This window comes from Bubalus kerabau, chromosome 8, assembly GCF_029407905.1.
Source record: "Bubalus kerabau isolate K-KA32 ecotype Philippines breed swamp buffalo chromosome 8, PCC_UOA_SB_1v2, whole genome shotgun sequence".
In the NCBI taxonomy this organism is placed as follows: Eukaryota; Metazoa; Chordata; class Mammalia; order Artiodactyla; family Bovidae; genus Bubalus; species Bubalus kerabau.
Genome location: NC_073631.1, coordinates 34,141,033 through 34,285,211, shown reverse-complemented (window position 1 = coordinate 34,285,211; position 144,179 = coordinate 34,141,033). Strand labels below are relative to the sequence as shown.

Below are 144,179 nucleotides of genomic sequence, written 5' to 3'. Positions count from 1 at the left end.
CATAACATTATGTAAGTCTCTAGGCTTCCCAGGTGGCTCAGTGGGTAAAAGAATCTGCCTGCCAATGCAGGAGATGTAGGAGACATGGGTTCAATCCTTGGGTCAGGAAGATCCCCTGGAGGAGGGCATGGCAATCCACTCCAGCATTCTTGCCTGGAGAATCCCATGGACAGAGGAGCCTAGTGGGCTAGTCCATGGGGTCACAAAGAATCGAACACAACTGAAGTGACTGAGCATGCACACAAGCACATGGAAGGCTCCATCTTGCTTTGGACACTATTTGGGGACTTGGTGAAATAAGCAGCTATGTTGTGTGGAACTGAAGCTGCTTTCTAGAATCTGAGGACAACCTCTTGAGTCTGAAGGTGACCTCTAGATGACAGCCAATAAGAAATAGGGATCCTCAGTCATATAGACATAAGGAAATGAATTCTGCAAATGACTTGAGCAAGCTTGAAATCAGATCCTTCCCCAGTTAAACTTCCAGATGAGAACACACCCCAGCTGACACCTTGATTGCAATTGTATGGGGCCCTGAGCAGAAGGCCCAGTTGAGTTGTGCCTGGACTCCTGATACATGGAAACTGTTCGATAATAAATTCATATTGTTTTAAGCCTCTATGTGTTAATTTGTTATAGAGCACAGGAAACAAATCCAACCCCATTTTACAGATGAGGAAACAGAGGCAGAGGAGCTATAACAACTTGCCTGAGGTCATGTAGTAGAAAAGCTGGTATATGAACCCTGGCTTTAAAGTTCATGCTCTGTAACAAGCAGTCACTCTGCTTGTCTGCCTCTATATAGACTACCTCATTGTTTTATACATCTGAAAGGTCTCCCATTACATGGATAAACTGACATTTATTTCTCCATATTCCTACCAATAGTCAGTTGGATTGTTTCCTATTTGTTTGTTTATTTATGTATTTGAATGAAAGATATGCTGTAATAGATATCTCTATTCCTTTGATCACTTTTACAAATATATCTTTTAAATAACTCTCAGCAATAGAGTTGCTGGACTAAAGATTATTTGTATTTAAAAATTTGATATGACCAGTTTTCCTCCAAAGAGATCATACCAATAGAATGGAACTTTCTGTCAAAATTGCCCAAAAATGGAATGGGAATGTTTGGGGGCAAAGATGGCAAATTGAACACACATTTCTAGTTCTTTCTTCCTTCCCGAACCACTAAAGCCAAAATAAAGTGCTTTTTATGTTTTTTTAAGGTACAGACTGACAAACATGAGGGAATTAGAGAAGGAATCCAAACGAAAATATCCTAAAGGTGGAAAGCATGTGGAAAAGTGGTAACCAACTTAGCAGACCTGGGAAGGGTGAATCCTAGGCTGGTAGTGGGATCAGCTTTCTAAAATTCAGAATTCCCCAAAGACTTTGGAATTGGCATCAGGTATTTATGGACCTAGAGTGACGGGGGAAGCATACAATGAGCTGACTGATGCTGTGAGGTAGTTAAGAGTCCCAGACCCTTCTAACAATTCAGTGATGCTAGATCCCATCTCCACTCCAACCTCAACAGGAGCCTGGAGTCTATTTTTCTCCTCTGCAGATGATAAAACAGTCTTTGGACTGAGGACTCAAGCATAGTTGAGGGCAATGGCAGAGATAGTGCCCCAAAACACCCCTCAGATCTTAGAATTTTATCAGCTAGGACTCTAACTTTCAAACAGAAATATAGAAAAGTATGCTCTGCCATATCTGGTCAACTCAAGAAGAAATACTTGATGTTTCTGATGTTTAATAAAAACCCAGATAGATTAAAGTGAAACCCAAATTGGACAAAGCTCATTCAAAGGCCAGAGCTTCCAGTCAGTTTTTAAATTCCTATTTGATGTAAGTAGACAATCAAGGAATACCAGACTTCAGAGAACAGCCTCAAATGAGAGAGAGAGACCAAAAAGTCAAACAAACAACTGGAAACAGCTGATTCATAGAGGAAAAAAAGAGGTTATGCAAGAAAAAACTTCAAGGTTAAAAAATTAACCAGAAAATAAAAATAGGATGCTAGAAAGAGCAAATTATAAAACACAAAAAGCTCTTAGAAATTGATAAAATAACATAAAAATGAATATTTCAGTAGAAGGGTTGGAGGAAAATGTTGAGAAAACATCTCAGAAATTAGAATACAAAGAAATGAGATAGAAAACAAGGGAGGAAAGTAAAGATAAAATAATTAGAGGATCAATCCAGGAAGTGCAGTTTCTGAATGAGTGGCCAAAAGAGGGAACAGAACAAACCAAGGAGAGGAAACAAAATATATTTCCCAGAACTGAAAGGCATGAGTTTCCTGACTGAAATTCTCTATTGAGTGCCCAGCACAGTGCAAGAACACAGACCCACACCCAAGGCACAGCATTGTGAAACTTCTCAGTGCCCAAGACAAGGAGACAATCTTAAAAGCTTCAAGGGAGACAAAACAAGTCATATACAAAGAGCAGCTATCAGAATGACTTCTCTACAGCAATGCTAGTATACAATTTAGAATCAGGTGTGAGGTATAATCAAGATATATTTAGTCTTGAAAACATTCAAAAATTTTACCTCTCCACAACCTCTCAAGAAGCTACTGTGGAATGAGCACCTCTGAAACAATGGAGAAAACCAAATAAGAGAGAGACAGGACATACAGGAAATAGGAGAAAGGCGAAGGGACTCTCCAGGTGATGGTAAAGGAAGTTCTCAGATGCCAAGTGTGCAACTACGCGTGTGAGTGTCTTGAGAGGAAATTTAGACTTGTGACAAAATTGAGGGCTTGAATTACAGATAAATACGTAAGAAATTAAGCAAAGACAAAAGGTGAGTCTTTATTCATTCCAGAGGAATGAATGAAATACAAAGATGTGTAAGAAAGGAAAAATAATCATAGCTTAAATCCTGACTCAACTCTGAATAGTGTTTAATTATAGTAAAGTGTGTTAGTCATTCAGTTGTGCCCGACTCTTTGTGACGCCATGGACTGCAGCCCACCAGGCTCCTCGTCCATGAGATTTTCCAGCCAAGGATACTGGAGTAGTTGGCCATTTCCTTCTCCAGGAGATCTTCCTGACATAGGGATTGAACCTTGGTCTCCTGCATTGGAGGCAGATTCTTTATGACTAAGATACTAGGGAAGAACTAGTTATAGTAATGTAAGCACTACATGCTGATCTAACCACAATCACCACATAAAGTATACTGGGGACTTCCCTGGTGGTCCAGTGGTTAAGAATCCGCCTGCCAATGCAGAGGACACAGTTTGGATTCCTGGTCCAGGAAGATTCCACATGCCATGGGGCAACTAAGCCCCTGTGCCCAACTACTGGGCCCATGCTCTAGAGCCTGCATGCTGCAACAAGAGAGGCCACTGCAGTGAGAAGCCTGCACACATCAACTTGAGAGTAGCCCTCCAAATTTTCTAAAAGAATTACCTTAAAAAAATTGAAAGTGGATATCTCTAGTGAGGAGTTTCTGTTTTTCCTTGGCAAATCTTGTTGAACTCCTTAAATTGTATGCATGTATAACTTAGATTAAAAAAAATTTTTTTTTTTGATGTGTTGCCTCTGATGTGTTCTTTATCTCTGATTTAGAGTGCTTCTTAGGAGGATGATGTAAAGATGATCCAAGCATCTTGAGGTTGATTGGATGAAATTTCTTTAGATTTGCTTCCAGACCTGGAGTTTGATGAACTAATGATTTTCTAATGGGACCATCTGTTTTCCAGAGTAGTTGATTTCCCATTGAACTGCAGAGAAGTTCTTCCTTAAACTGAAATATAGCTTTGTATAATCTCTACTGTCAGATATAGTTTTACTACTTGGGGCACAAAGAACAAATCCCATCCCTTTTCTTTACCAGCCCCATTGAAACATGATTAAACTATCATCATTGAGAAACTATCCCTATTTCCCACACCTACTTGCATGCTTTTTGGTCTTCTCACATCCTGTTCAACTTCCTGTGATTACATTCTACCTCTAAAGACGGTGTGTGTGTGTATGTGTGTGTGCGTGTGTGTGTGTGTGTGTGTGTGTGTTCGGAACAGAATATTCCCATTGTGCCATTGTGGCCTGTTTGTTATAAAATGTTTCAACACTATACTGACCACAAAACACCTCCTCCTTGGATGTAAAAATTAGTGGTTAAGAGTAGACCTCATCTATAAAATGGGGACAAAGTCAGCATCTTCTTCATGTGAAAATTAAACAACATAAAATGTATGGCCAGTACAAAGACTGACACAAAGTAGGTGTTCAATGAATGTTAGCTATTAACTTTCCCCCTAGAATTGTTCTATTAATGTAGCCCAAGACACCCATTAACAGAGGAATCAATCAAACAACAAATATTTACTGAGTTCCTATTCTGTGCTAGATGCTGGGAATGAGGAGAATGAGACCATCCTCTTATCTGGAGGAGTCAGTAGTCCCTCACCATGTTGATTTATTATATTAACTAAGAACTAAAATCCTTTACGTTTGTTTTATCTTTTCATTTTGAAAAAAGTGTACTTAAATTTTTTTCAATCCAAGTTATATATGCCCATATAAAAAGTTGAATAGAATTGACAAATTTATAACAAAACAATGGTTCCCTGCATCAGTCCTCACACTCCTCCAGGGCCTCTTTCCAGAGGCAACCAGTTGTCATTTTTTTAGCCATTTCTTCTGGAATACACATCTTGGTGCTTCCAAATAATATGCCTGAATTATACTGTCTTAAAATGTGACTTTTAGACGTTTTGTGTCGCCTATTGTGTTAAGAGTTGGATAAGCATCCAACTCTCTTATACCCCATTCCTCTCTGTACCTGTGCCCCATGCTCCTAAGATAATACACCTTGCTTAAATCAACGTACGCACTTACATCACTTGTTAAGGAAATACAATTCACAGTTGAGCATTGTGGACTCTGGTTGTTTCTTTTCTCCTTATTTTTCCTGAAATTAAGAGTTGCCTTTCCTCCCATTTGTGTAATTTTCTTTGTGCGACCCTCTAATAGACACACCTTGTGATAGATACGGGCCAACCACCATTAGGTAACCTACCGATGTCTGTCTTTCTCTTGAATAGAGCCTTTCTGCTCCAGCCTTGTCCTGGGGTAAGAGCTCTCTACACTGCTGCAGACCTGTCACCCTGGGACTTCCCTTCACCATCAATCTTGGAATTCCCTGGTTTTCTCCTGAGTTGGATTTCTTATCTCTTCCTCTTTCTTGGTTTACTCTTTTGTTTTGATGGAGAACATCCTCTTGGAGTCAAGGCAAAAAAAGGGTCTTTTCTTTGTTCCAGTGTTGTGAAATTTCACAGTAATGTTCCTGGCCATAAGCCTATTTTCATCCATTATACTGGGCCATCAGTGGTCCTTTCAGGAAATCTGGAAGCTCATATCTTCTGAGAAATTTTCTTAAATTATTTTATGGATGATTTCCTCCCCTTGGTTTTCTGTTCCCTCTTTCTGAAACAGTTGTTAATCAGATTTCCTTCTTTTGAGTTTTTCATTATTACCATTAATGTTTATTAATTTCTAATGCTTCTGTTTTTTGGCAAACTAAATGTTCCTTTTTAAGATTCCTATTCTTGTTTTAAGGGTGTAACATTGTCACATAGTTAATAACACTTTAAAGTTTATTTTAATTTCTGTATATATATTTTTTCTTCCAAATTGCTTTTATCTAATTGTTTTGTTCTTTGCTTTTCTTATTCTAGGCCTTCCTTAGATATATGGTAACCCTTGGATGTCCACTCAAGATTAGTGAACCAAAAAGCTAATTGGAAGCTCTGAGTTTATAGACAGGGCTTGTTGATTTTGAGATTCCTACTATGTGATCTGGAAGCACTATTTTAGGAAACCTCTGATTAACTTTTTTCTGGACATTTTGGGGACTGGTCATACTCTCCAGAAAAACTTTTCTTACCTCCTCCAAGGTTACAAGTATGCTGCCCGTGTCCTGGTACCCCACTGAGGAAATAGGGCTGGAGAAGGAGAGCTGGGAGTTAGACAGCATTTTAGGATCACCAAATGCCCTAGTTTCTGGTACCGTTCCCAAACATACAACCAGGCCAGTTGACCTCCAAGCCAGAGTTTCTTCAAAGAATAAACATTCTATCCTCCAGGGCTGTGGAAGAGTAGGGTGTAGACCCAGTGGTATAGAGCAGGAAAGGCTTGTGTGTGTGTTGTGTGTGTTTAGTTGCTAAATCGTGTTTGACTCTTTTTTTCTTAAATCATGGACTGTAGCCTGCCAGGTTCCCCTATCCATGGGATTCTCCAGGCAAGAATACTGAAATGGATTGCCATTTCCTTCTCCATGGGATCTTTCTGACCCAGGGATCAAACCTACGTTTCCTGCATTGCAGGTGGATTCTTTACCACTGAGCCACCAGGGAGGGTTTAGAAGGCTCTAATTGCTTCTCAAATGGCCTCCACTCATCTTTTCTTAGGTCTGATTGCTTTGCTGTAACCCCCAATTTATGAAGTCTCTGGGACTGCTAGTTCTCAAGCCTTTTGAGGATTCTACACTGTAAATTCCATTGGTTTTCAGGTTTTGTTTTGTTTTTTGTTTCAAGTTATTATAGATTTAGAACTCAACATTCTATGATGTGCTCTATTACTTCAGTACTAACTACATAAGAGCTACATTGTTTGTCAGGATAATACTCTTTATTCCCCCCTCCTTCCCTTTTGCCCTTCTTTCTCATCTGCCTCTCTTTCTCTATTTTCTTTATTTTCCCTTTCTGGATATTAACCCTTTGGGATCAATCCTCTGTTTTTTTAAAGAAAAAAAATTTTTTTTTCTCTAGTCAACTTCTTTTTCTTTTTCCCTATTCTTTCTGGGAGATTTATTCATCTTTATTATTTAACCCTTCCATGGAGCTTTTCATCTCTGCTATCATATTTAGAATTCCTAAGAGCTCTCTTTAAAAAAAAAAATAGTATCTTGTTAAATGAATATATCTTTTATCTCGTTAAGGAAGTTGATGTTAACTTAAAACCTTTTCCCCCCCTACTCCTTGTAATTTTATTTCCCCTGAATTTCTTCTTCCTGTTAGTTTGTTTCAGTCTGTTTCTTTCAAAGGTGTGGCTTTTCTCAAATGTCTTTGTCACTTATTTTTAGGGGAGGCACTGCAACACTGACTGGAAGTATTGTGTAGGTAGGGCTTATCAGCAGGCAGGCTTTTCTGAAGAGAGATCTGGCAGGGCTCTCAGTTTTTCCATTGGAGGACCTTTAAATGTATGCAGGAGTGGAGACAGATTTCTCTTGGGATATTCAGTTTCCCCAGGGAGGAGTTGTCCAATCTGTTGCCTGGAGGATGTAAACTTGCCTTGCAAGTATTCTGATAGCTGAACCATTGAAAAGGGTTGGTCCAAGAGGCGCTGTCGGGGAGTGCGTGCGTGTGTACTTGCATGAGTACCTCATCATCCATTGTAACCTTCTCATTTAATCTCCCCGCTTCTGTTGGCATTTCATTCTGCCCACACCTGTGGCTCAAGTCCCGTGGGAAGCAGATTCCTTTGGCTGCTTAGGGGTTTTTTCCTTAATCTTTTTTTTTTTTTTTTTTTCTGTAATGCTATTTTAATGGGTTTTGGAAGAATAAACAGAAGAACTGGAATATACCTTCCACTTTTACATTTATTCTCACCTGCCCTGACTGAGTCATGTCTTCTCCCTAAAGTTGTTTCTGTAATTGTTTACGAGGAACCCTACTCCCTTGAATCTTGTTTAATCCAAAAGGGTACCCTGGGGTTTTAATTCTGCCATTTACTATAAGATTGGGGAGTACTTGGCTGTTGGGCTAGGCTCCCTTCTGCAGGGTAGCTATGGGCAAGAGAAAGGAGACTGCTATGAGGAACAAGCGTGCACGCTACATGTGCACTTAGGCACTAACGATGTGGTAGCACCCAATCTGATGTGTATGTTGAACTCACACAGCACATGCTCTCCTTTAGCATGGGGCTCCCATCACTGTTTGTGCACCTCTCAGAAGCTGTGGTAGGGCCCTTGTTGTGTGCCTCACTCTGCAGTTCCTCCCAGAGATTGCCAGTTGCTCCCTCATCCTGGAGCAGGGTTTATTAAGAAAGCTTGGGTGGTGCAACTTTTTCTTTTTAAGTTCTTGCATGCAGCTGATGCTCTAACAAAAGGTCACAATCTATTAATAATTAATATAGAGCAGACAATAGTAAATCTGACAGTTCAAACTGGGCAAAGCCATTGCTTTTGGAATGGAAATAGAATTCTATTTAAAAAGCTTAAGAACAGACAATCAAAAAACTAAAAGAACAGATGGCTTCCAGGCTCTATTTGGACATTTTGGAATTTAATGACTAACTACATTGAAAAGCCTTTCCTACCTAGTCACCACGCAAGAGATACTCATAAAACAGTTCTGTATTAGCCTACCTTTGAGTTACACCATAATTTTGCAAGTAATGAAATGACTTTAAAAGACTGCCCGATAAATCACATTAAAGCATAAAGATGGTTTTCACTAATTTAGACTGGCCATCATCTTGTTAGTTCGAAATGATCCATATTATCAAGGAGACGCTAAGGTTTTCTTTTGAATAACACTGCTGCTGCAGCTGCTAAGTCGCTTCAGTCGTGTCGGACTCTGTGCGACCCCATAGACGGCAGCCCACCAGGCCCCGCGGTCCCTGGAATTCTCCAGGCAAGAACACTGGAGTGGGTTGCCATTTTCTCCTCCAATGCATGAAAGTGAAAAGTGAAAATGAAGGCGCTTAGTCGTGTCCGACTCTTGGCGACCCCATGGACTGCAGCCTACCAGGCTCCTCCGTCCATGGGATTTTCCAGGCAAGATAACACAGGATGCTTTAATGGAGCATGAGGAATTTGTTTCCTGTTATGGCCAAGGGACCACGTTTGACGTCAGGGCCAAGCTGCGGTATTTCGAGGTGGGGCAGGACTAGCATTCTGGTTAAAGTTGGCATTGAGTCCTCCGCTGTCTTCCGCATCTCCTTTGTGTGTCCACCACTCTCCATCGACAGGACGGGAGGAAATGAAACGCTATTTGTCATGACATTAGGTGTATTTAGAAACGTCTTCTGAGAGAATGGCTTTCACCTGGAAGTAGAATGCTTGTGACCCAGAAGTTGTGTAGGTGGAATGTGGAATTTTTATAACAGTTCCTAAGAAGCAAGCATATTTTCACCCTATGATTATTTGCAAGCATGCTAGGCATTATTATTAACTTTGTAAATGTTCAATGGATTTTTTTTTTAACTTGTGTCAATGACATTTATAGAATTCATTTTCAGTGTTTTATTTATCTGTGTTGTGGTTTATCCTTAAGGTAGTATTGCATTGCAAAATTTAACTACTATGACATAATCATTTGCTAATATGTTTTCTAGACATAAGAATAAAATTTACTCCCAATGATAGTATAGCAATGATTAATGTCCTTAAAACATTTACCTTTTAAATAAAGGTAAGAGTAACATCAGAATGCATGTTAATATATAATTTCTTCTCAAAAGAAGTGAATCTTTAACCACAGTGAGACAGAGTTACTTTATGGAAGTATTGGTGGGATGTAAGATACAAGAATATTGAGTTCTACTTCTAAGTGACTGAGCAAAATAGGATCCAGGGCTGACTCACAACTGCCTGAAGTTCAACTTTCAGAGCTTCCCTAGCTGCAGATGTCTTTAGTGGCACTGGAGAGGAGCAAGTAAAGCAGCAAGGATCCTATAGTCTGGGAAATGCTGTGCTTACTTATTTTTCTTTTTGTAACCATTTATCATGGAAAATTTCAGGTGTACACAAAAACAGAGACTCATATAACAAACCACCATTGCAAAAATTTATTTTTAACCTAATGTCTTCGACCTCATTTGGGAAAAAACATAGTGGTAAATATAGGAAGTTCATCCAAGCCTGGTGGAAACTAAAAACCATGTCAAGGACAGACATATTTCCTTAGCTACACAGGTATACTCCTTCTCCAGTGAATACCAGCATAATTTAAATGTCATTTTTAACAATGAAAACACTATCTGAATTTTTGACAGTAACATATTTCTTAGGACTCACATGGATTTGATAGGGTTCAGGGCAGGCTCATGGGAACAGATCTGGGTATCTGTCCAAGGTCAGGTATAAGAGGAATCAATAGTAATAGAAGCAGCAGGAGAGACAAGTGCTGAAGAGGCACTATCACAAGACCACAGTGGCCTGAAGAAAGCTATCTGATGAGGGACATGCTTGATTCATGGGCTTTAAAAATACAGGTGACTTCTGGTACCCAAGAGCAGGTTGTGCCTCCAAATCCTCATTCACCTTTTGTTCCAGCCACAGCAGGTGAGTATTCCAGGGAGAAGAGGCAGAACATTCCTTTTTCAGAGGAATGCCACTGTTCAATTTACTACTTGGAAAGCCCTAAAACCCCCCAGGGCCTTCCAAAATAGATGGGATTAGTCAGTAGTGACATTTACAGGGTTTTTTTTTTTCCCCCTCAATCCCCCTTTTCTCAAGAATGACAAAAGTTTTTCTTCTGTCTACTTAGTAAACTTATCTCCCTAGAGGATTTTCACCTTGTGAAAGAAAAGTGTGGTTAAATTCTATACTAGATTTACTGGATCTTATTGCAAAATGAAAATATCTAAATTGCTCCAGCTAGTTTAGGGAGGTGTTTCAACTATGCTGATAATGGAAAGGGCTGAATGGAAGCTATAAATTGGGGGAAATTAATGAATTAGTAGTGAAAATCTGAAATTTCTCAGCCCTCCATTTGGATAATGACTGCTCTCCACACAGTAGAAACCAAGGAAACATTTATATAAATACTGCAAAATTCCTTTCTAACCACAGTGGCAGATGTCCAGGACTCACAGTCTGCTTTGTAGATTGATGAAATGTAACCATACATGTCAGGGAACAGGGATGTACTAATAGAAAAAGGAACGTAATGAGAGGTACCAGTTGCCAAGGGTAAGGCCTGGCTGCCTGTTCATTCACTCATTAGTTCATTCATTCACTCACTCATCTTCCTTCTCTCCCACTGCAAGGCCTTTGGTCTCATGAATGTTCTAGGAGATTTGCCTCCTATTCTTCCTTCAGCTCTCAGCCAAACTTTACTTCCTCTGGAATACCGCCTGAGCCCCTTTACCTCCACCTCCACCTAACAGGTGGGTTAGGTTCTTACTGAACTGCTCCCTGTGGTGTATAACAGATACTCAGTAAATATTTATTAAGTGAATGAATAAGCTAATCTTTCATCCAAGTATTCTTTGTCTCCTCACTAGGCAAGACTTTACTAAACAACAGCTATGGAAGAACCCTGGCCAGGTGAACAAGTCCTTTCACACCTGAGGACTCAAACAAGTCAGGACCCACCTTCAAAACTGGAGGGAGCTGAGCATGAGATGGTTTTCAGCCTGAGTCTATGGGTGGAAGTTTATGGAATTAACCAGAATGGGCAGAGAGATAAGAAACAGTCAAAACTAAATTTATACTTGTGCCAAGTTCATGTGACTCTTAGAATTTGAAATATCATTTTTCTGGTAAGGAAACTGTGGCCTGGAAGACTTAGTTAATGAGTAAGTTACTTACTTGGTGAAGTTGGTTCTCTGAGGTTTGTTTGAATTTACTAAAAGTTGTTGTGGATTGAAGTATAGGAACCTGCAATATGTTTTGGTGCCTTGGGTTTGAAGGGAACATGTTATTTCTGGAGAAGTGGAAGGACTCAGAGTAGTAGACCCAGAGGAAACATCTGGAAGAGAAAGGGAAGCTCTCAGAGTCTCAGGGTTCTTCTACCCTGGGAGGGTGGTGACCCAGGGGGTACCAGCAACCCTACCAGGAGAGTATTCTGAGAGAGGGTTGTTTCTTCAGCAGTTGATTTTAGCCACTGCAGAGTTTTACCAGAAAGTAGACTTCTTTCATGGCAGTGTAGAAACTTCGGGGTGGTTCCAGTTCCTAAACATTCCTTCTGTTTAATTTAGCTATTCTATTTAATAGGCCATCAATTGTATATTTTCTGAATAACTGTACCTCATCTGCAGGGTTTTCGTGGTTACAAAGCCCTTTCCCATACACTAGATTCCTTGGTCCCGTTACACTCCTGTGAAGAAACTAAGACTAGAGACCGTGAGGTTTGACCAAGAGGCACATGGGAGGTGAGTGGAGAACAGTTGCTTGAACCAGGTTCCTGACTCGGGTCCTATACTGCGTACCACATGTGGCTCACACAAAAGGAAGGGTTCCTCTGGCGGTCTGGAGTTGCATAGCAAAGAGTGACAGGGGCTTTGAACGCACTCAGATTTTACTTAGTCTATATGCTGTTTTTCTCAGAGGCATGTTTACCTACTTTTCTTCTTACCACATGCCACAGCAGAGGGTGGCAGAGGTGAGCAACAATTTATAAGTATGATGCTTGATAGTAGTCGATGGCACAGTATTTACAATCTGGTAGACACCAAAACTTTCACATGCATCTATTCATTTCATCACACAATAAGTCCGTGAGACAGGTACTGTAATTATCCCAAATTTACAAACGTGGTAACAGGCACAGAGAGGTAAAGAAAATTAAGGTCTCAGAGTGAGTTTAGTGTCTGACATTTGTCTTCTTAATCACCAATTTTTTGTTTTAACCTACTGACCTTTTACCTATGAGATTATTAAACCATTTGAGTACAAAGGAAAGGCCTCAGTATTGCATTGTAGAAAATACTCTGAAAAAGTTACTTTTCTTTCTAAAGTAATTATCTAGAAAATTATACTCCCTGAAAAGATGATGCATAAGCACAGCACAACACTCAAAACTAGTAAGAAATGTGTAAAACAGTTGGTCTCCTTTCATCCAGCATCTGCTCTGTTTCCCTCTCTGGAGGCATCTGCTGTTAACAGTTTCTGATGTTGAAAATGATGTTTGGAGATTCACGTTCTCATTAGTGATTGAAGTAGAGAGAAATGATGCAGCAGCGGCCTCAGCTGTGTCCTCTGTCAGGACTGAGGTACCTCGGGGCTGCTTGCAAACTGGCAGGCCGCCGGCCAGAAGTCAGAGGGCGGGCGAAGTGAGGAACTCTGGGAAAGATGAGTGCCTCTGGGGAGAAGGAGCTTGGCCCCACATCAAAGCTCTTAGGCTTAACTGGGGGTGAGGGGGATTCTGAGGAAGCAGTGGTGATTTCCTCGGCTCCCATGGCAGATCCTCTCGCAGAGTCTTTTCTGAGTCCTTAGGTTTGGAGGGAACCCAGTGGGTTGAGGTAAAGCTTGCAAGGGCTGCTTCTTTGAATATTCTGGGAAACACTGAGCACCACATGGGGACTTCTCCATCACAGTAAGTCTCAATAAGGAGGAAAACGTTCTTCCTCAACTCAGCATAGATCACCAGAGGGTGCTGGCACCTCTGAGTTCCCAGGGAGTGGCAACGCAGGGTCACTGAGGTAGTAAGGCCTTGAGACGGCACAGGGGGTGTTAGAGGTAGGCTTTTTAGGTCAGCCTGTCTTAGGGGCTCCAGAACTAGAGAGGGACGAAATGGCAGGCTCAACTCCACCAAATGGTAGCTGCCTATGATGAGTACTTATGGGATAAAAACGTTTGCTGATTCTTCTGATTCTTTGTTATTTTCCTTTCCTGAATTGGCCCTTTTTCTTCCCCTTTCCTGTCAAGTTCCTGCTTATCATTTAAGATGTGGTCAGGCAACCCCTTCTCTATTACCCCTACCCCAGCCCCAACCCCTGGCCCTGTATATCTGTCATTACCTGACTTGTATTAAAATGATCTGCTGTTGGGTCAGTCTGAGACCATGAACTTCTATTTAGGGTTGGTTTGGGTCAGTTTTGTAGTCTGAGTGCCTGGATTCCGAAAAATATGTTGAGGAAGTGTAGAGTTCCTGTATGATGCTCTGAACTACGCCTGGGGTGCCATTCCTCCTTCCAGAATATCCCTCTCTGACGGTTTGGGCCAGTGAATGAGCTAATTTTTGCTAGCTTGACAGACAAAAGAATTTGCCTTTAGGTTGAGAATGGGGCTAAGATGTTTGCTAAACTGTTAAGTGATTTTGGTTTACAAATGAGCATATTTGGAATAGACCACACTGGAAAATGGGCTATATTAACACATCACATAACCATTTAATTATCTTAGATAGTCATCAAAGTACTGACTGTATTGCTCAAGTTCGGGTCACTGGAAAAAAAAAAAACCCAATTGAGAAATCCCATCCTGTTTCTGTGAGGGAAATATTCTGTGTCTGTTGAGGTGGTCTGAAGAAAGACTCCACATTTTTATTTGTTCCTACCTCATGGTTTGTCTTTTTTTTTTTTTTTTTTTTCTTTTTTCCTGTGTCTTTCTGTATTCCAGATGTGGTTCTTTAAATGATTTGACTTGGAGGCAAGATTGGGATATAGGATGAGGGTCAGTGTGGAGGTTGATAAGTAAATGCCTAATTGTTCCTAAGTGACAAGGGGAAATAGATGGTAACTAGTATATTTCTGGCTTGTAGCCCTTTCTATCTCTTTAGAAGACTGTCAGGGCAATAGGAAAAGAAAAAAGTCTGAATTCTCTGAGTAGGTTCTGCTTTATATAGTTTCAAGTAAATGAACTAAATCTCTGCTTTAAGACTGCAAGTCTAGGAGGGAAGGCAAAAAAAGAGAAAAGACTGCAAATCTACATGTGATGGATGGTGCAAGCTGAAGGTTTACTCTCTGTAAAAGTGGTAATTTCCCCATTCGGAAGGCAAGGAGACAGGAATGGGAGGGGTGGGTGGGGGAATCAATGTGTAGGTCAAAAATTTGAATTTTAAGTGCAATCTTCTTAGTCATCACTTTCATTTCTGTCTTCTAGGGAAATCTGACACAGCTAGAAAGCAATGGAAAACACTAAGGGTTGCATCAGATGTTGAAGAGAAACTGATCATGTCATGGAGATAAAAATGATCTAAGACGGATTTTTAAAAAGCTGGTCATTTAAAGGTAGTAATCTTTTGGGGGAGAAGCTCACAAGGGTTCCAGAGATCAGTTAGTCCCTTGTTACAGTCTTAGCCCCATTTTAGAATAAGGAATGGAAGTGTTCTTATGCTCTTTCTCTTCCTCTCAGCATATATTTGCTAGGTGGGCTGCAAATTTTCTGCCCATTTCAGCATGTTTCCCTGTAGAGAAAGTTCTAGATTCACCCTGTGAAGCAACATCTACAAGAAGATTTAACATTGTTAACTGATTCGCCCCCATTCTGTTGGACAAGTGGTTTTCTTTGATTCTTTCTTAACTCTACATCTAAAATTAGCCTTCAGTGTTCCTGGCACTGTGTATGACCCAGGGTAGGGTTAGGAAGGAAGTAGAAGATATGGAGTGAGAGGGCATTGGAGAAAAACAGCACAGTATTGATGAGAGTACCATCTGTGTAACAATTGTCAGTTTAAAGGTCATGGCCCATTAGTTCTTGCCATAAACATGCTGCATAGCTTTACTTTCTCCATTTTACGAAGAGGATAGTGAAGCTTGGAGAAGTTAAAGGATTTGCCTAGGATCACATTCCTGTAGATGATGGAGTCTGAGCCTAGAAACAGTATTCTGGCTCTAAAATTGTGTCAGACTTCATTGAAAATTGGCAATTTTAGTCCAATATCTGTACATATGCATGTGGATAAGGCATCTTGAGTCCTTGAAGTGGCATGAGGCTCCTCGGGGGTGGTATCTTGTGGGAGGATGCAGTGCACGTGGATTAGTGAAGGTGTCAAGGAGATCCTCCTTGGGGAGGAAGGTGGAAACAGCATGAGAGGAGGAGAAAGGCAGGAACTAACTGGAGCCAACTAGTGTGGGTTGGGGGAAGGAGGCCGACCTTCCTAGGCAGAAGAACCTTGGCTGGAAGGAAAGAGAGACAAGTCTAGGGACACTGGGGATGTGGATATAAGGGGTAGGGAAACAGCAATACCTGGAATTTTCTTTCCGTGGCCTCAGGGAGCCCAGGGCAGAAGGACTGTGAGCTCTCCTAAGAACGTGTTCTGCACTGGTGGATAGAAAAGGGGGTTGCCAAATGAGTTATATATAGAAGTTTGTGCAAGGGAAGTTCTTATGCAAAATGACTAAACACGCTCCATTGCCCTGCCTGGTTACTTATAAACGTGGCATATGTGCAGAGTTGATGGGAGTCCAGATGTTGTCTCAGAGACTGCTCAGAGAAAAACTGAGAATGAACTTGCAGAAGCTGATGACAATCTGTCCCTCCATCATAGTGGAGACAGTTTTAGCCACATTCCCATTAAGCATTTCCTCTATCAAGCACTATCTCGCCTTGAAACTTGGGGAAGACCGGTGACAGAGCCATCCTCAAAGGAGTGGCTAAGAGCTTGAGGACAGGGAGAGAAGAGATTGAAGCAGACCTGGATGATCTCTGCAGTTATTTAACTTTGTAGCCACATATCACTTCATAAACCTCTGAATTATAGGCCCAATATCACCATGCATATGGGGCATTCTAGTTACCTTGAAATCTGGGACTCATAGGTTGTGGGTGGCAGCTGGTCGTGCCAGGGAGACTCCTCTGCACAGTGTCACAAGCACAAGAGAGAGCTTTGATTTCATGAGAGACAATCCCGGGAACCCACAGCAGTAGAGCGGGGCAGATTATGGAGCCTGGAGAGCGGAGCTGGGCCACAGAAGTGCCCTCATGCCTTCCTCTGCAGCTTCCCTAGGTCCCAGGAACACGTGACAGCAAGAGACATTCTAAGAGTTAGTGCTGACTGGCTGCACCTGGAAGCTCTCAGGGGGCTACTTGCTGATTCCAAGACAAGGGTTAGCCTTTCCTTATCCAGTTTGGCTAAGAACGTAGAACAAGGGAGGATGCCCGTTTACAGAAATTCTTAGAGCTTGAGTTTCCTCTGTAAAATAGGGATAATGGTAAAAACAAATGCAATCCCAGTCATGGTGAGGAGCAAATGAGACCCCACATGCATTGCAGCTAGGGTTCCTTGGGTCACAGATTATGAGATAGAGGTTTGCGTGCAGAAAGGTTTTGGAGGAGTCCTCTTGGGATCAATACCTTTGGGAAAGTGAAGATAGCATTATTGGGTAGGGGAGAAGGTGAACTGTGATGCAGCTGAAGGAAGGCCTCAGTAATCCATGATTGGCTGTGCAGCTTCAATAGCCCTTCAGAGTCACCCTGAATTGAGACAGAGTTATGCGTCTCATGTCTCCACATGGAGCAGTCACTGGATGTGCTGCCCCCAGGAAGGGTTTGTGATCTTAGGCAAAGAAACACTTCAGCAGAAGGTCAGGGCTAGAGAGGGATGTGGCGGCTAGCTGGCAGCTGTCACCACTCTTAGCAGGGGAGGGGAATGAGTGCCTAAGCCCCAAAGGAGGTGGTAAACCTGGGTGATGCACCACAGACCCACTGCAGCTCATTCTTGGTGCCTCTGCTTCGCTTATTTTATAAATAAATTCTGCAAACAGCTCCTCTGGAGCTGGGGAGCTTTTTTTCATGAGGAAACTTGAAAGAAAAATGAGCTAGAGCCTTCACCATAGCAGCTGCTCTGGAGGCTGCAACTGATACTCATCATCTTCCTTCTCTACTCCTTGCTGTTTTCTCCTTCCCCTTATCCAGTCCAAGCACTTACTTGGTGGGTGTGAAGTGAACTGTGGCTGCTGTACTTACCCATTTGCCATTAAGAGGCAGCAAGTGGATTATGTGGGCCAAACACAGCCTTCCTTTCCCCTCAATTGTAAAAGCAGCCCTGCGTGGGTGTGTGCTCAGTTGTCTGACTCTTGGCAACCCCATGGACTGCTGGGATCCTCTATGGAATTTTCCAGGCCAGAATACTGGAATGAGTAGCCATTTCCGACTCCAGGGGATCTTCCTGACCCAAGGATCAAAACTATGTCTCTTGCATCTCCTGCATTGGTGGGTGAATTCTTTACCACTGAGCCATCTGGGAAGTCCAAAAGCAGTCCTATCTCTTTCTGACTCTCAGGGTCAATTATTCGTGCCAGAACGGTGACTCTACCAGAGAATGTTTCATGAGAAACATGAGGTAACTGGGTGGCAGCCACACCTCATCCTTTAAAGAGATACTGTGTTACCAACAGTGCCCAGAGCCATTGAATTTTTGTAGCATTTTTCTCCTATAGGAAGGGCATGTGTATTACTAAGGCCTCCAACATATTTGCCACTTCTTGCTTCTCAGGTCCAAGTAACATACTGTCACCAATAGAGGGGACCAGTATGATATTCTGCAGGATGTCTGGGGGGCCAGGTTTCTTTGGACTATGTTTGACAGAGGGTGGGGGAGTTAACACACCCTGGAGCAAGATACTGTCTGTCCCACATGAAGGAGAAACTGGGAACTGATCTCCCTTTCTGATCTCCCTTTCCGATAGAGGTTGGAAAGAATGCATTTTTCTAATCCATGAGGCAAACTATGAGCCTGAGGCAATGTTAATCTGCTGTCAGAGAGATAATCACATCTGGCATAGCATAGCTGCTGCAGCTGGGGCTAGTGCTGAATTGAGTTTCCCAGTCCACAGTCGTTCTGCAGGACCGTCCTGGCTTTTATAGAGGCCAGACTGGTGAGGTAAAGGGCAGTGTGATAGAGATCACCCCACCCCCTGCATCTTTGAGATCTGCCATCCCCTAGGGATTGGATTTTGTTTTTAACTTACTATCTTGGCTGGAATGGGGAAGGGCAGTGTCAGAAGCTTCCACCTGGCTTTCCCACTGTAATGTGTGGGGTCTCTGCCAACAACCAAGTGTGTCCATATTCTAGTTTTATATTCAAGCACAGGGTGAAGGACTACAAGATGGGCCAAAGGAAGCAGCATGCTCACTGTGAGCTGAACCTGAGGCAGGACCCCATTTACTGCTTGGTCCCCATTAGCCCCCTCTCCAGTGGGGTTTGGACGTAATGCTGCTTTGGATCTCTGGGTTTCAGTGTCAACCTAATTCCTATGTCTAACAGTCCTCAAAATGTTTGGGATTTCTCCTTTTCCAGGTATACAGTTACCTGAGTGAATGACCAAAGATCCCTTTAAGGGAAGAATTGAAGTAATCGTTACTCTATATACTTATCACAGTGTTAAAGGTCTTCCCTTCTAGGGACCTTGTCTCTCTTTCAGTCAATTTTCCAGATCAAAACACTAACTCAGATCCAGAAATTGAACCAGGAATCATAAATTTTTGTTGGGTTGCCCCTAGTCTCTTGATCACCCATCCTTGATTTCTTTTGTATAGTGAATATTACCCTTATGTCTTGCCCTAGGAATCCTGTGTTTGATTACTATCTCCATGGATTATGGAAATTGTGCCCTACTTGCTTCTGGTGGTTAAGAGTAGCTTGCTGGCTTCTTCAGACTCCTACCATCCCCATTGCTCTCAGTGAGCCCAGTTCTATAATCACATCTCCTGCCATCAGAGAGTGACCACAATTCATTCTCAGCAATGTTGGTGCCCTCTCACCAGGGCATCCCTCATCACTCTGATAAACAGTGTCTCCTGTGCCTTCCCACGGAACAAAAGCATTGGGTGCATTTTCTCGTGTTATTTAGTGTCTCTACTTTAGCATGCTGACTCCTCTGAACCCTTTGCTCTCCTTTCCCACCGTTTGCCAGGGCAGTTCTGGCATTTCTATTTCGCTATTTTCTCCACATATCTAAGATTCATCCCAGACGTGTCTTAGCACTGTCTCCTGGGGTGTTGAACCCTCTCTCACAAACCTAGTATCCCAGTTTCTGCCAACATGTGCTAGCTGGGTCCTGCAGTTTATTTGAGGGGCACAAACCTTTTCTTTTATTAGAAGATCCAGTGCTCCCTCAGTTAGGTTATGTTGTACCTTAATCCTAGTTATTGATGTGATAGTCAAGATGGGAGAATGGGAGCAGATCCCCCGAGTATGTTAGTTATGTATTGCTGTGTGACAAATTACTCCCAAATCTAAGAGCTTAAAACAACAAAATTTATTAATCTCACAACTTCTATGGGTCAAGAATTCGGACATGGCCTAGCTCTATAGTTCTGGCTCCAGGTCTCTCGTGAGGTTGTAGTCAAGATGTTGGGTGGGGCTATAGTCATTTAAAGCTTGACTGGAGATGGAGGATATGCCACCAAGATGGCTCATGACATGGCTGTTGGCAGCAGGTCTTAGTTTTTTGCTGGCTGTTGGCAGGAAGCTGCAGTTCCTTGCCATGCAGTTCTCGCCAGAACGCTGCTTAAGTAATTTTACAACATAGCAGCTGGCTTCCGTCTCTACCTGCTGCCCCACTCAAGTGGGTGAAGCAAAAAAGTATGAGATGGAAGCCACACTGTCTTCTGTGACCTAGCCTCAGAAGCCATACTTGGTCATTTCTACAATATCTCATTGGTCACAAAAGTTGGCCCCATTCAAAGTAAAAGGGGACTGGAGAAGAGTAGGACTGTGAGGAAGCAGGGACCACTGGCACCACCTTTGAGGCTGCTCACCACACAGCAGTATGTATTGTTTTGCAAGAAGAAACTGTGGCACTGTCTTTGGGTAAGGGTTGAGCGCTAGCCGTGATGTTACTCTTGGCTGATACTTGTGTTTTTTCTGTGCATTTCTACCTCATGGGTGAATGGTTTCTGGGGTTTCTGTCCAACTCACAAGCCAACACATCCCCTTTTCTAGAAGTTGATTGCTCTTCCTAGATGGTCCATTGGCAGTCAGGGATTGTCTACAGGTCCTGGCCACGGCTGACTGGTGCAGGGGTGGACTCCTGATCTAACCAGACTGGTTGTGTCCTCTGTTGGGATTTTGTAGTCATGACTATGAGAAGCAGCCATTCTCTGTGGTTCCATCTATGATTTGTAAACTTGGGAGCCATGAGTGGCCATCTCCCCGCCATTAAAATGGACTATAAAAAAACCCAACAGCAACAGTCTGAGAGAATTGTCCTTCAAGGACAATTGCCTCCAGCCTTTGGCCTTTCTTTACATGTTTCATCTTTGTCCCTTTTTTGGTTACTCCATGATAATCCTGGCTTGCATTGACATAACTATTTTGTACATGTTTCAGTCCCTTAAGTTAGGACTCAATCTTATTTTCAATCAGCAGTCAATTTAGAATCATCAACTAGAATGTTACAAATGCTGTTATTTGAGCACACAAAGACAGTACTTGAGCAGAGGAGCTGTGATGCCTGGGGTTTGATAAATACACTCTCATTTTACCAAAGGGGCCCATTGTTCTCATACTCACAGGTTTTGTTTCTCACTTTGTATGTGTTTATCCTCTCTGCCTTTCTTCTGTTACAGTCTTTGTATGTCCATGCCTTTGCACTTCCTCTGGAAGCTCTGTTGCCAAGAAACAAGGAAAGACCAAGCTCTTGATGTGAAACTCAATAAGAAAAGGGGGAAGGAAAGCATGTAGAGATCATGGACTGCAGCACGCCAGACTTCCCTGACCGCCACTGTCTCCTGGAGTTTGTGCAAATTTAGCTCCATTGAGTTGGTGATGCCATCCAACCATCTCATCCTCTGTTGCCCCCGTCTCCTGCCCGCAATCTTTCCCAGCATCAGGGTCTTTTCCAATGAGTTGGCCCTTCGCATCAGGTGACCAAAGTATTGGAGCTTCAGCTTCAGCATCAGCCCTTCTGATGAATATTCAGAGTTAGTTCCCTTAGAATTGACTGGTTTGATCTCTTTGCTGTCCAAGGGACTCTCAAGGGTCTTCTCCAACACTACAGTTCAAAAGCATCAAATTCTTCAGCGCTCAGCCTTCTTAATGGTCCAGCTCTCATATCCACGGATGACTACAGGAAAGACAATAGCTTTGATTATATGGACCTTTGTCAGCAAAGTGATATCTCTGCTTTTTAATACGCTGTCTAGGTTTGTCATAGCTTTTCTTCCAAGGAGCAAGTGTCTTTTAATTTCATGGCTGCAGTTACCATCTGCAGTGATTTTGGAGCCCAAGAAAATAAAATCTGCCACTGTTTCCATTGTTTCCTCGTCCATTTGCCATGAAGTGATGGGACCGGATGCCATGATCTTCATTTTTTGAATGTTGAGTTTTAAGCTAGCTATTTCACTCTCCTCTTTCACCTCATTAAGAGGTTCTTTAGTTCCCTTTTGCTGTTAACAATTAGGATGGTGTCATCTGCATATCTGAGGTTGTTGATATTTCTCCCAGCAATCTTATTCCAGCTTGAGCTTCATCCAGCCCAGCATTTTGCATGATGTACTCTGCATAGAAGTTAAATAAGCAGGGTGACAATATACATGTCCCAGTGCTTTCATTCAACTGTCATTCAACCCAACATTTAAAGCCAGCAAGTTTCCTCCTTCTGGGATTTTAACACATGTATATTCTAAAGAAGTCCAAAAGTGAATTCTGGACCTGACTCCTTAGTGGTTGGTATCTACTCAGCCTTAGGGGCAAAGGAAAAAGGAATGGACACACCAAGTGAACGAGTCAGCAGCCACAAAAGTTGTCCCACTGCCTCTGGGCTGATCTATTCTCCCTCCTTCTCTCTGGTTCCTCCAGTTGATCCCCACAACCCCCCACCCCATGACTCTCTGGGAACAGGGAGACGACGGATTCATTCAACTGCCATTCTTGGCCAGAGCTCCAAGAGGAGATGACAGCCCAAGTCTGACCATGGATGAGGCATATATGCTGAGATTACTTTTATGTCCTCTATTAATTTCTAGGAGAGAGAGAAGGGAAAGGAGAAAGGAAAATTTTCCAGGGACACATGTCTACAGTTTGAAACCATTTTTCTCATCCTGTACAGTAGAATCACCTGTAGTGCTTTTGGAAAATACTAATGTCCAAGTCTTGGTCCCAGAAGTTCTGACTCAGTGGGTGTGCCGTGAGACCAAAGCACTCTGTGTATGTGTGTGTGTGTGTGTATTTCCCAAATGATTCTGACGTGCAACCAGGGATGAGAACAGGTTTAGCACTTAGACTTAGCATTTCCCCATTTCTTTCAGTGTGTTTGTGGGCATTTTGCACTGAATCTGAACCAGGCTTCTCCGTCCATGGGATTTTCCAGGCAAGAGTACTGGAGTGGGGTGCCATTGCCTTCTCCAACTGAATCTGAAACTGCTCAGTAAAAAGCCTCTGATGAATATAGATTATTTAAAGCCCATCTTGATCTGGACAGAATTGTTAAGTTAACCTGTTCAAAAGTGATGTGTTCCCAGGCTCCTGGAGTGTCTCAGCCTCTGCAGCCCTAGGTGACTCTGGTGGGTACCTCCAAAGCAGAACAGTGGGTTTTAGGTAGCAGGGGATTCAAGATGGTGTTTCAGGATCCAGCAGTGCTTCCCCTAACTTCAGCTTATAGTGAGTTTTTTTTTTTCCCATTAATTTGTTTTCATTGGAAGATAAATAATTTACAATATTGTGATGACCTCTGCCATAGGTCAACATGAATCAGCCATAGGCAGGCGTATGACTCCTCTCTTCTGAAGGCCCTCCCCACCCCATCTCTCCAGGTGGTCACAGACCACCAACTTTGGGTTCCCTGTGTCATGTATCAAACTCCCACTTTCTATCTGTTTTATATGTGGTAATATTTACGTTTCAATGCTACTCTCTTGCATCATCCCACCCTCTCCTCCCACTGTGTCCAAAAGTCTGTTTTTCATGTCTGTGTCTCCTTTGCTGCCCTGCACATAAGGGTCATTGGTACTATCTTTCTAGATTCCATATATATGCATTAACACACAATATTTGTCTTTCTCTTTCTGACTTACTTCACTCTGTATAATAGGCTCTGGGTTCATCCACCTCATTAGAATGGACTCAAATGCATTCCTTTTTATAGCTGAGTAATATTTCATTGTGTATATGTACCACAACTTCCATATCTATTCATCTGCCAATGGACATTTAGGTTGGGTTCATGTTTTAGCTATTGTTAATAGTGCTGCAATGAATATTGGGGTACATGTGTCCTTTTCAATTTTGGTTTCTTCAGGGTATATGCCCAGCAGTGGGATTGCTGGGTTGTATGGTAGTTTTAAGGACTTCTTCTTAGGTAGTGCTAGTGCTAAAGAACCAACCACGGTAGGAGATGCTGGAGACAAGGGTTGATCCCTGGGTCGGGAAGATCCCCTGGAGGAGGGCATGGCAACCCATGCCCTGGAGAATCCCATGGACAGAGAAGCCTAGTGAGCTACAGTCCATAGAGTTGCAAAGAGTTGGACACTATTGAAGTGACTTAGCATGTACATGTGGTAGTTTTATGCCTAGTTTTTTAAGGACTCTCCATACTGTTCTCCATAGTGGCTGTATCAGTTTGCATTCCCACCAACAGTGTAAGAGGGTTCCCTTTTCTCTGCACCCTCTCCAGCATTTATTGTTTGTAGACTTTTTGATGATGGCCAGTCTGACCAGTGTGAGATGATACCACATGAATGTTTTAGCTAAGCAAAAAGTCTCTAGATGGTAGGGATCATGTCTGTCTCATTTTGCCAGATAAATGTGCTGCAATCTTGCTGTTGTACTTTTCTGCTTGGGAGTGAAATTTATAGCTGGATCTCAAGGACCCTAGAGGGGGCACCACACTGGGACCCAAGCATTGCATACCACAGCCTCATTCAAGTGGTGATGTTCTCTCTGTTTTACTATCTTATCTCTTCTCATGGCTTTGAAGGACAGCCAAATGTGTCACCCCCAAATACGCCAATTTGACAGAAGGATTGTCTTGAGTTAAGATATTTGAGATTCAACAGAAGCGGAAGGAAGCCTTCTCAGATATCTCTTTATCTGACTAAAAGCAGAAACTCCTGAGAAATAAGGATTGTCATAAATCCCCTCTGCTGGGGAAGTTTTATGGCCATGAAGATGGAGAGTTAGCCCCAAAGTAGACCTGGACAAGCAAACCTTGCTAAGATAACCCTTATCTTCTATTAGTTTCTCTCATAATTTCCCGTAGTTTCTCTCACTTAATTTCCCATAGTTTACAGTCACTCATAGCTTAAAGATCTTGTTACATTTCTACAATTTATCATTTTTTGCTATAATTGATATATAAGCTCTCAATCCAATCCACTTCTTTGGGTATTCATTTCTTTTCTAGGAAGTTCCTTTTGTCACTTAAAAATTAACATCAAATAAAATTTGTTTGCCTTTTCTCTTGTAAATCTTAGTCTTTATCAGTCTAATTTGTAGGGCCCCAGTCAATGAATCTAAGAGAATAAAAGGGAAAAGTTTTTCCTCTTGAGCAGATTTAAAACAGCTCTCAAGTCTATAGGTCTCTCCCAATATTTGACTCATAACCTGTTGGAAGCCTCCACTTGGATACCTCATGGGCTCCCTCAAAAATCAACATTTACAAAACTGAATTCATTATCAGATTCTCAAAACATTTTCCTTTTCTTGGTTTAACGGCAGTAGTTCTGTATTTCATATTCCTTGGGCTGAACATATCAGAGTCTACTTAGCTTTCTTCAGAAGCCATTCATGGAGTAAATATTTACTGAACTCTTACTATGCGTCACCCATTGTTCCAGCCACTGTATATACAGTGATGGATAAGCCAAACAAGTGCCTGCTGTCTTGGAGCTTGCAGTCTCACAGGGTGAGAGATAATAGACAATAAAGACCTTACTTTCAGCTAGTGGGAAGTGCTCGGAAGAAAGAAAAGGAAGGGGAGAGAGAGTAACGGGGGAAGCTACTTGAGGAAGTATGGTCTGAGAGAACCTTTCAAGGGGCTACCTGGATGATGAGAAAGGACATGGAAAGATGGGGGATAACTGTTTAAAATAAAGAGAACTGCAAGAGTTTGGACCCTGAGGCTGAATAAACCTGAGAGACCACTGTTTGAAGGGTGATGGGTCAAGGAGGGGATGAAGGGAACCATCTCGTGTTGGACTTGGAAGACATGGTAAAAGTGTTGGATTTAATTGTATTTCATTTAGTCCACCTTTTGTATCCACACCTTCCTTTCCACTCGCCTGCCACGTTCTTCGTCAAGATCCTGTTACAGTTCATCAGATCTGTTTACCTTCTCACGTTTCCTAACTTCCTGCTGTCCAGGCTCCTTAACTGGTTTTTCTTTTTCCTCCTTACCTTCCCTCCTTTTATTCTGTCAATTAATTAATTGATTTTTATTGAAGTATACTCGCCATACCATATTATGTTAGCTTCAGATGTACTACATAGTGATTTGACAGTTGCTTACATTATGAAATGAGCACCATGATAAGTCTAGTAACTGTCTGTCTCCACATAAAGTTGTTACAGTATTATTGACCGTATTCCTTACGCTATGTATGACATCTCTGTGACTTTTTTGTTATATAACTGGAGGTTTGTACCTGTTCATCTCCTTTGCCTATTTCACCTCTGCCCCCCTCCCCCTACTTCAAGGTAGGCAGGGCTGCTGCTGCTGCCGCCGCTAAGTTGCTTCAGTCATGTCCGACTCTGTGTGACCCCATAGACAGCAGCCCACCAGGATACCCCATCCCTGGGATTCTCCAGGCAAGAACACTGGAGTGGGTTGCCATTTCCTTCTCCAATAGGCAGGACTACATATGCTGAAATAATAAACAACCTCCAATTTGCAGTGGCTTAACACATAGAAATCTACTTCTCATTCATGCAGAGTCCTCTGTGGGTCAAGCAGGTCTTCAGGGCTTGACCCACAGAGACCTTCAGAGACCTTCACACTTGGATTTCACAGCTGTGCTACTGGGGACACATGACTCGCAGAATTGCTGAGACAGAGAAGGAGAAAGCATGGAGAATTTATATCTGCTCCTGCATTCTTCACACCTGAAGTAACAAAGGTCACTGCTACTCACAGCACATTCCCTAATCAGCTGTGTGGTGGCCAGGAAATGTAGGGAGAACAAGGGTAGACTGTGAAATGTAAATATCTCCGATACAGTGATCATCCACCATATTTTATCTATGTACTGTCCAAGTGGTGGGCATCCGACTTCCAACTACCACATGCAGTGCTGCAGTGAATATTTTTGGCTTATACTCCTGTGAACCGAGCTGAGGATTTCTCTGGGATGTGGTTGTAGTTCTAATGGTGGCTCCATAAAAGGTAAGCCCACATCCTGAGCCCCAGAACCTGTGAATGTGAGTTTATTTGGAAAAGAGATCTTTGCAAATGTAATTATTAAAAATCTCAAAGTGACAACATCATCCTAGATTATATCGGTGAGTTCTAAATCCAATGACAAGTGTCCTTAGAGAGAAGAGGAAGAGGAAAAGACCATGTGAAAATGAAGGCAGATGTTGAAGTTGTTCAGCCACAGTCAAGGAATATCTGGAGCCACCAGAAGCTGGAAAAGACAGGAAGGAGTCTCTCCCAGAGCCTTCAGAGGAACACCACCATGATTTCAGCAGCCTCTAGAATTGTGAAAGAAGAAATGTCATTGTTTTAAGTCACCAATTTTGTGTTATTTTGTTAAGGTGGCCCTTGGAAACAAACACAGATTTTGCTACCTGGAAGTATGGTGCTGCTGTAAACTGCTAAAAACCGTGGGAAAGGCTGTGAAATTGGGTAGTGGGCAGAGGCAGAAAACTTTTGAAGCTCATTATATAGAAAAAGTAGATTCTGGTGAGAATTCACGAGGAAGTGAGGAGCACAGGGGAGAAAGTTTTGCGGTCTTAGAGACCACATATGTATAGAATATCATAGAAAAATGAACATTAAAGGCAAGAACTCAGAAGGAAATGAGAAACATATTACTAGAAATTGGAGGAAAGGTTATCCTTGTTATATAGTGGTAGAAAACCTGGCTGAATTGTGTTTCCTTTGATTTGTGAAGAGCAGAATTTATAAGATACAAGATTGGATGTTCAATTGGGGAGACTTCTAAGCAAAATGTTGAAGAGACAGCCTGTTTTCTCTTTGCTTACAGCAGTAAAAGAGGAATGATAAGTGGAAGAAAGAAGTATTAAATGAAAAGGGATCAGCACTTTAATTGGGGAGCGTCTCAGTTTACCCAATCTACAAAGGATACTGTCATCAGAAAATCTACTGTTGGGAAGTATCCTCTAGAGAGAAACCTGAGGTTGTGACTGGACAGCCTTTTGCTGAAGAAATTAGGCATGTGACTCATGGATCCACTCAATTGTCTCAGCAGAAGCTAGGAATATAGATAGAGTTTACAGAACATATCTATGGAGGACCTTCTTCTCTAATGTCATGAGCCCTTGTGACATATACAGAAGACCCACAAAGTTTCTGAGAATATTACATGAGCAGAAACACTGCCAGCTTCTGCTGAAAAAGACAGAGAAAGGAGGAAATGAGAGAAAGCTATCAGACTTCCAAAATTCTACAGACAAGAAGTGAGCTGATAGAACTATTTGACTGCAGACAGTTGCTGCCATTCGAGAAAAAGGAAGAATGACTCTGAGGTGCAACTACAGGCCCAAAGAATAGAGTCACCATGGGCCCACTGCAAGCTCAAAAGGAAGAGCTGCTGTGGGCCCAGCTGCTGCTGCTGCTAAGTTGCTTCAGTCATGTCTGACTCTGTGCGACCCCATAGACGGCAGCCTACGAGGCTACGCCGTCCCTGGGATTCTCCAGGCAAGAACACTGGAGTGGGTTGCCGTTTCTTTCTCCAATGCATGAAAGTGAAAAGTGAAAGTGAAGTCGCTTAGTCGTGTCTGACTCTTAGCGACCCCATGGACTACAGCCCACCAGGCCCTCCCTCCATGGGATTTTCCAGGCAAGAGTACTGGAGTGGGGTGCCATTGCCTTCTCCGTGGGCCCAGAGGGTGTGTCAAGTCATAGAGGATTATTCTTAGGCTTTGAAACTCAATGAAATTTTCCCTATTTAGATTCTGACTTTCTTGGGACCAGGGGTCCCTTTATTCCTTTGACTCCCCCCCCACCCCCCCCGCCGCCCCGCTTTTGGAATGTGAATGTCTATTTTATAACTGTTCCACCATTGTATTCTGGAAACAGATAACCTGTTTTGTAGTTTCACAGATCCACAGATGGAGAGAAATTTTGTCTCTGGGTAGATCAAAGCTCGAGTCTCATCCATACCTGATTTGGATGATTTATGTGATGAGATGTGGAACTCTCTGTGTTTATACTTCCACCAACAGTACTTAAAAGTTCCTACATTTCTGCCAACATCTGGCATTATCCAACTGCCTAATTTTAAATAGCCTAATAGGTATAAGCAATATCTTATCTTTCCTCTAATTTTCTATTTCTCTTATTTTGAGTATCTCATGATATGCCTTTTAGCTTTTTGAACTTTCTCTTTTGGAAATTACCTTTGCTGGTTTTCCCATTGGGACTACTTTCTTTTTCTTGCTAACCTTTAGGAATTCTATATATATTCTACTTATTAATGACTCATTGGTTTTGAACATTGCAAATATCTTTCCCCATTTTCTTCTGTCTTTGGACCTTTTCTATAATAACTTCATTGAACAGAAGTCTTAATTTGTTTCGTTTTCTCTTTGTTTGCCCTCATCCGTTCTAAACTACACTAACCCCTTTTACTGGCTTTGTCAGAGTTTATTACTAAATAATATGTCAGTGTCATGTTAGATGGGCTTCCCTGGTGGCTCAGATGGTAAAGCGTCTGCCTGCAATGCGCGAGACCCGGGTTTGATCCCTGGGTCGGGAAGATCCCTGAGTCGGGAAGATCCCCTGGAGAATGGCAACCCACTCCAGTACTCTTGCCAACAGGTTCTCTATTCACTTGTCTTCAGCTGTTGTACATTATTTTTTTCTGAACCCGATTGACTTTGCAATCATGCATTTGCAAAAGTCAGGGCTGGGAATGGCAGACCTTATTCTGAAACATTGCAACTAATCAGGAACATTTGGGGTTTTAGCATATTTTCCTTGTAGTCAGGCTTTTTGCATATGGATGTGATGTTGTGTGGTTAGGCCAGTAGTTATACCCCTCCCTCCTCACAAACCTCAAGACCCCCTGGGGACCTGCTGAGACATGTGAGGACATGTGACAAACAGCCCTTTTGGCCCAGAAGGAAGAGGTGCTGTGGGCCCAGAGGGTGTATCAAATCACAGACGATTATTCTCAGGCTGTGAAACCCAATGATCAGGTTTGTCTTCTCTCATGGGGGGATTTTTAGGAGTGTGCGTTCACTGAATCATATAGTGTGAGAGCTGGAAAGAGCCTCAGGGATCATCCAGTTGGACCCTCTTATTTTACAGATGCAGGAACCGCGTCCCAGGGAAATGAAGGGCGTGTGCAGGTTGTTCAGCTGTCAGGGAACTGCTGCAGCTAGCACCCAGATCTCTTAACGCCCCTTTTGTGAGTTTCCATTTTTCTACCTTCCCCTAGAGGATATCAGAAATATTTTTGGAGGGCTCTGAGTCCACGCTGGAACTTCCTGTAGGAGATCAAGGGCCTGCAGAATTTAGACTCACTTGGCTTGTCCATCCTTGTCTCCTGCTAGTCTGGCTTAGTCTCTGCCTCCTTCCTCTAATGTTCCATGCTCTGCTCTTTCCTGCAAGCCTCTGCTCATGCTGTGGTCATCCTAGCATCACCGTTCTTCTTCTTGCCTGTCTCATCCTTCAAGTCGTTTAAGACTTAGTTCTACTCTCTTCATGCCACTGCTCACCAGCATTGTTCTCTTCCTTCTTTAGGTTCTCATAACACCTGCAGCCTATACAAATACAATCTATGCTTGATTATTTGCTGCTTTTTTTTTTTCTAAAATGTTTCTGTTGTACAACTGACTAGGTCATTTAATGTCTCTGTGTCTCATTTAGTTTATTAACTAAGAAAAAAAAAAGACTTGATCAAGATCATTTCTAATGATGCTCTGTATCTAACATTTTTTGTCTCCATAAGATTTTAAACTCCTCAAGGAAAGGGTCTTTGTCTTATATTTCTTTTATAATTCCTTTAGTCTAGTGTTTCTCAGCAAGGGATAATTTTCCTCCCCTGGGGACATTCAACAACATTTGAAGATATTTTTTGTTGTCACGCTGAGGGAGGGGGCTGGTACTTGCATCTGGTGTGTAGAGGCCAGGATGCTGCTAAACCTACTATACACAGAACACCTCCCGCCCGACTCCTCCCCGCCCCCACACACAGTAGATTGTCCAGTTCAAAATTTCAAGCAAGGTTGAGATACCCTAATTTAGCCTTTGTCCTAACACCATAGACACATGGTAGACACTGAATAAACATTTTCATTTTTTTGTCAAAGAGAATTGCCGTTCTAAAAGGGATCCTATCAGATATGGAGTTGTCATGGGAGAATAAAAAAAGGAAGTGAGCACTCATGCAAAACTAATGCAAAGTCAGAGAAGAGAATCTAATTTTCCTTAGTCAGGAGCAGGAGGAGAGAGTATCATAAAGAAGGAACTGTTGCATGGATGAAGACCAAGAACTGAGAATTTGATTACTTTGTAGGAGGTGTTGATTTAAGCAGTTTGTCTTCTAGATATCTCCAGGGAACAGCTTGTGATTTTGGTAAACAATAATAACGATAACATTGGAACATATGAAGGAAACTTCTGGGAACTATAATTTATATTGTCAAGGACACTTGGGTTTACAGTATCCTCTTTCTTACCTTCCCCTGAAATGAAATCTGAGGGCTGAAAGTGACCTTGGTTTATATATGAGGCAAGAAAATTGGTTCAATGGGCTATGAGCTCTGTCAACCAAAAAAATCACAGGCTGTCTTTCCAGACCCCTACTCAGGGTTGTCTGGGGATAAGGAAGATAGAGAGCTAAATGCTTCTGGTGACTCCTCCTAGCCTCTGCCTGGGCTGTGTTCCTGATCTTCTCTCTCCCTGTGTTATGCCTGTATTTCTCTTTAGGTCACAACATGCAAGTAAGCCTTGTTATTTCTTTGTCACCCTCTCCTCTCTTCTCCATCATGAAATACATATAATAAGAAATATCCTAGACATACAAAATAGATAGCTCCCTAAAAAGTTGAGATCAGAGGGAAAATCCATGATCTAAAAGCTCTCTTGAGATGGCCATCATTGTTCTTAACCTTTCTGAGCACTTGGCAGATTGCACTGTGAGTTCTCCTGGCTACCAGAGGTATTTGGCAAAGTTTCTGTTTAGACTTCATTTGGAGAAGAAATGCTTAAGTTAAACATTAAAATTCATGAGAATATTTCAGTTCCTTGTAAACTCTTAATCACAGTTACTTCAAGTGAGGTATCATTTATGGATCCTTGTAGAGGAAAAGTTCTTTTAACGGGGACTTCCAACAGTTCATTTCAGAAGATCACTAAGGCTATGGTCAAATGCAGTGCATTGTAAAACATACTGAAATACATAACGATGCTGATATTTATGAACTAATTTTTTATGGTTTAGGTTCCTCTCTGTTGCCTAAACTTATAAATTTTGGGTCCATAGGAAAATGAGTGCTTCTCACCTAGTCATGCATGGGTTTTTCTTCCAGGTCTTCCAGTAAAAGAAAAATCAAATAAGTGAACTGAAGCACCTCTTTCTGTCTTTTCAAACTTTTCTGTAAAGATTTTTGGGAAAATATTCTAGGGCAAGGGTTCTCAGCATAACCAGTGCAGAGATCGACCTAATAAACAGAAATTTGAAAAATGTATATTGCTACTGCTGATTTTTGGTAGATGAACGCATGACTTCTTTTTATCGAATAATCTGGAAAAAACATAGGGGAGCGTTATAAAAAACATAAAACCTGTAAATGTGACAGCACATTTTGTAGCCCAGTCAACCTTTCTGTTGGTTTGAAATTTTGTTTCTGCAGACTTTCTTTAAGGTTGCCTTTTTCACTTTTCAATTTGCTTCCCCTATACACCAAATAGCAGTACACTAGGAACTTGTATGAAATTTGATTTACTGTCTTAAGCTCCTTTGAGATCACCACATGTCTGAATGGAATTTTTTTTCCCTGTTTGGGATTTTTCTCCTCTTTGCCCTTTTGTGATGATTTTAAAAAGTTATGTCAGACGAGTCTGGGTAGCTCTTTGGTTTTGCTTTCATAGTCTTTTATGCCTGCTTAACTGGGTGCAACTGAGACTGGTTTTACAAGAAGCCAACAATAAAGCTCAGACTGGGAAAAGATGAGTAAACTCTTACTATGAAGGCAGAGCTTGTGGAAAGGGAGAAAGGGAGATCCCTTTTATACTTTATGAGAATGCACAGTTTAGCAAGGCTTTATTTAAAGGTTCTCCCGAGCCTCCATGGAAAGAAATGGCTGAGCCACTACTTCTTTGTACACATTAGGAAATTCTGCTCACTGGTTGAATTTTTAGCATCTCACTATATTTCTGTTCTTTCTCTGAATACGGAGGATAATAATTTTGCAAGTGACTTGAATAAGCCTGCATTAAGCAGAATTCTATGGTGGGCCCCAAGATTCGGTACCTCTTCCTCCTGTGTAGGCGGTCAGTATAATCAATATGCAAGACTATGAACGTGATAGGTTTTACTCTTGTGATTAGGTTATGTTGTAAGCATGGTTGGCCTTACGGGAAATTATCTGGTAGGCCTGACCCAATCACATGAGCCTTTAAAGCAGAGAGTTGTCTTCAGCTGGTCACAGAAGAAGCAGAAGCATGTGGTTTTCAGCTGAGAGACCTCAGCCCTGAGGCCTCTGTGAGGAAATGAATTCTGCCAAAAAAGCAGGGAGCTTGAAAAGGGGATCCAGAGCTCTAGGAGAGGATGTAGTCCCACCTGACACCTTGACACTCAGTCAGGGGGGGGACCCTGAGAAGATAATCCAGGCCCACCACATTCAGACTTCTGACCTACAGAAATTGTGAGGTAATACATTTGTTTTGTTTTAAGCCATTAAATTTGTGGCTTAAGCTTTCCATTCCACACAGCAGTGGAAAACTAATATGAAGGAGGAGAAGGGCTTTGAGACGAGAAAGCTAAGTAAATCCAACATTCCTAAGTTTGGTTCTGGAGCAAAGCTGTCATAATGGCTAATGTGGTTTCCCCTTATGTGAAGGTGCCCAGTTATCTGTTTGGCCAAACCCTATTCTGCATGTTGCTGTGAAGTTATGTTGTAGATGAGATGAACATTTATAATCAATTGACTTTAGGTAAAAGAGATTACCGTCTATAATGTGAACAGACCTCATTATGAAGGCCTTAAGGGCAAAAACTGAGGCTTCCCCAAGAAGAAGGAATCCTGCAGGGCCATCATATCAAAATGCTGCATGAATTATGGATTTCAGCCTTGCCAGATCCCACAATGCCATGAGTCAATTCCTTCAAATAAATTTCTTCACATGTATCCTACAGGAGAAACTTAACTAATGCAGTCATAAACTCAGGTGTGTTAGGGACCACTCAGATGTCTGTGGTGTACTGGGGCTGACTGGAGGACAGCATGGGGGCCCGCTCATGCACTGTGCCACCAATTGAACAGGTCTTTTGATGTTTCCCAAAAGAAGCAGGAAATCCAGAATTCTGTACAAAATTGCCCAAGTTCTAAAATTCTCTTTACCTCACTAATTCTAACTTGGGGGTGAAGGTGTGGACCAAGCCTGCATATTCCAGAGTTAACCTTTTTTTTTCCTGAAACACATAAACATTATATGTTGTGTTGGATCCTGGGGTTAGAGGGACAATGAAACAGGGGGCAGTAAGAACCTGAGGATCTACTCTGCTGGGGAGGGACTATTCCCCACTGAAGAAAGGCCAGAACACAACATAATTTTTTTTTTTAATATCCTGGTGGAAAAAGCAGAGGAAACACAGCAGAGAGGGTGCAAGCTGCAAATAATTGAAGAAAGAACTTTGCTGGCTTCTCAAAGTCCTGAGTATAATTGCAAAAGGAAGAAACCCATCATTGGAAGCACCAATTTACCAAGCACTGATGAGGTGTCAGCTTAAAGTACTTAGAATATATCACCTTGTATAATTTTTTAAAATATCACGTGTGAGTGGCCGTTGCTCAGTCATGTCCAACTCTTTGCCACCCTGTGGACTGTAGCCTGCCAGGCTCCTCTGTCCATGGAATTCTCCAGGCAAGAATACTAGAATGGGTTGCCATCTCCTTCTCCAAAATATCACATGGATAATCACTAATCCCATTTTAAAGATGAGGTTACTGAGACTCAGCAAGGTTAAGCAAATTGGTCGTAGTCACTTAGCTAAACAGCAGCAAGTTGGGATTTGAATCCAACTTTATGACCTCTTGAACCCATGGTCTTATTCATTTGGTTACACTAATTCAAAAACATAGTTTTTAAAAAATCTTGAGCATACTTTAAGGAAACAATCAGAAATATCCAGAATATGGATTGTCATATAAGACATACCATCTTGGTTCCTTCAATAAATGAAATTCATAAGAGAGAAAAGAAAAATATTAGGATTGGAGCACTGTTGTAGATGAGAAAGTTTACACTAGACATAATAACCATATGCAGTGAGAGTCTTCAGAGCCTAGTTTGGAAAAACAATCACCTATAATAGATATCTTGGGGACAGTTGTGAAAATTTGAGTTTGAGCAAGGTATTAAATGATATTAGGAGTCTCTAGGTACCTTAGTTGGGTGTGATAATGGTATTGTGGTATATAATGATATATAAGGGAAGTTCTTAAATTTTCTTAGAGTTTTATGTTGAGATTTTTAGGCATGAAGTGTAATAATGTCTTGAAATTCTTTTTTCTTTCTGTATACACACACACATGCATAGTAAAAGGATAGCAATGATTTAATCTAGACATTGGGCATATGTGTGCTTATTGTATTATTTCTTTTAGTTTTCTGTAGGTTTAAAACATTTCATAAAAAGTAAAAAAATTTTAAAGCCACTGAATATGAATAGACCAAACATAATATGTCAGTGAGCGCCAATTTACAATTGTAATCCATAAGGTTGGATCAACGAACTGTAATTGCAGTTAGACTTCCTTTTCTGTTCTGTTGTGTGATGGTATGACCGACCAGCTTTTCATCATTATAGATTTGCATACATCTGTCCTAAACCCAAGTTCTTCTTGGGCTGCTAAGGGAATTTACTCACCTCTGTGTCCCTGGTGTCTGTGCATAAGTGAGCAGTCACTATGTCTCTGCTGAATGGATAAGGAAAAGCCCGAGAAAGCTGTACCAACGATAATAACAATGAGAATAATGATAGCAGTTAACATTGAGCCCTAGAAAAGTTGCAGGCTGAGAACCTCATAACAGTCATATGAATTAGATTTAATTAGATTCTGATAGTATGGTCCCCTTTTGCAATGAAGAAAGTGAGGCCCTCAGATGATTGGAAATTTGCAAGAATTCCAAGTAGTAGAGGCCAAGCCATCTGCCACTAGTCCCCTTACAAAACAACTCCCATTCATGCCTTGCAAGTCTCAGCTGTCTGCTGCTGCTGCTAAGTCCCTTCAGTCGTATCCGACTCTGTGTGACCCCATAGACGGAAGCCCACCAGGCTCCCCCATCCCTGGGATTCTCCAGGCAAGAACACTGGAGTGGGTTGCCATTTCCTTCTCCAATGCATGAAAGTGAAAAGTGAAAGTGAAGTCGCTCAGTTGTGTCCGACCCTCAGCGACCCCATGGACTGCAGCCTACCAGGCTTCTCCATCCATAGGATTTTCCAGGCAAGAGTACTGGAGTGGGGTGCCATTGCCTTCTCCGCTGTCTAGCACACAAAATTTCACTAAAATAAGTTTTCCCACAATCTATATGGCGAACACTGGAATTTCAGGAAAGACAGCCATGGGGGAAATGCTGGCCTGTGTTACCCTGTGCCCCTGAGCTAAGGTGCTGTTTCCGTGGCTGAGCTTGGAATGCTGGGAGCTGGCCACCCAGAGGTCTGTGTGACTTCAGTGGACCTGTGGAGGTAGGACAGCCAAGAACAGATGGCCCTGGGTTCCTGCACCCTTGACTGGGGAGGCACCTCCCTTCTCAAAGCCTCAGGCAGCTGTCATCCTGCTGTTCGTTAATGGCCCTGGCCCTGTCTAGGCCTGGGGGCAGCACTGGTCCTCACTGAGTGTTTAATAACTTCCAGGGACGACAGCTCTCCTCTCTGCCAGGCCTCCCTTGGGGACCCACCGCAGGTCATCTCATAGGCAAGTGGGAGGAAGACAAATTATGCTTGTCTTATCACCCAGAAAACCACCCCTAGGCACATTTTTAACCATGGGGTACATATTTCTAGAGATGTTTGTTGAGTGGGGCAAATTAGTTTGCTTGCTCCTGGCTGGTCAGGAAAGAGAAAAAATTTAAAAATAAATCTCCAGGATTGGAGTCTCCACCAAGCTGTCCTCTGGAATTGGTCTTCTGCACCTTGAAACTCTCATTTCGGGAGGAGCTGATATGCCCTGATGTCCTCCACTCCCTTACCTTGGGTCTTTTTGACTGCAAGTATGGTCCCTATGCCAATCAATTCCTCCAGCTCTTTTCCCTACACACCTACTCCATGCTGCTAGCCCTTTGTATTCATCTGTTCAGAATACTGTTACACAAAATTTCTCACACAGAGATGTGCTCAGTCATGTCTGACTTTTGCGGCCCCATGGACTGTGGCCCACCAGGCTCCTCTCCCATGGTATTTTCCAGGCAAGAATACTGGAGTAGGGTGCCATTTCCTACTCCAGGGGATCTTCCCCACTGAGGGATCAAACCCACGTCTCCTGCATTGGCAGGCAGTTTCCTTATCACTAGCACCCCTGAAAAGCCCTTCTCTTGTTGGACAGCACAGGATCTGGGCTCGTGGGCTTCAGTAGTTGAAGCACTCAGGGCTCAGTAGTTGAGGCTCATGGGCTCTAGAACACCGGCTCAGTAGTTGTGGTTCTCAGGCTTAGTTGCTTTGCAGCACGTGGGATCTCTCCAGATTAGGATCAAACCTGTGTGTCTCTGCATTGCAAGGAACTACTAAATCACCAGGAAAGCCCAGTTTGGGTTGTGTTAAGCCACTGAATTTTGTGTGTGATTTTTTTTCTTTTAATGGCAGCAGTTGGAAACTGACACATTAGTCTAGTTGAAATCAAGTGTGAAATGCATAAATTTTCATTCATTGAAAAGAAGATCTCTATATGGGCTTCCCCTTCTCTGTGAGACCTCTTTTTTCAGTGAGTGAAAATTTATGCATTTCACCCTTGATTTGGGCTAGGCTAATGTGTCAGTTTCTTACTGCTGCTATAAAAAAAATTCTCCCAAATTCAGTGGCTTAAAACAACTCAAACTGAGCTTCCCTGGTGATCCAGTGATAAAGAATCCACCTTGCATTTAAGGGGACACAGGTTCGATCCCTGATCTGGAAAGATCCCAAATAAATAAATACATAAATAAATAAATCTTAAAAAAAAAAAAAGAAGTGCTTTATTAGAAAAACAAAAATCAAAACCACAAAAAAACCCAAAAAAACAAATTTATTATCTTATCAAATATCTTAACAAATCCAAAATCAGTTTCATTGGGCTAAAATCAAAGGTGTTGGCAGGACTATGTTTCTTCTGGAGACATAAAGGAGAATCCATTTCCTTGCCCTTTTCAGCTTCTGAGGCCACCTGCATTCCTTGGCTCATAGCTCTTCCTCCATCTTCAAAGCCAGAAGTTTAACATCTTCCCACTTCCTCTGACTCTAGCTTTCTGCTCCGTCATCACTGCCTGTCTTCTCTTGGATCCTCCTTCCTCCTTAAAAGGACCCTCATGATTACAGGGGGTCCACCAAGTTAATCCAGGATAATCTTGAACATCTCAAAATCCTCAACTTAATCACATCTGCAAAGTTCCTTTTGCCATGGAAAGTAGCATGTGCACAAGCCCCAGGGAGTGCGACCTGGACATCTTTGGAGAGCCTTTACTCTGCCGAACACAACTATTAGTAACATTTGGGATAGATAATAACTCAAGATTAAGGGGTTTTGTTCTATTGTTGTTTTTGTTTGTTTGTTTTTTGCACTTCAAAAAAATTTTTTTAGATCATGTGAGTAACAGGTTTTATAGGAAAATGTCCCCCAAAAGTATTAAAAATAAATCAGAACTCCTTTAATTCTAAACCCAGAGATAATAATCATTGACATTTTGTATATGTCTTTCAATCTTTCATCTATTCAGATTGTAGAGGTTTTATTCTTTCCTTGGAATCTATTTTCAGATGGTGACAAGTCCAGCTGATTTATAGAGTTGTAGCCCAAATAGGGCTTTTCATTCAGCACCACAATCCCCCTGTTGCAGTTGCTTGGTAATTTTAAAGTTTTTTGCTTTTCTACATCATCTGTGACTCTATTTCTGTTTATAAATAACTTCACTTGTGCCATTTTTTAAGATTCCACATATAAGCCATATCATATGATATTTGTCTTTCTCTGTTTGACTTACTTTACTCAATATGAGAATCTCTAGGTCCATCCATGTTGCAGCAAATGGCATTATTTCATTCTTTTTCATGGCTGAGTAATATTCATGTGTGTATATATATATATATATATATATGCATACATATATACCACGTCTTCTTTATCCACTCCTCTGTCAATGGACATCTAGGTTGCTTCCATGTCCTGGCTATTGTAAGTGGTGCTGCAATGAACATTGTGGTACATGTATCTTTTCTTTTGTTCTTTTAAAACAAATATTTTTATTTTTTTATTTATTTGACTATGCTGGGTCTTGGGGCTTCCCTAGTGGCTCAGATGGTAAAGAATCCGGCTGTAATGCAGGAGACCTAGGTTTGATCCATGGGTTGGGAAGTTCCCCTGGGGAAAGAGATGGCAACCCACTCCAGTATTCTTGCCTGGAGAATTCCATGGACAGAGGAACCTGGTGGGCTATAGTCCATGGGATTGCAAAGAGTTGGACACAATGGAATATTACTGCTGCTAAGTTACTTCAGTCGTGTCCAACTCTGTGTGACCCCATAGACGGCAGCCCACTAGGCTCCCCTGTCCCTGGGATTCTCCAGGCAAGAACACTGGAGTGGGTTGCCATTTCCTTCTCCAATGCATGAAAGTGAGAAGTGAAAGTGAAGTCGCTCAGTCGTGTCCGACTCTTCGCGACCCCATGGACTGCAGCCCACCAGGCTCCTCCATCCATGGGATTTTCCAGGCAAGAGTACTGGAGTCGGGTGCCATTGCCTTCTCCAAATGGAATATTACTCAGCTATAAAAAGGAATGCATTTGAGTCAGTTCTAATGAGGTGGATGAACCTGGAGCCTATTACACAGAGTGAAGTAAGTCAGAAAGAGAAAGACAAATACTATATATTAAATATATAGAGAGAATTTAGAAAGACAGTACCAATGATCCTACATGCAGGGCAGCAAAGGAGACACATATATAAAGAACAGACTTTTGGATTTAGTGGGAGAAGACGAGAGTAGGATGATTTGAGAGCATAGCATTGAAACATGTACATTACCATATGTAAAATAACTGACCAGTGCAAGTTTGATGGATGAAGCAGGGCACCCAAAGCCAATGCTCTGGGACACCCTAGACGGTTAAGGTGGGGAGGGAGGTGGGAGGGGTGTTCAGGATCTGGGGGACACATGTATGCTGCTGCTGCTAAGTCACTTCAGTCATTTCCAACTCTGTGTGACCCCATAGACGGCAGCCCACCAGGCTCCTCCGTCCCTGGGATTCTCCAGGCAAGAACACTGGAGTGGGTTGCCATTTCCTTCTCCAATGAGTGAAAGTGAAGTTGCTCAGTCGTGTCCGACTCTTAGCGACCCCATGGACTGCAGCCCACCAGGCTCCTCCATCCATGGGATTTTCCAGGCAAGAGTACTGGAGTGGGGTGCCATTGCCTTCTCCAGGGGGACACATGTATACCTGTGGCCAATTCATGTTAATGTATGGCAAAAACCATCACAATATTGTAAAGTAATTATCCTCAAATTAATAAAAAAAAAAAACAAAACATATAAGATGTGTTTAGCAAAAAAAAAAAAAAAAAAAGAGTCCGACACGACTGCTTGACTTTCGCATTTATCACACACGCATGCCTGGTATTAGTTGTAGCACACGGCATCTTTAGTTGTGGCATGCAGTCGTAGTTGCAGCATGTGGGAACTAGTTGCCTAACCAGGAATCAAATCCAGGCCCCCTGTATTGGGAACACAGGGTCTCAGACACTGGGCCACCAGGGAAGTCCCATGTATCTTTTCAAATTGGCTTTTCAAATTGGATATATGTTCAGGAGTGGGATTGCTGGATCACATGGCAACGATTTTTTTTAGTTTTTTAAGGAACCTCCATTCTGTTCTCCATTGTGGCTGTACCAATTTTCATTCCCACCAACAGGTGTAGGAAGGTTCCCTTTTCTCCACACCCTGTCCAGTATTTATAGTTTGTAATTTTTTGATGATAGCCGTTTTGACCTTGTGAGCTGATACCTCGTTGTGGTTTTGATTTGCATTTCTCTGATAATTAGTGATGTTGAGCATCTTTTCACGTGCTTTTGCTTGTCTTACCAGAACTGTTCTTTCCAATTTCTAAGCTTTAGCCTGCTCCTCCCTTACCCTCAGAGTCAGACACGACTGAGTGACTTCACTTTCACTTCTCACTTTCATGCATTGGAGAAGGAAATGGCAACCCACTCCAGCGTTCTTGCCTGGAGAATCCCAGGGATAGGGGAGCCTGGTGGGCTGCCGTCTATGGGTTCACACAGAGTGGGACACGACTGAAGTGACTTAGCAGTAGCAGTAGCAGTCCCTTACCCTTATTAAAAGCTATCTTTGCATTTTTATCCTTTTTGCAAATTTGGGGCATAAAATTCATTACAAATTTAACTGCTTGAATGAAATAAGAGTGAAAAATTTAAAACCATATGGAATCTTGGGTGAAAGACATATGCCTGATAAAATCTGTCAAGGCCCGAATGTTTGCCATTATGTATTAAAGTAGTCTTTTTCTTTTCCTGTGAGTAAATGAACAAAGAAGCTTTAATTTTTCACCACAGTGAACAACAAAATAATATCCTTACAAAGGTAAAAGCTGATGTTCTAGCATTTTCCAAATAAATTAGACTTTTGGAATTTTCAGTCTAAGGCCTTACTCCAGATCAGGACCAAGAGTTTAGTGACACATGCATCTTTTTTTAACCTCATAAATAATATCTATACGGTAAAATGTAAAAATACTAGTTTTAATAAGGGACTCTTTGGTATGAGATTTATTTCTTTTTACGGAATATTTTATCTCTATTCAGAAGTGAAATGCAAGTTCTTCCATTTACAGTAATCTGTGGAGTCCATATGAACATGCTCTCTATTTGTATCTTGGGGGAAAGAAGGGAAATTCCTACGAGAGTTGCTTTTCCCAAATTGAGTATTGACATAAAATCATCTTCAGTTTGTAAATTACTATTGACTATGTTTTTAGTTCAAACATCTCTTTTCCTTTTCACAAATCACTTCAGTGTTTTCCTTGGAATTTGAATTAATCCAATTTAAGTTTATCGGAACATTTGGCAGAAATTCAGGAAATGACCTTTGATCACTTTGGTATGTTTAAATCCAAGAGAGCTATAGTCAGATAGAGAGTTTGGGGGCACGTGGGCAAAATATTTCTGTGGTTTTTCATGTATCTTAAAACAGTACCAGGAATCTGCAGCAATTGAAATGTGTCCATTTTTTTAAACAGATACAATTCTTATTATGGTTGGCCTTCTTTTTATTGCCCCAAATACACCCAGGCTCAATAGAGCCTCAACCAAATGCAGCCAGGAGTGGAATGTTAGTTTATTTCTTCCAGAGCAGATTGCCAAAGTCCAAATCATCTGTCTGGAATCTAGAATGGGAAGAAAGTTGCTCCTTAAGAAAATTGTGATAAGACTTTAACCACTAAAAACTTGTGAAAGTATTGCAAGTCTCTGAGAGACATTGTGTTTCCAGTATGGCTGTTTTGTTAACTAATTATTATTTAGGTAGTTGTGGTGGTTTAGTCATTAAGTCGTATTCGACTCTTGAGACCCCGTGGACTGTAGCCTGCCAGGCTCCTCTGTTCATGGGATTCTCCAGGCTAGAATACTGAAGTGGGTTGCCATTTCCTTCTTTGGGGGATCTTCCTGACCCAGGAATTGAACCCAGGTCTCCTGCATTGCAGGCAGATTCTTTACTGACTGAGCTATAAAGGAAGCTCCTCTAAATTATTATTTAGAGGAAGTGACAAAAATAGGGATGTGTAATCTCTGCGGTCCCTTCTCAATCCCTTCTTTGCTCTGTATCCAGAGCAAAGGCAAAAAGTGAGAGAATATTTGACAAACTCCAAACCTTATTTTCATTCACTTGTTCAGTCATTTAGATTGGAGAAGGGATATGCAAGATCTCTTTTCAAACATTTGAAAAGAAAAAAAAGTTAGATCCCTAAACTCACTCTTCCCTGTGGTAAACAGATTCTAGATGAGTGAAAGATTCACACAAAATCAACAACGAAGACCCTGGAAGGATGAACATTTTTATCATGTTGAGATAGAAAAGGCCTTTCTAAGCACAGTATAACACCAAGAAGTTCTAAAAGAACAACAGATCTGACCACATGAAAATTTAAAATGTCTGCATGGCAAATTATTTGCCCTGAACAAAGTTTAAGGACAAATGAAAAGTGGAGAGAGATTGTGCAGCCTATATGGCAGATCAAAGGGTTGATATTTCTAATATACAAAAAAGTAATAAGAAAAACTCAAATAGAGGAAAAACACTAAATAAGCAATAATAAATGTGCTAATATAAAAATATAAATTACAACACCAATTTTATCTACCTGGATATAGATACACAATATTGCTCAAAAATAATAACTGAGTTTCTTTTCTACCCAGCAGTTCTCCCACTAGGCAGAACCCGTCAGGGGGAACTCTCATACCAGGCAAGGAGCTCAGCCCCTTCACGTGTATCGTCCCTGCAGTGCCAAGAATCCATGTGTCAGGTGCAGAGTCATGGCTCCTTTCTGGTTGCAAGGCCCATCCCTCCCCCTGGCATAGCTGGTTTAGGGCTCTGCTGCCCTGAATGAATGTTTAGGAACAAGCCTGTCAAGCGTAAATCTGCTCAGAGGCTCATGGTCTGGTTTTGTCCTCAGTTGTCAGGATCCAGTGTGGATATGGAAAAGGAGGAAACGGGAAGAAAACCTGTTCCTAAATTGAGGAAGCACCTCGCTGCCTCTGCTACCAGGGGAGGGGCTCTGAGGAAGCTGAGCAGTTTCGGGCAGTGATTAAGGCCCAGATGCCACTGGGTAGCTTTATAAATAGTGGGCCATATGAAACACTAAATGCCTGTGAGCTCTGGGGAGAATGTATCTATCTTGTGGCTACTTTTACTTGCTAATAAAGAAGGTACTTAACGTGCGGAAAATTCTGAAAGAGGTGGGAATACCAGACCATCTGACCTGCCTCGTGAGAAACCTGTATGCAGGTCAGGAAGCAACAGTTAGAACTGGATATGGAACAACAGACTGGTTCCAAATAGGAAAAGGAGTCCGTCAAGGCTGTATATTGTCGCCCTGCTTCTTTAACTTCTATGCAGAGTACATCATGAGAAACGCTGGGCTGGAAGAAGCACAAGCTGGAATCAAGATTGCCAGGAGAAATATCAAGAACCTCAGATATGCAGATGACACCACCCTTATGGCAGAAAGTGAAGAGGAACTAAAAAGCCTCTTGATGAAAGTGAAAGAGGAGAGTGAAAAAGTTGGCTTCAAGCTCAGCATTCAGAAAATGAAGATCATGGCATCTGGTCAAATCACTTCATGGGAAATAGATGGGGAAACAGTGTCAGACTTTATTTTTTGGGGCTCCAAAATCACTGCAGATGGTGATTGCAGCCATGAAATTAAAAGACGCTGCTCCTTGGAAGGAAAGTTATGACTAACCTAGACAGCATATTCAAAAGCAGGGACATTACTTTGCCAACAAAGGTCCATCTAGTCAAGGCTATGGTTTTTCCAGTTGTCATGTATGGATGTGAGAGTTGGACTGTGAAGAAAGCTGAGCGTTGAAGAATTGATGTTTTTGAACTGTGGTATTGGAGAAGACTCTTGAGAGTCCCTTGGACTGCAAGGAGGTCCAACCAGTCCATCCTAAAGGAGATCAGCCCTGGGATTTCTTTGGAAGGAATGATGCTAAAGCTGAAACTCCAGTACTTTGGCCACCTCATGCGAAGAGTTGACTCATTGGAAAAGACTCTGATGCTGGGAGGGATTGGGGGCAGGAGGAGAAGGGGATCGAGGCTGGATGATGAGGATGAGATGGCTGGATGGCATCACTGACTCGATGGACGTGAGTCTGAGTGAACTCTGGGAGTTGGTGATGGACAGGGAGGCCTGGTGTGCTGCAATTCATGGGGTCGCAAAGAGTCAGACACGACTGAGCGACTGAACTGAACTGAACCTTAGTGTTTCATTTTGCACTTTTATGTTTGTTTTATTTTGCTCGTAGAATTTTTAAATTCTGTGTTTATGACAGAGGTGTTTGCTAACACTGCAGTGGTAATCATATTGCAATATCAAAATGTATCACATCTATATATTGTATACATTTACATACCCAGTGTTACATGTTATATCTCAATTTTAAAAAAGTAAAGTGAGAATTTTTTAAAAATCTGTGTTTACTTGGATAACACTTGTTTTGTGTTATATTCAGGAAAAGACAACACTATGGCTAAGAATTTTCAGGTGACTAAATGCCACACAATAGCTTCCCTCTCCTCCCCTCCCCTTCCCTCCCTTCCCATTCCCTCACTTCCTCTCCTTTCCTCTCCTCTCCTTTCTTTCTCTCCCCACCTCCCTCTCTTTTTCCCTACCTCCTTACAACCCCTCTCACCCCATTTTTTCCTCTCTCTCTCACCAATCCAGGCACACTTAGAAAATATAACCAGAGTAGTATACCATTATTCAGAGAAGGCAATGGCACCCCACTCCAGTACTCTTGCCTGGAAAATCCTATGGATGGAGGAGCCTGGGAGGCTTCAGTCCACGGGGTTGCTGAGGGTCGGACACGACTGAACGACTTCACTTTCAGTTTTCACTTTCATGCATTGGAGAAGGAAATGGCAACCCATTCCAGTGTTCTTGCCTGGAGAATCCCAGGGACGAGGAAGCCTGGTGGGCTGCCGTCTATGGGGTCGCACAGAGTCTAACACAACTGAAGTGACTTAGCAATAGCAATAGCAAATACCTTTATTACAGGCAGAAGCCCCCTTCCTAGAGCTCCCTAGATTTATATTCCTTTCTGAGTATTAACCTAAGGGAGGTGCAAACAACCATTATCCACCATTCATGTCGACAGAGACATCAGTCATGGCTGAGCCACCTCCCCAGCCAGGTCTTTGGCTGAGCTCAGAGAGTCAAACATTCCAGGCAAAGGAGAGGAAGGGTGTGCTCAGATTGCATTGCTAAACCCCTGGGCAGAGTCTGGAATCCTGTGAATGCAAAGGAGCTTGGAACCATGCCTGTAACATTTAAACATTTAAGAACATAGACCAAGGCAAAGTAATATTTCAAAATGAGAGAAAGTAATTTTACATGGCTTATCTCTGTATTTGAATTAAATTGACTGCAACTCATGAATGTTTTAATTCAGTCTAAAGATTGCTCATTGCTTCTTATTAGACCCTCTCTTTGCTTGCCTCTTATCCTCAGTCTCCAGTCAGTGTTGCTTCTGGATTTCCTCTATCAGGTCCTACCATCATGTTGAATAAAGATAAAAGTTACACTCTATGGTAGTGCTCTCTCTTCTACCCCAGAGTCACTATAATTCATTTTGTGCTAGTGGTTACTCCTATGCTTTTGTAGCTTCTTCCAGGGCCTCTGCTAACCAACTTTCTGCAAATTAAATAAAACAAGTGCCCCTCAGGGATAACACAGCCCCAGACTGGGGGACATGATGAAATATGGCCTCCATTTCAATCCTGACTTGGCCCTCAGCCTGCCCCTGAGTGGTGAATAGCCTTTGCAGTGGTATATGGTCACCCTGCTTTCTCCTACTCCTGTTGCTCTAAAGTACAAAGAGAGATGAATGCTTAGAAAGAGGGATATGTGTGGTGTTGGAATGGAGAATCTGTGGGACTCAAAGGCAGTATTGGCTGAGTCTGGCCGCTCAGCTGGCCACCCTGCCTGTGCGCTCCTGGCTCTTTTTATGTATTCCCTGTGGAATGTTATAACGGAACCCTTTTGGTCTCAGAGTTTTGGCACAGTCCTTAAGTCTGAGAACCAAATATTCCAGGATCCTAAAGAGAGATTTTAGGCCACCTTTGCAGAATATGCTTATAGACTGACTCCTGTTCTGCTGTCATTAGTCCATGACTCACCTCCAAGTGACAGAATGAAAGGGATAAAGACGCCAGGATTAAGAGTATCTTTGGAGAAAGTTGTTGCAGGCAGGGAGTGGATGGAACAGGGAATGTTTCTGCCATTTCAAACCCACTAAGGAAGTCTTTAGAGACACAGAGAAGTTGTCATGTGTACCTTGGAGTGTGACGGAATACCTATAAAGTCTGAAGAGGACAGACTGTCTCTAGCTGGCTGGTCTGGATCCATGGAGTAGAGTTTGGTTGATCATGAACTATATTTCTAGAGTTCAGTGGGGCAAGGGCATTTCTGCTTGGTCAGATAAGGATCCCATGGACCAGACTGGGTCATTTAGTAATGGACTCTATTCAAGAAGACTGCTTGGAGGGGGAAAGTGACCCCCAAGAAATGGAGGTGGCATCAAAAAACCATGTGGAGGAGTCCAGCTATTGTCGTTGGGAAACTTATCTATGGGGAATCTTTGAAGGATCCACAAAAATGCTTTAGAAGAGAGAGAAATAGCATTTCAATTCTGTACCCCGAAAGGGCACTGATGCCAAATTGTAAGTCACCAATCAAATAAGGCCTTTCTTCCCTCTTCTTTTCCTTCCTACCAGGCTTCAACCCAGGAAAGACCAAACACCTGCAGGTCAGGCTAATATATGAGGCAGAACAAGCAAGAACAGGGAAACATCCTCTCCTTTCCCTTCCCTCACCGATAATTTCCTAGTGTGGGGCAGGCCAGAGCTGGCAGTTGGGAGAAACTTAAAATTAAATAAATTTTGGAGTTTCAATAATGTCCTGGGTGTTAAATGCAATCTGTGGGTTTTTGATGTTGTTGTTGTCAAAAGTAACTGAAAAAGCCATGAGAGATTCTGGAGGTTGTACCCAAGAGCAGGGCAGCACAAGTTGAAAGAATTAGTTTCACAGGATGGTGATGGGCAAGAACAATGTTGCTTTCTGTTTCTACCTTTTCAAGTTTCGGTCTCGTTACTGAGCCAATTCTGTATGGACCATGAAGAGTCTTTCAGTGTCTTTACTGAGCCAGTTCTGTATAGACCATGAAAAGTCTTTCCGTCTCTTTACTGAGCCAGTTCTGTATGGACCATGAAGAGGCTTTCTTGCAGAGAAGTGTGTGTATGTCCTGGATCGTGCACTCTCACCTGCTATCAGCCCCTGCAGTTGTCTTCTTCCTCTTGTGTATCATTGACTTCCCCCTCTCGCTGCTGCTGCTGTGTCGCTTCAGTCGTGTCCGACTCTGTGCGACCCCAGAGACAGCAGCCCACCAGGCTCCTCTGTCCCTGGGATTCTCCAGGCAAGAACACTGGAGTGGGTCGCCATTTCCTTCTCCAATGAGTGAAAGTGAAAAGTGAAAATGAAGTCGCTCAGTCGTGTCCGGCTCCTAGCGACCCCATGGACTCTCTCTACTGGACCTTGACTTAATATCACCCATCTTAGAAAAACATGATTCCACATTCCCTTTAGCAACTGCTGTGTTCCCTGTTTCCCTTCAATGAAAAAATTTGAAACTGTTAGCTGACTCCAGGTCTATGTTTCTCCATCTCTCCTCAGCTCACTCCCGTGGGTTTTCATCTCCACTACACCACTGAACAGGTCTTAACAGGATCAATAGTTCCCTCCCCACATCTCAGCGGATTTCTCAGCCGCACTTGATGTCGTTGGCCACCCCTCCTTCCTGAGCCATGTTCTTCACTAGGCTTCTGTGTCAAACATTTACTTAGGCTCTTCCTCCCCTACCAGCCCCTGTCCTTGGTCTTTTCATCTCTGTCCAGTCTTTGAGACTGAAAGATTTTAAAATTATTTCAATCTTTTTAGCAGGTATAGAACTATTCTATTTCTTAAAACAATTTGATATATTAAGGATTTAATTTCTTTAATTGATTCAGAACTGTTGAGATTTTAAATGGTTTCTAGTGTCCATTTTGGTAACTAAAAAACATTTTATCCATTTCATCTAAATTTTAAAAATAAAGTTACATAAGGGTGTTCATTATTCTCTTCTCTATTAAATGTCTGTAGTGATGGTCTCCTTTTTATTCCTCTCTCTGCTAAGTCACTTCAGTCGTGTCCAACTCTGTGAGACCCCAGAGACGGCAGCCCACCAGGCTCCCCGGTCCCTGGGATTCTCCGGGCAAGAACACTGGAGTGGGTTGCCATTTCCTTCTCCAATGCATGAAAGTGAAAAGTGAAAGTGAAGTCGCTTAGTCGTGTCCGACCCTCAGCGACCCCATGGACTGCAGCCTTCCAGGCTCCTCTGTCCATGGGATTTTCCAGGCAAGAGTACTGGAGTGGGGTGCCATTGCTTTTATTTCTAGTGTTGGTCATTTATGTTTTCCCTTTTGTTCTTGATCAATTTTGTTAAGGGTTTATCACTTGCATCAAGAACCAAATTTTGGCTTTGTTTATTTCCTGTTCACTTCAGTTCAGTTCAGTTTAGTCGCTCAGTCATGTCCAACTCTTTGCAACCCCATGAACCACAGCACGCCAGGCCTCCCTGTCCATCACCAACTCCCGGAGTTCACCCAGACTCACGTCCATCGAGTCGGTGATGCCATCCAGCCATCTCATCCTCTGTCATCCCCTTCTCCTCCTGCCCCCAATCCCTCCCAGCATCAGAGTCTTTTCCAATGAGTCAACTCTTCGCATGAGGTGGCCAAAGTACTGGAGTTTCAGCTTTAGCATCATTCCTTCCAAAGAACACCCAGGGCTTATCTCCTTTAGGATGGACTGGTTGGACCTCCTTGCAGTCCAAGGGACTCTCAAGAGTCTTCTCCAACACCACAGTTCAAAAGCATCAATTCTTCGGTGCTCAGCTTTCTTCACAGTCCAACTCTCACATCCATACATGACCACTGGAAAAACCACAGCCTTGACTAGACCTGTTACATGTTCTTAATCTATTTCATTGATTTCTACTCATAATATTTCCTGTTTTTCTATTTTCTTTGGATTTAACTTGCCTGATGTGAGAATTAAGTTTGTTGCTTTTCAATATTTTTCTTCTCTTTCCTTCCCTGACCTCCCTTCCCTTCACCCAATATGCACTATGCATTTGGACCTATAAGTTTCCTTTATGGCATCACTGTTAAGTAAATCACTTTCATTATCATTCAGTTCATAATATTTTCTAATTTATTTCTTATTTTTGAGTTGTTTAGAAGTTCATTACATAATTTTCAAATATTTGGGGGGGTTTCTAATTATTTTCTGTTATTAATTATATTTTAATTCCTTTGTAATCAGAGAATATATTCTACATGATTTGATTTTTTGAAAAAAAAGTTAAGACTTCCATTAAGGCCTTTCTGTATCTCTGTATTTAAAGTGATTTTGTTTTTGACAACACACAGTTGTGGGGTTTTAATTTATTCAAACTAAGAATCTATTTTTAAAAACTTATTTAGTTCATTTATATTAGATGGAATAATTGATATAGTTGGGTTTAAGCCTACCGTTTTATTATTTATTTTGTTCATCTTTTCTTTGTTCTTCATTCCTCCTTTTGGGTTAAACAAGTGTATTTTATGATTTCATTTCTCTACTCATTTAATAGGTGGCTATTCATAAATTATTGTGGTTTTCTTTTGACATTTCTCTGGAGATTATAATATGCTCTCATAATAATTAAAAATGAGAAGTAGACTTTAGTCTACTTCTCATTTTTCCCTTTTCGTCCTTGATTTAGTACAGTCCATCCTAACCTTTGAGCTATTATTGTCATGTATTTTATTTACATGTTATAAATCCCACAAGACATTATTATTATTGTTACACGAAGCAGTCAGAAGTATTTCGTGTTTGCCCACATGTTTACACCTTCTGATGCTTTTCATTTCTTCTTTCATTCCTGTGCTTTCAAATGATCATTACTTCTCATTGTTTCAGCAGTATGGATCTGCTGGTAAACATGTCTCTCACTTTGATTTTTCTGAAAGTTTCTTTATTTTGCTTTCATTTTTGATGATATTTCAAATGAATGTGGAATTCTAGGTTGACAACATTTTATTTTAGCACTTTGAGAATGCTATCTTTTTATTAAGTGCACTTTGAGAGCACTATCTTTTGGCTTCTATAACATGTTGAAAAGTCAACCATTAGGCCTATTGTTGCTCATTTGAAGCTAATGTATTTTTTCCCCTGGCTGCTTTTAAAATTTTCTCTCAGTCCTTGACTATTAGACACGGACAAAAATATGCCTATGTATGGTTTGTTTGTTCACTTGCTTGTTTTAGTCCTGCTTAGAATTTTCTGAGCTTCTCTTGGATCTGGGAGACTATATCTTATCAACTTTGGAAAAGTCTTGGCCATTACTTCTTCAAATATTATTTCTGCCTCACTTTATTTCTCCTCATCTTCTAATGCTTTGTTGAAATATGGTAGCCCTTTTAACTTTGTTTCATGTGTCTCTAATGCTCTGTTTTATTGTTATACATGCTTTGTACCCATGCTTGAATTTGCATATTTTCTATTGTACTATCTTAGAGTCTAATAATCTTGTCTTCTCTGTTGAGTCTGCTGCTAAACGTGTTCTCAACTTCAGTATTTTGCCCATCTAATTTTTCTTTTTTACATGGAATCCCTATCTCTGTTAATATTCCTTATCCTTTCATCCATTTTCTCAGTTTTCTTGTATTTCCTGTAATATATTCATCAATTAGAATCCTTGTCTGTTAGCGTCACTATTTGAATTATCTGTAGGTCTGGTTCTATTGTTTATCTTTTCTTGATGATGATTATCAATCATCTTTTGCTATTTTTTTGCATGTCTTGTAATGTTTTGTCAGACATTGTAAAAAGCACTGCAGAGGCTCTAGATGATGCCCCACACTGGAAAGGGTTTACACTTTTCCTGTTAGGCAATAGAATGAAGAATTTATCTTTGAGAGGGGTAGGGGTTACTTTTGAAAGACTTTGGTCTACATTTCATTTTTCCCTGTTCGTCAAACATAGTCCATCTGGGCTTTTGATTAGAGCCTACAGGATCTCTGTCTTCTCAGTCCTGAGAGTGAGAAATTTAGTGCTGTACTTTGCAGTTTTAAACTTAGCTCTTTACTTTTCTCTCCTTGCCCTGTCTCAACTTTGAAACCTAAAAGATGTCCCAAGGGGTACCTGGTTATGTGTTTGAATGGGAGGACCTCTTTCTCTGGTTGGACTTTTTCCTCTTAGAACCAAGAATCTAGAGGAGATTGTATTATGCCTTTTGGAATTATTCTGCCAAACTTCCCAGCCGTCTTTGCATAGTCCCTGAACTCCGAAGATGTCCTATGGGGAAAACCAGTTGTGTTTTGCACTTCTCAAGTTTTTAGTTTCTCTTGCCAGCCCCATGAGATTACCAAAAACCTCTCCGGTTTCTCTTTTCTCAAGAAAATTCTTTACAAGTCAAGTTTAATTCTCAGTCCATGCCCAGAATTGTTGGCTATCCCCAAAGAAGAAAACAAATGTAGTTCATGTAGCCCTCATTGCTAACTTATTCCCTGCTGCTGCTGCTAAGTCGCTTCAGTCGTGTCCGACTCTGTGCGACCCCATAGACGGCAGCTCACCAGTCTCCGCCATCCCTGGGATTCTCCAGGCAAGAACACCGGAGTGGGTTGCCATTTCCTTCTCCAAACTTATTCCCTGAGGCCCTTAAAAATGTAACTTTTATTATCTAGCTGGCTCTTTCTAGTTGTTTCAATGGGAATTATATGTCATTATATCCCATGACCTACTACGTTTAACTTACGGACAGAAGTCCCCTTATCCTTATGTTTTGAGGATAAAGGCCAATCAATATGGTTACAACTTCAAGAACTGAAAAGGGCCAGAACCTGCCTATAGTAGCTGGATTCCAGGAAGTAGAAAGTTACATTGGTTACCCAGATTTAAGCTCTTAATTTCAGAGGACATGAGTAAATATGTAGCATGGCTACACTTGAGGTGAGGAGGAAAGTAGTCAGAATGAATGGTGGCTCTTGAACAGACCATGTATATTTGCAGCAACAACCATAGCTAGCAGTGATCAAAACAGACTTTATGCAAAGGTAGGAAGGGAGTCCTCTCCTCTTTTTGTGCTGGGTGTTTAAACAGGATTAAATGTGACTCAAAATATTTTAAAAACACGTACTCTGTTTCACAGAGGGAAACATACTTATCACACTGTTATTTCTAGTAGTACAACCAGGTAGCTGGTTACAAAATTGACTCAGAATTGTGGGACTTCAAGAAATTTTATAAATGCCTTAATAATTTTATTTTGCTTAAATTGTCTTTTTCATGTATATACATCAGATCAGATCAGATCAGTCGCTTAGTCATGTCCGACTCTTTGCGACCCCATGAATCACACACGTCAGGCCTCCCTGTCCATCACCAACTCCCGGAGTTCACTCAGACTCACATCCATCAAATCAGTGATGCCATCCAGCCATCTCATCCTCTGTCATCCCCTTCTCCTCCTGCCCCCAATCCCTCCCAGCATCACAGTCTTTTCCAATGAGTCAACTCTTCGCATGAGGTGGCCAAAGTACTGGAGTTTCAGCTTTAGCATCAGTCCTTCCAAAGAAATCCCAGGGCTGATCTCCTTCAGAATGGACTGGTTGGATCTCCTTGCAGTCCAGGGGACTCTCAAGAGTCTTCTCCAACACCACAGTTCAAAAGCATCAATTCTTCGGCACTCAGCCTTCTTCACAGTCCAACTCTCACATCCATACATGACCACAGGAAAAACCATAGCCTTGACTAGACGAACCTTTGTTGGCAAAGTAATGTCTCTGCTTTTGAATATACTATCTAGGTTGGTCATAACTTTCCTTCCAAGGAGTAAGCGTCTTTTAATTTCATGGCTGCAGTCACCATCTGTAGTGATTTTGGAGCCCAGAAAAATAAAGTCTGACACTGTTTCCACTGTTTCCCCATGCACAAATACACATATATATGTGTACATGTATATATGTTTATTCATGTATGTGTATAATACAGTTTTTACTCTACCCTCACTTTTCAGTCATTAATAATATAAAATGGGCACTTATTTTTTAATTATGCTTTTAAATTTTATTATTCTTTTTCAGAAACAATATTGATATTGTAAGCTGGATCCTTACCTTTTATTCCATGACTTTACTAGTTTTTAGTTCCTTTTTTTGCTTCGTGTTTTGGTCAGTTGAGGATGCCTTACAGTATTTCTTCTAGAAGATATTGGTATTTTTGTAAGAAGTTGCATGCCTGACTATGTCTCTTATTGTCTTCATGGAAGAAAAATAACTTTGAAATCCTCAGGCTACAGATTTTTGTATGACTGCAGATTTTTTTAATGACTCCAGAGCTGTCATTCTCAATTTTGAGTGCACATTGTCATTTCCTGGGAGCTTTAAAAATACTGATCCCTGGGTCTCATTCCCAGCAATTCTGATTTAATTGGTCTGTGATGTGGCCTGGATATCAGGATTAAAAATGAAATAAAATATAAACAATAAAAAATATGCTTGGGCTCCACTCTGGGTCAGTTAAACTCTAATTTTCAGGAATGGGGTTTGGGCATCAGCAAACTTTTTCTGCTTTGTGTGAAAAATGCTCAAGCTTGCTGACCCAGTTTCCAACTGTGTCCATCTTGTTCCTTATTGCCATCAATGAAGATTAGAATTTTGCTTTTACATTTTCAGATTTTTTTTTTTTTTTTTTTTTTTGGCGATCCTTTCTTACCTCTCATCATCCTTTTTACTTATTCTGTAGTCTGTTTATGCCAGATGATCTTCTTATAGCTTTCCCCTCTTTCACTATGGAGGTAAGTCATTTTACATCTTATAAAATAGTTTTCTAAAATTTTCTTTTGTATTTTTCAGGAGATCATTTTTTGGAGAGGCTTGCTTTTCTTCTATATTTCCAAAATGATTCTCCCTTGCCCTTTTTCCCATATTAGTTTTTGGTCAGACCTCTGTTTTGTTGTCTCTGTGGCTTTGGTTTACATGATTTCTTTCTCTTTTCCCATTTCAAATACAGTCAAACTGACTGACCCAGAGATCGAGAACCCGGTCTCCCACATTGCAGGAGGATTCTTTACCATCTCAGCCACCAGGGAAGCCCCTCATTGGCCCCACTCTTGGGTAATATGGATGATCGGTGGTTACTTTTCTCAAATCCTCCTCTGTGGCACTGTTGTAAACATTCCCATCTCCCAGTCCAATCTCCAAAGTCCAGGTTTTCTCATCATGTGGTTTTGCTTATAGTTCTATTTGCCTGACCCTCTCATATTCCCATGGTCCACATGTATTTTTAAAAACTTCTTCCAGCATCACTCTCACTGTGCTGTCTTTCATCATTGTCCAACCATAGTGCTTTCCTTGTGGGGACCTCTTTTCTTAGGAAGCCACATACTAACTTTAGAACACACCTCCTGCTTTACTTCTGGCCCAGTTCTTTTTTGGGGTTTTCCATGTCTGCCAGATGTTGACACAGACTGAGGAACAATAACAGCAGAGAGCGAGAGCAGTGAGTCAGGGAGGGGCTGATGTGCTTCCTTGTGGGTATGTGACTGGCTGTCTGAATCTGTGGCTTATCAAGGGGACTGATTTGAAATACCTTCCTGTACCTTTTATTCAGATAGATGAAGTCAGTTGGGCTAAAAACAGGATAGGCTATGTTCCATCCACCTGTGTCTGGATTGTAACTGTATAATATACAGAGCTCCATGGGTGATTCTAGATATATAAGGTGGAGAGCCACTGTTTTGATCAATGCTTGGAAGAAGCTGCAAAAGGGACCAGTGGGACCCCCATCTCAAACTGGAAACCCAGGCTGAGTTTGAGCAGAATAACTCCATGGAGGTGTGCGATTCAAGGGAGGACAAAGACAATAAGTGAACAGGTTTTTCAGTCATCCATGTGATGGTGTTACTGGGACAGGGACCTTGAGAAGGGAGTGCAGGGGAGGGGGGGCAGATGTAAAAATGGTAGAGAATCAGCATTCTCTCAGGATCCTGAGTGGATACAGCAGGAAGGAAGGGGAAGAATCAGTGACCACAACAAGGATGCCAATCTCCTGAGTGTTCTTGGCCAGAATAAATGCCTGTCTGGTGCTTTTAGGAATGGCATACTGAGGTTAAAAGATAACAGCAATCACTTAGCTTTATCCATTCACTAACAAATGTTTATTGAACACCTACTATGTGCCGGGCTTTTTGCTAGACCCTGGGGATGAAATTTAGTGAAAAAGCACACAGTCCTTGCCCTCATAAAGCCTTCAGTCTAGATGCTTTAGAGACAGCATCAATCAGATAATCTTACCAGCTAGCGTGTATCATAACTTGAGGGGAATGCTCTGAAGGAAAGGAACTCCTCCGCTATGAAAACATGTCAGAAGGGAAGCCAAGGAAGGAGGGGATGGGGGTCTGGGATACAGCACGCCAGACAGAGAGAGCAGGCGACAGATTTTCTAAGGGAGACAGAAGAGCTCCAGAGTGCAGAAACTCAGAGTGTGATGAAAGCAGGTGCAAGAAAAGGCAGGGCAGGTAGGCAGTGCCTCCCAGAACAGGAGACCCCTGTCATCTGTGAGTACTGTCCTGCTCAGTTCCAGTCATACCTCAGGCTTATAAGGCATTGTTGACTGAATCAGCCTAAGTAAGCAAAAAGGTTTTTTATATACTACCTGTGAAATGCTATAATGTATGATGAATAATAAAAATAATAAAACTTTATTCTTTTCATAAAGCTATTATGAAAATTTAATCTTACTTTCAGTTTAGTCACTCAGTTGTGTCGACTCTTTGTGACCCCATGGACTGCAGCACACCAGGCTTCCCTGTCCATCACCAACTCCTGGAGCTTGCTCAAACCCATGACCATCTAGTTGGTCATGCCATCCAACCATCTCATCCTCTGTCATCCCCTTCTCCTCCCACCTTCAATCTTTCCCAGCATCAGGGTCTTTTCCAATGAGTCAGCTCTTCACATGAGGTGGTCAAAGTATTGGAGCTTCAGCTTCAGCATCAATCCTTCCAGTGAATATTCAGGACTGACTGCTTTGATCTCCTTGTAGTCCAAGGGACTCTCAAGAGTCTTCTCCAACTCCACAGTTCAAAAGTATCAGTTCTTCAGTGCTCAGCTTTCTTTATGGTCCAACTCTCAGGTCCATGCATGAACACTGGAAAAACCATAGCTTTGATTAGACGGACCTTTGTTAGCAAAGTAATGTCTCTGCTTTTTAATATGCTGTCTAGGTTGATCATAGCTTTTCTTCCAAGGAGCAAGCGTCTTTTTATTTCATGGCTGCAGTCACCATCTGCAGTGATTTTGGAGCCCAAGAAAATAAAGTCTGTAACTGTTTCTATTGTTTCCCCATCTATTTGCCATGAAGTAATGGGACTGGATGCCATGATCTTCATTTTTTGAATGTTGAATTTTAAGCCAGCTTTTTCACTCTCCTTGGAAGGTCAAAAGTGGCCCCAAAAATCTACTTTATAAACTTGACCAGAGCTATCTCTTCCTGTAAAGCCAGTGGATTTTCAAGTGAGGAAATAATTAGTCTAGACATCATCTTTGTCTGAAAAGGAGCAAGCGAGCACTTGTGTGTCTGCACCATGTTTCTCAGGATTTATGAAGCCTCTGTCATCCTAGCCTTCAAACAAATTTATTCTGATCTATGGTCACATTTATGAGTGCGAATATTTTCCCATTCATAGTTCCTTGGGTATGGTGGATCACTCTGTCAGAATTACTGCAGGCTGATTTTTTTCCCCCATTTAAAAAAAAAATTAAGGTATAATTATTTACAATGTTGTGTTAGTTACAGGTATACAGCAAAGTTATTCATATATATGTGTGTGTATATATATATGCATTATAACTGAACTAAATTTATTGGAAGCTTATATTCAGTTATATATATATATACACATATATATATATTCTTTTTCAGATTCTTTTCCCTTATAGGTTATTATAACATATTGAGTATAGTTCCCTGTGCTATAGAATAGGTCCTTGTTGGTTATATATTTTATATATAGCAGTGTGTATATGTTAATCCCAACCTGCTAATTTATCCCTCTCCCCTTCCCCTTTGGTAATAACCATAACTTTGCTTTCTAAGTCTGTGGTCTATTTCTGTTTTATAAATAAGATCATTAGTATCATTTTTTGAGATTCCACATATAAGTGATATCATATATTATTTGGCTTACTTCACTTAGTATGCCTCCATTTTTAAATTGATGTTTTTCCATACTAAATGTTTTATCTGTCTATCTATCATCAATCTGTCTATCTACCTATCTATCTATCCTTCCTGGCTCATTTCCTAAGTTAGGGCCTTTATGTGACTTTAGCCCCAAGAAAACTTTTCAGTCTACACCCTTCTTACTGGGATCTCCAAGTCCTGTACGTTTCTCTTACTGTAATCTTCCACTATTCCCCCCTCATCCTCTCATGTTTCTGTCTCTGTCTCACTCTCACTTGCTCTTCACACTTTTCACGCTTCCACTTTGGCTCTTGTCTTGCCCTTGGCCCTACTCTCCTTCTTACTTATACTTTCTCCCTATTTCTTTCTTTCAGTCTCACTCTCTCACCCTCAGTCTCCCTCTCTCCCTCTTATAATTTGTACAATGATCTCCCCACATTTGTAGTTTCAGCTATGATCTGCACAGAGGTATCTTGTCTATATTTGTAGTTATGGGGCTCTTGGAGTTGCTAATAACAGAAACCAGCTTTGACTGGCTACAAAAAAGGAGGGAAATTTTATTAGAAGGTTACAGAGACATCTCACAAAGTCAACAGTTGAACGATCATGATAATAAATGGCCTTTGGGTCCACTGCTAATTCATGAACTTAATACTGGTAATTCCAAGTTTCTTTGATTTTTCTATTCCTTGCTTTCAAATCCCTGAGAGAGAGAATTTGACTAACTCGATCTCACAGTGGATGCTTCGGCTCTAGATTGAGGTCAGTGTTACCATATGCAGATGAGGATGAGTTTTGGTTTGCCACATCTGTTGCGCCATTTCCAGTGTTCATAAACTAGCTGCTACTGCTAAGTCACTTCAGTCGTGTCCGACTCTGTGCGACCCCATAGACGGCAGCCCACCAGGCTCCCCCGTCCCTGGGATTCTCCAGGCAAGAATGCTGGAGTGGGTTGCCATTTCCTTCTCCAATGCATAAAAGTGAAAAGTGAAAGTGAAGTTGCTCAGTCGTGTCTGACCCTCAGCGACCCCATGGACTGCAACCTACCAGGCTTCTCCATCCATGGGATTTTCCAGGCCAGAGTACTGGAGTCGGGTGCCATTGCCTTCTCCTTGAACTAGGCAGGAACCCAAATGGCTGTACCCTTAAATATCAATCCAGCTCTGGTTTTTCTGACTTTTGGAAGATAGACCCACTTGACTGAACCATTAAAATGACTGAAATCCTCATCTTCTCTCTATCTAATGTCCACTGGGATTCACTCTCACCAGGCCCTCCAGGCTGGCTGTTATCACCAATCCCTCTGTATCTGCGTCCACACTACATGTCCAGTAACAGTTATACAAACCCAAATCTGTGCATAAGAAGTAAAAGAGCCCAGTAAATAAGAAAACATAAAGCTTGGGGGATAAATACAAATAATTCACATTTTTCAACTGGAATTGGGCTCTTGGTCACAGTAAATAGAACACTTTAAAATATGAATTACCTAATGATTCATATATTTATCCATTTAAACTATTTTCTGAGCACTGACTCTCTGGTGGTAATTAGACAAGTCCCAGATCTTGAATCCTCTGGTCTAACAGGGACGATCAGGAGCTAGTTAAAGAACCTCACAGAGCTGTATATAATTTGCAACTGTTTTAAGTACTCCAAAGCAGAGGTACAATGGTATTTGAGCACAGTTAATGGGAGGCCAGGGGAGTCTTTCCCTGAGGAACTGATGCTTGCTCTGAGATCAGGAGTGGGGGTGGGGTAGGAGTGGGGGTGTCCGAGAGGAGAAATTGAGAAGAGCCTTCCAGGCAGAGAGAGCAGGGGGTGAGTGGCTCTGGTGCATTTGAGGAACTGGGAATCTAGTGTGCAGTGGGAGAACAGAGGTGGATGAAGAGCAAGGGAGGAGGTAGATGAGACACAGAGCAGGCAGGGCCAGTGCTCGGGGATCGAGCTCTCAGGTTACAGATTTTGATTGAGAAGCTGATGCAGGTTTTTTTAAGCAGTGTAACAGAATTAAATTCAAGTTTTAAAGTGATCATCCTAGCTGCTGTGTGGAGAATGAATTCGAAGGGATTTGAGAGGATATGGGCAAAGTGAGGAACACAATGAGTGATATCTGGAAATAACTATTGTGAAATATCTGCACATCCATAGAATTGGCAGAAAACCAAAATTCTCTGATAATTTTATGGCTGTTTTCATTTTGAACCTGTCAGTCATTATAGTTCAGAGGTTGTGTGAAGAAAGTCATAATAACGTCAAGACAGAAATGTTAAGTGACTAGGATTTGCCCCAGATGATGAAATAAAAATATCATGTATGAATCAAGGATAACTCCTAGGTTTATGACTTGAGAAATTAGGTAAGTGTTTGGTATACTGTCTTCTTAAGGAGTGTTGGTTATCCAATGGGAAGGGGCCACCCTGGTTAAGCATTTTCTTCAGTTGGTCAAGTTGCTAACTCAGCTTACATATTTAATCAATTTCTTTTGTCATATACCATATTGGAAATCATGTATCTTTTAAAAAATGCATGTATTTTCTCTAAAGGCCTGTAAATACTGTATTTTGGAGCTTGCAGGAAATACTGAATTTTAGGTACTTAAGTTATTATGAAAGATATCCTTCAAAACTTTCTGGTAGCTTATGACTCACTCAAACTCAAGTTTATTAGGAACATATTGAGACATTTCAAAACTATCATTTTAAATGCTGACAATAGTTAATGATGATAGGAAACTTGGAGGTCATCTGAGTATCCATTGCTGGAGAATGGGAAGGTAGAATGTGGACGGAGAGGCTTAAAGAAACAGACTAGATGTCCACACCACAAGGGCTGTATTCAGTACACAGTTATCTCAATGGGGAAGATGTGGCTGAAGCTAGAGTATTTCAGACTCACAATAAAATGTAATTTCCCTACAAGATTTTAATAAATACTTTCTTCTTTCTTCTCCCTTTCCTTTCCTTCACTTATTCAGTTAATGTTTTTAGAGTCTCAACCACTGTGCAAGGCACCAAGTATACTGTAAAGAAGTGCTTAGATGTTGCTCCTGTCCCAGTGGAAGGGGGAGGAGACAAGAACAAATGGTCACATAAATAAAGATATGGGTACAAACTGTGATGAGTTCCTTGAAGAAAAAAATGCATGGTGCTGAACTATAAAGAGGTAGACCATGGCAGGCTTTTTAACAAAGAGATATTTGAGTTGAGACCCAAAGAATGGTATTTCTTCAGAGACTGGGAGAAGAGCATTTCAGTCCACAGGAATAGCATGTGCAACAGACCCAAAGAGAAAAAGGGCCTAGTTTCTATGAGAAAATGAAAGAACATTGGTATGGGTGCACATATGAGCAAAGAGACTGGGGTACAAAATGGGGCCGGAGAAACACGTGGAGGCCAGGGCATTATATGCTCTGTAGGTCTTGTTTCTAATCTTAGATTTTAGCCCACTGACAACCTAATATCTGTTGAGGGTTTTGTGCTGGGAAGTAAAATTATTTGACTAACATTATAAAACAATGTCTTTGGCTACTATCAGGAGAAAGGGTTGGGATCAGAACAAGAATGGGTGCTAGAAAAACCATTAGGAGGATTTGTCCGAGTTCAGATGAGAAGTGGCTGGGACAAGGAAGTGGTAGTGAAGATGGGGAGAAGTGAGTGGATTTGAGAGCTATTTTAATGGTAGAATAAATAGAACTTGGTGTTAGAGTAGATAAATGTTGGTGCTATTACTGAGTAGCACAGGTTGGCAGGAAATCACATTTTCAAGAAAAGATCAGGAGTTCTATGTTGGACATGTAAGATCCCTGAGTAGTTGTGTATGAGTTGGTTATATGGGTCTACAATTGAAAGAGCAATCAATCTGGGAGTATAAAGAACAGAAAATATATTTAAATTTATTAGAATTTATGAGGCAACCAAGAAGGAGAGTATCTAGTGAGAATAGAAGAGGCCCCAGGGTGAAGCCCTGAGGACATCCAGTGTTAGGGAAGGGAGAAGCTTGGAAAAAGAAGGAGAGCCTAGGAGGAAAATCCTAGAAGAGTGGTGGCATTAAAATCAAGAGAGAATGTTGGAGAAGGAAATGGCAACCCACTCCAGTATGCTTGCCTGGGAATTCCAATGGACAGAGGAGCCTGGCAGACTAGAGTCCATGGGATTGCAAAGGTTGGACATGGCTTAGCAACTGTACCACCACCACCACATATATTTGTTATATTGGGTGAAATCCTGAGGTTTTTGAACTGGAAACTTCCTGAAATTTGTGTCTCCATGCAGTTCCCATAAACATAATGTAATAAAAGGATGCTCTTTGGTTAAAAAAACAGGAGAGAGAGAGGAGAATGTTTTGCAAAGAAAGTGGTTGCTAACTGTGTCAAATGATACTGAGATATTGAGTAAAATAAGACTGAAAAATCTCCATTGGATTTGGCAACATGGAGTTCATTAAGGACCTTGAGAAGAACAGTGTGGGAGGTAAAGGAGTGAACAAAGCCAGTTTACAGTAGAATTAATTGTGAGTAGGAAGTGAGAGTGCAGAAGGCAATGGCACCCACTCCAGTACTCTTGCCTGGAAAATCCCATGGATGGATGAGCCTAGTAGGCTGCGGTCCATGAGGTCGCTAAGAGTCAGACACGACTGAGTGACTTCACTTTCACTTTTCACTTTCATGCATTGGAGAAAGAAATAGCAACCCACTCCAGTGTTCTTGCCTGGAGAATCCCAGGGACGGGGGAGCCTAGTGGGATGCCATCTATGGGGTCACACAGAGTCGGACACAACTGAAGCAACAGCAGCAGCAGGAAGTGAGAGAGTGGATACCATATGGACAGAAATCTTCCAAGAAGTGTGACTATGAGGGGACATGAGGAGATTAAATAATACAGAAGGGAACTGTATTGGGCACGTCTTTTATGTCACTGCAAATCTTGGCTCCATTTTTCACCCCAGCCACTGCCTTGGTAAGCTCTAAGCAGAGTCAGTCTGCTTCCCATTGGTTTTACTTGATAGTGCCTTGCCTTGGGCCCCTCCTACTCTGGGGCTTCTTTACTTTGTGGCTGGGAACTCCGGAGGGAAACTTTTTGGTTTTCATGCCTATGTAACCCAGAATCCACTGGAGATAATATGCCAGGATTGACCAGCGAGTAATGGGAGCTGATGCCTTTATTCCCTTTTTTCCCTTGGGTGGATGACTTTGAGACATATTTCATAAGTCTATCGAAAAGGACCCATGAGGCTGAATGTCAGGTACCTTTAAAAGTGGTTTAAAGAAAGCAGGCATCTATGTATTACCTTTCCTTCTTCCCATGTTTTGCCCCTCTGTCCCCAACCCTGAGATCACTTCTAGATAAACCACCTACCTGTATGCAAGCTTTCAACTCATACTAGAGCCTGATGGGGGGAATCTGGTAGAAAAGGAAATAGTGAAGATACAGAAGAGGGAAGAGATAACTAATGGAGCAAGGCCTTTGAGGAAGCAAAAGGAGATGGGAGCCAGAGTGCTATGGAGAAACTGACTTTTTAAAGGAGAAAAGACATTTCCTCTTTTGTGAGACAGGAGAGTACATGAAGATAAATATGGGGCACGTCTGTTTACAGTTTGGAGATTGTGTTGATAAGAGAGTTCTGTTTGTATGAGTTAGGGTTCAACTAGAGACATAGACCCAGTAGAAGGTGGGTATATATAGAGAGATACTAATGGATTGCAAGGAATTGACGTGTATGATTGTAGGATAGCTCCAAAATCTGTAGGGCAGACTGTGAGGAAGGGCACAATGGCTGAATTTCTTCCTAATCAGGAAAGCATCAGGTCTGTTCTTAGGACCTTCCCATTGATTAGAATCAGGCCGACCCAAAATATCTGGGATAACTTCCCTCACTAAAAGTCAACTGATATGGATGTTGAGTGTATTTACTAAATACCTTTACAGCAATACCTAGATTAGTGTTTAAACAGCTGAGGGCTGCAGCCTAGCCAAGTGGACGCATCAAAAGACCATCACATGAAACTGGAGCCTGTTATACAGAGTGAAGTAAATCAGAAAGAAAAACACCAATACAGTATATTAACACATATGTATGGAATTTAGAAAGATGGTAACAACAACCCTATAAGCAAGACAGCAAAAGAGACACAGATGTAAAGAACAGACTTTTGGACTCTGTGGGAGAAGGGGAGGGTGGGATGATTTGAGAGAACAGCACTGAAACATGTATATTACCAAATGTGAACTACATGACCAGTCCGAGTTCGATGCATGAAACAGGGCACTCAAAGCTGGCGCACTGGGACAACCCAGAGGGATGGGATGGGGAGGGAGGTGGGAGGAGGGTTTGGGACGGGGGACACAGGTTCACCTGTGGCTGATTCATGTCAATATATGGCAAAAACCACCACAGTATTGTAAAGTAATTAGCCTCCAATTAAAATAAATTAGTTAATTAAAATAAAAACAAAGCAAAAGAGACCATCATACTATCTTTTTCTACCTCTAAAGCTGTGCTAACAGAAGATTTTGCATTGATGGAAACGTGTTATTTCTGCATCATCCAATAAAACAGCTACTGGCCACATATGGCTATTGAACTATTGAACACAATGCTTGGTGTAATTGAGGAACTACATTTTGAATTGTATTTAATTTTAATTAAAATTTAAATACCCTATGTGTCTATTGGCATCAAGTTCTAGAGTATAAGGCAGGGTCATCTGTTGAGAATATTATTACTAGTTAAAAGTAACAAATTGGTTGATCAAAACTGGCCCCCCAAACCATCAGATATTCTCATTTGCCCTTTAGTCTATTCAGTGGGAATTTTTCAGTCGTAGCTGTCATCTCTGATATTGACCTTGCAGTTTGCTGGTATCACAGTTTGCAAATATTAACAGTAAACATGAGATTGTGATTCTAGCTGAGCAGCTCACCATGCTAAGTAGGTGTGCATTCCAGCATGGAGCAAGCAACCGTTCATTTCCTGTATGCGCAGAGGTTCTTCCAGATGTCAAACTTGTTATAAACAGCAGCCGTCCTGTACGACATCATGTTTTCTGATTAATGGATTGTGTTATCTTATCAGCACACTGAGGACACACGTGGTAGGAGAAATAGAAAGCACGCATACCATATTCCCAAACACAGTGCAATAAAACTCAAATTCATCACTAACAACACAACTGTTTATGTTTGGAAATGTAAAAACATTATTCTAAATAATTCTTGAATCAAAAGGAACTGAAAACTGAAATTAAGACCTATTTAAATAAGCTGACTGAAGTGACTTAGCAGCAGCAGCAGCAGCAGCAAATAAGCTGATAGACAAACTACACTAACATACTTCTCTTAGATAGCTTTAAAATAATTTTTCAGAAAACAGGATAAAATATAAACATAACTATACATTTAATTTCTGGAGGCTAGAAGGAGAGCATCAACATTAACCCAAAGAAAACAGAATAAAATTAAAATGTTTACTTGATAATTGAAAGCTGTAGTTTATTATTTCAAATACACATAGTTCTAGAAATTTTAACATTAAAATAAGAGTACACAAATAGTTTTAGGAAGTGAAATTGTCCGTCACACAGTCTTGTCCAACTCTTTGTGACCCCATGGACTATAGCCCGCCAGGCTCCTCTGTCCATGGAATTCTCCAGGCAAGAATACTGGAGTGGGTTGCCATTCCCTTTTCCAGGGAATCTTCCTGACCCAGGGATCGAACCCGGGTTTCTTGCATTGCAGGTGGATTCTTTACTGCCTGAGCCATATGAAAATATTTGTATGTTTATAAATAATAATAACAAGTACTTGACAGCTTTCTATATTTCAAGCACTGTTGTTGAAGTATACTATGATTAAAGAAACTGTTCATACAATAGATGGAATACTACGCAACTATTAAATTATAAAAGGTTATTCTACATATAGGACATTGAAGGTTGTCCATGACATACTGACAGTGAAAGACCTAAGTTGCAAAATCATATGAACATATGATCTCATTTTAAAAAATATATCTACTAGTATGTATATTAATGGGGCTTCCCAGGTGGCTCAGTGGTAAAGAATCCTTCTGTGATGCAGGAGACTCGGGTTCGATCCCTGGGTCGGGACCATCCCTTGGAGAAGGGACTCGCTACCCACTCCAGTATTTTTGCTTGGAGAATCCCATGGACAGAGGAGCCTGGCGGGCTACAGTTCATGGGGTCACAGAGAGTCAGACACAAATGAGCAACAAATGTGTATCAATATCAGTATTTTAAAATCCAAAATAAGACTGGGGATAGAATTGAATCAGAGAAGAGAACTTCTGCATTCTTTTTTTTTTTTAGTTTTTTTTTTTGTTTTTTTCTTTTTGCAATGATCTTGTTTAATAAGTACAGGGATGATACTTTTAAAACCACTAAATGTGTTAAATATAGTATCAGTTTCTGAGAGACTGAGGGCTGAACATTTTTCACTTAGCAGGTGTGGAAAGCAGGTCTTGCTAAAACAATTTACCTTCTGCTCCATGCTAGTCATCACCCATACTTCAATAAGCTCTGCTTTGCCATGTGCCTGGAATATTTTTGTGGTGGTGTTCTGAACTAATGACTCTTCATAGTGGCACATGTTACACAAGAAAGGTAATATATGAATTTCAGGATACAGAAGGTGTCAAGGTGAAATATGCAAGGACTACAGGTCAGAGACCACAGCTGATGAAGACCTTCTGGTAGCTGCACAGGAGGGACTGAGGCTTTGTCCACCAGGGCACAGGCATGAGGGGAGGTGGGTGTTAAAAGCCAGGGTTACTCCCCTGCGGGGTACCTTGACCAGTCCCTTGCATGTGGCACCCAGACATGTTTTATATTATAATTTAGTCAGCATGGTCTTATTTTTCTCTATGTTGATTTCATGTCTGTCTCTTGCTTCTGGGATGTTTACTGTATTCATTACATTTATGTTGAGAATTTTCTAAGATGTCCTGATATAATGACTTGTAATTTTTCCAGGCCAGCAGTGGCAACATTTGAAATTACTAGCAAGCTGTTCCTCCACAGTTGAGAACAAATATTATTATTTACTTTCTGTCTGACTGACAGACTTACAGAAGAATTTTGAGCTTAAAAGGGACTATAGAAATTAAACAAAATTTGTGAAGATCCTATTATGCTCCAGGTCTTACTTTCCATCCCTTAGAGCTTACCTTCTGTAGCAATGGCATTCCAACTTCCATGTGAATAAGGATTACCTCTCGAGTTTGTTAAACACAGACTCCTGGATCCTACAGAGTTTCTGACCCAGTAGGTCTGGGGAGGGACCCCAGGATTTGCATTTCTAACAAGTTCCCTGGTGCTGCTGCTGCTGTTTTAGAAAATCATTGCTCTAGAGTGGCACTGTGCAATAGAGATTTAATGCCAGCCACAAATGCAAACTACATACATATTTTTAAGTTTTCTGGAATCTGTATTAAGAAAGTAAAAGGAAACAGGTTGGATCAATTTTAATCACATTATTTGACCTAATCCACAATCTTACCATCTCAACATGTAGCCAATATTATAAATTATTAAAGACATACTTTACTTTTGGGGTGATGGGATGCAGAATTAAGTCTTCACAGTCTGATGTGTATTTTGTCCTCATAGAACATCTCATTTGGAACCAGCCACATTTCAAGTGCTCAGTAGCCCCACATTGGACAATATGTGCATGCTTACTGAGTCGCTTCAGTCCTGTCTGACTCTTTGCCACCCCATGGACTGTATCCCACCAGGCTCCTGTGTCCATGGGATTCTCCAGGCAAGAATACTGGAGTGGGTGGCCATGCCCTCCTCCAGGGGATCTTCCTGACCCAGGGATCAAACCTCATCTCTTATGTCCCCATCTTTGGTAGGTGGGTTCTTTACTGCTAGTGCCACCTGGGAAGCCCCTTGTTGGACAGTATGGTTCCTAGTAACTAGTGCATCTTAACCATTTGTTCTTCCCCAGTATACCTAAGGGATCAGCATCCCTGGTGCCTCAGTGGTAAAGAATTTGCCTGCCATGTAGGAGACCCAGGTTCAATCCATGGGTTAGGAAGATCTCCTGGAAGAGGGCATGGTAACCCACTCCACTACTGTTCCCTAGAGAATCCCATGGACAGAGGAGCCTGACAGGCTGCAGTCCGTGGGGCTGACAGAATCAGACATGGCTGAAGTGACCAAGCAGCAGCAGCAGCATACCTGAGGGATATGATAAATTTCCAACAATAATAGTAACTCATTAAGGCTATATTTTCTGGAAAATATATGAATAGGCCACCCTTTGTCCATTTGTATTAGGGGCTCATTGAGCTGGAGCAGGTAGTTTCATACTTAACCAGATGAAAATTATTATAGTCTTGGCAGAAAAGACAGTTTCAAGTATAGTACAATGTCCTGTCCATGTTAACCTAAAGTCTGAATCCTATGGATTTATAGGCGACATTGGGGTAGGAGAAGGGGAGCAGAAGGAACTGTTTTAACAGTGACTCAAAGGAAACTAGGAATCAACAGCATTTGGGGTGGGAAGGGGCTCTCTAACAGGGTGACTTCCAAGTCCTCAGTAAGGAGAAGTCACGTGTTTTTTCTGCATCTTGCAGAATGGTGCTCACCTTCGATATGGTAGGGGCTGCAGCCCCCCAGCTATGCAGAAACAGTGATGCCCAGCAGACGGGGGAAGATGCAGAGCAGTGGGGTGGCTTGGAAGAAGTGTCCTTGTTCAGTGAGTACATGTGAAGCATGATGGGAGCTTCTAGAAACACTGGCAAAATGGAACTTAAAATGGGAGGCTGAGGTCCATATAAGCATATGGGACAGAGCCCCCAGCAGTACCTGGTTGATTATTGTTAGGGTGACCTCATTACATGGATAAATTGTGTAGGGGTTCAGATGATTAGCCAGGGATCTCAGGGTAAGCTACATAGACCAAAGCAAGCTTGCACCAAGCTAGGTCTGGTGACTTTGGTTTTGTAAAGATGGAGGAATTGGGTGATGGGGCAACGGGAGAGGGTGATTTGTTTTCAGGAGAGGAAGCAACTTGAAAAAAGATCCAAGTGGGCAAGAAGCGTTTTGGCAGAAGCCGTGTCTGCCTAAAGGAAGATAGGGGGAGCTACAGCTGCAAAAGATGGACAGAATCTGACCATGTTGGACCTAAAATATAAGACTTAGAACTTTGGACTTTGCTTCATAGGATATGGGGAACCCTTGAAAGTTTTTTTTTTTTTAGCATGGTGATGTTATGATTAGATTGTTTATTACAGAGAAAATAATTTAGCGGCTGAGTGTAGAACAAAATGTTCTGAGAAAAGACTAGAAGCCAGACCAGCTTTGCTACCCTCAGGAAGGGTGAGTTGCTACCTGGACCTGGAGTGAGGGTTGGGAGTAAAGGTAAAGCAAAGATTTGAGAGCTGGCAAGAATGGAACTAATAGCACTTCTGGAGGATGGTTGCAGAGGTGGGAAAGAAGGAAAGGAAAAGTGTGAAAGACAGATGTTGACAAGGGGCTGGTACTCAGGGAAGCAATGAAGGAAAGGAGAGAGACTAGGGAGAAAGGCGAGAGAAATGGGAGACAGAAAGAGAGCCAGAGACAGACAGACAGACTCCTCTTCCCTCTCAGATAGAGGAGAGGGAAGAAAGACACAGATAATACCAAGTTTTGAAGCCAGTAGCTGGTGCAGTCAGTGGTGAGAACTTTAACAGAAATAGGGAAACACTCAGAAAAATCTGGTTACCTCAGTTTACTTTAATCCAGGTCTTGGAATCATCACCTCATTAGGACTGTGCATTGAAACTGAAGGCCAATGGCTAAATTTGTTCTGATTGTGACCCTTCTCTGGTACTTACTGGGAGAACTGTGGGCAGCAAAACAAGTGTCCTTGATGAGACCATCCTACTGTTAAATGATAAACTATCCCTGTTGCTAGGAGACATATTCCACCATCTTCTGCTGAAGAAGAGAGATGCCTAACTTCTAATCAGGTCAGCTATTGTTCAGAAAGGACTTCTAATTCAACCCAAGACAGATTTTGCTCAATTTTAGATTGTTTTTGGAGAGACAGCAATTCCCTGACTCCCTCCTCAGCCCCTGCCAGGGCAGCAACATCCACAGCCATCCCAGATGGGTCTATGCCTGTGTCACAGATGCAGCTGTGGAAGCAGCTGGTCCACTTGTTCAATGCTCGCAGCCTCACATATCACCATACCACTTCCAAGAGATAGATTCAAAGCCTGAATTTAGAGAAATGGCTAGAAATCATCTGCAGGGGAAAATGCAGGCCTTTCTTGCACATTATTGAGAGAGAGAAGAAGGGAAGGAGGAAAGAGAGAAGAGAGAAAGTACATTGTGGTAACATGAATAGGGAAAAAGAAATTTCCACTTATGCTTTATCTATGGCTCACATTTTGACCATTTCATAATCATTCTTTGGTATGCTTTGTGGAAGAGACATATTAAGGGATTTGAGAAACTCATTTACTATCCTGGCATTCTCTTGATAAGAAATTTACCCTTTTGTTTTCCCCAGAAAAAAATCTAAGAACTCTGGACTGTTGACAAACATTCCCTTTTGCGGTCCCAACTCCTCTTGAAGCCAAAATGAGGTAATCAAAATTTTCTAAGTAAAAAAAAAAAAAATTTCTAAGTAAATATGTAATTGTCCTAATTTGCATATTATTTGCATGACTAGGGATGCAGGGATTTTTTTCCTCCTTCTGTGGGAGAAACCCAACCACAGGACCTTCTTGGATTTCAACTTGTATCTAATTTCCTGCCTTAGACACACAGTGCTAAGAGAATTTTCCCGGACATTTAATCTGACCCTTACCCACCCCACCCCCCATGATCTCTCAGTCTTCCTATTATAAGCAAATTGAAATACTCAAACTTCATCCTGCACCATAGCAGGAAATCTATTCTCTTCCAGAGTATTCCAGAAGACTCTGGAAAGTGATTTCTTACTGCGTAGCGATAGCTTCTGAAGGCTTCTGCTTCTCTCTCCTGGCTTTGCTCTAAGAATACAATTTCTCCTTCATTTCCTAAGGAACTGCTAACACAGTCTAAACTGCATGTTTAATCAGTTTACTAAAGATGAAGATAGTAAAGAGAATTAAAAAGCAGAAAACAAAAATGTAAAGCTCTCAAATATCACAGTCCTATCCAGTTATCCTGTTTCATAAGTCCTTCTTTACCTTTCTTCCTTGGGTTCTGGCTTGTTGCTAAGTATTTCACTCACATCTTTGCTCTTCTCTCCAAATCCCCAGCTACTAAATTGCAGTGGAAAATGAAAATCCATTAATTAAGGCAATTAACAAAAATCTAACGCTTCTCCAGATACTTATCCACAACTTTCGGCTTAAGGAAAAGTACTTTTTACTTTGTTAAGATGATTTTCACCTCCTTTTGTTTTTTTAGAACAGTTTTCCACATTTCAAGTTAGTGTAGGCCTTATCATAGACAATCAAAAATTCCTTTAAAGTCTTTCTTTAAGAAGAGATGCGGGCATGCTCAGTCTCTTCAGTCATGTCTGGCTTTTTGCAACCCCATGGACTGTAACCCGCCAGGCTCCTCTGTCCATGGAATTCTCCAGGCAAGAATACTGGAGTGGGTTGCCATGCTCTCTTCCAGGGGATCTTCCCAACCCAGGTACTGAACCTGTGTCTCCTGCATCTCCTGCATTGGCAGGCAGATTCTTTACCCCTGAGGCTCTGGGGAAGCCCTAAAAAAGAGGTATTACCCTCTAAATGTGTATCAACCACTCCCACCTAACAACAACCACAGTCTGTAGGCAGATTTTTGTTCTCCAAACAGAACCATTCTGAAATATATATACTTCTCTGCTGTCCTCAATATCCTTATTTCTATTCAGCGGAACAGAGGGGAAAAAAGAATGCCTATCTCTGGAATTAGAGAACCTGTGAAGGAAAAAACAGCCAACAAAGAAGTTAATTATAAATATTATTCAAACTCTTTAAACTATGTGAAGGAAGATGATGTAATGGGAAAACTACATGCTTGGGGTTCTGGCAGATGACAGACCTGCATTCAAATCCAAGTCTAAGAACCATTTGCTCTGTGTTCTTGGGCAAGTTACTAACTTTTGTAAAATAGCAGTAAACATGCCTGCAACATGGGTTGTTGTGAAAATTGAGAAATATGTGAAGCACTTGGCATCTAATAAGGGGCTCAGGAAATAGTCCTTCTTGTCCCACTCCTCAGATCAGTAAACTGCTATTGTTAGTCAGTATATTAACTGGTGCCTTAAATGCCTTGGATTATTAACCAATGAAATAAACTGTTCCATTAGTCAGTTTAGAAGCCCAGCCCAGTCAGACTCTCACCTATTCTTCAATCTTCCTGTTCTTTTGCTCTCTTTCCCATCCCGCCTCTGTTCTTTCTACTCTCCACCCCTTTCTCCTCACTCTCATTTGCTTCTTGCTGTGTAATGGCAAACTGTCTATTGTACAGTGCCAAAATAGAGTTAAGTGCTTATTCTAATTATTGAATAACATCTTATATTCCCTCCTTTTCTTAATTCAAGAAAAGTTGTCTTTAAAGTTGTCTAAGAAGCATAGAGTATAAACTGGCTTTAAGTGTGCTCAGTTGCTCGGTTGTCTGACTGCTTGTGACCCCACAGACTATAGATTGCCAGACTCCTCCGACCATGGGATTTCCCAAGCAAGAATACTGGAGTGGGTTGCCATTTCCTACTCCGGGGGATCGTCCCAACCCAGGGATTGAACCCAAGTCTCTTGTGTCTCCTGCATTGGCAGGCTGACTCTTTACCACTGACTCTCCTGGGAAGAACCACCTGATCTCAGCTGATTTGGGGAGGTGGGGATGGAAGATTCTGGTCCTCAATAACAAAGAGATTCCTTACCCTGGTTTCAACCACTTTGCTTTGTATTTTATTATTATATGCTCAGCAGTTACACATCTGCAGATATTGTAGAATGAACAAACAGGAAATCATAATTTTTCTGCCATCATCCATCCAGGTGTCGAAAACCTAGGAGTCATCCTTGACACCTCACTTTCTTTCCTACCCCACAGCCTTTTGGCTTTACCTTCAAGATAGATTCTGTGTCCACTCACTTTCCCTCATGTCCAGGGCCACTACGCTAGCTTCCTGGACTTCTCAAAAAGCCTCTTACTAATTGCTTTGTGCCTACCTGCCAGCCCCCCAGAAGTCTCCAGACTAGGGAGGATGTGCAAACCAGCCAGAATAGGGTTGATAGATTTAGCAAATAAAAACACAGAACACGCAAATAAAAAGTAATTTAAGATTATCAAGTACTTTTCAGTTGTATAAAATGTTACTAAAATTATTTTTATACTGAAAAATTATTCATTGTTTACCTGAAACTCAAATTTAACTGGGTATCCTGTATTTCTTTTTGGCAATCCGAAATTATAATCATTTCTTTAAAAATATAGATGATGAGATGGAATGAAAATAATAGAGTGTGAAAATGATAATTACTTATAGAATTACAGGGATTAGAAATATCTGATGGCCAGCCTGTGGATTAAGAACTCTCTCTCCCAAATATTTTTTAGCCACATGTACTATGTACTGTACTCTATAAATGAGAGCTGTGGTGAATCTAGAAAGACGAATCTCTACAAGAATTCTTACCTACTAGATTTGCAACAGTAAAACAGCCCAAGAACCCTGCACATAGGCACATTCATATAGGTGCATTATGTACATTTTTTTAGAAATAAATTCTATTTTGGAATATTTTAGATACAAAAAAGTTACAAGGATAGTACAGAGAGTTCTGGAATATCCTTCACCTACTTTTCCCCAATGCTAACATTTTGCATAATCATGATACTTTTGTCATAAGTTGCTTTCACTAGCATCCTGTTTCTCTCCCTAGATACAATGCAGGACCCTATGTTGTGTTTAGTTGTCGTGTCTTCTTAAACTCCTCTAGTCTGTGCTAGGTTCTTAATCTTTTCTTGTTGTTCCGTGACATTGATAATTGTGAAGAATATCAGTAGATGGTTTTAACAAAAATTTCCCTCTCCACTTCCGGATAAACACCTGGTTTAGAATCACAGAGATGGAAGGGGGAAAGCATAGAGGTTTAACGTTAGGACATCTAAGTTCTGATCCTGCATTATTTAATTCCTTCAGCGCTGGAGAAAAAAGTGCTGAAGGAATTATATAATTATAAATATATAAATTTATAATTATATAATTATAAAAAAGTCTCACTTTCTTTATCTGTTTTAAAGTGGGCATATTGTTACCTTTCTCCCTGGGTTTTATAAAGTTTAAATGAGATAATGTTCAGGAAAGAGATTTATGATGAAGCATCAAATATATGATCATCAAAAGGAAATTTATATTTCTAATGTCTGAGTTTTCCTATCCTGCAGATTTGTATAAAGTGGAGATGGAAACCAATAACATTCTATTCCAGGAATTTTTAAATAAAATTCTCAGAAGGCTCTCCAAAAGAAAAAAGTGAAAGCATAAATCAGATCATACCAATCCACCAATGATGTTCCACTGTTTTCTAAATAAAGGCCAAACTCTTTGCCAAGGTTTTTCTAGACTGACACTGTCTATGCCTCTGGCCTCAGACCTGCCATTTGCTCACTCTGCTCATCGAGCTGGCCCTCTTCCTGTTCTTACATCCAGTCAAGCCCACTGAATCTGCCATATCCTTTGCCTGGAATTCTCTTCCTTAGACCGTTACCTGCTGGCTCCTCCTTTCAGTCAGACCTTGACTCATGTGTCTACTCTTTGGTGGGTCTTCACCGTCCTCTCAGTCTAAAGCACACCCTCCATCAATCCCTGTCACATCACTTGGTATTTATTTATTTATCTGACTGCACCAGGTCTTAGTTACCACATGTGGAATCTAGTTTCCTGACCAAGGATCAAACCCAGGGCCGTCCTGCATTGGGAGTGTGGAGTCTTAGCCACTGGACCACAGGGAAGTCCCATATCATTTGGTTTTATTTTTCATAACACACACCCCATTCTGAGATTCTCTTGCCTGTTATCTGTCTTCTTTACTGAGCTGCATGAAGTCCGGGAATTTGTCCAGCCCTTTTCCTGTTTCATTCCCAGCAGCTAGAATAAATTCCCAGCTGATAGGTAGGTCCTTAATAAATACTTGTTGAACAAATGACTCTATAACTCTAGCTGAACAAAGAGGTAGGTCCATTCTACCTTGGTAACAGGTAACAGCAGGTAACTTGGTAACAGCAGCTTGGTAACACTGCTCTGTCAATCCATGTCACCAGTTCAGTTGGCGCCTCTATGAAGACAGGCAGGCACAGTGGCCCAGAGAAGATGAGAGAAACTGCATTATTGCTTGTTGCATATTCTGCAGTATTGCATATTCTGTACTTTGTTGACTCAACTGCCTGCACTTACAGGCTATGAACAAAATTTCCACGATCCATCTTTAGGTGAAAAAAGCATGTTGCAAAGTTGTATATATAGTCTGACCCTTGTAATACTCATACACAATAAAAATTTGTTGAATGAATCATGTTTTTTCAAAAACGTGTTTATATACAGATGTCTGGAAAATGGCCAGAAAAAACAAACAACCAAATGTAAAAAACAGTAAGTATTCTTGCGAATGAGATTGAGTAATACTTTTTTCCTTTGTATCTTTAAAATTTTTATATCATGAGAACAAAATTATAATAATTTCTAAAATAAAAAATAGCAATAAAATTATTTCCATTTTTACAAGAAGAAAAAGGATTTACCTATAAGAAAATTGATATTTGAAATGAAGTACATGAAAAGATATGAACAGATGGTGGACGGAAAAGGAACTACAAATGACTTTCAAATATATGAAGATATGCTCATTCTCAAAGAAACATGAATTAAAACTACTCCAAGAAGTTTTTTTCACCTATTTGACAAAAATCCCAGCTCAATTATACAATCTGAATCAAAGCTTGATAATACATTGATTGTGGTTTATTAATCTTTTAGTCTTTTCTTATATCTCCAGGGCATTGCCCAAATGGTTATTTCATTGCTACTTTTTCTTTTAACTCTAGAGAAGTGGTTCCTAAATGCTGTGTTTTAGAATCACTTGGTGGGCATTTAGAAATCCTGGTGCTCTCATGAAAAGATGTTCAGCATCACTAATTATTAGAGAAATGCAAATCAAAACTACAGTGAGGTACCACCTCATACCAGTCAGAATGGCCATCATTAAGTAACAAATGCTGGAGAAGGTGTGGAGAAAGGGGAACCCTCCTACACTGCTGGTGGGAATGTGAGTGCAGCCACTATGGAAATCAGTGTGGAGGTTCCTCAGAAAACTAAAAAGAGAATTACCATATGATCTAGCAACCCCACTCCTGGGCACACACCTGGACAAAACTCTAATTCAAAATGATGCAGGCACCCCTATGCTCATAGGAGCTCTAGTCACAATATTAAAGACACAGAAACAATCTAAATGTCCATTGACAGATGAATACTTGAAGACGTGGGACATTTATACAACAGAATACTGCTCAGCCATAAAAAAAAAGATTAAATAATGCCATTTGCCACAAGATGGATGCAACTGGAGATTACCATACTAAGTGAGGTAAGTCAGAAAGAGAAAGACAAATACCATATGATATCACTTATATGTGGAGTCTAAAATATGGCACAAATGAACATATCTACAAAACAGAAATAGACTCAGACATAGAGAACAGACTTGTGGCTGCCAAGGGGAGAAGGGGTGGGGGAAGGGAAGAGTAGGCATGTGGGATTAGCAGATGTAACTATTATATACAGGATGGATAAGCAAGATCCCACTCCATAGCACAGGGAACTATATTCAGTATCCTGTGCTAAACCATAATGGAAAAGAATATTAAAGAAAGAATGTCTATATGTGTATAACTGTGCCACTTTGTTGCATAGCAGAGATTGACACAACATTATAGATCAACTACAATAAAAAATTAAATTAAAAAAGAAGTCCCCGTGCCCAAGTGGCAACCTATACCAACTAAATCAATGTTTGGGGGAGTGGAAACCAGGCATAAATATTTTTTTGAAGATCTTCAGATTTCAATGTCCAGCAAAGTTTGGAACCCATGCTACAATGTTTCTAGTCCGTGCTCTCAGTATTGAGAGGAAGCCCTTAGTACTGAGCCCTCTTAGCATTACTTTGCCAACAAAGGTCCGTCTAGTCAAGACTATGGTTTTTCCTGTGGTCATGTATGGATGTGAGAGTTGGACTGTGAAGAAAGCTGAGTGCTGAAGAATTGATGCCTTTGAACTGTGGTGTTGGAGAAGACTCTTGAGAGTCCCTTGGACTGCAAGGAGATCCAATCAGTCCATTCTGAAGAAGATCAGCCCTGGGATTTCTTTGGAGGGAATGATGCTGAAGCTGAAGCTCCAGTACTTTGGCCACCTCATGCAAAGAGTTGACTCATTGGAAAAGACTGTGATGCTGGGAGGGATTGGGGGCAGGAGGAGAAGGGGACGACAGAAGATGAGATGGCTGGATGGCATCACTGACTCGATGGACGTGAGTCTGAGTGAACTCCAGGAGTTGGTGACGGACAGGGAGGCCTGGTGTGCTGAGATTCATGGGGTCACAAAGAGTCAGACATGACTGAGTGACTGAACTGAACTGAACTGAAGGAAGCCCTCAGTATTGAGCAGCAAGACCACCTACATTGACAACTTACTGCCATCTCTGTTAACACGACAGCTATTCTTTCCAGGAAATTCTTGTCAGGGAAGAAAGAATAATAACTTTGCTATTTGCTTTTGTTCTGGCAAAATAGTTTGTTCATCTAGTCAAAGAGCTCTCTTCTCAGAACAATAGACTGTTTACCTGGGCAAACAGTTCACTTGTCAAACAGCTATGTACTTACCCAAGGCTTGACCGTCACCTTGCTGCATCCACCAGTACTAAACTATCATGTCATGAATCTTGCCCAGTCCCAATCAGATTCCCCCCTTAGAACTTCCTTAAACCACTTGAACTCAGACCCCCTAGACCCTGTAAATATGCTTTCCTTGGTGTTGCTTGACTAGCAGGTTTTTCTGTGGACATCGCTGGTGGCTCAGACAGTAAAGTGTCTGCCTATAATGTGGGAGACCCAGGTTCGATCCCTGGGTCAGGAAGATCCCCTGGAGAAGGAAATGGCAACCCACTCCAGTAATCTTGCTTGGAAAATCCCATGGATGGAGGAGCTGGTAAGCTACAGTCCACAGGGTCGCCAAAAGTCAGACATGACTAAGCAACTTCACTTCACTTCTGTGGTCTTCAGAGAACTTAACTTCTGATAGTGTATCTTCACTGCCCTTTATCTTCACCTGCATTTCATTCCTGTGGGCTAGGAGGAAGAGCTTCCTGACCTCGATCATGTGAATCCCATCTTTTCCTATAAACCCCGACCCCCCAATCCTTCTGTTTTTTGGAACCTTCCCGTCTTTCTAGGAAACCAGTCCTGGGTTCCTTTACTCACACATTTGCAATACTTCTGACACCAGAAGTGGGGGTTTTCTACACAGCAAACAATTCTCTGCAACACCAGTTGTGCTGTGCTGTGCTTAGTCGCTCAGCTATGTCTGACTCTTTGCAACCCCATAGGCTGTAGCCTGCCAGGCTCTTCTGTCCATGAGGATTTTCCAGGAAAGAATACTGGAGTGGATTGCCATGCCCCCCTCCAGGGGATCTTCCCAACCCAGGGATCAAACCCAGGTCTCCTGCATTGCAGGCAGATTCTTTACCATCTGAGCCACCAGGGAAGCCCAAGAATACTGGAGTGGGTTAGCCTAGCCCTTCTCCAGGGGAACTTCCCAACCCAGGAATCGAACCAGGGTCTCCTGCATTGCAGTTCTTTACCAGCTGAGCTACCCGGGAGGCCCCACTTGGGTGTCCTATAATTCAGTTCTGATGCTATCTACCTGTAAGCATTTCAGTTCTACAAGGGATCCCTCACTTCAGACACCAGTCATGAGTCCTAGATGGTCACCTATCTATCATCTGACCAGCAAGCTATAAACCAGAGTTCCCATAACCCCCTACTTGGATTCAGTAATTTGCTAGAAAAGATCACAAAATTCTGGGGAACACTTACGTTTACCAGTTTATTATAAAGGACATAATGAAGGATCCAGGTGAACAGCCAGATGAAGAGATACCTGGGGCAAGCTGCGTAGGAAGGGGCAAACCACTCTGCAGGCACTTTCTGACTGGGAAGTTCTCTGAAGCCCGTAATTCTGGGATTGTTCTGGAGGCTTCATCACATAGGCAGGATCAATTCTCCAGTCTCCTGTCCCTCTCCCCTTCCTAGAGGATAGAGGGTGGATGGAAAGTTCCAAGTTTCTCCTCACGGCTTGGTCTTTCTGATGACCAGCCCCCAACCTGAAGCTACCCAGGAGTCCACCAAGAATTGCCTCATTGGAACAAAAGACATTCCTAGCACCCAGGAAATTCCAAGGGATTGAGGAACTCTGTGTCAAAAACTGGGGTCAAAGACCAATTAGTAGAACAAAGGATGTTTCTAGTGTTCTTACCACTTAGGAAATTCCAAGGATTTTAGAAATTTTGTGCCAGGAACCAGGGGCAGAGACAAACATACATACATATATATATATATATATATATATATATATATATATATTTGTGTGTGTGTAAAATTATTTTCACAACCTCCCTCCTGACTCTTCCTGTCATCTGGTTTGCTAATATTTGCCCAAATTGAAAAGATAATCATTTGACCTTGGTATCTCTCCTCACAATTATTTTCTGTCCATGTCCTTGAATGCATGAACTGTCACCAGAGCATCACCTTCCTGGGCAGCTATGTCTCCTAGTTTTCTTTGCCTGACTCACCACACAGCTGGAACTTTTTCTTGCACATCTTACTAATGACCTCTTTATTGCCACATCTAATGGTCTTTCATCAGAGTTCCTTTTGATGACCCCACTGGATATGATTCTTACCTCATCTCTCCCTCTCCCTGTCGTTTTTTTTTTTTTTTTTTTTTTTGCTTTCACGACATGTCACTTTCTCCATGTCACCACCTCACTTTCCTTCACTCACTTTCTCTCTCTCCCCCTTTTAGTTCCTCTTCCTTACCCCAATTACCATCTGTGAGTATCCTCCAACACTCCAGTCAACTCACACGCCATCTCTGAAGGAAGAAACTCTTGTGACTTCAACCCTCACCTTCGAGAACAACTTCCACATCAGTAATTCAAGCACGGGATAGAGCAGGTACTTCACAAACACCCTTGAATTAATTATCAAGTAGCTGATGAAGATGAGCACATCATTTCCATGGAGTGTCTCATACATTGTAACAGCTGGAATGGGCAGCAGACTTCGCATCTGGACTGAGCAAGGATGTGTGCTCAGCACTGAATGTGTCACCTGAAGCAGACTGTTCCAGTAGCTCTGTTGTATCTTGGAGACCTCATGACTCCATTCTCATGATTGTCAATCCATCCCAGCTGCAATGTCCACAGGACACCAGCCTAAGGTCTTTGGCCAGCCCTCGACATAATTGAGATGGAATTTACAAAAGGCAAATTGAGAAACACCCTCTTGAGGATGAGATCTCAGAGTAGCAAGTCTTCACTCTCTCTCTCCACTGGGCTACAGGGGGAAACACCTGTGATCTTTCTGGTGTAATGGAGACATGGTAACTATCTTGCCCTCTTGTAACTCTATCATAAGCACTGAATTAGAGGTGGAAGAGGGTGTGTTCATGAGTTATCCCTGAAATAGCTCTGGAGACATTCAGAACTGCCACTGAGCAAGTTATTGTTTATGATTTTTCTACCCAGTTGTTGTCTAACAAATATGTTTAAAGCAGCGTTTTAATAGACACTGTACTAAGTGCTATGGGCTTCCCTGGTGGCTCAGTGGTAAAGAATCTGCCTGCCAAAGCAGGAGACTCGGATTTGATCCCTGGGTGGGGAGGATCCCCCTGGAGAAGGGAATAGCAACCCACTTCAGTATTCTTGCCTGGGAAATCCCATAGACAGAGGACCCTGACAGGCTACAGTCCATGGGGTCACAAAGAGCCAGCCATGACTTAGCGACTAAATAATGACAACATACTAAGTGCTGGTGATACTTGTCCACTGCATCCAAAGAGCTCACACACACTCAGGTCCCCACACAACCACATTTACGCTGTGTGACATCCAGTTAGACTTGAGATCAGGACAAAGGGCTATCATATTTGTCATAGTTTTGCAAGGTGTTTTCACATCCACTATCTCATTTAATATTCTTAACAGCCCAAGAAGATGGGCAGAGAAAATAGTGTTGATTCCACTTTATGGAAGAGGATATCAAGACTTAAAAAGCGTCATGCAACGTACTGGGTTTAGCTTACGGTTGAGCCGGGACAGCAAGCCTGATGGCCAAGTAGAATCCCCTGCTTTTGTCACTACCCCGTTCTGCCTTCCTACCTCTTTTTCCTCATCTGTATGAAGAAGGTGCTAGGCCAGTGTCTTTCTGCTATGGGCCCTTCAACTATAAGACTCTCTGAGTCTATAACCAGGGCCCTGCCGCAAGGGAGCTCCCAGTCCAGGAGGGACAGTTGGACCAAAAAACTAACAACTTTGTTCCCCTGCTACCGCCTAGGGTTGTGTGAAGATTATAGTATATAATATACTAATCCAGTGCTTGTGTGTGTGTGTGTGTGTGTGTGTGTGTGTGTGTGTGTGGTTGACTAAAACTAGATGGAGTGGTACTTTGTAGGTACCACTTTGCAACAGGTATTTCTCTAGGTTCTCATTAGTTTTCCAGGTATCTGCCTCACCCAGGAGACTTTGGGGCAGGGATCATGTGATACCCACCATCACTAAGAATAGTGTCTTCTTTTAAAAAAAAAATTATTATTTATTTTATTTTTGGCTGTGCTGGGTCTTCGCTGCTGCATGAGCTTTTCTCTATTTGCTGCGAGCAGGGTCCACCCTCTGCTTGTGGTGCGCAGGCTTCCCACCGCAGTGGTTTCTCTTGTTCTAGAGCATGCGCTCCAGGGCTTGGGGTTTCAGTAGTTGTGGCTCCCAGGCTCTGGAGCACAGACTTAATGGTTGGGGTACACAGGCTTAGCTGCTCTGTGGCCTGTGGGATCCTCTTGGACCAGGGATCGAGCCCATGTCTCCTGCATTGGCAGGCAGATTCTTTACCACTAAGCCACCAGGGAAGCCGTCTTCAATGGGGATTGTTGAAGAAACAATGGGTACATTAAGGCAGGTTGATCTTAGAGAGGGAGGTGGCTTGATCCATGTGCCAAATTCTCACCTCAACACACATTTTCGCATTTCTCAAGATATCTAGTTTAGTATGCTTGGTGGAAACCCACCATGGAAGTTTAACAACTGTAAAATGGGGGCAGGGGGCAGATTTTGAGTAGAGAGGAGGATGAAGAGGAAGAAGGAGGAAGAAAACAGGAGAGGATGGAGCTAGAGCATTCAAATGTGTAAAAATGCTTCTGTCTTCACAGACATTAAGTGCCAGGACTTCATCTGTCTTGCCATCCCCATATTTTGCCAGTTCTGCAACCGGAACTCCAGGTCTGCCATGGAGACAATCTCATGATAACATTACGTTCCAGGAAGTCTTGCTGAATGCACAGCAGCAGCAGCCCTGGCTCCCCCCGCATCTCTCTGGAAGCCTGCAATTTGTGTTGGTTTAGGCTCTGTGGCCAGGAAGCATTATTAGATGGAAGTGTGCCATCTCCCCACCCCGGCTCCCAGTGCTGTCTTTGTGGCCAGTGAAGTAAATGCATCTTGTGCCTCTTAAGAAATGTGGGACAGGAGGTCGGGTGGAGCCCTGCCAGCGTGACAGTGGAGGTGCGTCAGTGGCTCAGTGACAGGTGGCAGAGGCCAAGGGCTTGGGAATCACTTACAGTCACGGAGATTTCTTTCCCTTTCAGCCTTTGCGCTCTGATGGGAATGAAGCAGCAGGCCGCCAAGCCACACAACGGAAGCCTGAAATGAGATGACTTGGGCAATTTGCACAAGAGTTTCCTACTTTAAATAATTAGAGTCACTATCCCTGGGGGCATTTGCTTATTGGCTGCCTTAACAGTCTTCTTGTTTTGTTTTTTTTTAAAGCAAGTCTCTTAAAGATACTGCTCTTGATCTTACACGCACTTGCCCAGACTTGTCTTATTCTTATAGTACTGATGTTCTACTGTTCAAAAGTTAGGAAGGAGCTGATTCTGAGCTGGAAACAAGGGCAGCAGAAGATAGAGATGGTAGGCTCATTTTGTGCATGAGTCCCAGAGAGAGAGAGTGCCAGCCATTGCAGGAGGTGGGTTTGAGGGGTTGGATGTGCAAAATGAGGTCTAGCTGGCAGCCCCTGGGCAATCTGCTGATGGTGGGTTGGAAATGGCAACTGTTGAAAAACACTGCAAACTGGGGTTGTTTCTCATCTGAAACATGGCGTCTGCCCTGACTGTAAATGATCCCCACAGGGAACTAGGCAAGGGTGTGCTGGTAAACTGGCTCTTTGGAAAGAAAAAAAAGGAGGGTTGGTTTGTAACCTTAGTACATACTCTGACTCTGGCACATTTCCAGCTACCACGGTTAACCTGCCTGCCAAAATCCTGAATGTTTAACACTCCTCCCTCTGGAACTGGTACCAGAAGCTCCAGCCCACCACTGGCTAAGAAACAAATTTCTACTTGCCACTCGCAGGCCAGCTGTAAAAAAAAAAAAAAAAAAAAAAAGATTGGTTTCAGTTTTGCCACTTATTACATGTGTGCTTCTTGGCAAGGCTTTACTTTTTCCAAACATAGCTCTCTCCTTTGAAAAACAAGAGTTCAGATTATGCCATGTAGCATCTCTGCCAAGCTCACACCACTCTTCCCTAAGATCCACATCTTCTGTCTCATGCGCCATGCTTGGGTTAAGAGATTCTGCACCTGTGGCCTGAGCTGATTAAACAAATTGAATGGCCAGGGGCCAATCAGATCTCTTCCTTGATGATTAGCCCAGAGCAATTCCAAGCTTGAATTTGCTAGTGGAGAGGCAGAGAGAGGGGACCCAAACAGAGGAAGTCCTCTGCCACCTACCACATCCCTCAATCTATCTGCTCTTTGCTCTGATTGTTCAGCTTTGTCTTGGAGTCGTGGAGATATCCCAGCTGCTTCCAATAAACTTTCTTCTAGCTCTCAGGCCAGTGAGAGTAGGACTTTGTAAATTGTAAGTAATAGAGTTTTAGTGAGTGAAGTGAAGTCGCTCAGTCGTGTCCGACTCTTTGCAACCCCATGGACTATAGCCCACCAGGCTCCTTCCATCCATGGAATTTTCTAGGTAAGAGTACTGGAGTGGGTTGCTATTTCCTTCTCCAGGGGATCGGCAGAAATGATCTTCAAGGTGTTGGTTTTTTTTTTTTTTTTTTTGAGCTCTAATATTACACCAGTGGTTATCTAAGTATGGTCTTCCCACCAGCAGCATCAACATCACTTGGGAATTTATCAGAAATGCCCCACCCCAGACCTATTAAATCAGAAACTCTAAGGGGGGCGTCCAGCAATTTGTGATTTTACAAGCCTTCCAGGTAATTCTGACGTGTGATCAAGTTTTGCAAACTGCTGTATTTACTATTTTAAAGGGTTATGTTTTATGTAAGAAAGGGGTTTTCATAACAAGTGCCACGATCTTTCTTTTCTAATTAAGTTACTAGATTGAAGGTCAAAAGATGATTTTTATTAGTAAAAAAGTTAATTTAAAAAAAATTATTAATTTTATTAAATCTTCACCCTAGCATATTTTTTCTTTTTATAAAGCCATGTAAAAATTTTATTTTATTAAGGTTTTTTTTTTTTTTTGGCTGTGCCACACAGCATGCAGGGTCTTAGTTACCCAACCAAGTATTGAACTTGCGCCCCCTACATTGCAAGTGTGGGGGTCTTAACCCCTGGACCACCAGAGAAGTCCCCAAAAGTTAATTTTTATAAATAACATGTATTACTTTTACAACTTTAAAGAAATGTCAACAGATTTTGTTTTTCTTTTTTTTTAATTTTTCATTTCAGTGGACTAAGACTGACATTTCAAGGATTAGCGTAAAAGAATAGAAGGGAAGTGTGAAGAATGAAAATACTGCCAATAAAGAACAAAAAAGTAAGCAACAGATCATTTCAAATGGTGAAAGTCTGGAAGGGAATACAAAACAGATAACCCAGATGCTGTGTGGTTTTGCACTGGACCAGATTTCGCAAAATGTACCATTAAACACTGAAATGACTAATAATTTCTGGCATTGGGAAACTGCAGTAATGATTGATTTACATAAGTACAGTAAAAAGTGAAACAGGAAACTTTGACTTAAGTTCATCCTGGTGGTTTTCACTGTTAGGTTTGGAAAGATAAGGTTAAATTGGAATTTTCACTGTCATAGGATCTTAAACAGGCAGTTGGAATAGATAGGGCTGTTTTGTGGGTTGGTTGTTTGAAAGTAACATATTATTTTCCCATGGAAAATCATACGTTGGAGGGCCGACTGCAGGTAGCACAACAAAATCCTTACTGGAAGGAAATCACAGTGCTGGTAATAGTACAGGCCCCTGGGAGGGCAGCTTCCATGAGATGCCCTGCACTTTAGAAGTTCCCTCAGCAGCCCTTAGAGGACCACCTGTGTGTTGGGGTTAGGGAAAGCAGAGTGATGGAAGAAGGGACTCTGGAGGGTGGGGAGTCCTCTGGGGGAAGGAACGGGGACTTCATTTGCAGAAGTGTCAACAGGAAGAACACTGAGGGTGGAGGGGGCTCTGCCACTGAGTGTCCAAATATGTGTGTTATTCACAAATTGAATAACCAAAAAAATTGGGAACTACCTGTATTTGCTATTGGATGCTGTATCTATTGTGGTATCAACCTCTGAAACAAGTCTGAAGAGCCTAGTGGTGATACTTGCTGGCTTTGCAGTCAGGTGGATCTTGGTTTGAATACCAATTTCATGTGACCTTGGGCTAGTTACTAAAACACGCTGTGTCTCATGTCCTCATCTATAAAAGGGAGGTGGTAATGATGAGTGTTTACCTGACAGGCTTGCTGTAAAAATTCAATGAGATAATCTATATAAAGCACTTAACACACTGTACATTTAATATAGAGGGCTTCCCAGGTGGCACAGTGGTAAAGAATTGGCCTGCCAGTGTTTTTTTGTCTTTAAAAACAAAAGACACAAGAGACTTGGGTTTGATCCCTAGGTCGGGAAGATACCCTGAAGAAGGAAATGGCAACCCACTCCAGTTTTCTTGCCTGGAGAATCCCATGGACAGAGGAGCCTGGCGGGCTACAGTCCATGGGATTGCAAAGAGTCAGACATGACTGAACACACACACTCTGTGTATTAGCCCTTAAGATGCTTTAATGATTCTTATCCTTTTTGAAAAAGAAAATGATAGTTTGAAGTTTAGAGAGATTGATTAACACAACATAAGAAGTGTAAAGAGGACTTTAATGGTTGTGGGAAATTGCACCTACTTTCTTATGGGAGCTGGTGAACCTCCCCCTGCCCATCGCTGAATCTTCATAGAAGATTCCACCAGTTGAAAATCTTGCTATGAATGTGTTCCATAGGAATTTAAGAATTCTAGAGAAAATAAATACAGGAAAAACTTCTATAATGATTCATGATGTAGAAAGGATGTTTATTATTATAATGATTATTTCCTCCAATATGATTGCTGTTTGAAGATAATAGTATTTAAAAACAAAAACCAAAACAAGCTCTGCCTAATAGTGCAGGGAAACTGGCCTGGATATATTTAATCATATGTCTTGCTCTTCTGACAGCCCCAGCTGCTGACAATATTCATGAGTGCGGTTTTGCCTTCATGTTCCTGGGTAAATAGGGATAATACATTGTCCTTCTGGGCCTTAGGAATGTTTTGAAAGGCCTGAAGGTTTACAGCTGTTTGGCTCTGACACAGGATTTCCCAGGGCCTTTGTGGTGTGTGGACAAAGCATGTTGGTTATGTGGAACTTGGTGGGTATGCTGGCTATGGCCAATGTCATCTAGAGAAGATGCCAAGGAAGGGGCCCTGGAGCCCCATGTGTCTGTCCCAGGAATTTGGATCACATCCCCAAGTGGTGCTTCTGTCTTCGAGCAGGGAGACACAAGTAAGTTCTGTTGATGTGTTTTCTATTTATTGCAATTGATTCCATCTCAGTAACATACCCTCGAAGTCCAAGCATTTACAGAGTAAGAGGACAAACTTCAAAAGAACATGAATCTTTGTACCAGATGGAGTTTGAGAGTTCTCTTGTGATTTCTCTGGGTCTGTTCTGGTTAGCTGTAGAGCCTCAGGCACTGCATGGGTCCCCGAAGGGTGCCAGAATGATGAGTTCAGACTAGAGTGAGCTCAAGTTGATGGCTGAGTCCTATAGACGAAAGCTCTGGAGTCAGAAGGCCAGAGGTCCTGGGTCCGGCTGGGTAATGTAGTCACGTAACCACTGCCAGTCAAGGAGTACCTCCAGTTAGGGCCCAGTCGAAGTGGTTTTCTGGAGTTTGTGCTTAGAACTCTCCCCCATGGGTGCCTTACATTAGAAGCAGTAACTTCTCAATTGACTTTCAGACAGATCCTGAGAAGATAATACCTGACAATTTCCTTGGGGAATAAGCCCTCCTAAGAATATTCACATTTTAATAAGAGGCAGTTGGAGATTTAAACAGATTGTTAGGCAAAGAAAGAAACCTTTTTGTAGGTTGGGTACAAGGGCAGCTGATGTGGGAAATAACTTTTGAATACACGGTCCTGCCTGGTAGTCCTAAATGACGTGCATTATGCTCATCTAATTGGACTGACTTTTCTCTCTTGTAAAATGGGGATAGCAACCCCTGACTTCTGACTCAGAAAGATACATCATGACAAAAAGAAATAATAGATGATACTTTTGAAAGTATTGACACCAGGGCATTTTGTTGTAATTTTTGATGGGCAGCAATGTGGCGTTAAGGAAAAAGCGTAAGTTTTGGAGTGAGGCAGATGTGGGTTCTGATTGCTCTATGTGAGCTGCATGAAAAATCACTGAACTTCTGTGAGCTTCAGTTTTTTCACTTATAAATAGGGATGATGGTGCCCACCTCTCAAGTTAGGTAAGAATGGGATGCTATTTTGTGCTCTTACTGGTATTAACACCAATAAATGTTGGCAGTTTTCATTCTTCAGAGCACCATTCAAATGTGAGGTTTTATTTTCTACAAAGAGCAGTTATGGTATAAATCCAGTCTAATCTCAGGTTGATGGAAGGCTGCATGACCTTTGAGGATCCAGGGAACCTCTGGGGTGCAGTCTGAACTGAAGCAGAGCAGCTATGAGACTCATTTCACACCTGAGGCTGTGCTTCTACATGGGCTCTTGGGGCACTTAACCATTATTCCCCAGTGACCGTATCTTTCAGGCACCGCTTAAAATGCCAGCTTTGAATAAGTGAAGCCCAGTCTGTATATCACCAGCTCACTGTACAGGGCCTGGGACACAGTAGGGGATCTACCAACATGAATTAAATATACAAATGACCAGGATCGGCCATCTGTACTTGCATGGGCTCTTCCACAAAGTCCAGTCTGAACCTGAGCTCTAGGAAATCAGGACTGGGAGAAGGCTATGTGGTCATGCAATGAGAATTTAATATCCAGATGGTATTGAGGGCAAAAAAAATAGTGTGGACTACATAGGGATGAAGTGTGTTCCTTTTCATCCCAGGTCAGCCTGGAAAAGTCATGTGTCTTGATCTTCAGAGCTGAAGGAAGTATGGAAAATGTTAACTTATGTGCCAGGAAGATGGATGCATGTCACTGCTTATTGCTACTTCTGGAATCAGGGGTCATTCATTCATTCAACAAATACTTATTGAGGCCCTACTATATGCCAAGCATCATTTTAGACACTCAAGATATATCACTGAACAAAACAGACAAAATCCTTGTCCTCAAGGAGTTTCCATTTGAATGGGGAAAATAGACTGTTAGCAAAGAGATCATTTAATAAAGGTAGGTTGAATAAAACTAAAGCAGTGTCAGGGGGTGGAAACAGCCAAGGGGTGTGATTTCCAGTAGGGTGGACAGGAGACAGCAAGAGGGCCTCTCTGGCTGAAGCATGTACAGAGGAGAGAGTGATAAGAAATGAGGTTTGAAGGAAGCAAGAGCCAGGTCCTGGAGTCCGTTTTAGGCCGAGACCAGGACTTCGGGTTTATTCTAAGGGTGACAAGAGAATTTTGAGCAGAGGAGTGATTTCTGTTCTTAAAGGACTCTGGCTGCCTGCCCAGCTGCTGCTGCAGAAGCTCTGGTGAGAGGTAACTGCCACATGGAGAAGGATGGAAGGGGCGGGAGAAATAGTAAATGAAAGGTTGTGGCATATGACTTAGTGACTGAGTCGACAGGATTGGCCAATGCGTTGGATGGAACATTTGAGAAAGACCAAGGATCACTCCAAGGTGTTTTACCTAATTAGGAGGAAGTGTTTCCTGAGATGGGATGTAAAAAGGAGGGGCAGGTTTTGTGAGGGGAAATGAAGGATTTGGTTCCAGGTCCCCTTATAGTCACCTATTGCTATGTAACAAACCACTCCAAGACCTAGTGACTTAAAAGTACAATGGATTATTATCTTTCATGTTTCTTAAAGGTGGACTAGGCTCAACTAAGTGATTCTTGGTTGTTTTTCTTTGGCAGTTGCAGTGAGTCATTTGGGGCTCATTCCTGTGGCTGGGCAGGCAATCCTGGCCATTTGCTGGGAGCTCAGCTAGAGCTGTCGATGGCAGTGCGAACGTATGTTGCTTGACCTTCTTACAGTAGGGCATCTGGGTTCCAAGAGTGAGTATCCCAGGGAGTTGCCTTCCAAGAGAGCTAGGCAGAAGTTCCACCATGGCTTCTTATGGCCTAGCTCTGCAAGTGTCAAGCTGTTACTTCTGCTGTGTTTTACTGGTCAGGCAAGCCACTAAGGCCAGCCCGTATTCAAAGGAGAAGGAGTAGGACTTTACCTCTTGATGCAAGGAGCAGCATCCGTATACAGGGAAGGAAAGAGCTGCTGGCAGTCAATTTGGGGCGCCATCTACCAGTGATACTCTGAGTTTGGGATGTGTGCTGATATTCAAGTCTGGAACTCAGGGAGAGATTGAAAGTGAAAGTGTTAGTCGTTTGGTAGTGTCTGACTCTTTGTGACCCCATGGAATGTAGCCCACCAGGCTCCTCTGTCCATGGGATTCTCCAGGTAAGAATACTGGAGTGGGTTGCCATTTCCTTCTCCAGGGAATCTTCCCAACCCAGGGATCGAACCCAGGTCTCCTGCATTAGAGGCAGATTTTTTACCGGCTGAGCTACCAGGAAAGCCCCAGGAAGAAATTGGGTCTCTGGAAATTGGGCAGGAAAGTTCTCTTCAGGATCTTCAGAATTCTTAGACCTGATATGTTAAATTAGAAACAAATTACTCTCCTGCCTTTTTTTTCCCCAAGACTGATTGGAACTATATGTTTCAGTTGGATATGTCTCTGGTAGCTAAAAAGAACTGCATTTTAAAAATCATCATTAATATTTATTAATTACATAATACAATGCCTCATGCTATAGACATACAATCAGTATTTATCATTATTATTGGCTAGTACCTTTTTTTAACTTCCTTATTCACATTGTTTCTAAACTGCCTGACTGTCCCATGCTGTCTCTGTACCATGTTACTCTGGCTGTAATCACATTGGGTTGATTGTTCCTGATGCTGTAAAACAGTTCAGATGACCTTTTCTTTCATTTAACCCATTATTAATATGTGTACCATTTCTCAACCTGTAATCATCTGATGTATTTCCTGAGTCCATAAAATCTATGGGATTTAAACATTTCTGGATTTTCATATATATGGTCATCTTAAAGTAATAGCACATTCTGGAACTCTCAGACTACTCCTTTTATTGAAGTTATTGTTGTTGTTCAGTCACTTAGTTGTGACTAACTCTTTGTGACCCCATGGACTGCAGCCTGCCAGGCTTCCCTGTTCTTCATTATCTCCCAGAGTTTGCTCAAACTTATGTCCATTGAATCGATAATGCCATCCAACCATCTCATCCTCTGTCATTCCCTTTTCCTCTTGCCTTCTTTCCCAGCATTTCCCAAAAGACCATAGGGTCTTTTCCAGTGAGTCAGCTCTTCTCATCAGGTGGCCAAAGTATTGGAGCTTCAGCTTCAACATCAGTCCTTCCAATGAATATTCAGTGTTGATTTCCTTTAGGATTGACTGGTTTGACCTCCTTGCTGTCCAAGAGACTCTCAAGTGCATTTTCCAGCACCACAGTTTGAAGGCATCAGTTCTTTGGTGCTCAGCCTTTTTTATGGTCCATCTCTCACATCCGTACATGACTACTGGAAAAACCGTAACTTTGACTATATGGAACTTTGTCAGTAGAGTGATGTCTCTTTTTAACGCCATGTCTAGGTGTGTCATAGCTTTTCTTTTAAGGAGTAAACATCTTTTAATTTCATGGCTGCAGTCACTGTCCACAGTGATTTTGGAGCCCAGGAAAATAAAGTCTGTCACTGTTTCCATTTTTCCCCCCATCTATTTGTTATGAAGTGATGGGACAAGATGCCATGATCTTAGTTTTCGAAAGTTGAGTTTTAAGCCAGTTTTTCACTCTTATCTTTCACCTCCTCAAGAGGCTCTTTAGTTCCTCTTCGCTTTCTGCCATAACATGTTGTAATCTGCGTATCTGAGCTTGTTGATATTTCTCCAGGCAGTCTTGATTCCAGCTTGACCTTTATCCAGCCCAGCATTTCACATGATGTACACTGCATATAAATTAAATAAGCAGGGTGATGATATACAGGTGATGTACTCCTTTCCCAATTTTGAACCAGTCTGTTGTTCCATGTCCAATTCTAACTGTTGCTTCTTGACCTACATACAGGTTTCTCAGAAGGCAGATAAGGTGGTCTGGTACTCCCATCTCTTTAAGAGTCTTCCACAGTTTATTGTGATCCACATAGTCAAAGGCTTTGGCATAGTTAATGAAGCAGAAATAGATACTTTTCTAGAATATTCCATGCAATTTCATAGGGGCATTTCCACTGTACATAAGGTCATATTAATACCAAGTAAAGCCAAATTACATTGTGCACTCTAAGCTTTTGCAGTCATTCCGTAGAGAAAGATGGTAGGACAACGGAATGGCCCAATCACTGGTATGTGTAACTGTAAGGACCCCAGAGCTTGACCATCAATACATATTCATGAAGTCAGTGGCTATATTGTGAAATCTCATGTTTTAATATACAAATTAGCAGTGGTTAGATAGTAGTAAATGACTGTAGTAGTGAAAAACAAAGATTTTTTTTAATTAACATTTTTAAATTTCAATATTGTATTTTGAAGTGTGCACATGGCCTTTCAAGATAATGGGTCTGTTGTTAAAAGAAAACGTTTTTTAAAAAGATAACAATGAGGATGATAACAATAAAAGTTCAAATGATGATCCAAGCTTGCAACAAGTGATACGAAACTCTAATAACCAAACATCAGCAGTTCAGTGGCAGCAATTAACATTGTCTGTTACTCTCAATTAATGTCAGTAATTTGCACTTTATTGGTTTTGTAACTTAGTTTGTATTTAATTTGTAAACTTCATTTAGTTTTGGATTTGCGTAAGAGCTGTGAGCAAAAGGCATATACACTCCATTCATCTTGAAGATATATTATAGTTAAAATAATTGAAGTGTACACTGACAATTTAAAATATTCTTCCTTCAATGGATTTTTCTCATTACTCTTATTTAAGAAATACTGACTTAATGAATAAACTCCTCTAAATCCAAGAAACAGTGTCATCATAGTCTAAGAAGGAAACAACCAAAACAACTCAGGGCACATTTTTTCCTCCCAGAGAAGTTTATAGGCTTGTAAAATTCTGGATCCAGTTGGTTTTTATTAGTGTTTTGTTTTTTAAAGACTTTTTGTTTGTTTTACCTGTGTAGAACATAGCAGAAATGTGAACATGCATTTTTTAGGGGATGGGTTTTATGGTCTTTAGAGAAATTTGCTCCTTGTACTCCAACTATATCAATCTACTTTCAATACCAAGAATGTACCAAGCTTTTTGCCACCTCAGCACCCTGGCACTTACTGTGTCTCCCATCTGGTCTAGAGCACCTTCCCTTGGCTTTTTCAAGGCTCAGCCTTTTTGTTAGGTCTCTGCCTAAATGTCCTTCTTCAGAGTGCTCCTCCTTGATCATTTCTGTCTGAAAGAGGGTCCTCTTATTCTCCCTCTTCATCTTCTTTATTTCCCTCACAGGACGTATAGCATCTCGCATGATTTAAGATGTTTGTTTCGCTTTTCCTCTGCCTACCACCCTCTTTGGACTGAGTTATCAGCAGGAAGGTTTTGTGTCTGTCTTTTTTTTACCATTGTAGCATTTAGCACACTGTATGACGAACAATAGAGACCCAATCAGCATAGATTAAATTTGGAAATACAATAATCACTGCTTTTATGACAGTGTGTGGCAACTATGAAGCCATTGTGAAAGTAACAAGAACTTAATCAGTGGTGGAAAACATTCAAGTAATTAATTAAAAAAATTATATGGTCTTGGTGTATGTGTTGAGCTGAGTGGTGCAAAGGAACCAAAAGTAGGCATCAACTTCCCAACAGAGTGTAGCTTTGCTTTCTGAGCTATAAATAGTTATTCTCCTGATTCCTATGGGTTGTCTTTCCCTATGGTTTGATGAGGAGGTAAGAGGTAAATAATGATTCCTTGCAGCCCTCTTCTATCTGATCATGGCCAGGATGAGTGCCTTAGTCAGGATGAGAAATGTGAAAGTTGATAATTAATGGAGTCAGAGGCAAAAGTGATGAGGTCTTTTTTTTTCTCATACCAACTCATATATGTGGATTCCAGAGAAATAGTGTAGATGCTCTCGTTTGCAAAGCAGAAATAGAGACACAGATGCAGAGATCAAACATATGGACACCAAGGGGGAAAGGGAGGAGGGTGTGATGAATTGGGAAATCAAGATTGACATGTAAACACTATTGATACTGTATATAAAATAGATAACCAGTGAGAACCTTCTGTATAGCTCAGGGAACTCTACTCAATGTTCTGTGGTACCTAAATGGGAAGGAAACCCCCCCAAAAGGGGACATGTGTACATGTGTAGTTGATTTACTTTGCTATACAGCAGAAACCAATGCAACATTGCAAAGCAACCATACTCCAATAAAAATTAATTTTAGAAAAACTGCAAACAAAACAAAACAAACAAAAAAAAACCAACAGAGGATCAGGGAAGGGAGAAGGAAAATGGTTGGAATAAAAACCATCAATTACTATTTTTGCCTTTCTTTTTTCTGTGCGTGTGCTATCCCCTTGAGAACACTTAAACCTTTCCTTTTTATCCATTCAGCTCAGAATTCTGTTGAGTTAGGTATCAGATACTTACCATTTTTCATTGACTCTTACACGCACATTTTCCCCACCTTTTAATGTCACTGAAATTGAGATGCATCATTATTTATGTCATGTGATGGTTTGTTTGATGGCCTTTTTCTTTTTAAATAATAAATAAAATAATGTGCACCTTAAAATTGGTGGCATTTTACAGTCAATAAAATAAATTAACTTTTTTTGGAGGCAGTTGTCTAATGTTAATTTGCTAAGTGAAGGAATTTGAAGCAGTTTGCTAGCAGTCAGTCACTGCAGCAGCTTTTCAGCAAACAAATGGCCATCGACATTTCCTGGGCAGTCATCGTGCTCTTCCAGCCTGGGTGTGGAGTCCATTTTTCATTTGAACTTAGGTTGACCCTGTGATTTACTTTGATCAAAAGAATATGGGAGACGTGACACTGTGCAACTTTGGGGCTGTTAGAGACTTCCAATTCTTTTGGAGAGCCAGGAACCTCCATGTAACCAAACTAAGACTGCTGAATGATGAGAGACACATGGAGAGAGAGGCATTTGGAGGAGAAGGGAAGTCTCCCCGCCAACACTTAGCCCCAAGTGCTCTGAGCATGTGAGTGAGGCCATCTTGCATCTTCCAGCCCCAGTCGATTCGCCTCAAATAACACCACTTGAAACAGAGGTAAACAATCCCCATTGAGCCTGCTCTGAATTCCCAGAATCCTGAACAATAGCTGGGTTTTTGTTTGAAGCCCCTGTATTTTAGGGTTGTTTGTTAGGTGGTAATAGATAACTGAGAGGGCAATTGAGTTAGGACTTAAGTCCTACAAACATTTTTTTCAATTTTTCCCAACTTGGAGCAAACCCTCTCCCCTCAGATAAAGAAATATCCTTCAGTGTTTCCCATTGTTTCCCAAACTGCCCATGTTTCTCCCTGTTCAGATTTCCCAGCACTAACAAAACAATCCTTAACGTACTATGAGGAGTCACAGTCCAAAAACAAATCCTGCTGGAATCCTCATTTCCTCAAATCACCTTCCCACTTAAAATTGTTTCTACTCAATGTGGTAGTGCTTCATGGGGGTATCTGCGACTCCTAAAATGTGTTTTTCTACCTAATCTCAAGTACAACTACATAATCACTAGGGAACCCCCTCTAAAAATATCCAGTGCTTCTAAACAAGAAATGGCATGGCAGTTCGGTAAGAGGACACACGTTGACAACTATTGTTCAAGATCATGATTACTCAGAGAAACCGAACTGCATCCAACAGACCCGAGAACAACTATGGCACAAGGTGTGTTTGCCAAAGCAACAATCACAGTGGAGGCATGTCTCCTGAGAATGGCCACTCAGAACAGCTAACCCTGCTGACCAAGCAGGATATCCTCAGTGTGTGCAGCAGTTTCTCAATAGGAAGCATGAGAATTAGGAACATTGCAAAAGGAAGGGCAAGAACATTGAGAGACTAATATCCTGTGAGGTGTGAGGGGGAAACTTAAGCTACTCACTTTGCAGGAACAACCTCACATGGAAAGCTATTTTGGTAGCCAAGTGTGGAAAGTTAACTGTAACCAAATAAAACCAGGGGGTCATAAAGCCAGGAATGTGTACGAATGCATGAGTCTGGTTTTCCTAAGCTTATTTGCTCTTTCAGGAGAAAATTTCCTCTATTGCTCCATGAAATATGAGTGTATATGTGTTTTACCCTTTAATAAAACAAACCACATTATCTCTTAAGGTCCCATTATGCCTATTCCACAGCTTAATCCAAGTATGCAATCCGGTAATTATAACTGATTTAATATTTCTTTAAAATTGAAGCACACTACTTTTTCCTTTTTTCTGCCTAACCTTTTTAAAGGGACAATAAAATTGAGAATGAAATATCTTCTGCAGCCTTTGACTGGCACCTGAGACCTTCCCCAGGATCTAGCTGGGGTTATAAAACCTTTCATGAGTTCCAGTCAATTGGTCAACCCAGAAAGTCCATCCATATGAAACCTGTGGACATCGATCTACTGATGGGAATAATCAAGATGCAGATTAATACCATCTTTATTATGATTTAGTGGAGAATCATACTTGACTTTGGATTGCTATATAACATCTGGGAGAGACGTTAACCCAGAAGGAAAACTGTAGAACGGGGATCACCAAGAAAAAGCAAACCACAAAGGAAGGGGAAAGTGGTGTCAGAAAAGTTCAGTCTGACAGATACTGCCATGAATTTACTGGCTTTATTTGCAATGAGACAGAAAGAAAGGCATCCTTTCCCTACCAAATACCAAAGCACATTTTTGTTTTATCACTGTGGCAAAGACACAATGATTGACTTTAAGTTGGCAACACCATTTTCAGGTCTCCTTGCCTTTCCTCTAGACTGCATCAGCAGTTTGCCAGATATCATAGGCTGTGCATTAAAAAAACCTCATTCCAAGCTAAAAAGAAGCACTGTTGGTTTTTCTTAAAATAAATCTAGAAAAAAAATTTTTTTTTCACTTTCTCCTCTAGCAAAGAAAGTAAGGGAATTCACGCCAGATCAGAGACCCAAAGGTGAGTTCCCTGGGGTTTGACCCTTCTCTCTTGACAGGAATAGCTTTAAGTAACTTTGGGGGTGACAGTGTGAGATGTCCTCATGACCTTTCCCCAGCCCTCAACATTTCCCTCACAGCACAGGAGTGTTTTCACTTCTCTTTGTGATGCTCTGCTGAAGGACTGCCAGTTAAACCTACTTCTAAAGATGCAAATGGACCAGCAAGGAAGGTAGGATGATAGGAACTCTGATATTCCCTTGGGGCTGAGCATATAGAATGGGACAAGGCAGGGCTCAGGAAATGTGTGCTGAAAGTTTGAAGGTTGACTGTACGTGGGTTACTGATCTTGTTAGGACTTCCAGGTGGGGCACCAGAGCTCTGAGGGGCACCTCAGATACTGAGGCCAAGGAGCAGGGCAGCTGATGGGGGAGATGACACTGTGGAAATCAGGACCTGAGTGACACAGGACAAGGGCAGTGGGAAGCACTGGGCATTCAGGGAGAGGGACCTTCCAAGATGACACAGGGCACACAGGTTGGTGGAAGGGGGCCTTTCAAAGCACATGGGGTCTCAGGTCAGCCCGATTTTCTGGAAGATGATGAAGGAATACTTCTCTTCCTTCTCTTCCTCCCACCTTCTGTGCCTAGGAACTAAGACTCCAGCAGGAACTGTTGGTACCAAGACTTAACTTTGGGCCTTCTTTAACCTCTTTGGCACCCGTGAACTGATTTCTTCTCAGTCACTCTTGTTAACTGTATTACATAGCACATGATATTCTGTGAACCACTGGCTTACAGAAACAATTTGTGGGCTGCTTTTAAGGTAAGACTATCTACATCTCATTAAGATGTTTGCCAGTCAGTCTCTTGTGACTACACCCAGAGTCTTGCTAAAATCAATTCCTCTTGGTCAGCATAGAGAGCCATAATGTGCTAATCAGGGTTGGACTTGAAACAGCTTGGCAATGAACCAGTTTCCTTTATCTTCCTTTGCATTGTCAGTGGTCATCATGATTCATATGACATAGTTCCTCGAAAGACAAACCGAAAAAGATGATGGAACAGAATTCACAAAATACCTTCTATTGCCTATGGCTTATGCATGTGGGTGTGTGCTTAGCCACTCAGTCATGCCCAACTCTTTGCGACCCCATGGACTGTAGCCCACCGGGCTTCTCTGTCCATAGGAATTCAATAGGCAAGAATACTGGAGTGGGTTCCCATGCCATCCTCCAGGGGATCTTCCCAACTCAGGGATCGAACCCAGGTCTCCTGCTTTGCAGGCAGATTCTTTACCTTCTGAGCCACCAGGGAAGCCCATGGCTTATGCATACATATTTTAATATTATCTATAAGTGCATAGTTAAGAGTGTTTTGGTTTTAGAGTTGGAAGCATAAAATGAAACTATGGTAATTAAATATAGTTATTGGGCAATTGTATTTGCTTCTAATCTATTTTTTAGCTGACATACTGCAAACAAAGTAAAAGACACTGACTATTAGCACAAAGCTGATTCCTCCAATGTGGGAATAGAAGGAAATAAGACTTCATAAGTATGTATGTAACACAGACAAATTACAATTTTTTAGATTTTTTTAAATTAAATATTATAGATTAAAGGGGTTCCCAGGTGGCACAGTGATAAAGAATCTGCCTGCCAAGGAGGAGACACAAGAGACACGAATTCAATCCCTGGTCAGGTAGATTCCCTGGAGAAGGAAATAGGAATCCACTCCAGTATTCTTGCCTGGAAAATTCCTTGGACAGAGAAGCCTGGAGGGCTATAGTCCATGGAGTCGCAAAAAGTTGGACACGACTGAATGACTGAGCACACACAGCTATGGATTGAAATCCTTAAGTTTGAATCTTCTTGTAACAGTATAGTTACAAGAGAAGGTCCAATCAGGATATAACAAGATTATAAGACCATTAGTTCAGTGGTTCTCCAAGTGAGGCCAGAGAACCCCTGGGGACACCTGGTTCTAAAGGAGATTCACAAAACCCTGGGTTTTTCCAACTACATATCTGTGTAAAGCTGGATTTTCTTCATATTCTTCTGTTAAAACAGCATAACTAACAGGTTGAAATGTGGAAGTAGATGTGAGATTCTAACTATCCTCCCTGAGGCCAGACATTAAATAAATTTCCCAAAATATAACACATGACAGTCTTCTCAATACATTTTGGAGAAGGAAATGCAGTTTTCATGAAAAGTATGTTATTTATGTTAGCATGTAAAGGATTAGTTATTATATTGAATGAACAAAAAGATTACAAAAAATTCTTTGGTTTTAACTTCTAACGCGGTAAATATTAACAGAAACTACATAAGTTTTAAGAGTGGAAAAGAGTCCTGGTACTAAGATGTTTGAGAAGTGCTGCATGAACATGGCTCAAGCAAATTCTCTAAATTCTAACCATATAAAGCCTGTTTCTTCAGCATAAGCTGGTTTCCACCTTCACCTCCTGCCCAGTTTCCCTCCAACTGTATGCTCATGTCCAGGGGTAATAAAAAATTTTAGCAACTGGTAGTCCATAGTGTCGCAAAAGAGTCAGACGTGACTTAGCGACTAAAGAGCAACAGCAAAGGCATGGAAGCCCATCAGTCAAAACATTTGTCCAACCAGGAAGCACTGACTGTGGCTGAAAGCAGCGGGATCAGCCCACTCTCTGAGTGTCCAGGCCTGCCCTCTATGAATTCCACCTGCCTGTGGGCACGTCAGAGCTCTCTGTCCCGCCCAGCCAGCTGCTCTGCTCACAGGTGAATCTAGTCGAGTGCCTGACACGTTGTCAGGGGCTGAGCCCTGTGTGCCCGAGCCCATGTTTCCCTACCCTGAGTACAAACCCTTTGCCTCAGTAGCCCTTCCTCTGGTTTGGAGAGACATGAGGTAGAGTTTCTCTGCAATGACAAGAATGGAAAAGGTCACCAACCATTTTATTACCATCCCAATTTGCCCCGAGTAGGTGGAGCTTCAGGTGGTCCAATATTGTGCGTTGTCTTAAACACTGGGGTCAGATTTGTTGAGGCTTAAGGAATAGGTGAAATTCCTCCAGAGATCTTCGGTTAACCAAACCACTTCAACCACTTCAGTTAAAACCCAGTTAGCACTTTGCACAGAGTGCAGCAGAGTTAGCTTCTCACCAGAAATGCATGGAATGTACTTAGATGTCTTTTTGGTGGGGTGAGATTACGAGAACTGGGAAAACCAGATGCGGGGGATTTCCGAAGCCGAGGCCGAGCTGATGACTGCCAAGGCTGCACGCTTAGCCTGAGTTCTCCTGCAAAGTGAACTTCCCCACGCACTGACTCCTTCCCTCTGACTTGCTGCTCTGGGTTGATTGGTGTCCTCCAAAATTCATATATTGATATCCTAACCCCCAGGTGTTCAGAATGTGACCTTGTGTGGAGACAGGGTCTTTACAGTGGTAATCCAGTTACTAATGTCATTAGCGTGGGTGTAAACCCAGCGTGTCTGGTGTCCTTATGAAAAGGAGAAGTTTGGACGCAAGGATGCGTGCAGAGGGAAAATAGGTAAAGATGCAGGGAGAAGGCCATGTGAGTATGAAGACAGGCATCTGTAAGCCAAGGAGGGAGGCCTGGAATAGATCCGTCCCTCACAGCCCTCAGGACCTCAGGAGGAACCCACTGTGCTTTTGGACTTGTCACCTACAGAACTGTGAGGAGAGCATTGCCTATTGCTCAAGCCACTCAGTTTGTGAGTTTCTTGTCACAGCGGCCCTAGCACACTTGCCTTCAGGTTTCCAATCACAGCCCTGCTTTTGCTCAGGGGAAGAATTCTTACTAAGGGGCTCTTCATTTGAAAAAGTGAGATATAGAAGACTATTGGGTGTTTTTCTCCAGTAAAGCTCTGATGGTTCCCTCAGCAGCACGTGGCTTGTGAGACTGACCTCCCCTCAACCCTCAGATGGGCAGGGACTTCGCTAATAAATGAGAGGAAGGAAGTGTTTGGTGCCCTCAGAGGTGAGAACCAGGGAGTGTGGCCTGAAGTGTGGCCTCTACAGCCTCGACACAGCTGTCATTTGGGGACCTCCTTCTCAGGGATCTCTGCTCCCTAGTCCTGCCAGAACCTGACCCCCCCCGACTATGGGTTTGATGCATTTTGTACGAGCTGTGCCATCTCTAATCTGTGTGAAGTTGGCTTTGCTGTTGCTGCTGACTGTGGCATGCCCCAGCCCAACTCACCCTCACCCTCTCACACCGCCCCACGGTCTTCATTCTTCTCTTCTCATACAGAGCAGACAGCCCGCGTTAGCCACTCTGGCTTCTGCTACGTGGATGCCACGTCTTGTGGATTATTCCTTCCAGTTTCTTCTCACTCTGCCTCTCCTTCTGTGCCCACTGTGGGCGTCCTTGGTCAGGCCATTGGTGGCCCATGCATGAACACTGGGTGGCACTGTTTGAACATCAAGGCTATTTTGACTTGGGGGCGCCTGGAAGTGTGGAGTAAAGGATATGGGAATTCAAAGGAGTGATGAAGTGAGGGGCAAGGATGGGCTTGCGAGATAGGGACTGGGAAAGGCCAGTTTCCAGGGCGTTGGTGGGGTGGAGGGGTGAGGGCGTCTAGTGCACAGACTTAATGGTGATAAAAAGAAGTTGAGAGTTCGGAGGCTTGTTTCTGAAATCAACAACCGCCCCCGAATGGCAGCACCAGCGTGTCATGTGTCATTGCAGAAGCCTTCTCCTGCTTGCTTGAATTTCCTTCCTTGAATCTGGCACACACTAGCACTGCATTTAAACACACAATTTTGGCTAAATGTACCATTTCATTTATCCATACAGCCAACACATATTTACTGAATATAATTCTCAGTATGGAGATTTTGTAGGAAACAAGGCTGACCAAATCCCTGTTACTCTACTACCATTCTCTTCAACAACTCCTACTCTAATAATATTTTAAAGTTGATTCTTAAAGGATGAATCCTCAACTTAATACATGTGTATACATACACTCATTGCTAGACATACATATGACAAATATATTACTAAAGCCCCAACTATAGACTTTTAATTCATTTGTTATAATCAAAATGAAGATACTAAGGAGTGAAGATATTCAGTGGTCACTGAGGTGATGGGCTCTGTGAAAACTGTAATTTTCTTTTGATGGCTTTTTCATTTATTGGATGAAATGGAAAAATATGGGGACAGTTTCAAAACTATAAGAATTATCCCCTCCATCATTCCATGGTTTGGTTTTCAGTGTTTTCGTCTTTCAACTTTTAAGATTGAGAACTCTTAAGTCTGCTTTTCAAAGTTCATGGGAGGAGGACAAATTTAGTTGCCTGTTGCTGAGTTGGTATTGTTCTAACTCCTTACAGTTGTCATATAAATAGCTTTCAGTTTTTAATTTTGAAAGGCAAAGAGATAAGCTGATGCCTCCGTCCTTCTCCCAGTTCCCCTGTTCAGATACCCCAAAGCACCAGCGAGACAGGCAGTCCTCCTCTCCTCTCATCCAAGGGCAAGACAACTTTTTCTCAATTTTTTTCTCTAATAACCATAGGTTTTCAGAGAAGGCCAACAGTTCAAACTATTATATGGCATTAAAAAAAAATAAAAGGAATCACACACAGACCTTGCAGACGGTCAGAGATAATAAGCTATAAACTGCTGGGTAATCTGGATTTAGACCACCTAAAGCAGAAGTTGGGTCCATATTGGGCAAGCATGGAAGACAAATGCCATCTGTGAGTAAGCACTAGATTCGTCATGCTCCAGGTCTCCTTTCCCCTGTCCACTTGCTTGCTCAGACTTGGCAAGGGTCCAGTGGAGGAAATAGGGGGAGAGGAAGCCAGTGGAGAATGACCAGTTTTTGTACTCAAGCTTCCTGAAGGGCTAATTTGTCTGGACTTGCTTGTAACGTTTTGGAGAAATACCTCACACATGACAAAGGGAGAAGTTCTGGTTATAGAAGTGAGAATTATCTAGATTGTCCCTGGGGTCATGGGCAGGGGGGGTGAAAAAGATGTGCCTTTGGTGATGGTGTCTATATACACAAACAAGAAGAGACATCATAGAAAGAAGGGTCCCTGGAGATTTAGCTCTTGTCCCTGAACCCTGGGCACCTTGCCTTACCTTTGGGCTCCTGGGCCTTGTGTGTGGGGCTGCATGTGTCAGTTATTCTTGCCATGTGATTTTAAAGTCAGTATATATTGAATGAGATTTTCCGGGTGTCAGGCCCTGAATTGTACATGTTGCAGGCATTGTCTAGTGTAGTCTTCCTAGCACACAAAGACTACTCAGCCCCAGTTGTTAGAGAATAATGCTGAGATACAAAAATCATTAAAAAAAAAAAATTTGCCCCAAATCACAGATTCACTCTGTTTTATCTCCCAGCACTTCTGAAGTACCAAATCATTCAATGCCTTCATTAGTTCTGTTTTTTTATCCTCTTTCAACATTCTCTGCCGTACAGAGTATGTACAGGAACCTTCCTGTGTGCCATTCATTCAGAATTCAGCAAGTCTTTCCAGAGAATTATTAGCTGCTAAATGGAGTGAAAATGTATAGCCTCTGCACTGAAAAAGCTCATCCACATCCATTCGTTCAACTATCCAGCAGGGTTTTCCTAAGCACATCCCTTGTCCCAGGTAGTGTACTAGGTGCTAGAAATAAACAGCCAAGTAAGGTACTGTGTTTAGCGTTAATAATGAGAGTAACAATGCCATCCTGGTGACTCAGATGGTAAAGCGTCTGTCTACAATGTGAGAGACCTGGGTTCGATCCCTGGGTTGGGAAGATTCCCTGGAGAAGGAAATGGCAACCCACTCCAATACTCTTGCCTTGAAAATCCCATGGACGGAGGAGCTTGGTGCAGGCTACTATCCAAGGGGTCTCAAAGAGTCGGGAACGACTGAGCGACTTCACTTACTAACAATGCTGATAATAACAGCTAACATTTACTGAGCACTCGATGGTGTGCCCTGTGCTAAGTACTTTGTATCTTTTCACTCATCACTCCTCAGCACAAGTGACTCGGGTACCATTACCACGGTCTTCATTTTACAGATGAGGAAACAGAGGGAGACACAGAGAGACTGAGAGACAGTCTTGCTGGAGTCAAGACTGAAACAGAACCAGTGTAGATACTGTGCATCCTTGTTGGAAACCAGTGCAAGAAAATATGTTTGTAATGAAGTGAAATTCTTGAAAACTGAGGTCAATCCATGGTCGTTTGAGCCAAGGGAAATCAGTGCTCAAACGTATCTGTCCAAGGGTTCAAGATGAGTACCTGGTCCTTAAGTGGGCATGTGGCTCTTGGCAAAGTTAGGATAGGAGAACTGCTAGAGTGTGGAGAGCTGGGTATTCAAGAGGCAGAAATGAAATTATTACACTTTTTTTCAGCTTCATTTCAGATATATAAAGATGTTTCTGTAACAGTGGAATTCAGGGTTACATGGAAGAATGGCTTTGGTTGTGCTGGAGGTTCAGCACATCCTAGTAAGAATCCTGAGATGGTTATTTCCCTTATTAAGTTTCAAATGTAAGGTGTGTGTTCATTTACTCATTCAAGAGATATTTATTAAATGCCTACTGTATACCCAGAAACTGTTGTAGGCCTTTGGAATACACAGTGAACAAAACAGAAAAAATACACTTACTCTAAATGCCTACTGTATACCCAGAAACTATTGTAGGCCTTTGGAATACACAGTGAACAAAACAGAAAAAATACACTTACTCTCATGGAAGTTACATTGTTGTAGGTAAGACTTGTGAAAAAGCATTGCTAATAGGGAACTGGGAGTGTGGGCATAGGGACCTGCAGCTTGGATTTAAGTAAGACAGCCAGGCGAGCCTCACTGAGCAGATAACATCTGAATAAAGTCCTAAAGCAGGTGGGAATAGCCAGTGCCAGGATTCTACGGTGGGAGGTGCCCTTTGTGCTTCAAGAGCAGCCAGGAGGCCAGTGTGGCTGAAGACAAGCAGGAGGAGGGTCAGAGGGGAAAAGCGTGATAGGACCCTGTAGACAACTCTAAAATCTTGGCTTTCCCTTTGAATGAAACAGGGAGGGCAGTGTATTGGAGGCACTGAGGAAGAGTTTGATTCTGGGTACAGTTTGAAATCAGCAGATGTTCTGTAGACAGTAAGCAATCTGGGTATCAGAGAAGGAAAGGCATCAAGGACTGCACTGTGGCCTTTGGCTGGAGCACCTGGAAGGATGCTTAGCAGTGAAGGGAAGACCTTTTGTGGAATCGTGGGGAGAAGACCAGGCATTCTGTATCAGGAGAGGCTGTGAGGCATCAAGTGGAGAGGCGAAGCTGGAACTCTCGGGGATGTGGGCCAGGGTGCAGTAGAGAGGGCTGAGCTGGGGGTGACATTTAGGGAGCTCTCAGCATACAAGTGCTGTGAAAGGCCAAAGACAGCTGAAATCACCAGGGGAGTGAGATAAAGAGGAGAAGAGGACCGAGAACTGAGTGTTAAGAGGTTGGGGAGAGGCAGCCAAGCGGACAGAAGAAACAGCCAAGTGGTAGGAGGCAGCGAGAGTGCAGGGTCCCAGAGGCCAGTAGAGCACGTGCTGCTAGGAGTGTCCTGGTCTGTCTGCTTGTCCAGAGGGACAGGACTCCTCGAGTGAAAGTCAAGTCTGTGCCTCACTCAGGGTCTAGGAGTCAGGAGTTAGTCAGATAGACAGTTTTAAGGGAGAGAAACAGCTTTACTTTCCCTACCACAAGGAGAAACAAAGACTGTTAAAGCAATTTTCATAATTGGGTCCTGTTAGAAGGACCCGCGTGAGTTCAGTCATGAATGAAGATGTTAGCAACATCAATTAGTCATTAAGCCACTTCTTCATTTGCTGTGTACATGTGGTTTCTAACCAGGAAGGGATTTGTTTAACAAAACAATCATGGTCTTCATTTCCCTCACATCCTTGAATCTAAAGATCAGTTTTGAAATGTTAAGTCATGCTATACTGTACCCCTAGAGTGTGTTATTTTGGTTTTTCTAATTTTATAAGGAAATATATAAATATATAGATAGATAGATAGGACCTTAATGAACACATGTGAAATTAAAACCAAAGTTCTCCTTGTGCTCACCAACATATTCACCTTTTTATGCCTTTGAAATGCATTTACCAGCCATCTGCAGACCCTCGAACCCCTGAGCTGTTCCCACAGTATTCATGACTTTAAAACGGTCCATTCTTTAAATGGCTTCAGCCCTCTTTCATGCATCCCATCCACACCCTCTGGGTTGGACTGGATCCCAAAGAATCTGGGTTTGGCTGCATCACAACATGGGCTCGAGACAGAGGGTAACCAAAGTCTGATTTCTGGGGAAACATTGGCAGGAGACACGAACCACCTGAATGAAGCCACAGTTCTTCAGTGTCCTGTGAGCTCAGGCAGCCGGCCAGGCGGTTTGGAGAACAGAGCCTGGAGTCACCCCTGAGGTCATGAGCTCTACCCCTGGGTTATGGAGGCCCTTGCGGGCAAGCCTGTGGGCGGAGAGGGAGCTGATACAAGCTTGGTCCACTCATCCACTCAACATTCATTTGCCGAATGACTCCCATGTCTCATGTACTTCATTTCTTCATGAATTAACAGTATGTTTATTTTATTACATCGAAGAAACCAGACATAGCCTATGAATGAGAGGTCTGGAGATAAAGGATGGTTTAAGGTTGGGGGAAAATAGCACAACTGTTGAGTCAGGCTGGCATGGATTCAGATCCTGGCCACAGCTGTGTGTTATTTTGAGGGGTTGCTATCCCTCTTCGGGTCTCAGCAGTCTCCTCCAAAGGGAACACTGTGATGAAATCCTTGATCACAGATGATATGGGAGCAACACCTGAGAGAGCGACTGTCACAGAGCAGGGAGTCAGGGTGTTGTAACAGGTTACCACTATTTCCTTTGTTGTCGCAGGGTGTGGGTGAAGTAGAAGGTCTAAAGGAGACTTCCTGTGCAGAGGCTAAGAAGCTGAAGAATTTTTGCTCTCTTCAGGCTATTTTCCTTCACACTTTGTCCTTGGTAGACATTGACCATCAATCGCCACCCTCCTTCCACTCCAGCCAGGATGGCCTCAGGGTGTGGATCCAGGCCAATACCAGTTCTCTGGAGTTTGCTGATGAGGTGTAACCTCTTTACCATGGTCATCCCAAACAGGAAACCAAGAGAGGCATTTCTGAGACCTTGTATGCTGATACCTTTTTGAATAAGGTGAAGGGATTTGATTCAACGGAGAAAGCAATGGCACTCCAGTCCAGTACGCTTGCCTGGAAAATCCCATAGAGGGAGGAGCCTGGTAGGCTGCAGTCCATGGGATCGCTAAGAGTCAGACACGACTGAGTGACTTCACTTTCCCTTTTCACTTTCATGCATTGGAGAAAGAAATGGCAACCCACTACAGTACTCTTGCCTGGAGAATCCCAGGGACAGGGAAGCCTGGTGGACTGCCATCTATGGCGTTGCACAGAGTTGGACACGACTGAAGCAACTTAGCAGCAGCATTCGACTCAAAGTCCTGGGCAGTGAAAATCAGGAAGAGTCTGAAAGCCTTCCAGGCAGCCTGTTAGGCAGCCATGGAAGAAAGCCCTCAGGCAGGAACACATTTAGAAAGTAGTTCAGGGACTTCCCTGGTGGTCCAGTGGTTAGGAATCCATCCACCAGTGCAGGAGACACAGGTTCGTTCCCTGGTCCAGGAATATTCCACATGCTGTGGGCTAACTAGGCCCATGTGCCGTGAAGCCTGTGTGCCTAGAACCTGTGCTCTGCAATAAGAGAGGCCACCACAGTGAGAAGCCCATGCACTGCAACGAAGAGTAATCCCTGCTCGCCTCAACTAGAGAAAGCCTGCACTCGGCAACAAGGACCCAGCACAGCCGTAAATAAATACATAATTTTTTTTTTTTTAAGAAAGTAGTTCAAAAGTCCTTGATTCTCTTTTCTAAAAAAAGTTGTATTTGAAGATAGTTGATTTGCAATGCAGTATTACTTTCAGGTGTACAACAAAGTGGTTCAGTTATATATATACACATTCATTCTTTTTCAGATGCTTTTCTCGTATAGGTTATCACAGAATATCGAGTAGAGTTTCCCGTGCTGTACACTAGTTCCTTGCTGGTTATTATCTTATATATAGTAATGTGTGCATCAATTCCATTAATTAATGTAAATCCCAAGCTCCTAATTTATCCCTCCCCTCCACGTTTCTCCTTTGGTAACCATACATTTGTTTTCAAAATCTCTGAGTCTGTTTCTGTTGTGTAAATAAGTTCATTTATATCATTTTTATTTTTTAATAAAGGCCATGTATGACAAACCCACAGCAAACATTATTCTTTTTATTTATTTATTTATATTTATTAATTTTACTGTTTATTTTTGGCTGTGCTGGGTCTTCGTTGCTGTGCTCCCACTTTCTCCGGTTGCAGCGAGCAGGGGCTACTCTTTGTTGAGGATCCCAGGCTCCAGGTGCCCGGGTTTCAGGAGTTGTGGCTCTCGAGCCCTAGAGTGCGAGGGCTCAGTGGTTGCAGCACATGTGTTCAGTGTGTGGACTTAGTTGCTCTGCAGTATGTGGAGTCTTCCCAGACCAGGGACCAAACCCATGTCCCCTGCATTGACAAGCAGATTCCTATACACTCTACCACCCAGGACGTCCTATATCATTTTAAAATTAGATTCCGCATGTGTGGTATCATATGATAATTGTCTTTCCCTGTCTGACTTACTTCACTTAGTGTGATAATCTCTAGGTCTATTTATGTTGCTGCAAATGGTATTATTTTCTTGTTCATAACTGAGTAATATTCTATTGTGCATATGTACCACATCTTTATCCATTTCTCCATCAATGGACATTTAGGTTACTTCAATGTTTGGCTTTTGTAAAGAGTGCTATAATGAACATTGGGGTGTATGTTTCTTTTCGAATTATGGTTTTCTGTTGGATATATGCCCTGGAGTGTGGTTGCAGGATCATATGGTAGCTCTTTATTTATTTTTTAAAAGGAACCTCCATACTGTTCTCCATGCTGGTTGTACCAATTTTCGTCCCCACTAACAGTGTAGGAGGGTTTCCTTTTCTCTACACCCTCTCCAGCATTTATTGTTTGTAGACTTTTTTATGGCCATTCAGCCAATGTGAAGTGATACCTAATTGGCATTTCTCTGATAATTACTGATACTGAGTATCTTTTGAAGTGCTTTTTGGCCTCTGTATGTCTTCCTTGGAGAATTGTTTATTTAGATCTTCTGCCCATTTTTTGATTGGATTGTTTGTTTTTTTGATACAGAGCTGCATGAACAGTGTATGTTAGAGTGATTCCCTTCTTTGTGATGGTGAATAGGTCTCCATCATCCATGCCCCAGGAAAGGGTCCAAGCTTTGGGCAGCCCCGCTTGCATGTGCAGCCTTTCTCAGGGCCTTGAACTTCCACACAGAAGGAACTCACCGCTCCCCCGCTCGCCACACTGCCCCCGCCCCGCCACCCCTACTGCAGTTGCCGCCTTCTTTCCCTCGCTCACCTGAAGTCCAGAGCCCAGGAAGACGCGGAGGGGGCTGAGTCCTCGGCTTCCCCCTTCAGTTACAATCCTGTGGCAGTCAGAGCCAGCCATGAGGAAACGGGAAGTGCATTTTCCCCCCCTTTTGAAGGTGACGCCTAGGGTTTTACTGCTCACTTTCCAATCCCCATAGGTGAAAAAGATTTAGCACCATTGATACCCACCCCCACGCATAGGTTACTGAAAGTAGATCGTTGATGATGAACTAGCACTCACTACCTGAGGGAGGGAAGCAGTGGGAGGTGACAGCCAGGAGATTCTTGGTTTCAACTTCCTAATTTGGCCAGATGGGGCATTTTTTTTTTCCTGCTGCCTGTTAGGCAAATCCGGGATGCTGCCCAAACTGGTGGTGTGTGTTGGGGAATGCCGCCATCGTGTGTGTTTGCTGATGACTCAGCTTATCTTGGGTCCTTTGAAAATGATATTTCCCGAGACGTGACTTCTTCTCTGCCAGGCATCTTGTCAAAGATCCCAGGGTGGCGTGGGAGGCAGGGTGAGGCAAAAACCAAAAAAATCCAAAACAATGTATGAACAAAACCTGCTGTTTCTACAGCCTGCGTGGATCCTTCCAGATTCCAGTGTCACAGGCATTTCAAAAAACGTCCATTTTATTTCATGAGATAAACTTAGCAAAGCAGAAAACCCAGACATTAGCATCCAGGTCCCAAGAATATAAATAACTCTATCAACCCAGCCTCTAAAGCCATATTGTCAGATGTAAAGAAAGTAGGAACCCTTGAAAACTGCATGGTGAGTTCATTGGGGGTGAAACCTGACTCAGTAAAACCAGAGATAAAACTTTAATGAGTCAATTAAACAAGAATGAGGTTAGATTGTAGATTCACTGTCTAATCATGGAAGTAATTTCCATGAAAAGAACAAGCAAGCACGCTTGGGCACAGATAAGATACTAATAATGGGCAGGGTGAGGCCATGGAAGCTCTTAGGGTTGCTTTTCCTAGCATTGTGGATGGATGTCTTACAGTAAAATAACCAGTGAGGATCCCCTGTTCTGTACCAGCAACTTCCCACACATTAGCTCATTTACTCCCAATAATAATCATACATATGAGGTGTTATTTTCCTTATCTTTCAGATGGCAGAACAGGCTCAGAAAAACGTAGCAACTACCCCAGCTCACACAGTAGGAAATGGAGCTTGACTGTGAACCCACGTAGTCCTGACTCCAAGGTGTAGGCTGCTAACTGGCTCACTGCACAGCTTTCCAATCACAGCAGCAGAGAACAGTTTCCGTGGGCTTGTTTCAGTGCCCTGCGGGCTTCCCTCAGCCTCCTACGGCCTCCTCTTTCTCTCTCTTTCTTTTTCTTAACCACAATATATATATTGTGGTTAAGAGTTCCCTCACTGTATATTAAGAAGCAGTGTATTTTATGCAGTGAGCTGTCCTAAGGTGCCTCCTCATCATCACCTGGATGGCTAGTCAGAGACCAGATATTTGCCAGGCCCACCTCCAGTGTCTCTGATTCTCTAGGTCTTAGGTGGAGGCTGAGGGTTTCATTTCTTACATATTCCCGGATGTTGCTGGTGCTGCTGGCCCAGATGACTATGGTGATGGACCATAGAGGTTTTTTTTTTTTTTTTTAAGCTACTGCACAGGTTAAAGAGGTCGCTGTGGGTTGGCCTGCAACCAACAATCAATTGTAGTAACCACTAAGGTCAGTTTTCATTCCAATCCCAAAGAAAGTGAAAGTGAAGTCGCTCAGTCGTGTCCAACTCTTTGTGACCCAGTGGACTGTAGCCCACCGGGCTCCTCCGCCCATGGGATTCTCCAGGCAAGAATACTGGAGGGGGTTGCCATTTCCTTCTCCAGGGGATCTTCCCGACCCAGGGATCCAACCCAGGTTTCCTGCATTGCAGGCAGACACTTTAACCTCTGAGCCACCAGGGAAGCCCAAGGCAATGCCAAAGAATGCTCAAACTACCTCGCAATTGCACTCATCTCACACACTAGTAAAGTAATGCTTAAAATTCTCCAAGCCAGGCTTCAGCAATACGTGAGCCGTGAACTTTCAGATGTTCAAGCTGGTTTTAGAAAAGGCAGATGAACCAGAGATCAAATAGCCAACATCCACTGGATCATCAAAAAAGCAAGAGAGTTCCAGAAAAGCATCTGTTTCTGCTTTATTGACTATGCCAAAGCCTTTGACTGTGTGGATCACAATAAACTGGAAAATTCTTCAAGAGATGGGAATACTGGACCACCTGACCTGCCTCTTGAGAAACCTATATGCAGGTCAGGAAGCAACAGTTAGAACTGGACATGGAACAACAGACTGGTTCCAAATAGGAAAAGGAGTACGTCAAGGCTCCTTATTGTCACCCTGCTTATTTAACTTCTATGCAGAGTACATCATGAGAAACACTGGGCTGGAAGAAGCACAAGCTGGAATCAAGATTGCTGGGAGAAATATCAATAACCTCAGATATGCAGATGACACCACCCTTATGGCAGAAAGTGAAGAAGAACTAAAGAGCCTCTTGATGAAAGTGAAAGAGGAGAGTGAAAAAAGTTGGCTTAAAGCTTGACATTCAGAAAATTAAGATCGTGGCATCCAGTCCCATCACTTCATGGCAAATAGATGGGGAAACAGTGGAAACAGAGGCTGGCTTTATTTTCTTGGGCTCCAAAATCACTGCAGATGGTGACTGCAGCCATGAAATTAAAAGACGCTTACTCCTTGGAAGAAAAGTTATGACCAACCTAGACAGCATATTAAAAAACAGAGACATTACTTTGCCAACAAAAGTCCATCTAGTCAAGGCTATGGTTTTTCCAGTGGTCATGTGTGGATGTGTGAGTTGGACTATAAAGAAAGCTGAGTGCTGAAGAATTGATGCTTTTGAACTGTGGTGTTGGATAAGACTCTTGAGAGTCCCTTGGACTGCAAGGAGATCCAACCAGTCCATCCTAAAGGAAATCAATCCTGGGTGTTCATTGGAAGGACTGATGTTGAAGCTGAAACTCCAATCCTTTGGCCACCTGATGCGAAGAGCTCTCATTGGAAAAGACCCTGATGCTGGGAGGGATTGGAGGCAGGAGGAGAAGGGGACAACAGAGGATGAGATGACTGGATGGCATCACCGACTCGATGGACATGGTTTTGGGTGAACTCCGGGAGTTGGTGATGGACAGGGAGGCCTGGCGTGCTGCGGTTCACGTGGTCACAAAGAGTTGGACACGACTGAGCGACTGAACTGAACTGAACTCTTTTTTTCTATGTAAAACTGACCTCTGAGTTCTGATAAGTATGTTTCAGACTCAGCGTGTTTGGGGAGTGGATGTTTCTTGCCTGTTTGCAGTTGGCTTGGGTTCAAGCTGCAAACTCATGCATGGATAAGCTTGTAGCACTGCAGTGGCTGCAGGCTGAGGACTTTTTTTTTGTCCAGGCCCAACTGCCAGGGGATGAGGCGTTGGTCCAGGAATGCTGTTAGAATGCTGGCGGGTCAACACTTCTTCCCCTGAGCCTGCTCTGCTGTGCCGCCCTGCTTTCTACCCCCCCTCCCCCGCCAACTCCATTCTTGTCAAGTTATTTACGTCGTTTAACTAGTGCAAAAGCTGAAACTCCAGTACTTTGGCCACCTCATGCGAAGAGTTGACTCATTGGAAAAGACTCTGATGCTGGGAGGGATTGGGGGCAGGAGGAGAAGGGGACGACAGAGGATGAGATGGCTGGATGGCATCACTGACTCGATGGAGGTGAGTCTCAGTGAACCCCGGGAGTTGGTGATGGACAGGGAGGCCTGGCGTGCTGTGATTCATGGCTTCGCAAAGAGTCGGACAGGATTGAGCGACTGAACTAACTGAACTGAACTAGTGCAAAGAAGTAGAGGAAAACAATAGAATGGGAAAGACTAGAGCTCTCTTCAAGAAAATGGGAGATATCAAGGGAACATTTCATGCAAGAATGGACTTGATAAAGGACAGAAATGGGAAGGACCTAATAGAAGCAGAAGAGATTAATAAGAGGTGGAAAGAATACATAGAACTATACAAAAAGGTCTTAATGACTCAGATACCACGATGGTGTTGTCACTTACCTAGAGCCTGACATCTTGGAGTCTGAAGCCAGGTGGGCCTTAGGAAGCATCACTACAAACAAAGCTAGTGAGGTGATGGAATTCCAGCTGAGTTATTTCAAATCCTAAAAGATGATGCTGTTAAAGTGCTGTACTCAATCTGTCAGCAAATTAGGAAAACTCAGCAATGGCCGTAGGACTGGAAAAGGTCAGTTTTTCATTCCAATCCCAAAGAAGGACAATGCCAAAGAATATTCAAACTACCGCACAATTGTGCTCATTTTCCATGCTAGTAAGATAATGCTCAAAATTCTTCAAGCGAGTCTTCATCAGTATGTGAACTGAGATCTTCCAGATGCACAGCTGGATTTAGAAAAGACAGAAGAACCAGAGATCAAATTGTCTACATTTGTTGGATCATACAGAAAGCAAGAGAATCCCAGAAAAGCATCTACTTCTGCTTCATCGACTATGTGAAAGCATTTGACTGTGTGTATCACAACAAACTGGAAAATTCTTCAAGAGATGGGAGTACCAGACCACCTTACCTGTCTCCTGTGAAAGCTGTATATGGGTCAAGACTCAATAGCTAGAACCGTACATGGAACAATGGACTGGTTCAAAATTGGTAAAGGAGTACATCAAGGCTGTATATTATCTGTTTATTTTATATGCAGGGTACATCATGTGAAATGCTGAGCTGGATGACTCACAAGCTGGAATCAAGATTGCCGGGAAAAATATCAACAACCTCAGATATGCGGATGATATCACCATAATGGCAAAAAGTGAAGAAACTATAGAGCCTCTTGATGACAGTGAAAGAGGAGAGTGAAAAAGCTGGCTTAAAACTCGGCATTCAAAAAACTAAGATCATGGCATCTGATCCCATCACTTCATGGCAAATAGGTGGGGAAACAATGGGAACAGTGACAGACTTCTTTTTCTTGGGCTCCAAGATCACTGCAGATGGTGACTGTAGCCATGAAATTAAAAGATGCTTGCTCCTTGGAAGAAAAGCTATGACAAGCCTAGACAGCATATTAAAAAGCAGAGGCATTACTTTGCCAACAAAGGTCCTTATAGTTAAAGCTATGGTTTTTCCAGTAGTCATGTATGGATGTGAGGGTTGGACCATAAAGAAAGCTGAGCCCTGAAGAATTAATGCTTTTGAACTGTGGTGTTGGAGAAGACTCTTGAGAGTCACTTTGACTTCAAGGAGATCAAACCAGTCAATCCTAAGGGTAATCAGTCCTGAATATTCACTGGAAGGACTGATGCTGAAACTGAAGCTCCAATACTTTGACCACCTCATGCAAAGAACTGATTTATTAGAAAAGACCCTGATGCTGGGAAAGACTGAAGGCAGGAGGAGAAGGGGGTGACAGAGGAAGAGATGGTTGGATGGCATCACCGACTAGATGGACATGAGTCTGAGCAAACCCCGGGAGATAGTGAAGTACAAGGAAGCCTGGTGTGCTGCAGTCCATGGGGTCATGAAGATTCGGACACAACTTAGTGACTAAACAACAGCAACAAATGCTGTCCAAAAGAAGTAGATGTGAGCCACGTATGTAATTTCATTTTTCTAGTAGTGACATTAAAAATATCTTACATTCTATTATTTTCCCTTCAAGTCTTTGAAATACGGTGTTACTTCACCCTGCAGCACATCTCAGTTGACCAGCTGTATTCTCCATGTCGAGTTGCCATGTGTTGCTGGTAACTGCTGTGCTGGACAGTGGCATTCTCCTGCATTTGGAATTACTGCGAAGTCTGAACCTAGAAAGAACCACTTCATGAAAGGTAGTAATATCAACATATTCATACCTTTGCATTGGTTTATCTTTTTTAAACAAACAGATGTAGCCAAAACAGCTGTATCTCAGCATCGACTGAGACATCTGTTAAGGATACAGTGCCCATGCCTAACTGCAGAGCTACTGAATTAGAATGGCAGTAGAGGGAGATGGCTCTGCATTTTTAAAGGGTCCCTGGGGTAATTTTGCAGCATCCAGCACAGGACTTTTCACACAAAGACATTTACAAATCAGCAGACAGTGAAGTAAAAACCCCATCTAGGAGTGTCAGCCTTGGGGCCAGAAGCCAGAGTCTAGCTTCTTTTACTATTTGTCAGTCTATTTCACTTGTTCTTGAAGCCTGATTTGTGTGGTACTGACAGATCAACATTTTAAATCATTTAGCAGAATTAGGTTAGCATCCAATTTGTAGAAAAATGCTGTTCACTAGGCTTTCTATCTTGCTTTTGTGACAGATTTTTTTAATTTGACACCAGTATGTGTTAATTTGTAGGCACGGGCTGCCACCTACTGATGGAAGGTGGTGTTGACACATGTTAGAAGGAACGTGGGCTTGCTCTTGCTGGTAGAGATGAGTGCAGTTTATACACAAGGTTCTCCACAGTGGTCCCTAGAACAGCAGCAACAGCATCCCTTGGGAACTTGATAGAAATGCAGAATCCTTGGGCCTTCCTCCAGATCCACTGGATTAGAAACTCTGAGAGTGGGTCCCGCTCTCTGTGGTTAATAAGCTCTCCAGGTGAGTATAAGGCATGCTGAAGTGTGAGGACCATGGCTGCAGCCCAAAGTCATGGTTCTTGATCTCTCAGCTGCGTGGGAAGTTGCTCTGGGGAAAAGGTACAAATGCACATACATCCAGACTTACAACTACTTGAGGAGGGTTCAGAGACCACATGAAATCAGAATTTGCTCCAAATCCTTTGGCAGTGGTGGGGGGTGGGGACGAGGTGGAGGTGAAGGGTGGTCTAATTTTCTCGCATATGGTGTCCTTTGTGCTCTGGTTTAAGGGTCTGTGTCCTGGTTAGACTCCATGGGTTTTAGAATACTGGCAGCCTATATCATAGCTTTGTCTAGATTAGAAAAATGTACCTTTACTCAAAATCATGTTTTTAAAATTAGCATCTCTAAAATCTTTTAGTGGTAAAACTATCTCAACAATATTACAGTAAACACAAACTTTATGTTAATTCTGTATAAATTAAATTATTTATTAATGATCCAACAATAGGAAGCCTGAAATTTTCTTCAGAATAATTAGGAATTAAATATCATTAGGATGTAATACTTTGTTTCAAAATAGGACTTGTCCTGCTTTCCACAGAAACAGTATCTTTTGGGGAGTTTCAGTTCTTACTTGCTCCAATATCTCATTTTCTGTAGAGATGATTGCTATCTTTGGCAGAATTTCTTGATATTATGATCCTTATATAGTACAAAGTTAGGTAGTTTTTTAAAATAAAATTAAAATTTGAGAGGCTGTTTTTCCCACTGACTATATTCCCCACTGACCAAGTTACCTGTATTCTGGAAGTTCTAAAAGTATTTGGAAATTTGTGGTAAATTATTGCTGTAAATATACCGCAGTGCCTTAGAGAAACTCATATTAGAATCTGGGAAGCAATTTCAAGTTTTCAGTTCCTCATACTTGGTGACCCATCAATAGCACATCTCTTACTATGTTTATAAATTAATTTCAGCAGCAAATTTGACATTCTAAAGAAGTGATTAGAACTCGACATGGAACAACAGCTGGTTCCAAATACATAAAGGAGTACGTCAAGGCTGTATATTGTCACCCTGCTTATTTAACTTATATGCAGAGTATGTCATGAGAAACACTGGGCTGGAGGAAGCACAAGCTGGAATTAAGATTGCCAGGAGAAATATCAATAACCTCAGATATGCAGATGACACCACCCTTATGGCAGAAAGTGAAGAAGAACTAAAGAGCCTCTTGATGAAAGTGAAAGAGGAGAGTGAAAAAGTTGGCATAAAGCTCAACATTCAGAAAATGAAGATCATGGCATCTGGTCCCATCACTTCATGGGAAATAGATGGGGAACAGTGGAAACAGTGGCTGACTTTATTTTTCTGGGCTCCAAAATCACTGCAGATGGTGACTGCAGCCATGAAATTAAAAGACGCTTACTCCTTGAAAGGAAAGTTATGACCAACCTAGATAGCATATTGAAAAGCAGAGACATTACTTTGTCAACAAAGGTCCGTCTAGTCAAGGCTATGGTTTTTCCAGTAGTCATGTATGGATGTGAGAGTTGGCCTATAAAGAAAGCTGAGTGCTGAAGAATTGATGCTTTTGAACTGTGGTGTTGGAGAAGACTCTTGAGAGTCCCTTGGACTGCAAGGAGATCCAACCAGTCCATCCTAAAGGAGATCAGTCCTGGGTGTTCATTGGAAGGACTGATGTTGAAGCTGAAACTCCAATCCTTTGGCCACCTGATGCGAAGAGCTGACTCATTTGAAAAGACTCTGATGCTGGGAAAGATTGAGGGCAGGAGGAGAAGGGGATGACAGAGGATGAGATGGTTGGATGGCATCACTGACTCGATGGACGTGAGTCTGAGTGAACTCCGGGAGTTGGTGATGGACAGGGAGGCCTGGCATGCTGCGGTTCATGGGGTCCCAAAGAGTCGGACATGACTGAGCGACTGAACTGAACTGAACTGAAAGAAGTGGTTTATAATTAAAGTGGCTTTGTTGGTTGTTGTTCAGTCACTAAGTCGTGTCTGACTCTTTGTGACCCCATGGACTGCAGCATGCCAGGTTTCCCTGTCCTTAGCTATCTCCCGGAGTTTGCTCAAATTCATGTCCATTGAGTCAGGGATGCTACTGGTTATTAACTATCTCAACCTCCACTGCCACCTTCTTTTGCCTTCAATCTTTCCCAGGATCAGGGTCTTAATTTTTCCAATTACATGTTATCCAGAAAACTTGTATTCCCATAATAGCATTTCAGTATTGTAAACCGTTCTTTTAATGGTTAAATTACTAAAATTATTGTAGGAAAAAAGGAATTGATTTTAAAATAAAATTAGGTATCATGGAAGGTCTGATCACGAGATTTTCAGTTAAAGATGTCCTTCCTCCTTTTTTGATTTTTTAAAAAATCATGGAGAAGTTGGTGTCAAAATTACAAGATTCTGCAGTTTGTTTAGTATCACTGATAGATAAGCAAAACTTCAGAGCGTCTTAGTTCCTTTGACACTGTCAAGAGTGTTACACACATTGTCTTTGGTTCTCGCATCACTTGGCTTTTATCATTGATTTTACTTAACATATCATCTAAAATTATACTGAGTAAATAAAATCTAAAGTTGATATTTTCAGAAGTGTACCTTTGACTCACATTCTAAAGTCTCTGCCAATATAATCATCAACAATTTTTAAGTGAGTGTTGCATGCTACTTTTTGAACTCAGTCTTTCCATTGTACCTTGGAAGATGGCATCAATTTAGGTTTGCTGAATATATTAATGCAATTCTACTTCATGTAGCTGTAGAGGTAATATTTTAAAAACTCAAAGTGCCAAAGAGATCTTTGCTTCATTATTCAGTAACAGGTGGATGCAGAGTAAGACATAAAGAATGTCTAGAAGTATTTTAGAGGGTTCTCTGTGGCAATTCATTATGTCCTACATATACTGTTTATACTATTATGATATTCTTGGAATTCAAGTTATGTTTTGTTTAGATGTATTTTTTTGTAAGCGGTCTGCTGAAAACATGCAGTATTCTCTCTTCCATTAGACAATATCTGAGAGGTCAAGTGTTTATAGAGGCGAACAGTTTTCCTTTGACAAATGAACAACCTACTGATAATTATTATCTGTTCTTCAAAGTTAGCATCAGGACTTGTATGCAGTACATCTGGTTGTCTTAAAAAACCACTGCTTCACTTATTCACAATGATTTAATTAATCACATGTGATATATTTTTTAAATTCTTGAGTTCTATGTTTTTGTCTCCTAAATAAAGAGAAGTGTTATTTGGAGTTGCTGTTTATATTCTGCATAAGTGCGGGGACATAGTATCAGTGCTTGCTGTGGTTTCTGCCACATGAAGACAATACCCATTATCACAATCGTGCAGCATTGTGGTCCCCGGTTGTTAGACGTTGTTTCAAATTGAATTATGCCTATCATGTGTCCAACAGAAGCTCGTTGATAGGTTTTCTGATTTTTATGTATCACTGTTCTGCAGCGTTGTCAGTTAGTTATGCATTTTATTTTTTTTCAGTGTCTATAATCAACTTTATTTTAATATAATCTAAACACGTATCATTTAGAAAATACCAAGAAAAATTTATGTACAAGAGTTGATGCTATCACATTTGGACAAAGCTGGCAAGTTCCTGCTACGAGCATATCCCAGGAGATACCACTGAAGAAACCTAATATATTGGAGTAGATGTTGTGGCATTTGGCCCACAGTTTAATAGCTCTCAGGGTTAACCTGAAGTTGTCAATGTTTGATACTAGATGTAAAACATCTCGTAAAACCATTTCATTGATTTGCAACAAAATCAAAACCCTGCAATTATTAAGACTTCTTATACATATCTAAATTTTTAAGCAGACTGTCATGTTTTAAGTCCAAGTTTCCTGGAATAGTCTGCAGTGCTAATCTTGCAAACAAAATATCAATCTCTATTCCATCAAACAGTTTGATAACTTGGTACAAATGCCTCTTCAACAGCTCTTAAATCTTTTACTTCTCCCTGTAATTTCAACTTATCATAGAATGAGGTGAAAAAGTCACTTCAATCAACATGTCTTGGTGCAACACACAATGCATCAATATTGGCAGTTTTTTGTATGTACACCTAATTCTGTAAGATCCAGAGGTAAACATTTTCCCATCAGCATGTTCAATTAGAGATTGTGGAAGATTATTGCTTTCACTGATTTCTCGTATCCAGTCTTTTACCAGGTTAATTTTCCCAAAATTAAAATCCTGCACTGAAGTTCCTCTTTCTCTTCAAAAATTCCAAAGGGCTTCAGAGTCTCCACTAGTTTCTGTGTAAGTAGGCAGTTAGTCTCCTTGGGGGCTGCTAAGCAGAAGGGAGAAGCAATGCCATAGTGCTTCTGTGGCGGGTGTGTTTGCTGTGATCCCTGCTTTGTAACTGGAAACAGCTTTGTCTCAGCGCCCGCACTGCCCAGTCATACTCCACCCCGCTTGCCTGCAACGGCAGCCAGGCATACTCTGGGCAGGATCCACTGATATGGGAAGGAGGGACCTTGGCTGCCTCAGCCCTGGTTCAACCTCACTCCTGATCTGGCCTGGAGTATTTTATTTTAAAATAAAAGTTTTAAGTTTAAAATTTTCTAGTTGCCTTTTTACTAGAGGCACTATAATGTATCATTCAATCTGGAACACTTAAAAAATTATATATAACTCACATATACATAAAATATGGACATCTTAAGTGCATAAGTTGTGAATATTTACATATGGATGGGTACTTCTAAGTAACTGACACCCAAATGATGGTAAGCTCACCTAATTACCCTGAGACAAGAGGCATAATCAGGACTGATTGCTTCCCTGTGAATAGATTCTTTGGGGCAAGAATATTGTCAGTGATACATTGTATCATGTCAGGAAACACATTTCTGCTTGTACCATGCCTGGTGATGATGATAAGGTTGAATATCTGGTTAAGGTGTCCATGACCAAATTTCAACTATTGCCTATAAGATCCATTTTGTCCAATGTAGAGATTTACTTGAGGCATTTTCAAGCAAATTAATTCCATTCAGTGACTTAGTATTTTTTAAATATCCCCATTTCCTTTATCCTCTGCTCCCTTAGCGCTGGGCATCTTTGGAGAGACAGTCACTTCTGCTTCTGTTTCCCATCAGTTCACAGGCTTTCTTTTTCGTGCAACCTTGTAAGCAGGCTGTGCACCCTGGAAGCAGGAAGCATGGAGAGAGTGGAGCGGCCCAGAGTTCAGCTGTCTAAAGTCACCGTGGAGTTGATTGTAGTCACTTCTCTATCATTAATTATAATCATAGCTGTACCCTTTTACTGGTATTATGATCTCACTGCAGGCTTTTTGTTAATACTTTATTCCTGTGTACACACTCAGGGCACAGCATATTGTCCTCCAGGTGTAGGGGTGGAAAGTCACCAGACGGTATCAGGAAGAATGCAGACACCCTCCTTCGTTTTCCAGGCACCCAGGCCTGCCCAGCATGAAACTGTAAACGAACCCAGCCTTCTGTGTTAGCTGGGAGACTTCTCCCGTGGACCACGCACCATTGGACCTCACAAGTCTCTTGTGATCGTACTGACTCTGTCTTCACAGCCCTGGCTGTCATTCTGCTCCAGGCGGCAAACACAGCTTCTGAGTTGGGGTCAGAAGTTGATACAACTGCCTCAGGAGGCGGAGGAGCTCTCTCAAGGGCAGGTGGCCCCCGTGCAGGAGGAGCAGCCCCTTCAGAAGACGTTCTCTCAACAGAGCATTCCAGTGGTAGTTCCCCCTTTTCTATCTTTATCCTTTTCGATAGTGACAGGATCCTGGCCTCCTGTGCTGTGGCAGGAATGTTTTTTTTGATGAGGGTAAGCATATTCACAGAGTCGTTTATATCCTTCTAGTTTCGGGCCTTTGGTGCTCAGTTTTAACTGCTGGCACCAAGCACGAATGACATCCCTATGGACCAGGTTGACTGGCGGCGGGACAGCAGGTAGAGGGGGCATGGGGATCCGCGTCGGTGTCTTCGGAGGTTTCACACTGTCACACATTGTGACATGTCTCCTGGACTGCAAGCTGTGCTATTTTTTGTATCTCTTTTTCTTTTGGTCCCCTGTGCTGAATTTTTTGCTATCTCTGCTTCACCAGAAGTTCCCTGTCCCTTTTCAGCTTCTACTGATGTAAGTCTGCAGCTCATAGGTTCTTCAGATTTCTCTGTGGAGTTGTTCTCCTTGTTTCTGCTCTCCATGCTCAGAAATGTCAAGGTTGATAAAATGAAGACTCTCCTTATTTCTGAGTTATGCATTTTAAAGGAAGATCTCACTTTTAAGTATGTAGTCCTGTGTTGGTGTGTGTTTCCTTTTTGTTGTATTTACTGAAATCTGTGCTGCCTTCTGCCAGGCTTTCATGCATCCTCATGCTTCCATTTTCTTTTTCATCTACAAAGAGCTTATAATAGAGACAAAGCAGACTATTTTGAGGTAGAATAAAAGGACAAGAATCTAGTGACTTTTTTTCACCATTTGGAAAAATTTTAATGTAATAAGTTTCTCAAAAACTTCCTACCTATATCATCCTTAAAAGTGAAAATTACTTTTCACAGGTGAATAATTTTCTTTTCTATTTTTTAAAATAATATTGTGTTAGTTTCTGATATATAGTAAAGTGTGATGGTTTCATAAGAGTTTCATCCCTTCCTTCCTTTCTTTCTTTTTGGAATGAAATCAAATACTTTTATATATGTTTTAAAATGCATAATTCACTGTTCTTTTTTTATTGTGCTTTTTAATTTAAATTTTTAAATTTTTATTTTGCCTTCCTTCCTTTCTTATTTTTTTTCATTATGACTGTCACAGGAGTAGGGGGTGCCCATCCATGATTTAAAGCCACCACACTACATTAAATGAAGGACCTATGAATTTCCTTTCCTGTCTCTCTGGGCATTTCTTGTATTTTCTACAAAATATATTCAAATATCCAAATAATTATCCTTTTTCTTCCTTGTTTTCATTTTCTGTTTTGTAATCTAATTTTAAAATGTATCTGACATCTGGGGGAAAATAATGTGCTTAGTGTTTTATCTTGGTATTTGTAGTATCTTAATATATCCATATATTAATAAATGTTAATATTTGTACTGAGAAAATTTTTATAACAAGAATTGCTGTGACATAACTAGCAGATTACTATATAATAATCCCTGGAAAATATCTTTGGAACACCTAGTAGATTGTTAATGGAATATTATTAATTATTATCCAGTGATTTATCCCACAATGGAAGTACTCAGATTTAAGCTGCAAGCTCAATGATACCATTTAAGTAGAGTGACAAATATAAGTTGATACAAAGTCACATAAGTTATAAGATGGAGAGTAAATTTAGCAGGAATCTAATATCAAAGAGCTTACAATTTTTTTAACGTTCTCACCAGTCATTGTTATCTGTTAACTTCGTTTGGAAAAACAAGTACAATAAAGCACAATAAAAATAATATGACATTAAAGCAACAGGGTCCTTCAGTGATAAATGTCATCATGTTTAAGCTGAAGCAGAACAACATGGAACAGGTCTGGTAGAATAAGGCCCAGGTTGGACCCCAGCTTCAGGGCAAACCATTCTGAACATCTCCTGGCTTCCTAGGAGGGCCTTGATTTTTTATGGCCAGGGTGCTTGAGGGGACCTTGCTGCACAATCGACAAAGCTCACCCAAATCATTCACGTGCCTTCCCAGGCCCTTAGGGTGGGTGACGGCTACAGCGTGGGTGCAGAGGAGAGGCAGGAGACAGAGGTGGAGGGGACAGTGTGACTTCCCCTTGACCCGACTTTCACCAAAGGTTGGAACTTTCCTAGGCAACGTGCTGATGGATACAGATTCCCTACTCTGGGAATCTCAGGGCTGAGAGAGGGCACAGGAGGAAGCTCCTTGACTGACACCTGAACGAGGAGACCAAGTGCGGAGGGGTCAGTGATATAATCAGAGGGAAATATGTTCAGAAGGTTTTTCTCAGAAATTATATGAGGTTCTGGCAATGAGCCCAATGTCGTTGGAAACATGGAAAAAATCAAAAGAACAGGAATGTTCCTGAAAATGCCTTCTATTTTTCTTTTCTTGAGCAGAGAAAATCTTCAGTCTACCAGTTTTTCTGATTTCGCAGCATCCAGTTCACCACATGGTGATGCTCAGGCTCCAGCTTCCTAAAGGTTGTGAGACAGCACAAGCAGTAACGCAGTTCAGGGGCTGCAAGACCCTTCCTCTCCTCCCCACCTGCCTTCAGGGGAGATTCGTCCTTGCATGCAGTCTTTAATCCTTTGCCTTGACCATCACGGGACTTCCTAATATTCTGTTCATAGATAATAACAAGAGCACAGGTGGCTCAATGATAAAGAATCCACCTGCCAATGCAGGATACACAGGAGACACAGCTTCCATCCCCAGGGCAGGGCATGGGAACCCACTCCAGTCTTCTTGCCTGGAAAATTCCATGGATAGAGGAGCCTGGTAGGCTGAGCCCATGGGGTTGCAAAGAGTCGGACACAACTGAGCACGCGCACACACACATGCATGCACACACACACACACACACACGCACATGGGCTTTCCTACTAAATTTGATTGAATTTGATTGAGGATGCCTACCTGGAGTCCTAAAATAAATGAATTAAAGCATATATTTCATTGCTGTGACCAAAAAACTCAGTCAGTCTCCCCCATTTGTTGCCTGCAGCCCTCTGTGTAAGAGAAGAGGAAAAGGAAGGGGATGAAATCAGAAATACATTCATGTATCCACATGTCTGCTCATCTCCCACTGACCATAACTTAATCAGACGACCCCGATCTAACTGCAAGGGAGATCTAACTGGAACACATAGAAGAGAAAATAATAGGAGCACCATTTATACAAAATTATGTGTTAGGCAGGATATAAATAATTTCTAAGGTTTATCAATTCTAAGTAAAACACTTCTGTATACATCTCTGCTAGGCCAAGCCCATGGTCAGTTGACAACCCTCCTCTGACTCCAAAAATCCCCAGTTCGTTCAGAAGCTGTTGGTATATAGCTGGTGTTCACTCTCTGCTTATCTGCATGAGGGCATCCCTCTAACCTGTGCACTAGAACTTTGTTTTGCAGTGGCTGCTGGTGCTCAGAAGCCTCAGGAGGCCTGAAACAGAGTGTGCAGCCCAGCAAACCTGGCCTTCTTGGGTTCACAGACTTCTCAGCAGCCTTCATGTTGTCAACGCAATGTAAGAGCATTTTGAAATTGCTGTGTCTCCAGGTCCCCAGGAACTAGTGGATTAAAAATCAAAACTGATGATCAGACATACCCAGGAGCATGGCAAATGTAGGAGAGCACATGGGAAACCTGGAACCATCATATGTTCCTGGTGGGAATGTGACCTCCTAGAACCATCAGGAAACCAGTCTGGCAGTGCTCAAAATGTACCAGACGTTTACCATTTCCCCCAGCAACTCTCCTCCTCAGGTACTTACCAAAGAGAAATAATGTTCACACAGATGTGCACAATGGTTCTCATAGCAGCTTTATTCACAAAACCCCCAAGCTGGGAACAACCCAAATGTCCACCAAGTGGTGAACGGATAAACGAATGATATGTTCAATCCCATGAACCACTGCCAGCAATAAAAAGGAGCAAGGTATGAAGACACACAACAATATTGAATTTCAAAGACTGTAATTGAAGAAAGTCAGAAGCCTGATTTCATTTATATGACCTTCTGGAAAAGGGAAGACTAGTAACAGAAAGCAGCTGAGGGCTTGATTTCCCTGGTGGTCCAGCAGTTAAGAACCTGCCTGCTAAAGCAGGGGACACGGGTTCGATCCCTGATCTGGGAAGACTCCACATGCCGCGGAGCAACTAAATCTGAGTGCCGCAACTACTGGGCCTGCGGGCTGCGACTGCCAAAGCCCCCATGCTTAGAGCCTGTGCTCTGAACAAGGAAACCCACCGCAGTGAAAAGCCCTGTTGCGCCAGGAGAGAGTGGTACCTGCTCTCCGCAACAAGAAAAAGCCCTGGCGCTGCAAGCAAGACCCAGCGCAACTAAAACTAAAATTAATTAATTTCTTAAAAAGCAAGCAAGCAACTGAGGATTGCTTGGTCAGGGAAAAGATGAAGAGCAATGGGGGACAAGGGAAATTGTAGGATGTTGGAACTATTCTATATCCTGATTGTGATGGTGGTTAAGTGACTCTATACAATTACCAAAAGTTATCAAACTCTACACTTAAAATTGGAGAAGGCAATGGCACCCCACTCCTGTACTCTTGCCTGGAGGATCCCATGGACAGAGGAGCCTGGTGGGCTACAGTCCATGGGGTCGCGAAGAGTCGGACACGACTAAGAGACTTCACTTTCACTTTTCACTTTCATGCATTGGAGAAGGAAATGGCAACCCACTCCAGTGTTCTTGCCTGGAGAATCCCAGGGACGGGGAGCTTGGTGGGCTGCCATCTATGGGGTCGCACAGAGTTGGACACGACTGAAGCGACTTAGCAGCAGCAGCAGCAGTACACTTAAAATTGGTGAATTTTACTCTCTGTAAGTAACACCACTGTTGTTCGGTCACTCAGTCGTGTCCAACTCTTTGTGACTCCATGGACTGCAGCACGCCAGGCTTTCCTGTCCATCACCAGTTCCCGGAACTTGCTTAAACTCATGTCCATTGAGTGGATGATGCCATCCAACCATCTCATCCTCTGTCACCCCCTTCTTCTCCTGCCCTGAATCTTTCCCAGCATCAGGGTCTTTTGAAGGGTGGAGGATAAGGGGCAACTGGCAAAAATGCTGACCAATAAAACTAACAAATGTCGACTCCACCCAAGCCCAGGGCATGAATTCCTACCAACCAAGTGGCTGGAGCTTAGCCTCCTCCAGCCACTCCACGCCGAGTCCCACAAAACCGTCCAAGCAGCTGCTCCCCCAAACTGTTACTCCATTCGAGGCAAAGCACGGTGCTACTTGGCTGCCCGGTGCTCTGACCCTAGCTGCCTAGCTGTCACTGCCATTTCCCAGGAGCCACAGCACGGAGTGCACCTACTCGGAAATAGGTGTGCACGTGAGGCCAGGGCAGGGACCCATTTCTTCAAATCCACTTTGGATTTGCACTGTGACCGTGGTGTTTTGTGGGATGGAGGTCTCCCTCCTCCTGCCTGCCACTTGAGTGCCTCGCTGGGTGCTGCACCTCCGCTCCGGGCCCCCGCACCACGGCCTATAGTGCAGGCACCCTCGGGTGCACTCCCTCCTCGTCCTCGCAGGAAGGTCAGGACCTGAAAGTAAAATGGGGGGTAACCAGAGCTTTTGCTCGGGCTTTGCCACCCCCATCATTTCCTCCCTCCCTGCACTGGCCACCCTCCAGGCCTCCGCCCCGCAGCCTGCTACGTTCCCCATGTCCTCTCTGTCGCAGCGGCATCGCCCTTACCTTCCTCCTCCCGGAGACCGGGGAAGGTTTCTTTTCCGTTCCTGCCTGGGGAACCTGTGGCCACTATTCTGTCCCCTCTCCTGGGCAGGCTTGCCCCACAGAACTAGGCAAGTCAGCATCATTGCCTGCTGCCCCTTTGGCTAGTTTCTGCCCGCCTCCCACGGCTCTCCAGGATGAGAAATGGGAAGACTCCAGGTAATGCTGCAGCCGTGTAGAGTTACCTGTAGGTTCATCCCCACGTCGCGTCGAGGCACCAGTTGACCATCTAGAGGAGAGCCTGGGATGCCCTGCTTGGGGGCCAGTTTCCACAAGGGGGTGCAATGCGTTCGATAGATTCAGCCAGTGCCAGACTCAACTATCTTTTTTATTAATTTTTTTAAAATTTTATTGTATTTTTAAACTTTACAATATTGTCTTGGTTTTGCCAAATATCGAAATGAATCCACCACAGGTATACATGTGTTCCCCATCCTGAACCCTCCTCCCTCCTCCCTCCCCATACCATCCCTCTGGGTCGTCCCAGTGCACCAGCCCCAAGCATCCAGTATCGTGCATCGAACCTGGACTGGCAACTCGTTTCATACATGATATTATACATGTTTCAATGCCATTCTCCCAAATCTTCCCACCCTCTCCCTCTCCCACAGAGTCCATAAGACTGTTCTATACATCAGTGTCTCTTTTGCTGTCTCGTATACAGGGTTATTGTTACCATCTTTCTAAATTCCATATATATGCGTTAGTATACTGTATTGGTGTTTTTCTTTCTGGCTTACTTCACTCTGTATAATAGGCTCCAGTTTCATCCACCTCATTAGAACTGATTCAAATGTATTCTTTTTAATGGCTGAGTAATACTCCATTGTGTATATGTACCACTGCTTTCTTATCCATTCATCTGCTGATGGACATCTAGGTTGCTTCCATGTCCTGGCTATTATAAACAGTGCTGCGATGAACATTGAGGTACACGTGTCTCTTTCCCTTCTGGTTTCCTCAGTGTGTATGCCCAGCAGTGGGATTGCTGGATCATAAGGCAGTTCTATTTCCAGTTTTTTAAGGAATCTCCACACTGTTCTCCATAGTGGCTGTACTAGTTTGCATTCCCCCCAACAGTGTAAGAGGGTTCCCTTTTCTCCACATCCTCTCCAGCATTTATTGCTTGTAGACTTTTGGATAGCAGCCATTCTGACTGGTGTGAAATGGTACCTCATAGTGGTTTTGATTTGCATTTCTCTGATAATGAGTGATGTTGAGCATCTTTTCATGTGTTTGTTAGCCATCTGTATGTCTTCTTTGGAGAAATGTCTATTTAGTTCTTTGCCCATTTTTTGATTGGGTCATTTATTTTTCTGGAATTGAGCTGTAGGAGTTGCTTGTATATTTCTGAGATTAGTTGTTTGTCAGTTGCTTCATTTGCTATTATTTTCTCCCATTCTGAAGGCTGCCTTTTCACCTTGCTAATAGTTTCCTTTGATGTGCAGAAGCTTTTAAGTTTAATTAGGTCCCATTTGTTTATTTTTGCTTTTATTTCCAATATTCTGGGAGGTGGGTCATAGAGGATCCTGCTGTGATGTATGTCGGAGAGTGTTTTGCCTATAAAACACTGGTGAAAGAAATCAAAGAGGACAGTAATAGATGGAGAAATATACCATGTTCATGGATTGGAAGAATCAATATAGTGAAAATGAGTATACTACCCAAAGCAATTTATAGATTCAATGCAATCCCTATCAAGCTACCAACGGTATTCTTCACAGAGCTAGAACAAGTAATTTCACAATTTGTATGGAAATACAAAAAACCTCAGACAGCCAAAGCTATCTTGAGAAAGAAGAATGGAACTGGAGGAATCACCCTACCTGACTTCAGGCTCTACTACAAAGCCACAGTTATCAAGACAGTATCGTACTGGCACAAAGACAGAAATATAGATCAATGGAACAAAACAGAAAGCCCAGAGATAAATCCACGCACATATGGACACCTTATTTTTGACAAAGGAGGCAAGAATATACAATGGATTAAAGACAATCTGTTTAACAAGTGGTGCTGGAAAAACTGGTCAACCACTTGTAAAAGAATGAAACTAGAATACTTTCTAACACCATACACAAAAATAAACTCAAAATGGATTAAAGATCTAAATGTAAGACCAGAAACTAATTTTGGTTTTAAAAATTATTAATTTAATGTTTTAATCCGCCATATGCACGTGGTAAACCGAAGCAGTATAAAGATACACAATATAGGTGAGTCTCTCGCCCACTCATGCTCACTGTCCCCCAAGAAAGGGTCCCCAAAGTCATATCTCCTTCCAGCCATTTCCCAAGCCAGCCATTTCCCAAGGATGGTGGTGGTGGTGGTTTAGAAGCTTAAGTCTTGTCCGACTCTTTGCGACTCTATGAACTGTAGCCTGCCAAGCTACTTTGTCCATGGGATTTCCCAGGATAGAATACTGAAGTGGGTTGCCATTTCCTTCTCCTTCCCAGGCATAGACAAGTCCATTTGTCCACATAAGCAAATAAGACATCTCAATCAGTCTTTTGTTGTTCTTTTAATCTACTGTGTCTTGGAGACTCTTTCTACACAAGTGTATAGAGAGCTACTTCATGACTTTGAAGCAGTGGTTCTCTGAGTGTGGTTCCCAGCCAACTATACCAGCATCATTAGGGAACTTTAGGCCTCATTCCACACCAAGTAAATCAGAAACTCCATCTGGGCCTTCATGGTTAGTGTTTATCAAACCCTCTACACTCAGATTTGAGAACCACTACAGTTTTGCTCCACTCCTTGGTTCATTGCTTTGGTATCCCATAATTATTTATTTAACTAATTTTAAAAGATAACCTGTTTTGAATTGTGTTTTAAATAACGAATCTGATACTGCTGCTGCTGCTGCTAAGTCGCTCCAGTTGTGTCCGACTCTGTGCGACCCCATAGACGGAAGCCCACCAGGCTCCCCCATCCCTGGGATTCTCCAGGCAAGAACACTGGAATGGGTTGCCATTTCCTTCTCCAATGCGTGAAAGTGAAAAGTGAAAGGGAAGTCTTTCAGTCGGGTCCGACTCTCAGCGACCTCATGGACTGCAGCCTACCAGGCTCTCCTGTCCATGGGATTTTCCAGGCAAGAGTACTGGAGTGGGGTGCCATTGCCTTCTCCCATTCAAACTTTGCTTTACTTTCATAAACCAACAAAAGGACAAAGCCCAAATGAAGCTACATTCTTAACACCAAGAGAAACTTCCCAGTTTTCACATGGGTGTGTTTATTATTCTAAGACCCATGAGGTCATATTCAGTGGTTAAGGGTCTGGTTGATAAGCAGTCAAATCTGTTATGCAAACTTAACAATAATCCTCTAAACACAATCCTCTGAAATAAGCATTTATGTGCAGTTTCCAATCACAAATGTGTGGTTTTCAGATTACAGGTCAACGGTCTTGTTAAATAATTATGAAAACAAGCCTCTAAATATTTGGAAAGCTTTTTGCTCTTTTTAGTAAACTGGCTTGGACAGAAACTCAGCTTCATCTGTACAGGACTTATTTTAATGCTACAGTAATTAGTTGGAAGATATTCTCTAACTTTTGTCTCTTTTAGCAAAAGATCACAGCTAACCGGGTGTTTCACTTATCAAAAACATATTAACATCTTCCCTGGTACTGATGAGCCTATGTGCAGGGCAGCAACGGACATGCGCACACATTGAACAGACTCGTGGACATGGGGGCGGGGGGCGGGGGGAGGGAGAGAGCAACACAGAAATGGACACGCTGCCATATGTAAAATCGATAGCTAGTAGGACTTTGCTGTATGACTCAGGGAGCTCAAACCAGGGCTCTGTGACAACCTAGAGGGGTGGGATGGGGTGGGGGATAGGATGGAGGTTCAAGAGGAAGGGAACATATGTACTTATGGCTGATTCATGTTGATATATGGCAGAAGCCAACACAATATTATAATCCAATTATCTTTCAATTAAAAATAAAATTAAAAAATATATTAACACTGTCATTCAAAGTTTTCATAATATCATGGAAATTTGTGGTTCACAGTTTCAAACTACATTTTTTCCCCCAAACCACACAGTATTCAGGCTTTCTTTCTTTATTTTTAAAAAATAATTTTATTTATTTTCTTTTTGGCTACGCTGGTCTGCATTGCTGCTCAGGCTTTTTCTCTAGTTGTAGCAAAGAGGGGTTAATCTCTAGCTGTGGTGTATGGGCTTCTCATTCTGGTGGCTTTTCTTGTTGCAGAGCATGGACTTTGGGGCTCAGTAGTTGCAGCTCCCAGGCTCTGGAGCACAGGTCAGTAGTTGTGGTGCATGGGTTTAGTTGCTCTGTGGCATGTGGGTTCTTCCCAGATTAGGGATTGAAGCCGTGTCTCCTGCATTGGCAGGCAGGTTATCCCACTGAGCCACTAGGGAAGCTCTCAGGGTTTCAGTTTTCTATTTTACTCAGCCCTCTAAATAATGGTCATTTAGACAGCTCCCAGCTTTGGTCCCAGAGAAGGCAATGGCACCCCACTCCAGTACTTTTGCCTAGAAAATCCCATGGACGGAGGAACCTGGTAGGCTGCAGTCCATGGGGTCGCTAAGAGTCAGACACAACTGAGCAACTTCACTTTCACTTTTCACTTTCATGCATTGGAGAAGGAAATGGCAACCCACTCCAGTGTTCTTGCCTGGAGAATCTCAGGGACGGGGAAGCCTGGTGGGCTGCCGTCTATGGGGTCTCACAGAGTCGGACATGACTGAAGCGACTTAGCAGCAGCAGCAGCAGCAGCTTTGGTCCAGCCAGTCATTGCTTCAGTGGCATCTTGCTACACATCCATAATTATTGTGAAGAATAGATTCTTTGAAGAAGATCTGTGGTGTCAAAGATGATGTGCATTTTACATTTAATGGAGTCTTGCCAAATTATCATTTTAAAAGGTTTTTGCAATTTACATAATATATCAAAATATTTATTTTCCATATCCTTGCTAACATTTTGTATTTTAATTTTTTTAATTTTAAAATACTTTGCTAATGCACAGGCAAAGAAGAGTGGTTTTTCACTGTTGTAATTCCATCTATTTAATTATGAGCCATTGGAATTTCTTTTCTTATTTGTGCTTCTTTCCCAATTTTCTACTGGATTACAGGTTTCCTTAGAAATCTGCAAGTGTTATTTATATGTTAAGTAAAGGAGTCTTTTGTTACCTGTGTGGCAAATACGTTTTTAAAGCTGTTTTATCTTTTCACCTAATTCTTTCATACAGAGAATTTTAACCTTTTTATTGAAATTGATCCACCTTTGTCATAATGGATTCTGGGTGGTAGATCTCCTTTGAAAAACTTTTCTTTTCCCCAAAGAAACAAAGAATTCATATTAAAAATCCAAAACTATCTAACTGGTGAAAACACAGTCACTCTCTGTGACTCATCGAGAATTTATACCAGCCAAGCAAGATGAGGGTGCAGTAGAAATCACCGCCTTTGTATCTTTAAGTCATTGATCTCAACACTGAACTTGACAATTCCCAGGGATTCCAGGAGACTATCCGGCCCTTCCAGCCATAATGGCCTCTACTCCCTAGGCCAGGGAGCCAGTGTGAGTGTTCAGCCAGTTGCCAGGCTTATATTTTTCCTTTTATATATCCTAGGATTGAAGAAATAACCACAGTGAGTGTCCATGTTGGACCTACTGTGAGAGGGACTTCAGCCAGGACACACAGTCTGTCCTCTGATCTCCATGAGCTCCCATTCTGAGTGGTGGGTGGTCCATGATGATAGTTCAGGTCTCTGGGGATTCATGTCAGTTCAGATGCAATATCTAATAACTCCTGAGAAGTTTGTGTATTTCCCTTTCTCCTTTCCCAGATAAGGCTAAATGGCCACAGTTTGTTCTGGGAAAGCTTTGGAAGAAATTCTTAGTGTACTCTATGGCAGAATTATACTCAATGCTTGAACATTGGTCCAAGGGCTCCAGGTCTAGAAATAGGAAAGAGGTCATACATTTTCCTGGGATAATTTGAGGTAGGTTGGTGCCGCCACATTTTTTTTACTTCCTGTGTATCTTAAGAAGCATCTTAGTAGACTACCTACTGATTTCATTTCTAACGGTGCCAAAATCAATTAGCCATAGCCACAAATGCCTGTGGCAGCATTCTGCTCTTGTGGCTGGTTTATTGTGGTAATTCTGCCCACCTTGTCTGCTGGACCGGTGGTGCTGATAGCATTATTCTCCTTGAGCTCAGCCCTCAGGTCATCCCCTGCCTGCAGAGGACAGCCACACGGACCTTGTCCAAGAGCTCTGTGCTTGCCCCTCCCCACACACTCTGGAGTGTTTCTGTGTGTGGAGATTGCTCCAAGATCTACCAGTGGGGTATGATTGTGTGCCTGTGTGTGTGGTTGAAGTAGGGGTGGAGGATCTGAGCAGGTCACGCATACATAGTCCAGGTAGACCTTGGAGCTACTGCGGGATCAGTTCACTGCCACAAAGTGAGTCACGTGGGTCTTTGGGTTTCCCAGAGCATATAAAGGTCACCTTTATACTACGCATTCATGTGCGTGTGTGCTAAGCTGCTTCAATCCTGTCCGACTCTTTGTGACCTATGAACTTGTAGCCCACCAAGCAACTCTGTCTATAGGATTCTCCAGGCAAGAACACTGGAGTGGGTTGCCATGCCCTCTTCCAGGGGATCTTCCCAACCTAGGGGCTGAACTCCTGTCTCTTATGCCTCCTGCACTTGCAGGTTCTTTACCCCAGTGCCACCTGAGAAGCCCACCTTTATGCTATGTGTCTATTAAGTGTGTAATAAAGTGAAGTCGCCCAGTCGTGTCCGACTCTTTGCGACACCATGGACGATAGCCTACCGGGCTCCGAGATCCATGGGATTTTCCAGGCAAGAGTACTGGAGTGGGCTGCCATTTCCTTCTCCAGGAGTGTGTAATAGCATATGACTAAAATGTAATAAATGTACCTTAATTTAAAAATGCTTTATTGCTAAAAAAAAATCTGAACTTTAGCAAGTCATAATCTTTCTGTGATAGTAATATCAAAGGTCACTAACCACAGATCACCATAGCAAGTACAATAATAATGAAAACATTGTGAAATAGTGGAAAAGTTACCAAAACGTGACACAGAGAGACAAAGTGAGCAAATGCTGTTGGAGAAATGATGCTGATAGACTTGCTTGATTCAGAGTTGCCACAAACCTTCAATTTGTTTAAAAAAAAAAATAGCCCTGTATTTGAAGTGCAATAAAATGAGGTCTGCCAGTGAATTCCTGATGTTCCCATCTCCCTAAGGCTTTGCAGGAAGGTTCTGATGATTCACTCTGACTGCAGGCTACTATGGAAAGAAGCAGAGTAGCAGATGGGATTAAGGGACTTGAGGGGCCTGGGTCATGACGGTAGTCCCAGTGCAATCACGTGCCTGCGTACGTGCGTGTGTGTGCTCGGCTGCTTCTGTCATATCCGACTCTTTGTGACCCCATGGACTGTAGTCCACCAGGCTCTTCTGTCCGTGGGATTCTCCAGGCAAGAGGGCTGAAGTGGGTTGCCATGCCCTTCTCCAGGGGATCTTCCTGACCCAGGGATCAAGACCTGAGTCTTTTGCATTGCAGGCAGATTCTTTACCATCTGAGCCACTGGGGATTATATGGGTCATTAAATGGAGAAGAGAAAGCAGGAAAGTCAGTATGTGAAAGATAGCATTGCAACGAGGATTCGATCTGCCGATGCTGGCTTGGAAGATGGAGAAGGGAACTGAGGCCAAGAAATGCATCTCCCTAGAGCTTCCTGAGAGAAACACAGTCCTGCCAACACCTTGATTTAGCCTAGGGAGACCCATTTTGAGCTTTTGACCTTCCAAGCTTAATGAGTTCCAGATAATACTTTGTATTGTTGATATTAAACCACTAAGTGTGTGGCAATTTGCCACAGCAGTGAAAGCAAATGAGTACAGCTACTGCTGAATCCAAGTTTCAACTTAATGTCACTCCCAAGTTCCAGAGCAAACATATTACATCCTGAACCTCAGACCAGTACACCCACAAAAATAAATTTAGTCTTATCAAGTGAGGGGTATGCTGGTAACTGATTAAGAAGCAGCAATCTGGCGAGAAATATCCTGACTTACAGCATTTGCCACTTTCAGGTTGTAAATATTCTCACCACTGCTCACTTCAGGTTGTAAATGTCTTGTTACTGAACACAGATTTGGGAAGAGATGCAGAGCAAGCAGCTCACCATTACGTAGTGTCTCCGTTAAAGTGTGAGTCTCCCAGTCGTATCTGACTCTTTGTGACCCCATGGTCTGTAGTCTGCCAGGCTCCTCTCTCTATGGAATTCTCTAGGCAAGAATACTGGAGAGGGTTGCCATTCCCTTCTCCAGGGGATCTTCCCAACCCAGGAATTGAACCCAGGTCTCTGGCATTGCAGGTGGATTCTTTACCACCTGAACCACCAGAGAAACCCCATTATAGAGTTGTGGTGGAGGCAAATAACCTTAAAAATATAGATAATAGTTGGGCTTTATGTTAGAGACTTTTAAGATGGAATCTTTTAGCAAGTTTAAAGTATTTAATACAGTACCGTGAACCACAGTCACCATGCTCTATATTAGAACTTATTTTATAACTGAAAGTGTGTACTTTTTGACCCCCTTCACTCAATTTCCCCTCTGCTAACCACAAATCTGATCTCTGTTTCTATGAATTTGGTTTTTTAACATTCCACCTATAAATGATATCATCAGACCACCTCACTTGCCTCCTGAGAAATCTGTATGCAAGTCAAGAAGCAACAGTTAGAACTGGACATGGAACAACAGACTGGTTCCAAATCGGGAAGGAGTATGTCAAGGCTGTATATTGTCACCCTGCTAATTTAACCTATATGCAGAGTACATCATGTGAAATGCCAGGCTGGATGAAGCACAAGCTGGAATCAAGATTGCTGAGAGAAATATCAATAATCTCAGATATGCAGATGACACTACCCTTATGGAAGAAAATGAAGAAGAACTAAAGAGCCTCTTATGAAGTGAAAGAGGAGAGTGAGAAAGTTGGCTTAAAACTCAACATTCAGAAAATTAAGATCATGGCATCCAGTCCTATCACTTCATGGCAAATAGATGGGGACAGGGGAACAATAGAAACAGTGAGAGACTTCAGTTTTTTGGGCTCCAGAATCACTGCAGATGGTGATTGCAGCCATGAAATTAAAAGACACTTGCTCCTTGGTAGAAAAGCTATGTCCAAGCTAGACAGCATATTAAAAAGCACAGACATTACTTTGCCAACAAAGGTCCATCTAGTCAAAGCTATGGTTTTTCCAGTAGTCATGTATGGAAGTGAGAGTTGGCCTATAAAGAAAGCTGAGTGCTGAAGAATTGATGCTTTTGAACTGTGGTGTTGGAGAAGACTCTTGAGAGTCCCTTGGACTGCAAGGAGATCCAACCAGTCCATCCTAAAGGAAATCAGTCCTAGGTATTCATTGGAAGGACTGATGCTGAAGCTGAAACTCCAGTCCTTTGGCCACCTCATGTGAAGAGTTGACTCATTGGAAAAGACCCTGATGCTGGGAAAGATTGAAGGCGGGAGGAGAAGGGGATGACAGAGGATGAGATGGTTGGATGGCATCACCAACTCGATGGACATGAGTTTGAGCAAGCTCTGGAAGTTGGTGATGGACAGGGAAGCCTGGCGTGCTGCAGTCCATGGGGTAGCAAAGAGTCAGACACAACTGAGCAACTAAACTGAACTGATAAGTGATAACGTATGTAACCAAAAAGCACCTAGTGTATAGCACATGGAACTCTGCTCAGTGTTATGTGGCAGCCTTGATGGGAGGGGAGTGTCAGGGAGAATGGACACATGTATACGAATGGCTCAGTTCCTCAGATGTTCACCTGAAACTATTGGCTATACCCCGATACAAAATACAACATAAAAAAAGACATCATGTAGTATTTGTCTTCAACTTACTTTGCTTAGTATAATACCCTCCAAGTCCATCCATGTTGTTGTGGAAGGATTTCCTTCTTTTTTAAAAAAAAGTCTGAATGGTATTTCTGTGCCTTTTTGTTTTTTTTTCTTAGCACAATCACTATTCTCAGTACAGCAAAGATGGACTTCCCCATGTGTCACACTCCACCTGTACTTGATCCTGTGCAACCACTGGCAGGTAGTGGGGTGATCATGACGCTGCTGCACATCATGAATTACTTGTGTTCCGTTTCCCCTAACAAAGGAGTTTATCCAGGAGTCCTCAAACACATGAGCAAAACATTCTCAGAATTGCATTTTGAGGCTTTCTCAACTAATTCCTGAATCAGTTAAGAGTCTTGGCAGATCAAAGCTAGCACACTCAAACTGGATACTTTGAGGAGCTTTGACCAAAAAGATTATTGACCAAGCTGTATAGGTGGAATACAGAGAAATGGGTCATGTTTAGCACAGTGTCCTGGAGTTAACCCTTGCAGGGATCTGTTGCCTCCTAAGTGTGAAGGGACTAGGGGAGGCCAGAATTTCTGAGAGGAGCCCTGAGAGGACAGCTGTATAAACAGTTGCCGGACAGTCACTGAAGCTTCCCACAGATGACGCAGTCAGCTCCCGATGACCCAGGGGGAGGGCGCCAGGGGGCTAAAAGCCTCAGCATCTCTGTTCTCTCACCACCTGATCATCTGCTGGTGCCTTCTTTTGTGCAATCCCAACTAACAGCAATCAGGAAGGGGACATTAATGTGTTCCTTACAGGTCAACCTCCAAAGCTACAGGACAGGGTAGTTGTGGGGACACATAAGTGGCCTTATCCTGAGCAGAGCTGGTCAGGATTAGATGAAGGAAAAGTGACGCTTCTTGTGATAACCATGTATGACTGTCATCCTTTCCAATTAATAGGCCATGGTTATGTGCAAGAGTGCATCAAGGATTGCATGTCAACTCCAAGGAGGTGACTGGTGGTCCCCTTTTCTAGACAAGGCAACTGGGTAAGTAAGCTGCTTGGCATTTTTGAGCATTAAAGCCACACAACTGGTAAAGTGGGATTAGGACCCGCTTGAGTTTTTTGGTGTTCTCACAAATGCTTCCAGTCAGCTGAGGCTACAGTGTAAGCAGACTCTTCAAATTATAATGATTGCTTATATCAGTTTTGCTGGAGAAGGCAATGGCACCCCACTCCAGTACTCTTGCCTGAAAAATCCCATGGATGGAGGAGCCTAGAAGGCTGCAGTCCACGGGGTCGCTGAGGGTCGGACACGACTGTTCAACTTCACTTTCACTTTCATGCATTGGAGAAGGAAATGGCAACCCACTCCAGTGTTCTTGCCTGGAGAATCCCAGGGACGGGGGAGCCTGGTAGGCTGCCGGCTATGGGGTTGCACAGAGTCGGACACGACTGAAGTGACTTAGCATATCAGTTTTGCAAGGCTGCCTTCACAAGGTCCCACAGACTGGATGGTTTAGAACAACAAAAATTTGTCTCAAGGCTCTGGAGGAGAGAAGTTGGAGACTGAGTTGGTGGCAAGGTTGGTCTCGAAAGAATCTGTTTCATGCCTCCCTCTGAGCTTCTAGTGGTTTGTTGGCAATCTCTGGCATGTCTTGGCTTGTAGATGCATCACCCTGATCTTGACCTTCATCTTCAAGTGGGATCATTCCTATGTGCATGGCTCTCTTTGTCCAAATTTCCCATTCTTACAAGGACACCAGCCCTTTTGGATTAGGGCCAGTCCTAATGACCTTTTTAACATGATTATCTGCAAAGACCCTATTTTTCATTTAAGGTCAGGTTCACAGCTACTGGGGTTAGGACTTACACATGAATTTGGAAGACATAATTCAAATCATAACAGTTCCCTTTTATCATCCCTGTCCAAAGTATTTATTGACCGTCCTGCACCTTCATAGTGCTGCTGCTGCTGCTGCTAAGTCGCTTCAGTCGTGTCCAACTCTGTGTGACCCCATAGACAGTAGCCCACCAGGCTCCCCCGTCCCTGGGATTCTCCAGGCAAGAACACTGGAATGCGGTGCCATTTCCTTCTCCAATGCATGAAAGTGAGAAGTGAAAGTGAAGTCGCTTATAGTGCTAGGAAGAGTCAATTTATAGTGCAAGTTCAACTACTACCTATGACCTCATTAACTTCTTTACGGTGGGGTCCTGACAGTAACCCCTCACAGAGCTAATGGAGGGAGGTTTGAATGGCATGATGCATGTTAAATGTTAAGCAATGAGTCTGGCAGAGTAAACACCTAATAACTAGTAATGTCAAGGTACAGCTGGCAATTCAGGTTATCACTGTTTCCTGACATAAACCCAGGAGTGGGATAGCTGGCCCACGCATAGCTATCCTTCTGGCCTTAAGGATCCTCCATGATCTCCTCCACAGTGGCTGCTTCCAGCTGCCATCACAGATGTGGGCTGGGAGAGTTCCCCTTGCCCCGTGATCTCCCCAGCGTGTATTCCTGCAGACTGGTTGATGATGCCTGCCCTCACTAGTTGCAAGTCATTCCTCCTTGTTGCACTGATTTGCATCTCTCAGGGAAGGAGAGGCAGTCATGGAAGGAAGTCATGGAAGGAAGTCAATATCCTTCCATGTGATATTTCTTTTTTCTTTTAAAAAGAATGTGAGAAAACTTCACATGATGAAATTGGATTAGTAAAACCTGGCACCATCTGAAGTCTTTATTCAGTTACCTACCTAGGTCACTGCTTGAGGACAAATGACATTACAATGCTTAGTCCTTGTGATTATTGTACCTAAATTCCCGTCAGACCAAGTTTGAAAGATGTTATTGAGAGGAATGGCCACAAGGCGGCAGCACTTCTTCATTCCTGCTATCCTTAATGTGGATGGAACAGAGGCTTGGTCAAAGTCCTGTTTCTGGAATGTAAATCAGAATAGAAAGACCAAAAGAAACTCCCAAGGGGTTGTGTCTCATCCCTTCTTATCCAGTACCATTCGACACCACCAAGCAACCCCCATGCCTAGACCAATGCACACCCCCTCTTTTGAGTTCTGATGAAAATGCTGTCTTCAAGAGTTAAGGAGACTCTTAAGGCTGGAGGCAGGAGGTGGAAACACCATCAATAGCAGACGTGCTACTGCATGACTTTTGGAAGCTCTTCCAGCCCAAAAGGTCCCCCATCCTCTGGGTGCACTAGGGTTGTTTTAGTTGTAGAGAGTGAAACTGGGCCTGGAGATTGTGCTTTTCTCCCAAAGGGTGTACAGGACAGGTCTACCGTGAGGAGGATCATGGGTGCACGTGGTCCTCAGCTCCCTCAGCCCAGGGAGCATCCAGCCAAGGGAGGCGAGCCTGCTCAGGCTCCAACGATGTGACCCAAGTCTGATTCCCGGGGCCTGAGGGGACTACAGTAGTTATTTTTTTTTCAGTGGTTAAATTAACATCTGTTTCACATTGGAGTAGTTGATGGACAATGTTGTGTTTGTTGCAGTTGTTGATTCAGGGATAGGTGGAGGTCTAGCCAGTCTTTTTAGATCCTTGCACAAATAGGGTATGACATGATTTTGTGGACCACAGTTCATGCACAGCACGCATACAGTGGGGAGAGTGCTGCATCAAATGCTGCCTCGGGGCATGTGGGTGTTAGGTCCCGCACGCTGTTCCCACTGTGGCGGACGTCGGTTGTGCACCCAAGAGCGTGCAGGACCGTTCCCTCTGCTCTATTCCACCAACCTCAGCATGAAATGTGTGCAGTGTTTGAATATGGTCTTGGCAGCAGGTGATGCCGCCTTGGAGCACTCATTTGCATTCATAAGGGAAATATGTGCTGCACTCTCTCCGTCTTTTCTTGTGGTTTTACATTTTTCCTTATACTGAGAGTGAGCAAAATTTCCCGGCTGAAAGCGCTTCCTGAAAGCCTGTCCTCTTTCAGGTTTATGTTCGGTATCCAGCTCAAGTCCCATGCTTGACAACAGGTATTGTTTAGAACCTCTTAAGGCTTCTGAGATGGGGAAACAGTGGAAACAGTGTCAGACTTTATTTTTTGGGCTCCAAAATCACTGCAGATGGTGATTGCAGCCATGAAATTAAAAGACGCTTACTCCTTGGAAGAAAAGTTATGACCAACCTAGATAGCATATTCAAAAGCAGAGACATTACTTTGCCAACAAAGGTCCATCTAGTCAAGGCTATGGTTTTTCCTGTGGTCATGTATGGATGTGAGAGTTGGACTGTGAAGAAGGCTGAGTGCCGAATTGATGCTTTTGAACTGTGGTGTTGGAGAAGACTCTTGAGAGTCCCTTGGACTGCAAGGAGATCCAACCAGTCCATTCTGAAGGAGATCAGCCCTGGGTGTTCTTTGGAAGGAATGATGCTAAAGCTGAAACTCCAGTACTTTGGCCACCTCATGTGAAGAGTTGACTCATTGGAAAAGACTCTGATGCTGGGAGGGATTGGGGGCAGGAGGAGAAGGGGATGACAGAGGATGAGATGGCTGGTTGGCATCTCTGACTCGATGGACATGAGTCTGAGTGAATTCTGGGAGTTGGTGATAGACAGGGAGGCCTGGTGTGCTGCAGTTCATGGGGTCGCATAGAGTCGGACACGACTGAGTGACTGAACTGAATTGAACTGAAGGCTTCTGAGTATTCCGTTCCCAGAAACCCAGGGTTGAGAGGGGTTGTTGCGAGAAACGGCCACAAGGCGGCAGCACTTCCCGATTTTTCAACGCTGCTGTTGGAGAAGGAGAACCTTCCTGAAAGTTGGTTTGCTGGGTTGTAAATGTGAGCAGAAAGTGCCAGAACACATGGCCAAGGGGGTGTGCCTTATCCTTAGTATCCTCATTGCCATTCAGCCCCACCAAGTCATCCCCACCCCGAGACCAATCCCACCCTTCTCTTCCGCTCCTCTCTAGGTGCTACCATCCAAAGATAAGAGACTCTTAAGTACCGAGTCTGGAGGTGGGAACTCCGCCCCCCAACCCCCACCTCCAAAAGGAGATGCGCAGACCAGGTAACTTTTCAAACATCTTCCAATATGTCCTCCATTCTCTGGGTGCACTGGGGTTATGTGAATCCTCCAGGGACAAACTGGGTCTGGAGATTGTGCTTTGCTCCGGAAGCGGGTACGGGACAGGTCTACTGTGAGGCGGGTCATGGGTGCACATCGTCCTCAGCTCCCCCAGCAGTGTCCAGCCCAGGAGGCAAGGCTGCCCAGACTCCCATGATGTGACCCAAGTCTGATTCCTGGGGCCTGAGGGGACTATAGTAGGCATCTTTTTTTCAGCGTTTAAATTAATGTCTGTTCACGTTGGAGTCTAGCTGATGGACAATGTTGTGTTTGTTGCATTTGTACAACACCTTGATTCAGGTGTTCAGTTCAGTTCAGTTCAGTCGCTCAGACTCTTTGCGATCCCATGAACTGCAGCACGCCAGGCCTCCCTGTCCATCACCAACTCCCGGAGTTCACTCAGACTCACGCCCATCGAGTCAGTGATGCCATCCAGCCATCTCATCGTCTGTCGTCCCCTTCTCCTCCTGCCCCCAATCCCTCCCAGCGTCAGAGTCTTTTCCAATGAGTCAACTCTTTGCATGAGGTGGCCAAAGTACTGGAGTTTCAGCTTTAGCATCATTCCTTCCAAAGAACACCCAGGACTGATCTCCTTTAGAATGGACTGGTTGGATCTCCTTGCAGTCCAAGGGACTCTCAAGAGTCTTCTCCAACACCACAGTTCAAAAGCATCAATTCTTCGGCACTCAGCTTTCTTCACAGTCCAACTCTCACATCCATACATGACTACTGGAAAAACCATAGCCTTGACTGAATGGACCTTTGTTGGCAAAGTAATGTCTCTGCTTTTGAATATGCTATCTAGGTTGGTCATAACTTTTCTTCCAAGGAGTAAGCGTCTTTTAATTTCATGGCTGCAATCACCATCTGCAGTGATTTTGGAGCCCCCAAAAATAAAGTCTGACACTATTTCCACTGTTTCCCCATCTATTTCCCATGAACTGATGGGACCAGATGCCATGATATTCGTTTTCTGAATGTTGAGCTTTAAGCCAACTTTTTCACTCTCCTCTTTCACTTTCATCAAGAGGCTTTTGAGTTCCTCTTCACTTTCTGCCATAAGGGTGGTGTCATCTGCATATCTGAGGTTATTGATATTTCTCCCAGCAATCTTGATTCCAGCTTGTGCTTTATCCAGCCCAGCATTTCTCATGATGTACTCTGCATATAAGTTAAATAAGCAGGGTGACAGTATACAGCTTTGATGTACTCCTTTTCCTATTTGGAACCAGTCTGTTGTTCCATGTCCAGTTCTAACTGTTGCTTCCTGACCTGCATACAGGTTTCTCAAGAGGCCGGTCAGGTGGTCTAGTATTCCCATCTCTTTCAGAATTTTCCACAGTTTATTGTGATCCACACAGTCAAAGGCTTTGGCATAGTCAATAAAAGCAGAAATAGATGTTTAGGTGACGGTATATCTAGTCTTTTCTAGATGCCTTGCATGGATAGGGTATTACACACTGTCGTGTACCACGGT

The 144,179-nt window shown here is 42.4% G+C and overlaps 1 long non-coding RNA gene and 2 pseudogenes across 1 annotated transcript; 1 reads left to right on the top strand and 2 right to left on the bottom strand.

Moving 5' to 3' along the window:
- The first annotated feature begins 31,798 nt into the window (after nt 1-31,798).
- On the top strand, nt 31,799-118,151 carry LOC129659012 (uncharacterized). The gene is made up of 7 exons (XR_008717734.1): nt 31,799-33,639; nt 68,838-68,959; nt 70,760-70,835; nt 80,315-80,466; nt 85,253-85,340; nt 115,379-115,515; nt 117,227-118,151. It is a non-coding gene; the product is annotated as an uncharacterized LOC129659012 (long non-coding RNA).
- Nucleotides 118,152-119,166: 1,015 nt separating this feature from the next.
- LOC129658818 (poly(A) polymerase alpha-like) lies at nt 119,167-120,706 on the bottom strand (annotated as a pseudogene).
- An 882-nt stretch (nt 120,707-121,588) lies between these two features.
- LOC129659011 (developmental pluripotency-associated protein 4-like) lies at nt 121,589-122,488 on the bottom strand (annotated as a pseudogene).
- Nucleotides 122,489-144,179: the final 21,691 nt, after the last annotated feature.